This window comes from Xenopus tropicalis, chromosome 2 (assembly GCF_000004195.4).
Source record: "Xenopus tropicalis strain Nigerian chromosome 2, UCB_Xtro_10.0, whole genome shotgun sequence".
Classification (NCBI taxonomy): domain Eukaryota; kingdom Metazoa; phylum Chordata; class Amphibia; order Anura; family Pipidae; genus Xenopus; species Xenopus tropicalis.
In genome coordinates, this window is record NC_030678.2 from 11,674,885 (window position 1) to 11,819,063 (window position 144,179).

General features: G+C 42.5%; 3 protein-coding genes and 1 long non-coding RNA gene across 5 annotated transcripts; 2 read left to right on the plus strand and 2 right to left on the minus strand.

The window, feature by feature from the left end:
* Positions 1-9,872: 9,872 nt before the first annotated feature.
* get1 (guided entry of tail-anchored proteins factor 1) lies at positions 9,873-60,480 on the minus strand. Its single transcript, NM_001006891.1, is given in 5 exon segments — positions 9,873-10,106; positions 11,384-11,498; positions 31,912-31,979; positions 55,150-55,315; positions 60,347-60,480. Coding segments are annotated over 5 exon segments (516 nt in total). The 5' UTR covers positions 60,440-60,480; the 3' UTR covers positions 9,873-10,032.
* A 493-nt stretch (positions 60,481-60,973) lies between these two features.
* On the plus strand, positions 60,974-68,269 carry hmgn1 (high mobility group nucleosome binding domain 1). 2 transcript variants are annotated; one of them, XM_012956648.3, is made up of 6 exons: positions 60,974-61,284; positions 62,647-62,685; positions 62,779-62,808; positions 64,026-64,082; positions 65,443-65,580; positions 67,197-68,269. In XM_012956648.3, the coding sequence occupies exons 1-6, from the start codon at positions 61,270-61,272 to the stop codon at positions 67,239-67,241; spliced, it is 324 nt and encodes a 107-aa protein (XP_012812102.1). In that variant the 5' UTR covers positions 60,974-61,269; the 3' UTR covers positions 67,242-68,269. The 2 variants fall into 2 exon arrangements, with proteins under 2 accessions (XP_012812102.1, NP_989063.2); NM_203732.2 differs by having other exon boundaries at positions 61,119-61,284; positions 62,779-62,820; positions 67,197-68,083.
* Positions 68,270-81,999: 13,730 nt separating this feature from the next.
* Positions 82,000-82,760, minus strand: LOC108645748. The gene is made up of 2 exons (XR_001923986.2): positions 82,668-82,760; positions 82,000-82,344 (listed from the first exon to the last, which is right to left on the minus strand). It is a non-coding gene; the product is annotated as an uncharacterized LOC108645748 (long non-coding RNA).
* Positions 82,423-140,027, plus strand: brwd1 (bromodomain and WD repeat domain containing 1). Its single transcript, XM_012958039.3, has 39 exons — positions 82,423-82,610; positions 88,784-88,842; positions 89,514-89,543; positions 97,444-97,503; positions 100,192-100,339; positions 100,861-100,959; positions 101,078-101,238; positions 101,761-101,982; positions 102,878-102,978; positions 103,063-103,133; positions 103,322-103,422; positions 103,677-103,717; positions 106,762-106,863; positions 107,326-107,467; positions 107,712-107,846; positions 109,597-109,725; positions 116,336-116,561; positions 119,474-119,593; positions 121,405-121,567; positions 121,798-121,882; positions 122,566-122,712; positions 122,812-122,885; positions 124,154-124,325; positions 124,423-124,545; positions 125,508-125,615; positions 125,736-125,860; positions 126,892-126,974; positions 127,083-127,194; positions 128,368-128,429; positions 129,453-129,608; positions 130,026-130,146; positions 131,705-131,830; positions 132,569-132,650; positions 133,580-133,717; positions 134,665-134,817; positions 134,985-135,106; positions 135,467-135,708; positions 135,849-136,022; positions 137,641-140,027. Exons 1-39 carry the CDS (start codon positions 82,562-82,564, stop codon positions 138,951-138,953), a joined length of 5,877 nt encoding a protein of 1,958 aa, XP_012813493.1. The 5' UTR covers positions 82,423-82,561; the 3' UTR covers positions 138,954-140,027.
* Positions 140,028-144,179: the final 4,152 nt, after the last annotated feature.

Sequence of the window (144,179 nt, forward strand, 5' to 3'; positions counted from 1 at the left end):
TATACACAATAACACACACACATATAGATATATACACAATAACACCCACACATACAGATATATACACAATAACACCCACACATATAGATATATACACAATAACACCCACACATATAGATATATACACAATAACACACACACATACAGATATATACACAATAACATACAGATATATACACACACATATAGATATATACACAATAACACACACACATACAGATATATACACAATAACACACACACATATAGATATATACACAATAACACACACACATAGGTATATACACAATAACACCCACACATACAGATATATACACAATAACACACACACATACAGATATATACACAATAACACACACATACAGATATATACACAATAACACACACACATACAGATATATACACAATAACACACACACACATACAGATATATACACACAATAACACACACACACATACAGATATATACACACAATAACACACACACATATACACACATACACGCACCAATAACTCTCTTATCCTAATCCCAAAAGCCGCGCTTGAGACGTAATCCCCAACCCAGTATTCCCCTAGTGATCTTTATTTTTTCCCACCATTTTTTTGTTTTTTAATTTAAAAAAATAAAATAAAAAAGTCTAAATATTTGATTAAAAACACAAGTTAGGTACCGCGCACGCAGGACTTAAGGTTCATTTCGAATGCTTTATTGAAATGGCAACTGACGTTTCGGCTGTATTTTTCATGTAATTTCACAAAAAAAATAAAAAGATTCATATTTGATAGTATTTCTAATGTAAAGTTTCCAATACTCTATTATTTGATCTTTTTTTTTTTATTTAAAAAAATGAGCTTAAGAAATAGCTTTGTATTGGAAAGTATTGTTTTGTGACGTTTATATTGAATTATTTTGTGAATATTTTTTTCATGTTTTTGTATTAAAAAAATAGCAGAATATTTAAGTAAATTTATGTAAAGGTTAGAAATATTTATCTGAAATTAGTTTTGCTTATTTTTTTGGATCTGTTTTTGAATCTTAAAAACATGATTAGAAAAGATTAGAATTAGCGATGGGCGAAATAAACCAGGCCTGGATTTGCGGTGAATTTCTGTATTTTCGCCATTGGCGTTTTTTTTCTCGAAATTTGCTGCGTCACAAAAAATGTCACACACATCAAAAAAATACAGCGCATCATTTTAGCTGTTTCGCAAATTTTTTTATATGAATTATCTGGTTTTGACGCGTCATTAAAAAAGAATTCTGGTTCTTCTGTGAGCGAAACTTTCCAAATGGCTGTGAATCTCCTGTGCTTCAAGTCAAAGTTGCTTTAAAGGAGACATATCCTATAAAAATTAAGAATGTACCAGTGAATTATACTCCTCCAGATATAGAAGGAGTGTGCTTAAAAATGTTGTGTTTCAGACTTATTTATTGAGAAATTCCACCAAAACCCCACTAGTCCCGCCCATCAGTTCCACTTCCTGCTGGCTGAATTCTCTGGATGAGCTGGGGAGCCGGCGACACTATAAGATAGGAACCAATCAGCAGCTAGGCTGACCTGATAGGGAACTGAAGCCTGTCTTTGCTTGTGTGAGTGCAGGCCTGTGATTGGCTCTCCCCCCTCCTACTGTGCTTCTGGCAGGGACCGTTAGGACACGCCCACTCTCCATTTCAAACTCAGACAGAGAAGCGATAGGATCTATAGGGAGCTCCAATAAAAGGGCCATTGTTACAGATAGGATTAATGTTTAGCCCAAAGGGAAACCAGCACCGTATATTATTCACAATTGCCTACAAAATTAGGGTTTTCCCATTTAACCTATATGTCTCCTTTAAAGTATTTCCATGACTTCACATCAAGAATGACAAAAAAGGAACCTAAAGTGGGAATTTAAACACAGCTGTGATTCTACTCCTTAGTAGCAACCCATAGCAACCAAACACAGATGACCTCAGAGCACTTAAATACAGTAAGACACATGAGCTAGCACTCTATGGGGTGTGGTCACTAACAAAGTATGGCATCATATATGGTGATTGGGCGGCATTTAATCAAGTACACCCTTTATAAATATACTGTTTGTATTACACCATGTATTACAGCATGAAATACAGGTCCCCCCGGTGTTACTCATTGGTTGAACGTACTTGGAGCAAATGAAGGTCTACAAGTAAATAGGGTCTACAAGTTCTGCTCAAAGAAAGCGAGACCTTCATATTTTTAATATTTACATAGGTCTTAAAAATAGTAACCACTTATATGCAGATATACAGGTTCTACCCCCCTGTGCCCCTTTTCCGCCTGCTGATACTGCCTTCATTTCAGTGGGGAGCATTTTAGACACCAGAAGACCTTTACCTTTAACCACAGCTCCTTGTAGAAATGAAGACAGGAAGTAGCGCCAAGTGGAAAAGGGGCTGCAAGGAGATAGATCTTGCACAGATCTGTTTGTAGGACCTGGTCTCCCACAGTAGGAAAATGAATGATCCCCCAGCCCCTTCACTGGCACAGATTGCTGGAAATTTCCACGCTATGAGCAATAATCCGAATAGAGCTGACCCTGTACATGGGTACGTCTCATAGACAGCATTATTATTATTATTATTATTTATATAGCGCCATCAGTTTACGCAGCGCTTTACAGAATAGAGGGGTACAAAAGACAGAACAGTTAACATATACATATAAACAATTCACAAAAATGGTTTGCAGTTACATTGGATGAGGATCGGAGACATTAGGGGGAGGGCCCTGCTCGCAAGAGCTTACATTCTAAAAGGGGATAAGTTAGTGTTATTATTGTTTATCAAGGGTACTTCAGATTTCTCCTCTCTCCTGGGGAGCTAAAAATCAGGGTAATGCCACATTGAGCCTTTTGCCGCCTAACACAGTATGAAAAGTTTAGTCAGTTATATGAAGATGGACAAGAGCGCAAAGTGAAATGTTCTGAAACAGAGATGGGCAACAGCAGACAGGTAGGGGGCTACTAACTACCGATTCCTTCAGGAAGACCTTTTATCTTGTCAATTACCTATTGTTCAATTGACCAACTGGCCAGAAAAGGCTGTTTACATTGCATCAGCTACTAAAGGTGCCCATACACTATAAGATCCGCTCGCTTTGCGATGTCTTCACCCGATATCCCCACCTATGGGTGGGCGATATCGGGTAGAAAGTAACTTAAAAAAAAAATAATCCGATCGTTTGGCCCTGGGGCTATGGGGCAGTCGGTTAGGGGACCGCATCAACGAGCCGATGCGGTCCCCAATCCGACCGGATTTTCTAACCTGGCCGATCGATATCTGGCCAATTTCAGGCCAGATGTCGGTCGGCCAGGCGCTCTGTTCTGCCCATACACGGGCCGATTAGCTGCCGAATCGGTCCAAGCTTAATGTACAGAATGTCTAAATGCCCTATATATTTTGATAATGGGGGAGTGCAGAGGGGCTCTTGTTGCTGTCTTTATGTATTTTGCAATCACAGTCTCATTGCACCCCGGCCTAATGGTTTAAAATGTAGCGGTGGGAACAGCTTTCCCTTTATTGCTATAGTAAACCGTGGTGCACTGCTCAATCAAACTTTACTCAGCTGTTTCTGGACTACAAATCCCAGAATAATGTAACATATAATGAAGGGTGAGGCATGCTGGGAGCTGTAGTCCAGCAACATCAGGGTTGTATTCTTAAAGCAATATTGCACAATAAAACGTTTCCTAAACTTTTCCCCAGCCAGCAACTGCATTAAAATGCAAGAAATCCCCCAATGAGAATCCCAGCTGATCTGTGTAAATCCGGCTCCCTGTTCTCTGTTCCTGCAATTGGAGTTGGGAGCAATAAGCACAGTTTCCCAGCACTGAACAAGTCTGTCCCTTTATCCCCATGTCTGATTCCTGTGCCATATAATGACGGGAAAATGCCATCATTATCTCTATATGTAAGGTACCAGCAAGGGGCCTGACACAGTGCTGGGAATCAGCATTCTCATTGGTCACTTCTCTTGCACTTATAATGAAGTTTTTTAAAATGTCCTTGAATCTATAATTATGTTTTTTGGTAACTTCTGTAGCAAAACTAGTGTGTCTTATGGTGAAGACTGGACTGGAACAAGGTTATTTGTAATTGTAAAAGCAAAGCAAAAGCTACAACTAATATAATAAAAATGTGAAACATGTTCAGAGGTGACTGCCAAGGTCCCCCTTAACCAGGGTTTCCCAACCTGTTTGATCATGGGATCCATACTGTCTGGGACTCGGGACCCAACATATGATATAGCATTACCCATGTCCCTCTTTTTTGCTATTACAATATTAGATTTCACTGTAATACATGGGAACACGCTCTGAACATCATGGGGGCCCTTCTGTATGCCAATCCATATGTTTAGAACCCAGTGCCCTAACTCATTCTTAAATAGTTCTTTATAACGAAAAACCCTAAATGGAGTGCCTCTGGCAATCAATTCTGCATCTTAAAATCTAGGGAATTCCCAGAATCCCAGAGGCGGTCTCCTCAACCCTTTTGACCAATCTAGGGAATTGGTATATCTTGGCAACCACCATTAGATGGTATAATGAATGGTGGGCCCAACCTAAAGTCTATTTAGGGCAAGGTTTGAGGACAATACATGGTTGTTCTAGAGATCGATTTATATCCAGACGATTCTATAAAAATTTAACTTTTTAGCAGCTAATACAGTGGTTCCCATCCTTCCTAATGCCGCGACCCTTTAGTACAGTTCCTCATGTTGTGGTGACCCCCAACCATAAAATTATTCCCAAGACCGTCGGAAATATGTGTTTTCTGATGGTCTTAGGCGAACCCTGTAAAAGGGTCATTCCACCCCCAAAGGGGTCCCGAACCCACGTATCCGCGTCGGTCCGGTCGATCGCAACCTGACCAAGTCTGGACATCCCTGTTATAGAGGTTCTGAAATCAAGGTGGCGCCAACCTTTGACTTGAATGTGCCCTTAATCAATGTGACACATTTGATCAACAACTCAAACTAAGTTAGGCTATATTTAATGATCCTATTGATTGGTCTGATGGCCTTTGAGTCAGATTAGTACAATTTGGCCATCCATGAGTGTATATATCTAAATCCAAAGGCCTTCCAGACTGCACAGAACTGGCTTTAGTGCTGGATGGTCATTCTGAGTGGGTAACAAGAGCAATAACAAGGCAGGTCAAGTCATTTTATTCTTCTGGTTTTTAGAAAGAAGTGTAACTCTGATTCGGGAATTCTAAGTTTAAGAGAAAAGGAAGTGAAAAAAATGTGATCCGACATAAAGGACAAATTTGCACTGGTGCAGTGATCCATGGCGATAAGTCATCAATTAGTTTTGACCAATCTTGTGCAAAGGAAAGCATCTGATTGGTTACTATGGTTTACTGTCACATTGCAAATCAGAAGTCAATATTTACCAACAAGCCTGGGAAGCAACGTTATGATGTGAGAAGAGCAAATACTCAGTTGTATAGGAGGCGGCACTGAGATATAGAGGGAGGTTATATTGTCACTATACTGTGGGTCACCCAGCCTTGAATGCTTCTAAACACTATACACACAGAAATACATACTAAAGTACTGAATAATCTATATGATAAAGAACTTCAGGAAAGGCCTCAAGGCAATGTTTAAAATTAAACCAAGTAAAACATTGCTGGATAAAGGTGCTAACGGCTACAACTAGAGATCAGGGATTGAAGGAGGCAATAAAGGTGTTTGGGGCAGATATACAGCAAGTTTGAGGGCTAAACACAAATAAAACATGTTTGTTTCAAAACCCATCAGTTAATAGAGCTTCTCCAGCAGAATCCTGCATTGTAATCTGTTTTTCCCATGGGGCTTGCCATATTCTTCATTTCCCAGGGTGCCACAGCCATGTGACCTGTGCTCTGATAAACTTCACTCACACTTTACTGCTGCGCTGCAAGTTGGAGTGATATCCCCCCCCCCTCACCCCCAGCAGCCAATCAGCAGAACAATGGGAAGGGAGCAAGATAGCAGCTCCCAGTAGGTATCAGAATAGCACTCAATAGTAAGAAATCCAAGTCCGGCTTGGGACTCCTCCAGTTACATGGGAGTAGGAGAAACAATAGGTTAGCTGAAAGCAGTTCTAATGTGTAGCGCTGGCTGAAAGCTCAGACTCAGGCACAATGCACTGAGATGGCGCCTACACACCAATATTACAGCTACAAATACATTTGTTGGTTCAAGAATAAAAGGTTAAATGGCAGAGGGAATTATTTGCTGTTTAACAGTGTCATTTAGAAATAAAAGTACCCTATAAAAATCATGGCAGTGTCCCTTTAACTAAATATTGCAATAGGATGAGTACCAGTTGGCTAATCTTTGTCCCAGCAACCCAAAACTGGTCAGACAACTAAACCGGAGAGGTGTATCCTCTCCTTGCCAATGTGGCAAAACCGTGACTTGGTCTTCATTGTGTCTCTTCAACTGTTTATTCACTGTTCATCCCGAGCACTTCTTCATGTTCTTATTGGCAGTGCCAGTGGGTGTGTTGAGCCCTGTATAGCAGCACCAATAAGGATGTTGAGTATTGCTGAACTTCACAGTACTGCCATATCAGGATATGATAAATCAGACAGTAGTCACAACCCTTCCAGATCACACATGGATTGCATGGATTGGCCTTGCCAGCCAAAAAGAGTAGTCACGTACTGTCCAGAACAAACGATTAATCTATCTGACCTATTTCTAGGACTAGAGATTTGCTAAGTCAGGAATTAGCAGGGTCAACGCAAATAATGAACAAGGATTTCCATTGCTGGAAAAGAAACATTGAATTAACCCCCAGTCATTGCTAGAATTTAGTAGACCAGTCCTACAGTCAAAGTCTATTGGAGTAAAATATAATTCTGATAGGGACTTCTCCACCTTGTCTACTTTTCATATTCTTCACTGGTAACCTCCAATCCTTATAAACTCTACTCGGGTGAAACCAATATTCATCAGTTTAGAAATTATTCCCAGGAGTCATTGTGTGCCCTTATGATCTACCTTATTACTTCTGTGGGAGTCTACCCCAAACCCATTGAACACAATGCTTTTCTCAAATGGCAATACAGGTACTATAGGACCTGTTATCCAGAATGCTCTGGACCTGGGGTTTTCCAGATAAGGGATCTTTCCGTAATTTGGATCTCCATACCTTAAGTCTTCTAAAAATCATTTAAATATTAAATAAACCCAATAGGGCTGTTCTGCCCCAATAAGGGGTAATTATATCTTAGTTGGGATCAAGTACAGGTACTGTTTTATTATTACAGAGAAAAGGGAATCATTTAACCATGAAATAAACCCAATAGGGCTGTTCTGCCCCAATAAGGGGTAATTATATCTTAGTTGGGATCAAGTACAGGTACTGTTTTATTATTACAGAGAAAAGGGAATCATTTAACCATTAAATAAACCCAATAGGGCTGTTCTGCCCCAATAAGGGGTAATTATATCTTAGTTGGGATCAAGTACAGGTACTGTTTTATTATTACAGAGAAAAGGGAATCATTTAACCATTAAATAAACCCAATAGGGCTGTTCTGCCCCAATAAGGGGTAATTATATCTTAGTTGGGATCAAGTACAGGTACTGTTTTATTATTACAGAGAAAAGGGAATCATTTAACCATTAAATAAACCCAATAGGGCTGTTCTGCCCCCAATAAGGGGTAATTATATCTTAGTTGGGATCAAGTACAGGTACTGTTTTATTATTACAGAGAAAAGGGAATCATTTAACCATGAAATAAACCCAATAGGGCTGTTCTGCCCCAATAAGGGGTAATTATATCTTAGTTGGGATCAAGTAAAGGTACGGTTTTATTATTATAGAAAAAAAATCAAATAATTTTGAAAAATTAGAATTATTTGCTTATAATGGAGTCTATGGGGGATGGCCTTTCCGTAATTCGGAAGTTTCTGGATAACAGGTTTCCGGATAAGGGATCCCATAACTGTACTGACTTTCAGCGCTGGATGAGGGGGCAACCAACCTCACTTAATGAGTTTTTTCTCTAATAGAAAGATACACTTTAAATGAGTTCGCCAATAATGATGCAACCCAATTAGATTAGGGGCAATTTACACAGTGCAGTGCTTGGCTTAGCATGGTCTCTTGTAGTAAAGCAGAAAATAATATTGTGCCAACATTTCCAGTCTAAGTGCTAATATATTTCTTGCCAAGCCCCAATCATTTTTTGGTTCTGCCAATTGGTCTTATTCCATATAAACAGTGACAGGGCAGGGTTGCAGTATTATTAACTGCCCTGAATTGTTTACACTCACAGCTAACAGAGCAAACTCCAATTTTATGTTCATTGCTTTTATACTGGTAAAGCAAACTAAATACAAATCATGCACGGCATCTCCATTTTCTAGTGTTACTGGCTCTGAAAGTCAACTGAAAAAGCAAACACATAATGGGCAACTAAATGGCAGAGCCACAAGTACAGCTATGGGATCCGTTATCCGGAAACCCGTTATCCAGAAAGTTCCAAATTATGCATAGACTTCATTTTAAGAAAATAATTCTATTTTTTAAAAATGATTCCCTTTTTCCCTGTAATAATAAAACAGTACCTGTACTTGATCCCAACTAAGATATAATTACCCCTTATTGGGGCAGAACAGTCCTATTGGGTTTATTTAATGGTTAATTGATTCCCTTTTCTCTGTAATAATAAAACAGTACCTGTACTTGATCCCAACTAAGATATAATTACCCCTTATTGGGGCAGAACAGCCCTATTGGGTTTATTTAATGGTTAATTGATTCCCTTTTCTCTGTAATAATAAAACAGTACCTGTACTTGATCCCAACTAAGATATAATTACCCCTTATTGGGGCAGAACAGTCCTATTGGGTTTATTTCATGGTTAATTGATTCCCTTTTCTCTGTAATAATAAAACAGTACCTGTACTTGATCCCAACTAAGATATAATTACCCATTATTGGGGCAGAACAGCCCTATTGGGTTTATTTCATGGTTAAATGATTCCCTTTTCTCTGTAATAATAAAACAGTACCTGTACTTGATCCCAACGAAGATATAATTACCCCTTATTGGGGCAGAACAGCCCTATTGGGTTTATTTAATGGTTAATTGATTCCCTTTTCTCTGTAATAATAAAACAGTACCTGTACTTGATCCCAACTAAGATATAATTACCCCTTATTGGGGCAGAACAGTCCTATTGGGTTTATTTCATGGTTAATTGATTCCCTTTTCTCTGTAATAATAAAACAGTACCTGTACTTGATCCCAACTAAGATATAATTACCCCTTATTGGGGCAGAACAGCCCTATTGGGTTTATTTCATGGTTAAATGATTCCCTTTTCTCTGTAATAATAAAACAGTACCTGTACTTGATCCCAACTAAGATATAATTACCCCTTATTGGGGCAGAACAGCCCTATTGGGTTTATTTAATGGTTAATTGATTCCCTTTTCTCTGTAATAATAAAACAGTACCTGTACTTGATCCCAACTAAGATATAATTACCCCTTATTGGGGCAGAACAGCCCTATTGGGTTTATTTAATGGTTAAATGATTCCCTTTTCTCTGTAATAATAAAACAGTACCTGTACTTGATCCCAACTAAGATATAATTACCCCTTATTGGGGGCAGAACAGTCCTATTGGGTTTAAATGATGTATATAAATGATGTTTAGTTATTTGGAAATCCTCTGGTCACGAGCATTCTGGATAACAGGTCCTATACCTGTACTTCTTTATGGCCATTTGACTAAAAGAAACACACAGAATACTGGTGAATATTTCTGACCCCAGAGAAGAGAGACAGGGATGCTGGCAATGACCCCATAAGGCAAAAAGAATGAGTTTTCTGCACTTCACACTGTTTAATAAAAGAACAGTGCAAATAAGGCAACATACATGTGAATAAATACTATACAGATAATAAACACACAGATAATACATGACTCGCACAGAAACACATGCCTACAGATGGGACTATGATAACGCTACTGATGGAACCCATTCTTCTTAGCTGATAGGGTACAGCATGATGGCCACCACTTTGTTGCACACCACAAGCCAACAAGTAATTCCGACGCCACCTGAAAAAGAATTAATGAGCAATTAATAAAGTTATTATCAGACACTGTCAGTAAATCCATGGGCCCTGTAGGTGCAGCCAGGCTGTTTCTGGGCCTGCATATAGCCCTATGGGGGGGGGGGGGCCTCACCTTCAAATTAACTTCAGATGTTATAGAATGGACAATTCCTACCAACGTTTTAATTAGTTTTCAATTTGTATTTGTTATAGTTTTTGACACTTCTGACACTACCAGCTTTTAAACAGGGGTCTCTGACCCCAGTAGCCCATTAATGCTCTGTGAGGCTACAATTTTACTATATTGCTATTTTTTATTACTTATCTTTCTATTCAGGCCCTCTCCCATTTCATTTTCCAGTCTCTCTTTCAAACCACTGCCTTGTTGCTATGGCAATTTGGACCCTAGCAACCAGACAGCTGCTGAAATTCCTAACTAGAAAGCAACTAAAGAAAAAAGCAAAACGTAAAAAAACCACAAATAAAAAATTGCACATTGTCTCATAATAGCACTTTCTACATTAAACTTAAATTTAATTTAATGGGGTTGTTCACCTTATTAGTATGACATCGAAATTGTTATTCTTAGAATTTCCAATTGGTCTTTATTTTTTAATTGTTGTGGTTTTTCAGTTATTCAGCTTTTTGATCAGCAGCGGTCTTGTTTAAAATTTCAACAGCTTCCTGGTTGCTAGGGCCTTGTTTACCTTAGCAACCAGGCAGTAGATTGCACAAGAGACTGGAATATCAATAGGAGACTGAATAGAAAGATAAGGAATAAAAAGTAACAATAACAATAAAACTGTAGCCTCACAGAGCAAAAGTTCCTGGTTGCCGGGGTCAGTGACCCCCATTTGAAAGCTGGAAAGAGGCAGAAGAGAAAGGCAAATCATTCAGAAACCATAACAAATAAATAATGAAGACCAATTGTAAAGTTGCTAGAACTAGGATATTCTATAACATACTAAAAGTTATGCAAGACACTAAACCTAAACATTCCATTCGTTACACGGTTAGGCTTATGTAACACATAGAATTCCTACACCACTCTATGTCATTTGCTTGGAGACACACCCAATAGCTCCCTAGGGCTTCCTGTTATGAATGGAAACTGCTAGTCAGTGGGAGTGGCCAAGTACCACCTGTCATCGGCAGGGATGGGCGTTTCCATTGACGGTAATGACAGGTGGCACAGAGCACATTTTACATAAATACATGTTGGTAAAATGATACAAACGGGCAAATGATTGTATGGAATGTAATGCCCCCTCTTGTTATTACCTGCAATGCCAGTGGGAAAGGCCACGAGTCTCTCCAGCGGAGCGATCCATTTGCTGGGCAGTACGGTGACCGGCTCCGAGTAATATTTCCATATGAGGGACACCATCAGGGCTGCCTGGCAAAGCCAAAACACACACAGGAGTCAGGAAAACAGAATGGGTTTAAAACTCATTGGCATCTGGTTCCTCTCATCACTCATCCATGGCAAATCCATTAGCGTTTACTTACTCCGCTTCCCTCTCCTTCCAACACAGCTTGCCCTTTCCTTCCGCCCAGGCCTGACACACTACTCAGTATAAACACCACTAGGTTTCCCATTCTCTGACTGGTGTTGAAACAACAGCACACAAAAGGGGACAGCTAGCTATTTAAAGGGGAACTTAAGCTTTTAAACATTAACCTGCCTAATTCCTTCCTATAAATACCATTTTTATAGGCTGGAACCCAGCTGCAAAACAGTTCTTCTCTTTCTGCATCATTTGAAATCCTGGCAGGGGAGGAGGGACTAAAACACTGATGTTACAAATTGGAACAACTTCTGACAGCTGACAGACAGCATGCAGGAACTACATAACCCACAATGCATTGCACTGGGATGTTCCTTTCCTTATTAACATCACGTGTGCAGCAGGGAATTGTATGATTGGGAGGAGGCAGGCTGAGGACAGGTGACTACTGTTACATTTTATTTAAGTCAAAAACAGATCAGCAGGGGGACAGGGGGCCATATTATATTAAAAGTCATGAATTATTAACTGATGTATATTGCAGAGTTGCTTGAAATTATGTTTACTTTTCAAAAAGTTGTATTTGGGTGGAGTTCCCCATCTGGGGTATCCCAACAAATCCCACAGATCCTTCTAACCAAATTTCAATTGGCCAGCCTAAAGGAAATGAATAGGAGCTTTGAATGGAACAATACATAAGTAGCCATGCATTTGTATGGCCCATTGTATGATATCTGTCCATTGGGTCTGTGGGCTGATCGGTCAGAGAACTACTGTATATGGTTCTGGGCCACTTACAGCCACCATTAGATACGCTACAATGAAAATTAGGGGCATCATTGTATGTATGTATATATTTATAAAGTGCTACTTATGTACGCAGCGCTGTACAGTAGAATCCATTAATACAAACAGGGGGTTATTAAGATAATAATAGATAAATACAAAGTATAACAATAAATACAAATAAATACAAGATACAGTTGCAATAAGTTAAGAGTCAAAGACACAAGAGGATGGAGGTCCCTGCCCCGTAAAGCTTACTATTTTATTGTAGGTGAAACAGTTAACCCTTGCACCTATTCTAATGAAATTCTCCTTACGCTGTATATATATATATATAATCAGATTTCCATGTATTGCCCCAAGTACAACGTGCTATACTCGGGAGTGTACAGATTATGTTGGAGGAACTTGCTTGTCCGGTTCATAATCTGTTTTTATTTGGTATTTTTTTAGCTGTTACAAAACTATTTGTGATGAGGGCAAATACAGAGAATTGCCCTTTGGGTATCAGAAAATATTTTGTGTATTTGATTATGTCTTAACGCCTGGAAGTCTTTAGGGGGCAATAATTCCTTAGGGCAAAATTAAAAAGGAGGAGTAAAATAAAAGAGTTAGGAAACAAGAAGGGCATATTGTACAGTTGACTCCAATCATCCTGCCCATCCCACCCATGCCGACCAGTTTGTGGGAAGCCGCCCCCCCCATTCCCCCACAGGCAATAACTGGGCCGTACCCCCAATGTTTCCTTCCAACTTACTGCATTACACTGAGCCCTCAGAGAGCAGATAATGGCAGTAAGTTGTATCATGTCGTTACCTGCCTCTCTCATTCAGAGCTGTCACATCTGATTTTTCACAAGAAAGATACTTTCCTGAGTAAATATTGAATTCCCATAGCCCCCTGGGGGGGGGTGGGGGGGGGTTGATTTGCATCTATTCTCTACTTGACTCCGTATAGATAAAAGGGGGTGCAGTTCCTGGGGCAGAACTACGTTTGCAGCTGGATTTATCGGAATGCACTGAGGTGCAATCATCCATATGGCAGGATTATACTGATTCTAATAAACAAGTGAGACATGCGTCAGAGTTGTTCCATTAATTACTATTGGGTAAGGAACCCACAGAACCTACTGTGTATTGTACTTGTGTGTGCGCTTAAAGGGGAACTCCACCCAAACTCAACTTAATCTTTTTGAAAAGTAAACATAATAACAGTAGTCGCCTGTCCTCAGCCTGCCTTTAGCCTGCATCCTCCCGTTCCCACAATTCCCTGCTGCACACGTGATGTCAATAAGGAAAGGAACATCCCAGTGCAATGCATTGTGGGCTATGTAGTTCCTGCATGCTGCCTGTAAGCTGTGGGGAAGTTGTTACAGTTTGTAACATCAATGTTTTAGTCCCTCCTCCCCTGCCAGGATTGCAAATGATGCAGAAAGAGAAGAACTGTTTTGCAGCTGGATTTCAGCATATAAAATGGTATTTATTCATTTTCAGATTAACGTAAATAAGGGTTTGTGTGGTGTGTGGGGCATCTCAAAGAATAAGGATAGGCATTTTACTGACAATAGATTAACCCACATTAATGCCACCTAGAACCCTATATTTATTCTGCAGAAAGCTTTACCATACCTGAGTAAACAGCCCTAGAAGCTCCCTCCGTTTGTTTAAGAAAGCAGCTGCCATTTTAGCTTGGTCTCAAGTAGCTTCCTACTGCAGCTCTGGCTGCTGGTAGCTTAGATTACACAGAGTTGGGAGGGGGAGCAAATTCTGATAGGAGGGGGAGCAGGTGAAAGAAGGAGGAGAGGGAGAGAGGAGCAAACTGAGCAGACTCGTTCCCATGCGCTGAATAATTTTTCTAAGAGAAGGAAGTCTGACACAGAAGAACATGTTTACACAAAAGAAGAAAATAAATCCAGTGTTTCTTTTGAGCGTTTCTGTGAGTACTTAAGGCTGTATTTCCAGAGACCTTTCTGATAAAGCTTAGTTTTTATCTTTCCTTCTCCTTCAACAAATTTTGGTTGGGAAGCTCCCCTATAATTATATGGCATTACCCTAAACATTTGCCTCTGCATCAGTAGAGAAAAAAGGCAATCATTGCCAAGCCTTGGTATGGAACGCGCTAGTGCCAAACTACGGAAAGGCCATCTGCCATAGACTCCAATACTCCCAATTCAAATTTCTAAACATATTTTCTTTATTTTATTAATATTAATCCTTATTGGAACAAGCCTACTGGGTTTATCTAACGTTTAAAAGATTTTTTAGTAGACGTAAGGTATGATGACCTAAATTACTGAATGATCCCTTATCCAAAAATCCCCAGGTCTCGAGCATCTGGATAATGAATCCTATAGCTATAAGGGCGAAGACACACGGAACTACTTAGCAGCAGCTACTTGTCATGGCTACTAAATGCCAGAAAACTCCCTGCCATAGACACTACTGAGAATTGCCTGCAACTCCCAGCATTCCCCCCTAACAGCTACAGGCTTATCTGTGGGACCGTGGGAGCTGTCGTATAGCAATATTTGGTGGAAATAGCACTCTATTAAGGATGAAAAGAGCTTAATGGGACAGCTCGCTATGTTCTTTTTAAACAAAAACACAAGGTATTAGCTGTAATAGAGCGGCTCCGTAAAGAAGTGAAGATGTCAGGCTAATGATCCACCGGTGACAGAAAATAAAGAATTGAAAAAAAATATATAAAATGCTGTTTTGTAAGTGTAATGTAGCCAAAGGCAACATGTCTTATCCCTCCCAATGTTTTTCATGCATGAATTCTTTAACATTCGGGAGGGGGTTGTGCCTGGGCATGAGTGCTTTTCCAAGAGAAATCAACTACTATTCTACTATTCTCCTTACTCAACACACATGGGTGTGGCTGGTATGAAAATAAAGCAGCTATCCGCTAGCATTGCAAAAAACAAAACGCACCTATAACACTGTGAATAGAAGGAAAATGACAGCGGAAGTGCACATACGGCCGAGTATCTATTAGAAAGTATTTATGTCTGTCCACAATGATACTGGAGACCCCTGTGCTGTTTGTAAGGGCGGGAGTAGCACTCACTTTGAGCCCCTGAAGTCAGGCCAGGTTCTCCTAGACCAGGGGTCCCCAAACTTTCTTACCCAGGAGCCACTATCAAATATAAAAAGAGTTGGGGAGCAACACAAGCATGCAAAATGTACCTGGGGGTACCAAAAAGGGCTGTGATTGGTTATTTAGTAGCCCAATGTGGACTGGCAGCCTACAGGAGTTCTGTTTGGCAGTAAACCTGGTTTTTATGCAACCAAAACTTGCCCCCAGGCCGGGAATCCAAAAATAAGCACCTGCTTTGAGGTCACTTGGAATAACATCCAAGGGGTTGGTGGGCAAGATATAGCCCCCGAGCCACTGGTTGGGAACCACTGCCCTAGATCAAGGGTGTGTTAAGATATGCCACCACTGCAGCATTGTCAGGCCTGCTGTTACATGCCATGGAACTGAAAGAAAACACTTTGGACTTCTTTAGCAGGGGTCATCAAACTTTTTAGAGAGGGGACAGTTCTCTGTGTCTACGCCGGTCTACTCCTGTATCGGTGTTCTGCTCTGCCTAGCGCTTCACCGCATAGCCGCGTTATATGACGACGCGCCGGGCACAGCAGAACGCCGATACAGTAGTAGATGAAGGAGAAGATTGTGCAGAACACCAACACAGTAGTAGACGGAAGAGAAGACTGCCTGCAACTTATTTATGCCTCAAACTACGGCCCGCGGGCCGTAGTTTGAGGACCCCTGTTCTATAGAATGAAAAAAAAATTCAACTCTCATCTCATGTATAAAGGACCAACAGAAGAGCAGTCTACTGGACAGTCAGCATGGTCACCATTTTCCAAGACCTTCTGGTAGAGCAATTTATAATTGCCGGATGTTCCCACTTTGACTTGGTTGCAGAATTTGGCAAATGGGGTACACACTGGCATAAATGCTACTTATACGTGGTTTGGGTGCTTTATTGAGAAGCATTTGGAGATTTTTACTATTTGCCCAATAAACAAAGATAGAGGTTGCCTATTGTTTCAATGAAAAAAAAAAACTTATTTGTGGTGTTGATTGTTCAAAATCATTCTACCGTGGGATATCTTGTCATCTGCAGAAATCTGTGCTAAACGGGCGACATAATGTCCCAAGTTGCTTCCCACAGAAGTAATACGCATTGCTTCCGCTTTCTGAAGCAGCCTTACAAGGAAACTACAGGCTACATAACAACGTGTATTTTTCCACCAACGCTTGTAGATTTACAGAGTGACGAAACGCCCCACATGCCAGCGCTCTTCGACGATTGTTGCCTGAAAACAGAGACACCAGGACACTCAAAAGTAGTTTAGTGTATCGCTGGCCTCATAAAATCTATGTTCTGCGACTTTACTTTGAAACAACAGTTGAACGCCCATTGACTTTTGGAGTGAGAAGAAACACCCACTGGCGGAAAAAATCGCCACGACAAAAAAGTCACCAGGAAAAATGTGGCAAAGACAAAAAAAAAAGTTGCTGCACAAAAATACCAGTTGACTTTAGTGCATTTGGAGTGAGAAAAATGCCCATTGACGGAAAAAATCAGCAAGACAAAAAATTTGCCAAGAAAAATGTAGCTGAGACAAAAAAGTTGCTGCATTTGGAGTAAGAGATAAAGTTGCGTGTAAAAAAGACGCCTATTGACTTCAATGCGATTTGCCGCGTTCGGTCAAAGTGGAGTGTGGATGAAACTGATGTATATAAAATAACAGCAGCGGTTACAATGCTATGTATATACTCTACACACACCCCTGAGCGGGGATTATCTATGTAGGTGACACGGCCAAACCTGAAATGCAAGTGTTGTGTTTAACTGGTTGGGTAAGAGTAACTGTCACCCATGGCAAAAGGTCAGATGCTGTACAAAATATCATAAAAATGCTCGGGGCCTAAGGACACTATTCTTCCTTTTCAAGCAGGGTATGTACAGTACAATAACTGCTAATGAATGAATGTTCGCTATTTATAAAAGCACAAAAAGCTGAATGTTGCGGTAAAAACAAGCGGTGCCGTAGTGATGTGTGGGCTGAGCTGAAACCCAAGTGGTGGGTGGGTTTGGGCCAAGCAAACGCCCCTTCGGCTCCCTGCCATCTCAGCCCCTTCGGCTCCCTACCATCTCAGCCCCTTCGGCTCCCTACCATCTCAGCCCCTTCGGCTCCCTACCATCTCAACCCCTTCGGCTCCCTACCACTCAGCCACTTCGGCTCCCTACCATCTCAGCCCCTTCGGCTCCCTACCACTCAGCCACTTCGGCTCCCTACCATCTCAGCCCCTTCGGCTCCCTACCATCTCAGCCCCTTCGGCTCCCTACCATCTCAACCCCTTCGGCTCCCTACCACTCAGCCACTTCGGCTCCCTACCATCTCAGCCCCTACCACTCAGCCACTTCGGCTCCCTACCATCTCAACCCCTTCGGCTCCCTACCACTCAGCCACTTCGGCTCCCTACCATCTCAACCCCTTTGGCTCCCTACCACTCAGCCCCTTCGGCTCCCTACCATCCCAGCCCCTTCGGCTCCCTACCATCTCAGCCCCTTCGGCTCCCTACCATCTCAGCCCCTTCGGCTCCTTACCATCTCAGCCCCTTCGGCTCCTTACCATCTCAGCCCCTTCGGCTCCTTACCATCTCAGCCCCTTCGGCTCCCTACCATCTCAGCCCCTTCAGCTCCCTACCATCTCAGCCCCTTCAGCTCCCTACCACTCAGCCACTTCGGCTCCCTACCATCCCAGCCCCTTCGGCTCCCTACCATCTCAACCCCTTCGGCTCCCTACCATCTCAGCCCCTTCGGCTCCCTACCATCTCAGCCCTTTCATCCCGTACCAAACCCCTTTTCTAATGGCTGCTTGATAAAAATTTGAACATTACTTACATTTCAAGTATTATCCTTTTTGCAATTTGTTAAATGCAGCAAATAAATAATAGTCGTGGTATAAAAGTTTCAGAACTAAGTGACTGTAAGAAAATAATACTTAAAATGTGTCAGGGCACCCCCTTATTCAGGATTAGTAGCAGCTCGTTTGGCAGAAGACAGACACATAACAGGCTTGTATTATAAGTTTACACATTTTTTCCACTCTTCCTTGTGGAACACTTCTAGTGCTGTAATATTATTACATCATTTGGGGACTGGGAAGGTGATTCCAAAACACAATCATGGTTCCTTGAAGTGACATTAAGTTTAAATAACTAGGTTTTGGATCATTGTGCCTTGTTATATCCAATCGCTTTCTTTTTACCTTCACTTTCTTCCCTGATGGTGGGACTTTAGCTTCTGTGACTTGATAGAAGGGGGACACTTATTAATGTTCATATCTCTTTTGTTCATGATATTTTTACCTGCAGTAGGAAACTTCGCGCGACTCCAGAAACCGAAGCAATGCAATGGGATTTCCACTGGCGACTTCGGAAACTTAAGCAATGTGAAGGGATTTCCACTGGCGACTTCGGAAACTTAAGCAATGTGAAGGGATTTCCACTGGTGACTTCGGAAACTTAAGCAATGTGAAGGGATTTCCACTGGTGACTTCGGAAACTGAAGCAATGCGAAGGGATTTCCACTGGTGACTTCGGAAACTGAAGCAATGCGAAGGGATTTCCACTGGTGACTTCGGAAACTTAAGCAATGCAATGGGATTTCCACTGGCGACTTCAGAAACTTAAGCAATGTGAAGGGATTTCCACTGGTGACTTCGGAAACTGAAGCAATGCGAAGGGATTTCCACTGGTGACTTCGGAAACTGAAGCAATGCGAAGGGATTTCCACTGGTGACTTCGGAAACCAAAGCAATGCAAAGGGATTTCCACTGGCGACTTCGGAAACTTAAGCAATGTGAAGGGATTTCCACTGGTGACTTCGGAAACTGAAGCAATGTTAAGGGATTTCCACTGGTGACTTCGGAAACTGAAGCAATGTGAAGGGATTTCCACTGGTGACTTCGGAAACTGAAGCAATGTGAAGGGATTTCCACTGGTGACTTTGGAAACCGAATCCATGCGAAGGGATTTCCACTGGCGACTTCTATAGTTGCCAGTGGAAACCCTTTTTGGACCAGTTTTTCGCCAACGATAGCAGCGACCTATCACAGGCGAGTAAGTTGCTCCGTGTGGTCTTGCCGCATGACAAATCTCCCTTGTCGGGGGCGACTAATCTCCCTGAAATGCCATCCCACCGGCTAGAATGTAAATCGGTGGTGGGATGGCATACGCAACGCCAAAATCGCCGAAGTTTCCTCTCAAGGAAACCATCCCACCGGCGATCTACATTCTCGCCGTTGGGATGGCATTCCGAGGAGATTAGTTGCCAGCGACTAATCTCCCCGTCTGTCACAGCCCTAAGGGATTTCTATGGTCACTACAAACTATTTAGAAAAAGTTAAGTAGCACTGATCTGGGTTTCCAAATAAAAATGGACTTGTACAGATGGATCATTATCACAACTGAGACTGGCAAGTATTAGGGTGAAGACACACGGAGCTACAAGTAGCAGCTACTTGTCATGGCTACTAAAACAGACAATGCTGATCATTTACTGATAATTGTCTCTACGTGTGTTTTAGCAGAGGCAATTCTCAGTATTGTCTATGGGTAGTTTCTGGCATTTAGTAGCCGTAACAAGTAGCTGCTACTAAGTAGCTGCTACTAAGTAGCTGTGTGTGTCTTCACCCTTAGGTGAAGTGCTCTATGAAAGTGGAGGAATACTGGAGCACATGTTGATGTAAGGACCTTGCATGAGTTTTTTTTAAAGCTAAACTGACTGCAGGAATATCTGTGTTCCCCCAACTGCAGAGTGGTAAGAAAATTACCAACCTATAGGGGTTTTAATCCATTTAAACACAATTTTCATCTCCTTAAGTTAACATGTTCTACTAACTAACTAGCACATAAGTATAGCCATATGGAAAATGTAGCAACAACACAGAGATTTCCAATATAATGTAAATCAGCTGAAATACTGTAGATGGGCACCAGTCAGCCACGTTAAACAGATAAGCATCGTGTTTAGTGACTTTTTAATTTAAGTAGCAATTCCTATGTAAGGCAATAAATACCAAACAGGTTGGGGACATTTCTAAGTTCTCAAATGACGAAAGCTTGTGTGCTGCATGGACGCTTACAGGCTACGAACTGTAGCTAAACTATTGGTTTTTGCCATTCTGTGCACTATGGGCACTCGTTAAATACAACAATCTTCCCACTAGGGATAACATTTCGGTTTTTGCCAATTAGAACATGACCGCATTAGCACGGCGGAAGCCCAACAGTTGTTCTCTCCGATACATCAGGAAAACCACTGAGAGCCATATGCAAGGGAAACGTAGTACATAAGACTAGAACAACATACCGGAGTTTCCACCCCTGGTACCAAGTCTAAAGGTGGCCACACACGTGGCTATTTGCGATCTTTTGTGCGACCATCGGTCACACGAAAGATCGTACAATCGGGCACACACCGCTCAGGGCTGAAATAGCAGATAAGGAGGTAGAAACAATAGGATTTCTACCTTCTTCTGCCGATTCAGCCCTGACAGCAGATTTTGCTCAGGCGCCTTCTATGGCGCCCGATCAAAATCTTTTAACTGGTCCGATCGGCGAGTCGTCCGATATCAGCAGCTTCCTGCAATATCGGTTGACTCGCCGACTTGCCATACACGCACCGAATATCATACGTAAAGAGGTTTTGTACGATAGTATCGGTGCGTGTATGGCCAGCTTAAATCTCATAATTCAAAGGCAGACGATAAGGGCACATTACTCGATTGAGATCTCTGCTACAATGTGGTGCTTTACCTTGGTCCATGGAAACAATTAGCTGGAATATACAAGACTGGGAGTATATGTTAATCTATTTACTGCTATTTTATATGTTTATTCTGGAACATTCGCCGCTGGCATTTTCAGACTAATTCTCCTCTGGCTGGAAGCAGATGCCAGGCCATGGAAGGGAACTAATTGCTCGGTGAAACCCTCTGTTTCTACAACTGCCGCATATTTGCCTTCACTGTTTAAAATATCATTAGTATCTGAGCTTTCTGAGACTGTGGCAATTAGGGGCCTGGCTCTGCAAACGACTTGCACTATATGGTACTTTAAATTGCAGAATTTATACATTGCATAGTATGTTTCCATCCCAGAGATATGTGTAAGGGGTTTTTTTTGCAGGGTCTACTCCATAATAAGCAAGAGAAGGAGAAAGCCAGTATTAAACAATAACTGATTACATCCAGGCATCTAACAATCCTGTTTAGATCATGCACCCAGGCAGGGATCAACGGCTCTATAAATGAAGGCATGTTGCCCTGGATACTGGAAGATGACGGGGAACTTTAGTCAGAGCCCACCACTTGGCCCAAACTGAACTGGCGCTCAGGGTGCTTCTCTCATCCCCAACACTAAATGCCAGACGAGAGCTATGGGCGTAAGATACATCTGCACCAACGGCAAATTAGCAGATGTCTGCTTTGAAACAGAAGTAAATAAAAACGGCTTGCTATGGGTTTGCATTGTTTATTACATTATGCATATGATTTGTTGCTGACGAAATGCCCACTTATATTAGTTACATAGGGTTGAAAATAGACCATCAAGTTCAACCCTTCCAAGTAAACCCAGCACCCACACCCTATACTTACCTATCTATACATTCCCATACATAAACTATATATACAACCACTAATACTTACTGTAGGTATTAGTATCACAATAGCCTTGGGTACTCTGCTTGTTCAAGAACTCTAATCTAATCTAAATGGGTGACCTCTGGTGCATTGATTGATTTTATGGGAAAAAAGAACCCCCCCATCTGTCTATAATCCCCTCTAATGTACTTGTACAGAGTTATCATGTCCCCTTCACCTCTTTCCCAGAGAAAACAACCCCAACCCTGACAGTCTAACCTCATAGCTTAACCCTTCCATTCCCTTTACCAGTTTAGTTGCAGTCTCTGCACTCTCTCCAGCTCATTAATATCCTTCTTAAGGACTGGAGCCCAAAACTGCCCCCATACTCAAGGTGAGGCCTTACCAGAGACCTATAAAGCGGCAAAATTATGTTTCATCCCTTGAGTCAATGCCCTTTTTTATACAAGACAGCACTTTATTTGCTTTAGTAGCCACAGAATGACACTGCCTGGAATTAGACAACTTGTTATCAACAAGTTTCAAATGCTTTCATTTCATAAGCTTGTTGTTATGCAGTATCCGCCCCTAACACATCAGTCTTATCAGTTCTATAAAGCCGGCCATACATGTTCAGATTTTTGTCTTTTTCCGACGAATGTTCAGATATCTATCATACATTTAAATACAATGATCTAAAACTAACATTCAGCCTGAAAGTGTAGGATAAAGTTCTTTAAAATAACTACAGGTATGGGACCCGTTATCCAGAATGCACGGGACCAAGGGTATTCCGGATAAGGGGTCTTTCTGTAATTTGGATCTTTATACCTTAAAGGAGAACTAAACCCTAAAATAGAAAATCATTAGAAATGCTGTATTTTATATACTGAACATAAACATTAGGAACTTACTGCACAAGCCCAGAGGTTGAGAAGCCTAATTAAAATAATGATTTATGCTTTCAAAGTTGTCCACAGGGGGCTGCCATCTTGTTACTTTGTTAAACCATCTTCTATAAGATCTGGCTCCTGCACATGCTCAGTTTGCTCTGGGCTGCTGTTGGGAGGCAGAGCTTAGGGAACGTAGTAAATTATCAAAACAACAGCACAAAGCCAGTGGCCCCATAAATATGCAAAATAATCCCCCAATGAGAATCCCAGCTGATGTGAGTAAATCCGGCTCCCTGTTCTCTGTTCCTGCAATTGGAGTTGGGAGCAATAAGCACAGTTTCCCAGCACTGAACAAGTCTGTCCCTTTATCCCCATGTCTGATTCCTGTGCCATATAATGAAGGGAAAATGATGTAATTATCTCTATATGTAAGATAATATCAAAATGGCTGATATAGTGCTGGGAACCTAATTAGCATTCTCATTGGTCAATGCTTTTGTGTATATATTTTTTTTCCTTCAACCTCCATAGAGAACTAGGTGGAACCTACAAATGATCCCATTGGCACAGAGACACAGGTGCATCATGGGTATGGGTACATATAAACTAGGGCTGCCCTATTATACACATTGTATTACAGGATATCAATACAAACAAGCTTTAGCTTAGTATTTATATGTAACTTGTTTACAGACTCCCAAATATTATCATATCTCCATCCCCCAAAATATCAGCTCAGAAGATAATTGGGGCTTTTCTAACAAAAACACATTCTGAATTCTATCCTTCTACAAATGACTTTCTCTTATACTCACATTACACTGACCAAAGCAAAGGGCAGCTGAGCAGACTGGGGGTTCCATACACAGCCTGTTTATAATAGTGAGAGCCCAAACTCTGAACTGAGTGTCAGTCACTTTGCATATGCAAATCAGCATGCCTGGGAAGGAACATAGTGTTTGTGCAGAGGTTCCCCTGTACTTATCATGTTGTTCTGCCTATACACCTACTGGCACAGTTTGGCCTCTCCCCGTGTGTAATACACTAACCCCCGTGCAACTGCTTCATAAACACTTTGAGAGAAGTTATTTGTCTGTTGTGAGGTTGTATATAAAAAAAAAAAAAAAGCAGCAAGCCCCAGTGCTAAAGCTAATAACACTCTGTACCTTAGCCATGGGGGGGAGTGTAAGGGGCATATACAGTCACTGTATTACATACAGTAAAACCTTTACAGTGGGAAAGTTTATTCCCAGAGGGGCTGTTTGTAACAGCAAAGTGACTGAACCATTTTTCACAGCTTCTGCCTCTGTTTCCAACCTTTGTAACTTATATTTGTTACACAGCTCAGTATCTGGAATCATTACAAGGGGGAAAGAGAAGCCGCACTAAGGATTCATCTAAAGTCTCGCCCCAAGCTCAAAAGGCCTTTAGTTTTTAAGAGAGCAGCCAGACAGGACTGTGATTGGTTGGCTAGTATGCATGTTTAATAGTGACCAGACCAAGCTGGCAGGGGAAAGAAAAATATTGTGAGTTGATCCCTAAGCTCAGGTCAGTGACATCAGCCAAGAGCAAACTGAGCATGTGCAGTAGTTGGGCAGGGAAAAAGATGGAGAGCTACTGTGGGCATCTTCAGGGGCATGGATCTTTATTTCTATAGAGCTTTGGTGACTTTGGGATGATACAAGGGCCCAAAAAACATAGCTAAACATTTCTAGCCATATTCTTTTTTAGGCTTTAGTTGTCCTTTAAGTTTACTAAAAAATCAATAAAACATTAATTAAACCCAATAGGATTGTTCTGCATCCAATAAGGGGTAATTATATCTTAGTTGGGATCAAGTACAGGTACTGTTTTATTATTACAGAGAAAAGGGAATCATTTAACCATGAAATAAACCCAATAGGGCTGTTCTGCCCCAATAAGGGGTAATTATATCTTAGTTGGGATCAAGTACAGGTACTGTTTTATTATTACAGAGAAAAGGGAATCATTTAACCATTAAATAAACCCAATAGGGCTGGTCTGCCCCCAATAAGGGGTAATTATATCTTAGTTGGGATCAAGTACAGGTACTGTTTTATTATTACAGAGAAAAGGGAATCATTTAACCATGAAATAAACCCAATAGGGCTGTTCTGCCCCCAATAAGGGGTAATTATATCTTAGTTGGGATCAAATACAGGTAATGTTTTATTTTTACGGAGCAAAGGGAAATCAATGTTAAAAAATTGAATTATTTGATTAAAATGGAGTCTATGGGAGATGGCCTTCCTGTAATTCGGATCTTTCTGTATAATGGTTTTCCGGATATGGGATCCCATACCTGTGCCATAACTCAACACAATTTTTCTTTCTACGTGATCAAATACAATTTAGTGTTGATTGCTCAGCATTACTGGGCAGAGGCCCCCATATATGAAGTCATGGAAAACCAATTAACCCCAACTGTTGGGGACTACGGCCAACCCCAGACACTCTAAGCAATAAAGCCACAGGAAAGGTAGGATCCCATTTCATACACATTGTTGCTGTTTTTCTTTTTCGTAATACCCCTCTGTGGCTCCCACACTGCTGAATATATTGTTTAACAGTTAAAGGTTTTACAATTTACATGAGAAATAACACAACAAAAAAGTTAAGCGTAACCTAACTATATAACCTAATATGCAGATTCTACACTTTCCACACCGAATGAATGAAAGTGATTTCCCGGTTGTCAAGCAATAGTAGGGTCATTGTAAGCACACAACTGCGCAACTAAAGGCACCGCACACAGTTCAAGTAGCTGCTATATGTGAAGTGTTGAAGCCTCGTTTAGCTGCAGCGGCCATGACAGTGGAAAGTGAGCAGATGAAGAGCTGATGACCAGCTCCCCCAGCTGAGCTGTTATGAGATAGCTTCCTTGTGTTTGAGTTGCAAAATGAATCTAACACAACCTTTTCTTATTCATTTTATTCCCATAAGTCAGACCTATGATGTTACATTTGTACAACTAAACATTAGGCAGATAACTGGGCTTTTCCTATGACATTGCCAGATACACTAATGAGGACCTGTAATGTCCAAGTACCTGTTCTTAATGAATATGAACTATGCAACTTTATTTTTACAAAATACAAAAGATTATATACTGTATAATCATACCCTACCTCCCCTTCAGAATGTCCCAGGTGCGGCACACAACAAGCTTCCTTTATTCATATGGTTTGGGAATGTTCAGTTTTGTCATCATACTGGAATGAAGTCTTTGACACCATAGATATAGCCCTAGGAATACAGCTCTCTAGATCCCCTCGGGTCTCTCTATTTGGTATAGGTATACAAGAAATATTTACACGATACCAAAGTACCTTTATTAATGAAGCATTATTCTTAGCAAAGAAGCTTATTACTAGAAAATGGAAGCAGACCACACCCCCTAGTTCTGCCCAATGGGTTATAGAAGTCAAGTGCCTATCCAAACTGGAAAACCTCATTTACTATAAAAGGGGCAGCCCAAAGAAATATCATAAGATATGGGATAAATGGCTAGACTGGGCTACTTGAGCCCCGACCCCATTGGAATACATAGGGTTAAGTCAGCTCGGACTCAAATGTGTCATATTATAATATAATATGTTATGCTATGTCATGTAAATTTCTGTACCTACTAATGTGTAACTAACGATACAACATCCTTATTCAAGAACTGTACATATTGTTATTGTAAAGCTATACTCAATAAACGCCTGAATTAAAAAAAAATCATACCCTACACTTATGACAACTGTGCTTTACTATGAAATGCCAACATTTAAAAAATTACAGGTGGTTTGTGTCATGTCCAAACACAAATTGTAGAATATGATAGCGAAGCATGAAATGCGCACTCTCGTAAAGGGGAACCAAACCAAAAATTTGTTAAAGAGCCCCACACAACACAGAAAAACCCTACTGCTGTAATCTGTTTCTTCAAAAAGTAGGAATAAATGCCATTTTATATGCTGAAATCCAGCTGAAAAACAGTTCTACTTTTTCTGCATCATTTGAAATCCTGGCAGGGGAGGAGGGACTAAAACATTGATGTTACAAATTGTAACAACTTCCCCACAGCTTACAGGCAGCATGCAGGAACCCACAATGCATTGCACTGGGTTGTTCCCTTCCTTACTGACATCACGGGTGCAGCAGGGGATTGTGGGATTGGGAGGAGGCAGGCTGAAGGCAGGCGACTAGTGTTACATTTTATTTGAGTCACAAAGTAGTCAGCCCGATCAGCAGGGGAATGGGGCGGGGCTTAGGGAACAGGAGGCGGGGCTTAGGAAACTGTTCCAAACTATATTATTACATTAAACATCATGAAAAGGCTGCAGATTTTTTAAATGATGTATATTGCAAAGTTTCAATTCAAAATTTCAAAACTGTTTGTCCGTATTTCAGCTTCTCAAACCTGGACAAAACTGGAGCACAGTAGCTCTAACATCTGCCCAATCCCCTCCTGCCACATCACCATCCTACCCACTGACACTGTTATAACCCTTCCCTGAAATGCCATCGACCCTCCCTGCCCCTATGATGTCACTGCCCAGATTCTCCCAATCGGAAGGTGGCAACTCTAGGCCAATGGGATGGTGACTTGGTCAAGATAAATGATATCTGCCATTTTATGCTCACTTTAAAGGAGTGCTTCACCTTCAGGTTAACTTTTAGTATGTTATAGAATACCCTATTCTTAGCAACTTTTCAACTAATAGTTACATAGTTACATAGGGTTGAAAAAAGACCTGTGTCCATCAAGTTCAACCCATCCAAGTAAACCCAGCACACCTAACCCACACCTACCAATCTATACACTCACATACATAAACTATAAATACAACCACTAGTACTAACTGTAGATATTAGTATCACAATAGCCTTGGATATTCTGATTGATCAAGAACTCATCCAGGCCCCTCTTAAAGGCATTAACAGAATCTGCCATTACCACATCACTAGGAAGGGCATTCCCCAACCTCACTGCCCTCACCGTGAGGAACCCCCTACGCTGCTTCAAATGGAAACTCCTTTCCTCTAATCTAAAGGGGTGACCTCTGGTGCGTTGATTGTTTTTATGGGAAAAAAGAACATCCCCCAACTGCCTATAATCCCCTCTAATGTACTTGTACAGAGTAATCATGTCCCCTCGCAAGCGCCTCTTTTCCAGAGAAAACAACCCCAACCTCGACAGTCTAACCTCATAGTTTAACCCTTCCATCCCCTTAACCAGTTTAGTTGCAGTCTCTGCACTCTCTCCAGCTCATTAATATCCTTCTTAAGGACTGGAGCCCAAAACTGCACTGCATACTCAAGGTGAGGCCTTACCAGGGACCTATAAAGGGGCAAAATTATGTTCTCATCCCTTGAGTCAATGCCCTTTTTTATACAAGACAGCACTTTATTTGCTTTAGTAGCCACAGAATGACACTGCCTGGAATTAGACAACTTGTTATCAACAAAAACCCCCAGATCCTTCTCCATTAAGGATCCCCCAACACACTACCATTCAGTAGATAGTTTGCGTTTATATTATTTCTACCAAAGTGCATAACTTTGCACTTATCAACATTGAACCTCATTTTCCAGTTTGCTGCCCAGTTATCTAATTTTGTCAAATCTCTCTGCAAAGCGGCAGCATCCTGCATGGAACTTATAGTTTTGCACAATTTAGTGTCATCAGCAAAAATAGAAACAATACTGTCTATGCCCCCCTCCAGGTCATTAATAAACAAGTTAAACAGCAAAGGCCCAAGGACTGACCCCTGCGGTACTCCACTAACCACACTGGTCCAATTAGAAAATGTTCCATTTACAACCACTCTTTGTACTCTATCCTTCAGCCAGTTCTCTATCCAATTACAAATATTATGTTCTAGGCCAATATTCCTTAATTTGATCATTAACCTTCTGTGAGGTACTGTATCAAACGCTTTAGCAAAGTCCAAGTAGATGACATCAACTGCCATTCCAGCATCAAGGTTCCTACTCACCTCCTCATAAAAGGCAACTAAATTAGTCTGGCAAGATCTGTTACGCATAAAACCATGCTGGCACAAACTAATAGTATTGTGAACTGCAATGTATTCAAGTACCCTATCCCTTATTACCCCTTCCAAAAGTTTTCCTACTACTGATGTCAGACTAACAGGCCTATAGTTTTCAGGCTGAGAACGGGATCCCTTTTTAAATAACGGCACCACATTAGCAATCCGCCAGTCTCTCGGCACCATGCCAGACCTCAATGAATCCTGAAAAATTAAGTGAAGAGGTTTGGCAATCACAGCGCTCAGCTCATTTAATACCCTGGGATGAATCCCATCCGGCCCTGGACCTTTGTTTACCTTTACATGTTCAAGTCTCTTTTGAATTTCCTCCCGAGTGACCCACGCGTCAGTAGCTAAATTACTAGAACTGGGCATATTACAAGGGAAGCCTTCATTATCTGGCTCCTCAGATGTATAGACAGATGAAAAATAAGAGTTCAAAATTTCAGCTTTTTCCCCGTTTTCATCAACCAACGTACCCCCCCGTGATAATAAAGTTCCCACCCCTTCTTGCTTCATTTTTTTACTATTCACATAATTAAAAAATAATTTTGGATTCTTTTTACTCCTAGCTGCAATATCCATCTCTAGTTTAGCTGCCTGATAGCTTTTTTACATGCTTTATTTGCTTCCTTGTACCTGATGAAAGTTTCTGCTGTCCCAGCTAACTTGAATGCCCTAAAAGCACGTTTTTTCTTACCAACCTCGACAATAACACTTTTATTCAGCCATAAAGGTTTTGCTTTGCGATGCCTCTCCTTGCTTACAAGGGGAATATACTGTTGTGTATACCTACAAAGCAATGTTTTAAAGATGTTCCATTTTCCTTCTGTGTCTAACCCCATGAAAAGCCTTTCCCAGTTGACACATTGCAGAGATGCCCTTATACTGGCAAAGTCTGCACGTCTAAAATTTAGTGTTTTAGTTACTCCCTTATAGCGCTGTCTCTGCAGCATTATCTCAAAGGAGACCATGTTGTGATCACTGTTCCCCAAATTTTTTATTTTGTATAGTTTTTTTTAATGATTTGCCTCCTTCTGACTCTTTCCAGCTTTCAAACGGGGGTCACTGAAAGCTAAATAATGAAAAAAGCACAAATAAGAAAAAAGTAAGATCAAACTTGCAAACTGTAGCATTCTCTACATCAGGGATCCCCAACCTTTTATACCCGTGAGCCACATTCAACTGTAAAAAGACTTGGGGAGCAACACAAGCATAAAACATGTTCCTGGGGTGCCAAATAAGGTCTGTTATTGGCTATTTGATAGACCCTATATGGACTGGCAGCCTACATAAAGTTCTGTTTGGCAGTACATCTGGTTTTTATGCAACCAAAACTTGCCTCCAAGTCATGAATTCAAAAATAAACACCTGCTTTGAGGCCACTGGGAGCAACATCCAAGGGGTTGGAGAGCAACATGTTGCTCACGAGCCACTGGTTGGGGACCACTGCTCTACATCATACTAAAAGTTATTGTAAAGGTGAACAACCCCTTTAAAGGAAAACTATACCCCCAAACAATGTAGGTCTCTATAAAAATATATTGCAGAGACAGCTCATATGTAAAACCCTGCTTCATCTAAATAAACCATTTTACTAAAAATATACTTTTTTAGCAGTATGTGCCATTGGGTAATCCTAAATAGGAAACTGCCATTTTATGTACTAAGGGCCGCCCCCTGGGATCATAGGAGTCACAGTGCACACAAACAAGCCAAGGCACACATACATGCTAGGCCCCATCAGCCAATGAATGGGCAGAGTTCTGCCTTTTACTCCCACACTACTTCCTGTTACAGTTAGAGCTGCATCACTTCCTGTCAGCTGATCTCTGAGGGAGCACACAGCCCATCACTAAATGGCGGCTCAAGGGAAAGGATGTAAAAGGGCAATATTTACTGATATATATATTCCAGTTTGGGGAGATTCTTTAATAGGTCACTTAAAGGAGATGTAAATGTTAAAAAAACAAATCATATATTTAGCCTTAGACTACTATTCTCTACACTTTACACTACCTTAATTTTTAAAATAAGACTACCTTAATCCACTGTGTCCAGCACTTCCCCCTGGTGCTTTGCAGTCACATGTGCCATGTTTGAAAGTCTTCAGAGAGAGCAGAAGCCCCCACCCTCCTGGAAAAAAAAAAGCCTGCTCATGCACAGGCTGGCTCCTGCTGCCTCCAGGCATGCCCAGAAGGGACTCTCCCCTGCCGACAAGTTGTCGGTGCAGTGAGAGACCTGAACAGGAAGTGGGGGCGGAGCTTCACTCTGAACAAGGAAGGAGTGGAATAGAGCAGAATGTAACTCAGCAACCAGGTAAGAAAGAACAGAGGGACAAAGGCAGGCAATCTGGGAAGCTGTTTAGAGTTATTTTATTAATAGAAAAAAAAAAGGTGAACTTATTCTTTAATATGATATAAACCATCTGTTGGTTACGTATTCATTCTGCTTTGAACACGGGGGAGGGCAACAGCAGTGTATATAAATGTAAATGGATGGTAAAACAAATACTCTCACTGTCAGTAGTTCATCAAATGCTACAAAGCTGGCATTGCAAGCCTTTACAAATATATGTTTATCTACAGGAAAAATAAACCCTTTAACAAGTAGGCTTTATCCTCTATTTGTCGTATAATGGGACAGTGCTCTAGGGTGTGTGTAAATATACTCTCTACATATTTGCACTGATACAGCCGAGTGGCAGCCGCCATCTTACCCTCCTCTGCACGAGTATAGGAAGGAGCTCAAAGGCGGCAGGGACCAAAGGCTGTGTGTGTGCAATAAGCTATTCCTATAAACACTGGATATATATTATATATTTTTTATATTATGAAAACATGAAATATTCAGTTTGCTCCTCCATCATACATGATTGCATCCGTTACTTACCTGTAGTACGTAGAAGACGATGCTGATGACCCACTTGATTTTTGATAGTTGTGCCGTCCTGCTTTTTACTGTAAACGAAAAGCAGATTAAGTAAATATATAAATTCAGTCATTATTTTTATTACAAATTTCCTAAATCAGTTTATAAAAATAATATGCGGTATACACTTTTTTTCCTCTTTAAAATACGAGATAAGTAACGAACCCCTTGTTTATAGGCCAAGGGACGGGCTACTTTACTACGTCCCACAGCAGCACTATGCAATGTATAATTCCCCCCGAGCAAACAAGCGTTGGTAGGACCCACCCGAGGAGCCCAGAACATATGAGAAAGTCGGCAATGGGCTACAGATACATGCTGTTTGTAATAACCTATAAGGCTACTAATATTTTACTGTTGTTAGTAGGGATGAACCCCCGAACCTACCCCGACGCAGCGCACGGCGAAAATATCTTTCCCCCTAGCATCTAAAGGTCCCCATACACGAGACGATTTCACTCGTTGTGCGACAAACGATTATATCGACAAACGATCGTATGGCGATCGGGTTTCCATACGATATTCCATCCACGGGCAACGATAATTTGCAAAAGATTTCATCGTATCATTATCGTAAAATACGTACGATCATACATCTACGTACGATCCAATGTCGTGGCGGAAGCGGTATTTATTTATTTATGTTCTTTGACTTCCGCTGCTGGCAATCGTGACATGCGCAGAGAACAATCGTTCGAAGACAAATGTCTGATACTCACACCAACTGGCAGATTTTATCGTTAAACGACTAAAATTTTTAAACCTGGCCGATCGATTTTGGGGACGATAATGTCGGGTTGATTAGTGGGCCGATGATCATTCGCACACCATCAACTATACGATAACTTAACGATAGTATCGGATCGTTCGGGAATCGGTCGTTTGACAGTAAAAAAATCGGACCGTGTATGGGGGCCTTAACTCTTCTGAATGCTAATTAGCATATGCTAATGTATGCTAATTACAATTCGGATTCAATTCACCCGGGAACGTGGATTTTGCCAAAACCCGAGTACTTAAAAAAAAAGGCTGGATTCAATCCCAAAACGAATCCAGGATTCGGTGCATCCCTAATTGTTAGTTGACCTTGAAACAGGATTGGACTGGAGTGCCAGAGGCCCAGCAGAAAACCAAAGACCACTAGCCCATTCTCCAAACTCCTGACCTCATATGTAATTAGGGATGGGGTTTGGGATTCCAGCCTTTTTTTTGATGGATTCGGTTTCGGCCGAATCCACGGCCCAGGCCGAACCGAATCCGAATTAGCATATGCTAATTAGCACCCGGAAAAGGGTTAAAACTTAGGGGAAATTTTTTTTGGCTGCGCGCGGCAACATTTAACCCTTCCCTGATTTGGATTTTGTTCGGGATTCGGCAGAATCCATCAGGGTGGGTTCGGCACAACCCAAAAAAAGTGGGTTCGGTGCATCCCTATATGTAATAAAAGGCAACAAATAAGATGTTTGCTTTTAAACAGGTGACTAGTTAATTCTACCCCCTGATTGGTTTCTATGGGTTACTGCTCCTGGGCAAGCCTTGTGCCTTTTATCCATTAGTCTCTTGCCTTTACATATGATCATCTATCTTTCATTCTACTTCCCCTCTTTGTTGTGATTTAGCAAATGAGGAATGGCCATGGGCTAGCCGTACAAGACAAGTCAACAAGACAAGTCAGCAGGAGGGCCAACCAGAAGTGGTCTGATGGACTAGTCCAATATTGTTGGTTAGGGGGAGAAAAAGAAAAAAAAATAATAGCTCTTGTAGATTGTAAGCTCTTTGGGGCTCCCAAATCGGTTATTGATTGCTTTATATGTTACTCTGTATGTCCCATGTATGTAACCCACTTATTGTACAGCGCTGCGGGATATGTTGGCGCTTCATAAATAAATGTTAATAATATATATATATATAACTCAAGAATATCATGTAAATTATATTTTTAAACAGCGCTTAATTATGTCATGTCACATGACTTACTGAAACGTGTAGAATGTACTACCATTTGTACAATATGAGGATATTAGAAGTCACCTTGGTCTCCCCAAGTCATGGGTCTTATGGCTTTTCTTTCTAATCTCTATATTTTACATATATAATGTTTATTAAGAGAACATGAGACTGTATATTACTGTCTGTCTAGTATAAAATCTGCCTTTTTATCTCCTATTTTCTTATTGATAGTAACACCAGCTTTTCTAATGCATTTTTTATGCTCAAACAAGGTTCATGAACATGTTTTCAGATTTTGGGAGGTTGTTTTGCCCAAACAATAAGCCGTGTAAACAGCACAGAGATGCAAACAACTCATTTAATACAAACAGGATTTGTTCATTTCCCATATTAAGATGCAGGCATTAAACACAATATGCTATTTTAGTTATTATGAAATGAGATGGAAAATATTGATTTAACAAAAAGCCAAATCATCAGCAATGATACAGCAGGATAAAATAAGACGAGGCATGACTAAAGCTTTTAATTAATCAGTAGGATAATTCCGTGTTTATTTAGCCCTGGATAGTGTTCCAGCAATAGGAGGAGAAATGGTAACATAGGAATGGAGACTACATTAACATGTTCTATTGTTATCTTTTATTATATAGTTACGTTACTTCACAATACTATGATGATAAAAGACAATATTGCTGAGAACGGACACATATTATACAGTTTTTTTTAACTAATTTTGCCATAAAGACACAGAACATGCAACCCCCCCAAACTTCTGATAATGTTGTACCCTTTCCTCCCCATGCAATCATTAATTCCCAGGATTTAAAAATCTCCTATAGACTCCATTTTACCCATATATTTCATTTTTTTTTAAAAAAATTAAGTCCTTTTTCCTTGTACAGGTATAGGACCCATTATCCAGAATGCTCGGGACTAAGGGTATTCAGGATAAGGGGTCTTTCCGTAATTTGGATCTCCATACCTTAAGTCTACTAAAAAATCAATAAACCATTAATCAAACGCAATAGGATTGTTCTGCCTCCAATAAGGGGTAATTACAGTGGTGTGAAAAACTATTTGCCCCCTTCCTGATTTCTTATTCTTTTGCATGTTTGTCACACAAAATGTTTCTGATCATCAAACACATTTAACTATTAGTCAAAGATAACGCAAGTAAACACAAAATGCAGTTTTTAAATGAGGGTTTTTATTATTTAGGGAGAAAAAAAATCCAAACCTACATGGCCCTTTGTGAAAAAGTAATTGCCCCCTGAACCTAATAACTGGTTGGGCCACCCTTAGCAGCAATAACTGCAAACAAGCATTTGCGATAACTTGCAACGAGTCTTTTACAGCGCTCTGGAGGAATTTTGGCCCACTCATCTTTGCAGTATTGTTGTAATTCAGCTTTATTTGAGGGTTTTCTAGCATGAACCGCCTTTTTAAGGTCATGCCACAACATCTCAATAGGATTCAGGTCAGGACTTTGACTAGGCCACTCCAAAGTCTTCATTTTGTTTTTCTTCAGCCATTCAGAGGTGGATTTGCTGGTGTGTTTTGGGTCATTGTCCTGCTGCAGCACCCAAGATCACTTCAGCTTGAGTTGACGAACAGATGGCCGGACATCCTCCTTCAGGATTTTTTGGTAGACAGTAGAATTCATGGTTCCATCTATCACAGCACGCCTTCCAGGTCCTGAAGCAGCAAAACAACCCCAGACCATCACACTACCGCCACCATATTTTACTGTTGGTATGATGTTCTTTTTCTGAAATGCTGTGTTACTTTTACGCCAGATGTAACAGGACACGCACCTTCCAAAAAGTTCAACTTTTGTCTCGTCGGTCCACAAGGTATTTTCCCAAAAGTCTTGGCAATCATTGAGGTGTTTTTTAGCAAAATTGAGACGAGCCTTAATGTTCTTTTTGCTTAAAAGTTGTTTGCGCCTTGGAAATCTGCCATGCAGGCCGTCTTTGCCCAGTCTCTTTCTTATGGTGGAGTCGTGAACACTGCCCTTAATTGAGGCAAGTGAGGCCTGCAGTTCTTTAGATGTTGTCCTGGGGTCTTTTGTGGCCTCTCGGATGAGTTGTCTCTGCGCTCTTGGGGTAATTTTGGTCGGCCGGCCACTCCTGGGAAGGTTCACCACTGTTCCATGTTTTTGCCATTTGTGGATAATGGCTCTCACTGTGGTTCGCTGGAGTCCCAAAGCTTTAGAAATGGCTTTATAACCTTTACCAGACTGATAGATCTCAATTACTTTTGTTCTCATTTGTTCCTCAATTTCTTTGGATCTTGGCATGATGTCTAGCTTTTGAGGTGCTTTTGGGCTACTTCTCTGTGTCAGGTAGCTCCTATTTAAGTGATTTCTTGATTGAAACAGGTGTGGCAGTAATCAGGCCTGGGGGTGACTACAGAAATTGAACATTGAATTGATAAACCACAGTTAAGTTATTTTTTAACAAGGGGGGCAATCACTTTTTCACACAGGGCCATGTAGATTTGGAGTTTTTTTTCTCCCTTAATAACGTAAACCTTCAGTTAAAAACTGCATTTTGTGTTCAATTATGTTATCTTTGACTAATAGTTAACGGTTTTTGATGAGCAGAAACATTAAAGTGTGACAAACATGCAAAAGAATAAGAAATCAGGAAAATAGCAAATAGTTTTTCACACCACTGTATATCTTAGTTGGGATCAAGTACAGGTACTGTTTTATTATTACAGAGAAAAGGGAATCATTTAACCATTAAATAAACCCAATAGGGCTGTTCTGCCCCAATAAGGGGTAATTATATCTTAGTTGGGATCAAGTACAGGTACTGTTTTATTATTACAGAGAAAGGGGAATCATTTAACCATTAAATAAACCCAATAGGGCTGTTCTTCCCCCAATAAGGGGTAATTATATCTTAGTTGGGATCAAGTACAGGTACTGTTTTATTATTACAGAGAAAAGGGAATCATTTAACCATTAAATAAACCCAATAGGGCTGTTCTGCCCCAATAAGGGGTAATTATATCTTAGTTGGGATCAAGTACAGGTACTGTTTTATTATTACAGAGAAAAGGGAATCATTTAACCATTAAATAAACCCAATAGGGCTGTTCTGCCCCAATAAGGGGTAATTATATCTTAGTTGGGATCAAGTACAGGTACTGTTTTATTATTACAGAGAAAAGGGAATCATTTAACCATTAAATAAACCCAATAGGGCTGTTCTGCCCCCAATAAGGGGTAATTATATCTCAGTTGGGATCAAGTACAAGTACTGTTTTATTATTACAGAGAAAAGGGAATCATTTAACCATTAAATAAACCCAATAGGGCTGTTCTGCCCCCAATAAGGGGTAATTATATCTTAGTTGGGATCAAGTACAGGTACTGTTTTATTATTATAGAGAAAAGGGAATCATTTAACCATTAAATAAACCCAATAGGGCTGTTCTGTCCCCAATAAGGGGTAATTATATCTTAGTTGGGATCAAGTACAGGCACTGTTTTATTATTATAGAGAAAAGGGAATCATTTAACCATTAAACAAACCCAATAGGGCTGTTCTGTCCCCAATAAGGGGTAATTATATCTTAGTTGGGATCAAGTACAGGTACTGTTTTATTATTACAGAGAAAAGGGAAATCAATTTTAAAAATCTGAATTATTTGATAAATTATAGTCTATGGGAGACAGGCTTTCTGGATAACGTGTTTTCGGTTAACAGATTCCATATCTGTAATAAGAAAACAGTACTTTCTCCTTGATAAAGGTCAAAACAATCCCATTGGGTTTATTTAATGTTCAAATAAGCAACTTAATTAGGTTCAATTAAACAAATGATTTAGAGAATCTATATCCATTAGACACTCACTGTCCCAAATAAAAGACTTGTCTACCTGCTACAAAAGAGGTGCCAACTAATGGTTCTTCTCACTTTAAGCAAGTGGTCAGATCAGCAAAGAGTAGTAACCAGGATACAACAGGCTGTTTTTCAAGTGAAAGGGAAAGAAAATCTGGTAGAAGTATGTAACCCAATGAATGAACAGACCAGGTTAACAAAGTAAAGGATCAGGAAGCAGTTACATATACAAGGAGCTTCCAACAACATCAGAAGAGGTCCACCAAAGTAAAGATGTGCGAGTCGACAAAAAGTTAATCTGCAGCCAACCCTAACCTGGCTGCTACTAAAAAGCACGATTGGAAAAAATTTGGAGTAACCGCAATCATTTCTGATGTGCTAAAATTGCGCAAAAATTCTTTTTGTATGAAAATATTGTGGTTGCGATCAGAAAGTCACAAAATTTTCAGATCCAAACGATCGTAAACGGCGCCAAAACCTTTCTGGCTTTGAAACAAAACGTATGATTTTGGAAGCCTTCCATAGGACTCAATGGCACTCTACAGACCCAACCTGGCCAAAGCTTGAATGAATAACGAAATTTTTGTAGTCGTTGCGAAAAGTACGAACGTACCACGAAAAAGTAGTGAAATTTTAACGAAATTATCGTGGATATTAGGAAAGTTCTATAAGTTAGAAAAATTAAAAAAAAATTCCCAATCGTGCTTTAATGAATGGGCCCCATAGTGTTGGGCTTAATAAGTTTAAAATGCTACCAATTTTGTAAAACCTTCCTCCAGATATGCCCCAGGGATCTAAGCAACAGAATGGGAAAGCCAAAACAGCTGAGTGACCGATGGATGGGTAATCAAGCCTATGGGAATAAGCAACTATTATCCATCAAAGGCACTATTTACCCATGCAAAACATAAGGTTGGAATGTTAGCAAGATTTGCTTGTTTGGGGAGGTTGCCAAACAAGCGGATATGACTATGAAGATTTTCATTCATCCAGGTCATGGTATATCTAGTATAAATAAATCTAAAGCAACTGGACTTGTTAAGTAACCATTGAAGACGTTTCACTACACATCCGAGCAGCTTCTTCAGTTCAGCATATATACTCTTCCACTAATCCAATCACAATGGCACTTTGTAACTCTTCAGAAAGGTGACACCTGAAACTCAGAGGTGTGAATGCTGTGGAGTTACTTTGAAAGTCTTCAATGATTAATTAACAAGTCCAGTTGCTTTAGATTTATTTATACTAGACAAACAAGCGGATCTTTCTCCCAATATTCTCACCTAGGGTGGGTGATAACGGCAATCTCGATCGCCATAGGACCAAGTGACTGAATTACAACAATGGGACTACAAGCCATTAGAGCAAGGACCTCATCAATGAACTGTTGCAGTCCTCGATCCAAAGGGAAAATCAAACCTGTCCGATTTTTGTCCAGATGTTGGGTAAACCTGTCAGCTTGCCCCATACATGGGCAGATAAGCTGTTGAATTGGTCTGAAGGACCCAAATCAACAGCTTAAATATGCCCTTGTCTGGCCACCTCCATTCTTGTTGAAGATAAGCTATTTTCAACTAAACAATCATGTTACTTCCACTGACAATTCTGCTGCAAATGAATAATAAAACATCTTATGCTTTTAAACAACAGAATGTATTAATCATAGCTACCTTTTGCCAGAGTATTAGACCAGACTAGTCTGTCTTGTTTATAAAGACTTTTGCACAGACTAGCCTATGGCGATAAGCCCTCTTTGTAAAGAAGTTGACATCACAAAGCAGGTAAAAGAAGGTGTGGCAGACCTATGGAAAAATTCGTCTAGAAAGAGTTAAGCTGCAAGAAAAGTTATTGTGAATATTTTACTATGGCAAGGAGAAAGCAGTCCCCATAAAAGATACTGACTGGCCAAAGAAAGTGCTTAGAAATTAAGCACAAAATAAACAAGGGTAACATTAAAGACAGTCTAAGCATTTTAGAATTCTGCACCAATAAGTGGAAGGTGACCAAACAAAAAAGTGTGCAAGTACGCTGTATAGCCTTTTAATGAACAATTTACAAAAGGGCTGACTATTTACTTTTGTGCCATTGCATAACAGGATAAGTCTCTGCAGTGTTCAAGTCTAGCCTTCCACAAGACATCAGTGAATTCATATCAGCAACAGATGTTAAGACTATAAAACAAAGCCTTTAGATAACGGAGGTACTGTCTGGATGAAGATCAAAATTACTTAAGCTGGCCATACACGTTCAGATTTTAGTCTTCTTCCGACGAACGTTCGGATATCAATTGTAGGATAAAGAGCTAAAAATAACAAATCGGAGGATGTTCTGAACATAAAATAATTGGCAGAAAAAAAATCGCACAAAAGTGACGTACCAGAAATGCATTGTAGGTCACCGTCACCCAAGGATATCGCAAGATACACAATACTTGCATAGATTTTATCGTTATCAAACCGAAATTTTCTAACCTGTCCGGTCAACTAAATGACCATGGTACGAAAATTATCAGAAAGATAATTTGGATTCTACACGTGGTCCAAAAATCGGACGAAACGTAGTGTGTATGTATGTATATCTTTATTTATAAAGTGCTACTTATGTACGCAGCGCTGTACAGTAGGATACATTAATACAAACAGGGGGTTATTAAGATAATAATAGATAAATACACGGTATAACAATAAATACAGATAAATACAAGATACAGTTGCAATAAGTTAAGAGTCAAAGAGGATGGAGGTCCCTGCCCCGTAGAGCTTACAATCTCTAATTATTATATCGGTACGTGTATGACCAGCTTTGAACTGTGGCTAGCCGTATTCTACTGAATGGTAACTGTGATGCACATTACTCACGACTGAAGAATGTGGAAGTCAATGTTCAGTCATGATACTCTCTACTGTGTACAATAGGCAAACATAAACATTGACTACAATGTAAAGGAGTTCCGCCGGTTTGGGGCATTTCATTCAGGGTTTTTCCCCGAGAAGGACATAGGAATCTTAAAGCCCTTATAGTTCAATAACTATCCAAGGTAAAATGGAAAAAAAAAGCATAATGTAAAAGCAGGGAGATGGTTATGCAAAGAAAATGATTCTTATGCAGTATGGGAACCTGGCGTAGAGACACATACTGGGGATATCCTCGGAATAGTGAATTACGGCACTCGAGTTGTATTGTTCCATGTCCACTGTGTGTTTATTTATTATTAAGAGCAACCATTCAAATGTAATATATTTAGTCTCTAAAAACAATGTTCTTTGGTGGTGGAATTGTTATGAGAATGTAGAATGCTTGCTTAGCTTTGCAAATACAAAAAGAATGAGCTGTGCTGCTTAGGTTGCATGGGGTGGAAGAGCCAATGTTATGAAAGCTGAAAACTTGACCCTAAACACTCCAGTAGCAAACAGCACTGGGCTTGCCCAAGTGCCCTGTCCATCAGGTTAATTCACTGGCAAAACTATAACCCTAATGTTTTCTATGGGACATAGCTGATTATAGGCAAACACTTTGTGCCCAAACATGTGCCGGAATACACTTATACAGTCCACTATGAAACAGAGTAAACAGAGGATGAATTGTAACAAGTGTTTGCTTGCAATTTGGGAAAAGCACATTGTTAGGCAAAGTATTTTCCCCGTAGCATAATGTAGGTTCTGCGTCGCTGGCAGTCTGTCGCTTTACCTGTCGATGGCAGCACCTACGTCATTGACACAGCGCTGGAGAAGCCAAGACAGTCCGGGTGGGGACTCAAAAACAAAAGTTGAATAAATAACATGATTCTGTGGCCTCGGCTTATGTAAGAGCACAATGTACTTTTTTTAAGGCCTCAATTTATAAACAATCCAATGTGTGAACTTGTTTTAATAAAGACTGCCAATACAGCACAGAGCTGAAAAGAATTAAACAAATCTAAAACTAAATACGGGTTGATGCAATTAAAGAGTCAACAACCTTCTTTTGGAATATATTGATAATACCTTCTAGTGTCCCTGGTGCCTGTGAGCAGTTAGCATTATCATTTAACAATCTGAAATGTGCCTATGTTATTAGTATTTCTTGTTCATGCCCTGCCATTTGTTTACCTTACACTTTGCCGTGATCAGTGGGGAGCAGCAGGTGGGGATCGGGTCTCGACCATGGCTGAGTCCAACCCCGCTTACTGCTGCAAACCTCAAAATGTTTAGCAATTACAAAATTTTAGGTAGATGCTACATGAGCTTTATCTTTAGAGTTGTCTTTCAAACCTGTGATATCAGAGATCTATCGTGAGGACTGCCTGCTCCGAAATGCCTTTCCAGAGATCTATCGCGGGCAACTAACTCGCAACGTAGGGTATCAGCCTAAGGCCGAGGTCCCACGTAGCGGTTGAGTTGCCCACGATAGATCTATGCTATCGCAGCAACAATAGGAGTTGCCGGTGGAAAGCCCTTTGCATTTCCTTCCCCGAATCAGTGGTACTGGCTGATACATTATATAGCTTTAAGAAGGGGCTTGATGAATTCTTAGCAAGTGAGGGAATACAGGGGTAGGGGAGATAGCTCTTAGTACAAGTTGATCCAGAGACTGGTCCGATTGCCATCTTGGAGTCAGGAAGGAATTTTTCCCCCTCTGCGGCAAATTAGAGAGGCTTCAGGTGGGGTTTTTTGCCTTCCTCTGGATCAACTAGCAGTTAGGAAGGTTATATATAGGCATTATGGTTGAACGTGATGGACGTACGTCTTTTTTCAACCTAACTCACTATGTTACTATGTAATCCAAAGTCGAGCAAAGTTTCCTGCAACAGGCAGGAAAAAGAAACAATGTGAAGGGCTTTCCACCCGCGACTCCTATTTTTGCCGGTGGAAAGCCTTTTTGGAGCAGTTTGTCGCTGCAATAGCAGAGATCTATCGCGGGCAACTCAACTGCTCCTTGGGTTGTTGCCCTTACAGTTGCCCCATTTGTCTGATCAGATTTTTCAGAGTTCGACGTACCAATAATACAAAGTAATTATCACTAAATACAAAATCACAAGGCTTTTATTAATGATAATGGACACCCAACCCTTTCTCTATCCTAGGTGAATTTACATAAGTAAAAAGGGTGTGATAGCAGGTCAGTTGCCTTAATTCATGTAAATGCTCTTCTGTTCCAAGAATCTAACCAGAAACTGAATATCCTGTGCGTATGCTATACATAACAAAACTCTATCCCAAGGGGCAGAGAAACAATACTGCTTAGGCATTCAATGCATGCACACCTCTAACACCTGAAAACTACATTACAATAGAGAATTTATAGCAGATATAGCACACAAGGCAACTTCATTAGAATGCATAAACAAGGATCCTATAGCAAACCTTTGATAGAGACAAGGTTCTAGAAATTTATGTTAATAGGAAATTGCCACAGACGGGCAAAGGAACATTGGCTGACCTGAAGGAATACATTTGTGATTAAAGAATAAGTTATAAGGGCTCATCTGCAACTGGGGCTCAAGGAAAACGACACATGGAGTCACATCACTGGGGGAATTCAGTTAGAAATGTCCCTTGTGCCATGCCGCACAGTGTACGTACTTTGGAATAAATTTGACATTATTCATTGAGCTCTGTGTGAGACATAAAACACATGGGGGTTGATTCACAAAAGGTCGATAAGTTTTATCGCACGCTTTTTTGCGTTAATTTTAACACATGCGTTAATTTGCGTGCCAAAATAACACTAACGCATGATTCACAAACACTTAGACACGCTAAATATCGCATTTGTCTGTGCGAAAATTAACCCCTACTTCAGGCAGGCGGTAATTATAGAAAAGTACAGTTCATGAGCTTTTGGCAACACAATATGGACTTTGCAGTGGGATTTATTCAAGTCTGTGTTGGCCCCAGAGTGATGCAGCCGCCAGTTTGCAGGGAAATGGGCATTTTCATAAAAGTAGTTTTCCGAAAGTAATGGCGTGTATGGCTAATATGGCGTGCGTTTTTTCGCACGCGGCGACTATTTGCACACAATGCGTTGATTAGCACGCATTCCGTCAAATACCGCACGAAAATAGTCTTAGCGGCTTAAATAACGCAAGCAGCATTGCGTCAAATTTAACGCAAATATACTTTTAGTGAATGGTGCGTTAAAATGCAAAAAATTAGACACAATAAAAATTTTAACGCATTCTATAAATAGCGCTCGTTTTAACGCACTTTAGTGAATGGAAGGGTTGGAAGGGTGCTGACAATTTTCCTGCTTCTTAATTGGTAGCTTTGATCTCATGATTAATGTCGGTGGTCCTGTGTCAGATTTAGACTAGAGTTAGACAGCATTTAAAAATGGGACTGCAATGCCTTCAGCCAGGGCAGAGCATCATCTCAGGAGCTCGATAATCAGTTTGTTAAGAAATGCTTTACGTTGAGTTGCTCGAGTCCATAACTGGCCCAACCCCCATTGTGGCAAGCCCTTTCTATATGTTAACATCTTCAACTATTTATTCACTCTCCTATCTTGCTACTAGTGATGTCTGGGTCAGGAAAAACTCACCCTGCAAGAACCTAACCCACAAAACCCTAACCAACACCCAACCCGTACCTGCATCTTTGCACTCTGCACGGTACTTCTGGGTGCGTCTTAGGTCCAACACAGAAAAACTTTGGGGGCATTGAAAGAATGTACTTCCCCAGTCTGACCCGCACCCGACCTGCAGTGGTTGTCCCAAATTTTAACCCTAACCCACCTGACTTAATGGTAAACCTGCAGGTCCAGCTGGTTGCGGTCAACCCGCAAATCACAAGTTGCAATATTACTGAAAATCTAGAAATACAGAATACTGAGTATTTCTCTGGAAACATTGCTTAACATTGGTTGAAGAGAGAGACCAATTAAACAGATGAAGGGATGAATATATTTTCCCACCAGTGATTTACATTATTGCCGGTGGGAAAGCATTTTCAGGAGATTTGTTGCCCGCGGTAGATTTATCATGGCCGGCAAACTTCCCTGTGTGCCTTGGCTCTCAGAATCTGCATAGAAAGTAGCCCTGAACTTTTTTCCGTTCATCTTAAGTGAATGCAAGTTGTACAAGTATTGACCCCTGTGGTCCACCCACAGCGGCCAATAGTCATAAAAGCTGCAGAAGGAATGGAAAAAGCTCATGGTTACTTTGCATAAGCTAGTCTTTGGGGAAGATTTATCAAACTTTTTAAATAATTTTTTTTCGAATTCGAGAAAAACTCAAGTGCAGGAACCTCTAATATCAATTTGGAAAACTTGAATTGAGAATTAGCTATACATTTGAAAATACAACTTCCATTGGCTTTTATATTCGGGTTTTCTGTGCTTAATTGTAAAATTTTGAACTGGGAACCCGAGATCACAATTATTGCTGCAAAAATTTTGGATTGTTGTAAAAACACTAATTGAAATGTTCATGAGTCGGACTGTAAGTCACTAGCCACTCTGGTTGTTCCTATGAAAATTTTAACAAGCTTGGTATATTATGTAATGACCTGTTCCTAGCAATTTTGCCATTGGTCTTCATTATTTTTTTTTTTTTTTTTTTAATTATTTGCCTTCTTTTTCTGCCTCTTTCCAGATTTCAAATGGGGGTCACCCCAGCAGAAAAAAATCTATTGCTCTGCGAGGTTACAATTTTATCGTTATTGTTACTATTTATTTTTTTAATATTTATTTTATCTCCCTATTACATCCTTTGTCTGTTAGGGCCTGTTAGGCCATAGCCACCAGATAGCTGCTGAAATACCAGACTGGAAAGCTGCCTGATATAAAGCTAAATAGCTGAAAAACACCACAAAAAATAAAAAAAATGACAACAAATTGTCTCAGAATACCAATGTCTACATCATACTAAAAAAGTAAGTAATATCATACTTAAAAGTAAACGTGGACTTTCCCTTTAAGATGTCCTATATTCAAGCATACCCTAGGGGGCACATTTATCAAAGTACGATTGATTCCGAATACAAAAAAACCCTTATTTTTTCCAAGTTTTCGGACTGTGCGTAGTTTTTGCGACTTTTTGTACTTCGTGACAATTTGTGCGACAAAATCACATTTGTCGCAACAAGTATAAAAGTTTCAGATTCATTCAAGCTTTGGTATGGTGGCTTTCCTTGGGCCGGGTTGGAGCTGCAGAGTGCCATTGAGCCCTATGGGAGACTTTCCTTGGGCCGGGTTGGAGCTGCAGAGTGCCATTGAGCCCTATGGGAGACTTTCCTTGGGCCGGGTTGGAGCTGCAGAGTGCCATTGAGCCCTATGGGAGACTTTCCTTGGGCCGGGTTGGAGCTGCAGAGTGCCATTGAGTCCTATGGGAGGCTTTCCTTGGGCCAGGTTGGAGCTGCAGAGTGCCCTTGAGCCCTATGGGAGACTTTCCTTGGGCCGGGTTGGAGCTGCAGAGTGCCATTGAGCCCTATGGGAGGCTTTCCTTGGGCCGGGTTGGAGCCGCAGAGTGCCATTGAGCCCTATGGGAGACTTTCCTTGGGCCAGGTTGGAGCTGCAGAGTGCCATTGAGCCCTATGGGAGACTTTCCTTGGGCCGGGTTGGAGCTGCAGAGTGCCATTGAGCCCTATGGGAGACTTTCCTTGGGCCGGGTTGGAGCTGCAGAGTGCCATTGAGCCCTATGGGAGACTTTCCTTGGGCCGGGTTGGAGCTGCAGAGTGCCATTGAGCCCTATGGGAGACTTTCCTTGGGCCGGGTTGGAGCTGCAGAGTGCCATTGAGCCCTATGGGAGGCTTTCCTTGGGCCGGGTTGGAGCTGCAGAGTGCCATTGAGCCCTATGGGAGACTTTCCTTGGGCCAGGTTGGAGCTGCAGAGTGCCATTGAGCCCTATGGGAGACTTTCCTTGAGCTGCAGAGTGCCATTGAGCCCTATGGGAGACTTTCCTTGGGCCGGGTTGGAGCTGCAGAGTGCCATTGAGCCCTATGGGAGACTTTCCTTGGGCCGGGTTGGAGCTGCAGAGTGCCATTGAGCCCTATGGGAGACTTTCCTTGAGCTGCAGAGTGCCATTGAGCCCTATGGGAGACTTTCCTTGGGCCAGGTTGGAGCTGCAGAGTGCCATTGAGCCCTATGGGAGACTTTCCTTGGGCCGGGTTGGAGCTGCAGAGTGCCATTGAGCCCTATGGGAGACTTTCCTTGGGCCGGGTTGGAGCTGCAGAGTGCCATTGAGCCCTATGGGAGGCTTTCCTTGGGCCGGGTTGGAGCTGCAGAGTGCCCTTGAGCCCTATGGGAGACTTTCCTTGGGCCGGGTTGGAGCTGCAGAGTGCCATTGAGCCCTATGGGAGGCTTTCCTTGGGCCGGGTTGGAGCCGCAGAGTGCCATTGAGCCCTATGGGAGACTTTCCTTGGGCCGGGTTGGAGCTGCAGAGTGCCATTGAGCCCTATGGGAGACTTTCCTTGGGCCGGGTTGGAGCTGCAGAGTGCCATTGAGCCCTATGGGAGACTTTCCTTGGGCCGGGTTGGAGCTGCAGAGTGCCATTGAGCCCTATGGGAGACTTTCCTTGGGCCGGGTTGGAGCTGCAGAGTGCCATTGAGCCCTATGGGAGACTTTCCTTGGGCCGGGTTGGAGCTGCAGAGTGCCATTGAGCCCTATGGGAGGCTTTCCTTGGGCCGGGTTGGAGCTGCAGAGTGCCATTGAGCCCTATGGGAGACTTTCCTTGGGCCAGGTTGGAGCTGCAGAGTGCCATTGAGCCCTATGGGAGACTTTCCTTGAGCTGCAGAGTGCCATTGAGCCCTATGGGAGACTTTCCTTGGGCCGGGTTGGAGCTGCAGAGTGCCATTGAGCCCTATGGGAGACTTTCCTTGGGCCGGGTTGGAGCTGCAGAGTGCCATTGAGCCCTATGGGAGGCTTTCCTTGGGCCGGGTTGGAGCCGCAGAGTGCCATTGAGCCCTATGGGAGACTTTCCTTGGGCCAGGTTGGAGCTGCAGAGTGCCATTGAGCCCTATGGGAGACTTTCCTTGGGCCGGGTTGGAGCTGCAGAGTGCCATTGAGCCCTATGGGAGACTTTCCTTGGGCCGGGTTGGAGCTGCAGAGTGCCATTGAGCCCTATGGGAGACTTTCCTTGGGCCGGGTTGGAGCTGCAGAGTGCCATTGAGCCCTATGGGAGACTTTCCTTGGGCCGGGTTGGAGCTGCAGAGTGCCATTGAGCCCTATGGGAGACTTTCCTTGGGCCGGGTTGGAGCTGCAGAGTGCCATTGAGCCCTATGGGAGGCTTTCCTTGGGCCGGGTTGGAGCTGCAGAGTGCCATTGAGCCCTATGGGAGACTTTCCTTGGGCCAGGTTGGAGCTGCAGAGTGCCATTGAGCCCTATGGGAGACTTTCCTTGAGCTGCAGAGTGCCATTGAGCCCTATGGGAGACTTTCCTTGGGCCGGGTTGGAGCTGCAGAGTGCCATTGAGCCCTATGGGAGACTTTCCTTGGGCCGGGTTGGAGCTGCAGAGTGCCATTGAGCCCTATGGGAGACTTTCCTTGAGCTGCAGAGTGCCATTGAGCCCTATGGGAGACTTTCCTTGGGCCAGGTTGGAGCTGCAGAGTGCCATTGAGCCCTATGGGAGACTTTCCTTGGGCCGGGTTGGAGCTGCAGAGTGCCATTGAGCCCTATGGGAGACTTTCCTTGGGCCGGGTTGGAGCTGCAGAGTGCCATTGAGCCCTATGGGAGGCTTTCCTTGGGCCGGGTTGGAGCTGCAGAGTGCCCTTGAGCCCTATGGGAGACTTTCCTTGGGCCGGGTTGGAGCTGCAGAGTGCCATTGAGCCCTATGGGAGGCTTTCCTTGGGCCGGGTTGGAGCCGCAGAGTGCCATTGAGCCCTATGGGAGACTTTCCTTGGGCCGGGTTGGAGCTGCAGAGTGCCATTGAGCCCTATGGGAGACTTTCCTTGGGCCGGGTTGGAGCTGCAGAGTGCCATTGAGCCCTATGGGAGACTTTCCTTGGGCCGGGTTGGAGCTGCAGAGTGCCATTGAGCCCTATGGGAGACTTTCCTTGGGCCGGGTTGGAGCTGCAGAGTGCCATTGAGCCCTATGGGAGACTTTCCTTGGGCCAGGTTGGAGCTGCAGAGTGCCATTGAGCCCTATGGGAGGCTTTCCTTGGGCCGGGTTGGAGCTGCAGAGTGCCATTGAGCCCTATGGGAGACTTTCCTTGGGCCAGGTTGGAGCTGCAGAGTGCCATTGAGCCCTATGGGAGACTTTCCTTGAGCTGCAGAGTGCCATTGAGCCCTATGGGAGACTTTCCTTGGGCCGGGTTGGAGCTGCAGAGTGCCATTGAGCCCTATGGGAGACTTTCCTTGGGCCGGGTTGGAGCTGCAGAGTGCCATTGAGCCCTATGGGAGGCTTTCCTTGGGCCGGGTTGGAGCTGCAGAGTGCCATTGAGCCCTATGGGAGACTTTCCTTGGGCCAGGTTGGAGCTGCAGAGTGCCATTGAGCCCTATGGGAGACTTTCCTTGAGCTGCAGAGTGCCATTGAGCCCTATGGGAGACTTTCCTTGGGCCGGGTTGGAGCTGCAGAGTGCCATTGAGCCCTATGGGAGACTTTCCTTGGGCCGGGTTGGAGCTGCAGAGTGCCATTGAGCCCTATGGGAGACTTTCCTTGGGCCGGGTTGGAGCTGCAGAGTGCCATTGAGCCCTATGGGAGACTTTCCTTGGGCCGGGTTGGAGCTGCAGAGTGCCATTGAGCCCTATGTGAACCCAACGAGGCACCTATTCACTTTTCTTTTAATATGAAGCTCATAAAGTTACCCAGTGAGGCAGGAGGGATTGCTTTTTGAATACATATCTGACATACCTCTGTCTACACCTTGCCTAAAGCTCACTGTGAAGAAACAGCAATCAGCACTACTTACAGGAGCCTGAAGCAATGATGACACTTCAAGCAATACATTCGAAGACGTTTGTCTGAAATCTCCTTAAGGCACAGGGTGCTGAAATCTGACCTCTAAGTTTACCACAAATTATTTTTTAGTTACAAATTACCAGTTGCAGTCGGCGCAGAGTGAAACTTAGCAATCATGTACATTTGCACCATGGGAGTTCTGCATATACTGCATTTTAAAGGCATGGGGCGGAGCTTTTATAATGCAGATTTTACCTCTTTACCCAATTTAAGAACTAGAAAGGACTTGAATAGGGCCTTGATGAGTTCTTGAACAATCAGAATATCCAAGGCTATTGTGATACTAATATCTACAGTTAGTACTAGTGGTTGTATATATAGTTTATGTATGTGAGTGTATAGATTGGTAGGTGTGGGTTAGGTGTGCTGGGTTTACTTGGATGGGTTGAACTTGATGGACACTGGTCTTTTTTCAACCCTATGTAACTATGTAACTATGAATACACCCTTGTAATGCGGTTTCATTATAGCCGGTTAGATTTTACTATTGGACTGTACTAATACATTGAGTAAATCTTTGATTGCTGGTCTGCAATGTGCATTTTATAAGTGGCCCCCCAAAAAAATAAGAATCTGAGGGTTTTATATTTCTAACGAAGATTGTTTTTTGAGGTTTGTATCCACTGTTCGATGTACCCAAATTACCACTTTGATGGGACTCACCAGTGCTACCATTTCAGATATGAACAGGGTCATCAACCAACCAGGCATTGGGTCGGGTCTGGCTACAATTCCACAATAATCTGAAAGGGATACCAGCTGAATCAATCTGATCAGTGTAATGAAACAAAACATCTTTCCCACTGTAAGTACTGGGCTACAGGCAACATCTCCATTGCACACCTCTGGCATTTTGAGAGCAAAGAACAGGTTGAGGAGCAAAGCTTGGTCGAGCTAATAAACGGCATTCTATAACTGGATCTGCTCATATTCTCAACAGAAAATCAGTGACCTTGTCCTTGCTGTACTGTTGTACACAGGAGTCAAGGTGTCTGCCTCAGCTCCACGTAAAGGAACAATAAGACCAAGAAATGAAAATGTATCAAAGTAATTAAAATATAATGTATTGTTGCTCTGAACTGGGAAAAGTTGTGTGCTTGCCTTAGAAACCCTACTATAGTTTATATAAATACCCCGCTGTGTAGCCCCGGGGGCAGCCATTCCTGCACTGGTACAGCTGGGGTGTTTGCTACAGAAACCCTACTATAGTTTATATAAATACCCTGCTGTGTAGCCCCGGGGCAGCCATTCCTGCACTGGTACAGCTGGGGTGTTTGCTACAGAAACCCTACTATAGTTTATATAAATACCCCGCTGTGTAGCCCCGGGGGCAGCCATTCCTGCACTGGTACAGCTGGGGTGTTTGCTACAGAAACCCTACTATAGTTTATATAAATACCCCGCTGTGTAGCCCCGGGGGCAGCCATTCCTGCACTGGTACAGCTGGGGTGTTTGCTACAGAAACCCTACTATAGTTTATATAAATACCCCGCTGTGTAGCCCCGGGGGCAGCCATTCCTGCACTGGTACAGCTGGGGTGTTTGCTACAGAAACCCTAATATAGTTTATATAAATACCCCGCTGTGTAGCCCCGGGGGCAGCCATTCCTGCACTGGTACAGCTGGGGTGTTTGCTACAGAAACCCTACTATAGTTTATATAAATACCCCGCTGTGTAGCCCCGGGGCAGCCATTCCTGCACTGGTACAGCTGGGGTGTTTGCTACAGAAACCCTACTATAGGGCAAAGGTGAAGGCCTTTCCACTGGCGATTCCTATTGTTGCCGATGGAAAGGCATTTTTGTGAGGTTAGTCGCCCGTGAAAAACAGAGATTGATAGTGGGCGACTATCAAACTCCATTAGCCTGACCTCTGGATTGCTTTAGTTTCTCAGCACAGTGGGCAGGAAGCAAAGTGAGAACAGACAGAAAATTCCCAAAAGACCACTCTGTGTCGCTTTTCCCTTGTATAGGACCTCTCAAGTGGATCTTTGCTAGTGGTTAAAAATCAGGCTGATCTGATCATATGCCCTTTTGAACCAACAATCAAACCACATGGGGGCGTCCAAACAAACCCACCAGACGGGGATCTTATTGCAGTCCTTCACTGATAACATTTTTCCAGCCTGATTGAAATCTAAATGAGACCTAATGACGTTTGGTGTTGCCATCGTTCCAGCCCTTCACAGGGGCCAAATGGCTGCTGACATTATTATTATTAACATTTATTTATAAAGCGCCAACATATCCCGCAGCGCTGTACAATAAGTGGGTTACATACATTGGGCATACAGAGTAACATATAAAGCAATCAGTATCCGATACAAGAGGTGAAGAGAGCCCTGCCCATAGAGCTTACTGACTTCAACAGAATCAACAGAAGCCAGAAGTTCAAAAAAATTGATTTCCTATTGAAATGTGCCTATATCCTGTGCAAAACTGTAATATGAGCGCACTATTTGGGATATGTGAAATGTTACTGTGTGCACAGCCACATGTAAAGTTACAAATACACAATTTTAACATTCCCTAAGCCACTGAGAAGCTTTACACACTATGGGGCCGATTCACTAAAGGTTGTTAACACTTAGGGGCTGATTTACTTACCCACGAACGGGTCGAATGGAGTCCGATTGCGTTTTTTTCGTAATGATCGGTACTTTGCGATTTTTTCGTATGTTTTGCGATTTTTTCGGATTCTTTACGAATTTTTCGGATCCAATACGATTTTTGCGTAAAAACGCGAGTTTTCCTATACATTACGAAAGTTGCGTAAAAAGTTGCGCATTTTGCGTAGCGTTAAAACTTACGCGAAAAGTTGCGCATTTTTCGTAGCGTTAAGTTTTAACGCTACGAAAAATGCGCAACTTTTCGCGTAAGTTTTAACGCTATGCAAAATGCGCAACTTTTTACGCAACTTTCGTAATGGATACGAAAAACTCGCGTTTTTACGCAAAAATCGTATTGGATCCGAAAAATTCGTACAGAATCCGAAAAAATCGCAAAACATACGAAAAAGTCGCAAAATATTCGTTTTCAAGTCGGAACTTTTCCAATTCGGGTCGGATTCGTGGGTTAGTAAATCAGCCCCTTAACGTATAGTTTTATGCGTTAAAAAGTGTTCGTTTTTTAAGTAACGATTCATCAAAGTAATTTGGCATGCGTTACTACTCATAGCGCATGCGCAAAAATCTCAAATATTGCAAAGCGCTGTGTCCATCACATTGCGATAATTATTTAATAGAAATAGTGCTTACGCATAATTTACAGACATATTTTAAGTGTTAAAAGCATAAAATCTGGCGATAATAACTGTGAAATTTAACACCTCCCAGGAGTAGGCGTTACTAAACAACAGGGATGCACCGAATCCCGGATTTGGTTCGGGATTCGGCCAAATCCCGGCTTTTTTTTTTTTAAGGATTCAGTTTCGGACAGATCTGCGGTCCTGGCCGAACCAAATCCTAATTAGTATATGCTAATTAGAATTCGGAAAGGGTTAAATGGCAGTGAAATTTTTTTTAACCCCTTCCGATCCTAATCAGCATATGCTAATTAGGATTCGGATTCGGTTCGGTTCCTGCTGCGTGGGTTCGGGAGTTTTCATGGAAATGGTAATTTTCAGAACAGTAGTTTTCAGAAAGTAACGGTTACGTGCGTAATAGTGTGCGCTAATATTGTGTGCTATGAAATAACGCATAAATATATTGCATGCTTTAAAATATCGATTAAAAATATGTCATCGCAAAATTTACCCAAATAGCTCCCCATACTGTTGGAGGGGATGTACGACCAGAGGTACCCTAAGCCACATACTATGGCAATGCCCCTTGGTAACAAACTACTGGAAAGAGGTGAGCAATCTAATCAGCTTGGTACTTGCATTGCCACTAAACATTCAACTACCATACCTCATACTGGGACAACCCATAGCGAGACTTAAACGCCCAGTTCAAAAACTAGTAAACCACATCACAACAGCGGCACGATTAGCACTTACTTCCAAATGGAAGTCACAAACTATCCCCAGTATATTCGAGGTTTATAACAAGAGTGGAAAACAATAAACGATTTGAAACTATGACTGCCTCTATAACAAATAATGTACAATCAAATGCCAATGTATGGTCACCATGGGAAGCCTATTTCGCATTGTACCCCCAGGAGAGCTCAGAAAATCCCATAAACACAAATATCATACATGATGGAAGTTGAAAGCCATATCTTAAAGAAACAGTAACACCAAAAAATGAAAGTGTATAAAAGTAGCTAAAATATAATGTGCTGCTGCCCTGCACTGGTAAAAGTTGTGTGTTTACTTCAGAAAGTCTACTATAATTTATATAAATAAGCTGCTATGTAGCCATGGAGGCAGCCATTCAAAGGAGAAAAGGCACAGGTTACATAGCAGATAACAGATAAAACACTATTGTATTCTACAGAACTTATTTGTTATCTGCTATGTAACCTGTGCCTTTTCTCCTTTTTTCCAGCTTGAATGGCTGCCCCCATGGCTACACAGCAGCTTATTATATAAATTATAGTAGTGTTACTGTAGCAAACACACCAGTTTTACCAGTGCAGGACAACAGTGCATTATATTTTTAATACTTTAACGCTCTTTCATTTTTTAGTGTTACTGTTCCTTTAACAAAGATAGAGGTTGTAGAACTACAGAATATACAAGGTAATAATGTCTGGACTATATTACTCACTGTTCTATCGGTTCTAAATCTGTTAATACCATGTTTATCTCATTTATATATCAAAGGAAAATCCCAACGAACTAATTGTCAAGATGTCTTGATGAGCAATGTTTCATATGTATTATGTGTATTGCATGATAACTCTCCAAATAAAAATTTGAGCTACAAAAAAAAAAAAAATATGTCATCGCAAGATAAATAACGACAATAAAATCGCTTCTTCATTCACACAAGTCTCTTTTTTGTGAATCGATCGTTAATTCTCAAATTATAAGAAGTGATATTTTTAACGCATGCTAAAAATAAAACTCGTTTTTTCGACCTTTTGTGAATCGGTCCCAATGTAATCAAAGACACTAACCCCCAAATGTAATAAATGGCTTGCTATTGGATAAGAGGGAAGCGGATGAAACCAAACATAACGCTCTACTGTTTGCTCCCAGAAACTGCTTTTGCCATGGCCTCAATTTATTCTGAAATATCATCAAGCAATTTCTCACTGCAGTTTCCAATGTAGATAAACAAATGTGTCCCAATATGAATATGCAGACGTAACAGAATACGATCGCTACAAACCATCCGGGACACATTTGCATTAAAGGAGTTAATTTGATTGGCTTTTGCAAACATGGCACAGCGCTAATACTCTGATCTAGTTAGAATACATACGTTTCTCTGTGCATATCCGCACTCCTTTATAGCTTACTTATTTATAATGAAAAACACATGATAAATGGAATTTAACATTACCGACTGAATTCATCATAGTAAAGAGGGAAAGCTAAAACATCGCACACTGCTGAAACCCGATCACTTTACCATGTGTTTTAAGTTTGTCGGTCATCTTGTTGATTTTGCGTTCCAATCTGGCGTATTTGGCAAACTCGTCCATCATGCTGATATTAGAGAGTTCTTGCCTCATGGTCTGGATATCAGACCTCATCTCATACTCCTGCTCCGCATCTTCCTGTAGTAGCCTGGAGACCTGCAGGGGAAATACAAGATTTTTGGGCATTTATTTATTCACTATCCACATCTAAGACACGAATGTGGAAAAGAGAAAAAGTATTATCATCATTACATGGAGGTTTAGGGAACATCCAGGCAAAAACCTAAATACATAGTAACATACGTAAGTAGACTCACATCCATCAAGTTTATACCCATCTGAAACAGGTCCAGACCAAAATTTCAAATTTAAGGTGGCCATACACGTAGCAATTTCGATGTTAGAAATTCTACCTCCTTCTGTCGATTCAGCCCTGAATGTAGATTTTGCTCAATGGCACCAGATCAAAATCTTTTAACCTGGCCAATTAAACGAGTCGACCAATATCCACAGCCTTTTGCGATATCGCTTGGCTCGTCAAGCCACCATACACTCACCAAATATCATACGATATTATCAGTGCGTGGATGGCCGGCTTAAGCCCCAGCATTTCAAGGCCTAAGAAACCCCACCAAGCCCAGTAAACAATAGTATATGGCATCTTACAGCAGCCCCATTGGCATCAATGTGTTAAGAAGGCAAATGTTGCACAAGAACACGAAAATCAGTTTACATGTTGAAATATCGGCAAAGCAGAAGAAACTATGACTGTTTAAATGCCCTGTATAAGTAAACGGAGATCAGGGGGGCATTCAAGGTAAACTGATAGAATTTGTAGTCTCCTGAGTTGTAAACCATAGCAGCCAATTAGTGATCAGTGATAGTAACCCTGTTTAAAATAATCATTGTTTAGTAAAGGTTTCTGTTCAGGGGTACCAGGAGAATTAGGCCTGCTCACCCTGGATCACTGCTTTCCCTCCCCCACTCCCCCCTAACCATTTTGGAGTTATTGAAAGAGGGCCTGAGGGAGGAAGTATGGGACGGGAGTAGTGGGCCCTTGAGGCGGTGGCCCCACACACCCCAGTCCAACAACCTTCCTATTTCAACCTAAACATATTACTAGTTGTGTCAATTCCCCCTACACAGTCTGTTAAGGGTAGGGATGTGCCATTATCCAGAAAGCCCAGAACTAGAGCAACGTTGTCTCCTATAGAGTCAATTATAACCACATAATCATTTATCTAAATGATTTCCTTCTTCTCTGTAACAATAAAACAGAACCTTGTACTTGAATCCATACTGGTAGCGAAATAATCTTATTGGGTCTATTTCATGTTGAAAAGTTTGTTTCGAAGACTAAAGGTGGCCATACACGGGCCGATTGTAGCAGCCGATATCGGTCCCTTAGACTGATTCGGCAGCTTATCGGCCCGTGTAGGGGCAGGAACGAGGGGCCTGCCCAGCCGATATCTGGCTTGAAATTGGATAGATATCGATCAGGCAGGTTAAAAGATTACGTCGGATCATTGATGCGGTCCCCGAACTGACTGCGCCCATTGCTCCCATTGTAATTCGATCACTTGGCCCAAGTTACAAACAATCAAATTAGCCTACATTTTCCCGATATCGCCCACCCATAGGTGGGGATTTTGGAAGAAGATCCGCTTGCTTGGCCACCTCGCAAAGAGAGCGGATCTTCACGTGTATGACCACCTTTAAGGTATGAAGACCCAAATTATCAAAAGATCTTTTATCTGGAAAAGCCCCTGGTCCCAACCATTTCAGATAAAAGATCCTCTCCTGACCCTGGCAGCTAGAAATGTCTGTGTCTCTGTGAGGCACACATTTTATTACTCAGTTGCCAATGTTCTCAGAATATCACTTAGGCTAATGCCCCATGAAGAGATTAGTTGTCCGCGATAAATCTCTTTTACCGTAGTCGCATGAAGTTTTCTACCACAGCCAAATTCTTTGCACGACTTTGGGAAAATGAAGCAACGCGTATGCCTTTGCACCAGGGATTCAATTTGCTGCTGGTGGAAGGGTATTTCGAGGAGATTAGTCGCCCGCGGCAGCAGAGATTTATAAGGGGCAATGTATCTCTCCTTGGGGCATTAGCTTTAAAGGTGAACAACTCAGCAGCTGGAATGCTGTAGTCAGTTAGCCAATGGGGCTTTTTTGTGTTTCTGCCATTTGCTCGACAATCAGGAAGCAACAGAACTACAAATAAGTAAAGGCAAGGGACCTGTTATCCAGAATGCTCCGAACCCGATGTTTTCCAGATAAGGGATCTTTCCATAATTTGTACCTCCATAACTTAAGTCTACTAAAAATCATTTAAATATTGAATAAACCCAATAGGATTGTTCTGCCCCCAATAAGGATTAATTATATCTTAGTTGGGATCAAGTACAGGTACTGTTTTATTATTACAGAGAAAAGGGAATCATTTAACCATGAAATAAACCCAATAGGGCTGTTCTGCCCCAATAAGGGGTAATTATATCTTAGTTGGGATCAAGTACAGGTACTGTTTTATTATTACAGAGAAAAGGGAATCATTTAACCATTAAATAAACCCAATAGGGCTGCTCTGCCCCCAATAAGGGGTAATTATATCTTAGTTGGGATCAAGTACAGGTACTGTTTTATTATTACAGAGAAAAGGGAATCATTTAACCATTAAATAAACCCAATAGGGCTGTTCTGCCCCCAATAAGGGGTAATTATATCTTAGTTGGGATCAAGTCCAGGTACTGTTTTATTATTACAGAGAAAAGGGAATCATTTAACCATGAAATAAACCCAATAGGGCTGTTCTGCCCCAATAAGGGGTAATTATATCTTAGTTGGGATCAAGTACAGGTACTGTTTTATTATTACAGAGAAAAGGGAATCATTTAACCATTAAATAAACCCAATAGGGCTGTTCTGCCCCCAATAAGGGGTAATTATATCTTAGTTGGGATCAAGTACAGGTACTGTTTTATTATTACAGAGAAAAAGGAAATCATTTTTAAAAATTAGAATTATTTGCTTATAATGGAGTCTATGGAAGATATCCTTTCCATAATTCTGAACTTTCTGGATAACGGGTTTCCGGATAAGGCATCCTATACCTGTACAAAACATAAATTTTAAGTTAAATGCAATTTTAAATCAGTGCAAAACATAAATTTTAAATTAACAGATTTTTACTTAATGCATCCTCCACTTTTGCAGCCATCTATCAAGCGGGGTTCAGCACCCAGTACTCGCAAGTAACATTCACATGATGCCATTGGACACAGGTTTGAATGTGCTTAACATACTTTGCTCCATAACCTCGAAATAATAACATTTGTGTAATGCAAATATCCCTTTTTATTTACCGATTCTACCCCCCTGCTTTTTCACCCACAATAGAATGTACATAGCTTATTTTTTTTAAATGTTAAAGAAAAAGTATTTTTTTTTTTTTTTTAAAAAAAAAAAGGGAACTGTCAGTGGAAACAGTTGGCAACCATGAGACATAAAGAGATGACACAATGGTGGCATGGCCGTCTTGTGATGTTTAAAAAAACACTTGGGGACGCACTGGGAGAAAAAAAAAAAAGCTGACAGACAGCAGAACCCTCCATACTTGTTAATGGCAGGATTTCCTAGCATTAGGCTTACCCCTTTCCACTCCTAGCCATTTGCGGAATTAAACTCTACCCTCCCAAGGGGAGATGTTTGTAGAGTGTAAGCTCTTTTGGGCAGGGCTCTCTTCCCCTCCTGTATTGGTTATTAATTGCTTTATTTGTTACTCTGTATGCCCAATGTATGAAACCCACTTATTGTACAGCGCTGCGGGATATGTTGGCGCTTTATAAATAAATGTTAATAATAATAAATGTTTCCCTTCATATAGGGGTTCCCTAATGCGCGTAGCCGATATAAACCTGCAATATAGCAGTGCTTAACGTGAGGGAAGGTTATAATGATGCCACAATAAAGATGGCAGTTGTGACATCGCTATAACAGGCAGCAGATACAATCCCTAGACTATATTCCATATTAAAACCAGCATTCTATGGGGAATTGGGCTGCAGCTTTGCCAATGCTGTGTATTAAAGATCAGGCACCTCTATATTCCTGGAGCACTAGGAGACTTTTTTACTCATTTTCTAACACAACAACCCTGTCCCCCTTCTTCCTTAAGGGTGAAGACACACAGAGCTACTAGTAGCAGCTACTTGTCGTGGCTACTAAAACAGACAATGCTGATCATTTACTGATAACTGTCTATGTGTGTTTTAGCAGAGGCAATTCTCAGTATTGTCTATGGCAGGGGATTTTCTGGCATTTTGTAGCCGTGACAAGTAGCTGCTACTAGTAGCCTAGTCTGTCTTCACCCTAAGGGTGTGGAATACACTGAGCTACTAGTAGCAGCTACTTGTCGTGGCTACTAAAACAGACAATGCTGATCATTTACTGATAACAGTCTCTACGTGTGTTTTAGCAGAGGCAATTCTCAGTATTGTCTATGGCAGGGGATTTTCTGGAGTTTAGTAGCTGTGACAAGTAGCTGCTACTAGTAGCCTAGTCTGTCTTCACCCTAAGGGTGAAGACACACGGAGCTACTAGTAGCAGCTACTTGTTGTGGCTACTAAAACAGACAATGCTGATCATTTACTGATAATTGTCCCTGTGTGTGTTTAGCAGAGGCAATTCTCAGTATTGTCTATGGCAGGGGATTTTCTGGCATGTTGTAGCTGTGACAAGTAGCTGCTACTAAGTAGCTCCATGTGTCTTTGCCCTTAAGGGTGAAGACACACAGAGCGACTAGTAGCAGCTACTAAAATCCCCTGCCATAGACAATACTGAGAATTTCCCCTGCTAAACACACACAGAGACAATTATCAGTAAATGATCAGCATTGTCTGTTTTAGTAGCCGTGACAAGCAGCTGCTACTAGTAGCTCAGTGTATTCCACACCCTTAGGGTGAAGACACTACTAGTAGCAGCTACTTGTCACGGCTACTAAACGCCAGAAAATCCCCTGCCATAGACAATACTGAGAATTGCCTCTGCTAAACACACGTAGAGACAATTATCAGTAAATGATCAGCATTGTCTGTTTTAGTCAAGTAGCTCCGTGTGTCTTCCCCCCTACAGCATATCGTCCCCCTCCCGCGATTCTCGGGCGATCAGTCGCTTACTTACAAGCGAGGAGAAAGAAGGAAGCAGGATTTTACAGAGATTGCACAGAAACACGGCGCTCAGCACTAACAGCCACGCCGCACAGCTCTCCGCCATGTTTCCCAGCAGCTCCCACATCGGCTGCAACAATAGCGATCAGCAAACCCCTCCCCCTTTAGAGGTGGAAAGAATCAAAACATGATATCGCTATAAAGATCTATAGGACAAAGATAGTTTTTTTTTTATTATGGTCGGTACCAATTGGATCTATTGTATCCCCCCCCCCCACACACACACACTCAGCAGCGACGAGATCGGGTTAAAACAGCGATCGCAGGGAACAGCGTGGATAGTGACGTCGCTCCAAGCACGATGCGTCTCAGCCAATCAGCGAGCGCCCTTGTATTTACCACCAGCGATTCAAACAAACGTGAAAAAAAAAAAAAAATCCCAAAGCCGATTTACTACCCCACCGCCGCCACATCCCCCCTTAGGGAGAAAAGGAAGGAGGAGGAGGGGAGGGGGGGGGTGAGTGACAGGCTAACCTACCCAGACAGGTGCCCGTGTTATGGTTTGAAAATCCACTGAGAGCCAATGGAAAGGGGGGACCGGGGTGGGACATACGCTTCCCCTCCCCCCATTCTCTCCAGCCCCCCCAACAGGTTAGAGCGGTGAATAGATAAAGAGGCGGAGGGATCCTATCCGGTTTGAACTAGTTCTCTGGCTCGCATATTAACCGCTTGCAAGCGCTAGGGAGCCGACTAGTCTTTGTGAGTACTCCATCTGCAGGAGGGCTCGCACATAGAAAAAACAAATATATATATAAATAAGTGCAAGCAAGCCAGGGATTTAAGTGTGTAGGCGTCCATTTGCAGAGAAGGCTGCTAAGCGTTCCCGTTGCTTCTGTCTTTGGATTCAAGCGGTGCACACAAGCCCTCAGTGCAGCCATGCCTAAGAGAAAGGTAAGGAGGAGCGCTGCAAGGACGCGGAGGGCTCCCTGCGAATATTAGCGGGAATTGCAAGCGGCAAATGGGTTTATGTCGGACGCGCGTATTCGTCCGCCGTTCGCTTTCTACATGGATATATCCGCGGTGGATAGAAAGTCCGCTTGTGGCGACGCCGAGGCTTTGAAAAAAATGGCGGTGGGATACCTTTTTAGAATGTGGTGCATTTGGAACTTTTCCTACTGGAATTGCAAACGCTTTTACTTTAATGGGGGGGAAAGCAGCCCGCACTATTTTTCTTCGTTTTCCTGAGGGGGTCGCGGTGACTTGCTGAGGGGGGGGGGGTTCCTATTAGGAATGGCGGGCTTCTTCGCTTGGGGAGACGGCGTAGGAGGTTCCGCGTTGATTTTTGTTTTACTTTAAACAACATGGAGGGTTGGAGTTTTAATTATGGAGAATGGCGGGAGGCGGCTGTGGCGGGAATTCTGTGAGGTAATGTCGTCGGGAGTGCACGACCACAACATGGCGGGGGTTGTGTGTGTGTGTGAGAGATTGTATACGCTGCAAGTGGCCCTCCGGGGGATTGCAAGTCTAACCTCCAGCGGGCCATTAGTTGGCCCCTCTATAGAGGCGTGTGGTGAAAACAACGAGGGGGGTGTGTGTAAGAGGAGTAATGTCGGGCGGGAGGGGGTTGGACGAGATGAGCGCTCCTTCCCTCTACTGCCCCCTCCTCCTTCTCCCTGCGTTTCCCTCGGCTCTAGTTCTCTTCAGCGCTCCTTCGTTCGGACTGGTCAGCGCCTGAAAGGGGGAAGGTCTTGCTCGTTCTAGAACGTTCCCGGATCCCCCAGAGCCAATGGGGCGAATGATTGAACTAGTGACGTCACTTTATCATTCCCTCCCCCCCCCTGCTAGAGTTGACATGGGCTGCCCCTGTGCGTGTTATCTCCGCTGAGGGGACTGTACCATTTTTAAGGGAAGGGGGGGTCGCGCAATAGATAGGTGGCATTCGATTCCTAAGTCGACTAAAGAGTAATTGTTTAAGTGGGAGTGGGGGGTAAATCCGTTACATGGTCATGACGAGTGCGTGTTTGGGTTACCAGGCGTCTTTAATTCTTCTTTAGCGCGCCCACCCCTCTCCTTCCGTGTGTGGTTTGTTTTTGCCTTGGAGTATTGGTTTACCTGCTTAGCGCCATCTGCTGGTGCGGCGGGTCACTAACCTGTTGCAATGGGTATTTGTGCATTGTCTTGTCCAAGGTCATGTACTGTGCGCTTATCAGCGCTGATACCCTGCCCTGATCTAAATCCCTTTGCCCGCAACCTGTCATTCTTCTTTGTGTTTAATACTGTGGTGTTGTGACTAATGGCACTTTCTTATTCCAGCAGGTGAATGCTGCTGATGCTGCAGATGCCAAGGATGAGGTGAGGAGCAGTGATTTCAACCAAAACACTTCTCAAAAGTTTTATTACTTTGCTGTATCTAATCATATTTTTATATTTTTTTTAATTTTTTAGCCCAAGAGGAGATCGGCACGGTTGTCGGCTGTAAGTGTTACGGTTTGTATCATTCATGGAGCTCAAGCATTTTTTGTAGCAATTAAACCTTGGTATTGAGGCGGGAGTTCAACAAAATTTTTTCCTTTTACATAAAAAAAGATAAATTTAATTAAGTTGCTCTCCTGTGTGTGTGTGTATTTGCAAATAACATTTTAAAGGAACAGTAACACCAAAAAATGAAAGAGCTTTAGAGTAATAAAAATATAATGCACTGGTAAAACTGGTGTGTTTGCTACAGTAACACTACTATAATTTATATAATAAGTTGCTGTGTAGCCCCGGGGGCAGTCATTCAAGCTGGAAAAAAGGAGAAACGGCACAGGTTACATAGCAGATAACAGATAAGCTCTGTAGAATACAATAGTGTTTTATCTGTTATCTATGTGCCTGTGCCTTTTCTCCTTTGAATGGCTGCCCCCATGGCTACACAGCAGCTTATTTATATAAATTATAGTAGACTTTCTGAAGTAAACACACAACTTCTACCAGTGCAGGGCAGCAGCACGTTATATTTTAGTTACTTTTATACACTTTCATTTTTTGGTGTTACTGTTCCTTTAACTTAAGACAGTATGTCTGACCTTTGGTGTTGCCACCCGAAATGCAGCAGAACTCTGTTCCCCTGCCTTGCACGCTTGTTATCCCTTATTGCGAACATGCAAGGCATTGTGGGAATTTGAGTCTTGGCTGATGCTGCATTCAGTTGTCAGACGATAGTAATTCGATTTAGACATAACTTATGAAATCATTGAACGTAATGTATATTGGAAGCTTGATGAGACGAGCATAAAGTGTAGTTCAGTGGCCATGTTTAAGAGTATCTACATTGATCCATTTATGTCTAATTTTTTGAGATTTCAACTGAGTTTTACACATGTTAGATTTTCTCCTTCACTTTGCTTGTTAAAGGGGAGCTAACCCCCTTTAAACAGGGGTTTACTCTGCAGGCTTTATTGAGCTCTCTTGCAGTTGATATTAACTTTCCACTTCTAGTTGTCTGTTTGCATTTTAGACTGAACTTTTGGCTTTGCTAAGAGTCAGCAATACAGAATGCAGGAAGTGAATAGACAGGGTAGCTCTGTCTTCCAAAAAAGTTCTTGGCAAATAATATTTAAGTTGCAAAAGTGCTCAAACTGTTTATTATTTGAGTGGTTAAGATTCTATATAACCAATCTGCCATTATTAACCATCTGAATTTCTTGTAGAAACCAGCCCCACCAAAAGCTGAACCAAAGCCAAAAAAAGACAAGGCACCCGTAAAGGTAACTAACTTTTATTCGTTTGTATTGCTTTCAAAACATTGCATGTTTAAAAACAAAATTGGGACAATAGCTAATAAGTCTTTCTCCCAGTTAGACTGATGCCTACACTTTCCATACATCTGTCAACCTTGCTTTTTATGCCTTTACACTGATACCTTGAGTGACTTGTAGCAGGCTAAAATTAGGTTTTATTTTTTTCCCCAGAGCAAGCCACTTGTTTTGTTGGGCACTGTCCCTTTAGGTCACTGTCCAGTTTATTTTTAGCATGCTGTCAGTTTGTGTAGCACAGGGTACCCAAAAGGCAGATTGTGATATAGAAGTTAATTTTGAATGCATGGCTAGAGTATTGTCCACAACCCACATCATTGGGTAAAACTCCAGATGTTTAATGATGGCTGTGCATCCCAACTTTTTTGCCTCTGGGTTGTCTTGACACTGTCAAGAATGAAATGTTATGTCTCTTGGTAGATGAAGTGAGATGACCTGCAACTATAGTAATTGGCCAATACTATATTGCCATTTTTACAGTATGCATTAGGTTGCTTCCTATTACAACTTAGGTGGTTTTGCACAAGTGCATTGGGAGCTTGGGTAGTGGGTATGTTTCCCCTTGCCCCATTTCCTAAATGGATTGAGTAATTATATATAACTGTTAAAATACCATAAGAGCAAAAACAAAGGCCTTCAGCATTTTTAATACGCTTCTTGCTGTAACACTAGTGCCATTTGTATAGACAAGTGCTGTGGTAGCAGCAGAGACTACAGTGAGAAATTTAAACATTCAATAGGGTGGTTACATGTATCTAGAACTATAAATAGATTCCTGCTTTAAATATAAAATGTTTACAGTACTTTTTCCAAAGGGGTTTTAGTGTGAAGTAGACTGATACATGTGCAGTTTGCAGTTGTTCTCCATATCAGCTCTAGTTTGGTATCTTTAGTAGCTTTCTGGTTGCTAGGGCCCACCAGGTAGTTGTTTGAATGACAGTCTGGAAGATGAATAGAGGGATAAGTAAATTAACCATATAATGTTAACCTCAGCAATAGTTACCTGGTTGCTGGGGTCAGTGAACTCTCCTATCTCCAGCTTACAGTTTAAAGTGCAAAAAATGAAGGCAGACAAGAAATAATGTGTAAAAACCATCTAAAGTAGGAGGTTCTAAAACATACTTAAAAGTGAGCTGTCACTTTAGGATAAGTTCACTAGGACTATGTATTCAAATGTTCAGAACCAAAGATGCAGGTCCATACTCCGATCAGTTATATTGGAGTTGTGATTTGCCATTTATGATGTAATGGCAGTTGATGTAGCCCGTTGTGATGGATATATGGCTAACTCTTATACTGTCACTGTGTTCAGGAAAAGCCTGAGGAGAAGGAGAAAAAAGTTCCAGCAAAGGGTAAAAAGGGAGCAAAGGGCAAACAGACAGAGGAAGCTAACAAAGAAGAAGCTAAGGAAGACCAGCCGTCTGAAAACGGAGAAACAAAAAGTGACGAGGTAAGTCTGCAGCATTGCAACAAAGTTAATATCAAAGACTCATGTTGAAAGTGAAGATACAAGATCTTAGTCTGCTTTTCCTGGTTAATCGTGACTATTGGCATTTATGCATGAGTTTAAACCTCGATACATGTATTAGACAATTAGCACAAGTGTTTGTGTATAAAGAAGCAGTGCTGTGGTTAGGTGTTGTTGTGAAACCTCAAGCAGCAACTCTAATGGAACGGAGTTTGTACCATAGCAGTTTCTTTTACTAATGCACAGTACTTGGCAGACATGAAAACTTTTCATAACAAAGTTTTGTTGGTTGATATAAAACCTTTATTTAGGGATCATAGTCTTTTGAATTGCGTAGGTGTCCATTGACAAATTGGAAACTCCATCTAATTCTAAACCGCTTTCAAATTCACCTTTAATGTCCTAATTACATGTAGTAGCAGTCCCCTCTCCTTTAGCCAAGACTTTCACAAAACTTGCGTGTTCCATGATAACAAGCCTGTGAATGAGTGACAGAATATGCAAAGGAATTTGGTAACTTGAACAGTAATTGTAGTACATTGGTTCAGCAGCACATGTAGTCGGGATCAATGGTGCATAGAATAGCGAGCAACGCCCTACTGGTTTAAATGGCAAGAATACATTTTAGGTGATTTTAATATATTTTGGAATTTTACTTTATTGTGCAAAATTCTTTAGTATTTTATTGGGTTTACATTTAGGAAGGGTTTACATTTAGTCCAGTAGTTTTAATTTGCACTGAAGGAAGACCTAATACAAAAGCAAATGAGTAAAGTGGTACTTGGGGTTAGTAATGCACAGCAATTGGTGCTTCCAAGCAGTAGGTGGCAATTACTGGGCTGCCAATTGTTTGCTGGCTTTTCTGTTTTTACACTACTTCCCTGCTGTCCCTATAGGAGTTGGCAGTCCTCAGTTGAATTCTGAACATTTCAGTGTTGGCTGTAGCCCTGTACACTTGCAATTTGCTTTATACTTTACCTTAGGTATGGAATTACATGAGATCAAAGGTTACAATACTGTAGGGTTGCATTAAAATGTTTCTTTACATGGGAGGGTCCAACCTAATGGCCAACTGGGCTAAGATCAGTAAACGCACTGCCCTAAATATTTAGTGCTATAGCAAAATGGCTTGTAGAACAGTTTCATATGCATAAGTTTTGGTGTAGCTACAAAAGGAGTAAACCCTAACAGTCTAACCATTAAAACAAGTATTTGCACATGGGTGATGGGAAATGGGATTTATTATCCAGAGCAAAAAGACCTGTGGCTTTCTAAAAAATGGGGGGGGGTCTTTAAAATTTAAAGCAGTGTTGTGGGTAAGAAAGCCCTTCAACATTAGGAACTATGATAGGATTGTTTAGTAATAAACCTGGATTAATTCTAAATAAACACATTTGCTGAACCCTCCATAGCACCTTGATGGTGCTGTCGATTCTTTTGACTGTTTCCCTTGAACTATGCTTCTTGGTAAGATCAAAATAGCCCATGACCTAAACCTGGGATTTGGCATAGCAATAATTCCATACTTTCTGGATAATAAGATAATGAGAACCAAGATAAAAATTGTATTTAACTTTCTCTTTTTCTCTTCCTACCAGGCCCCTGCTTCTGATGGAGGCGACAAGGAATCAAAGTCTGAATAACCTTCATCTTGTACCGAGTCTTTTATCAGTGGTTCCTGTACCTCCCTTGTACAATTCAGAGGAATATTTTTATCAACTATTTTGTAAATGCAAGTTTTTTAGTAGTTTAATTCTAGAAAACACATTTTTAAAATAGGAGGGAATCCCCACCATTTTTTTGTTGTAAAAAAAATTTTTTTTAAACACTTATGATTTGGTACATTGCCCCTGTATGGTTTGTAAAGGCTATGAATACTATACCAGTTAATACTACACCACAAACCAGTTACTGTGGGGAGTGCAAGCCTTGAGCAGTCTAAAATGTTTTTTTTATTTTGTTACAAAACGGCTAGTACTCTATGCAGGCTGCCGGTCGAACAGGCAGTGCCCGATACTGGTACAACTGGCGCAAAGATCACGGCTATTAAAATGTCTTAACGTTTTAACTGTTCTTTGTACTCATGTTGTCCTGCGTACAATTTACACTTTTAAACTAATAAATCTCCCAAGGTGACGGATTTCCCTCTAAAGAATTGTGTACTATCTGTGATGTTACCATTTTATTTTTTTTTTTCTGGGTAGTGGTATTTTATTTTCAGTAACTTTGTAAAAGTGCTGTGAATCTCTTCTGGGGAAACTTCTTTGAGTGTGTAGTGAGTGTGATGTGAAGTAGGGAGAAAAACAAAAAGGACACGGCGGTTCATGTGTTTGCATCTCTTTCCTGCCAAGGTGGCACCTATGCGTGTTCGCTCCTTCTTGGCCGAGAAATGGGTTGAATTATTTGCATCAAAGATGCTGGTACGAGGGGTGCTAGATTTTCTACGAAACAACTTCTCTCTGAACTTTAAAAAAAAAAAAAAAAACCGGAAAGCCGCTAGAAAATGGATTCCAATGACTTCAACGACATTGTTTTTATTTTTTTTCTTTTTTCATATTTTTCCTAGATTTCCAATCTACTAGAGTTTTAAAAAGGAAAAAAAAAATGTACAGATTGTTCATAGTGTCTGTGTACTGATCACCAAACCAATAAAACCTGGTTGAAAAAGTTACCTAGCTTTTGTTGGACTGTAATTGTAAACAGTGGTCAGTTTTACTACTTTTGTTTAGTCTGTTCTGTCCATACAAGTGCGTACTTCAGGGAATTTGCACCGGGTACAAAGTCTACTCTAGTAAATTGCTGCTGGGTAGGTTATTGATGCGTTAGAAATGGCATTAGGCCCCTATAGCATTTTAGATGCAATGCAGATGAATCTGGGAAAAGTCTCAATGGGTGTGTGACGGGTCAGATTACTTGCCAAGTGTTCTATCCATTTAAACTTACCAGTGGTAGAGGGAAATGCTTGTACCTTTTTGATTAGGATGAATCCAAAGCCTAGTTTGCACATTCAGTTTTTTTGGACAAATCAACATTGTGTTGGTTTTGAACAAAAAAATTGGTCGTCTGTTGTCCAGAGTTTTAAAGCCATGACTTTAAAGTGTTTGGATTCATTTTGGTTAAGCACTTAAGATCAGCTGAATCCTGCAAAAAGTGCTAAGCTTTGGCCTAATCCTAGATTCAGTGCATACACCATCATACTCCTTCTCTGGTCAAACGGGCATTGAATAAAGTGCAGTAGCACTCTGACAAACGCCTTTGCCCAAATGTGTATGTATTATAGCCCCACAAATGTACATAGTGCATACATTAAACAAACTGTCATAGTTGAAATTATCAGTGAGAAGTCTATCCTTAAGTGCTAAGTCCTAATGAGGTCCCTATACCAAAGAGCTGACAATTTATTAGAATGAGAAACGGGTGTGGATTTATTGCTACAAAGGAAGGAAGCAGATCTTTAAGGAACTGTTTGTATGGGAGCTTTCCTCATACAAGGTGGTAGGGCAGGTATGGTTAATATCACTCCAACTTGCAGTGAAGTGTGACTGAATCTTTTTAAAGCACAGGTCACATGGCTGTGGCACCCTGGGAAATGAAGAATATGGCTAGCTCCATGGGAAAAACGGATTACAATGCAGGATTCTGCTGGAGAAGCTCTATCAACTGAAGTTTTCCCATGGCAGTATTGCTTTAATTATTAAATGGGACCTGAGGGCCTCTGCCTAAAGGTGACCATACACACTACAATTACGATCTTTCCTACAACCATTGGTCATAGTTTGTCCTCTACTAACTTTAAGAGCTGAATAGTCAAATATGCAGGTAAAAACAAAGGAATTCCTTACCCCCATCTGCCGATTCAGCCTCAACATGATGTTCGGGCACCTTTCAGTCCTGCCCAATCGATGAGGTGACTGATATCCAAGGCTTTTCCCGATCTCGGTCACTTTGTCTCCCGCCGTATACCCACTAATCTGTGCGTGCATGGCTGCTTTAAAGCTTCTACCTTAAGCACAGGCACTTGTGTGCCCATATATAAACACCCCTGCCAGGTGGGTATGTATGAGAGATGAGAGCAGAAATACAGAGTGGGGTAGAAGAATGGGATAGGATAAGAATTTGATACTAAATGCACCACGTTACTGGGAGATGGGAGAGAGAAACAAGTAATGAGGTGGTTAGATGCAGGTGAGATGGGCAGTCTCGGCAAGGTGGAGCTGAAATTCTGTTAGACCTGCTAGTAATATGTTGCAGTAGTCTATCTGGAGATTATGAATGCCCGGACCAACAGTAGAGGGACAGGAAGGGCTCTATTTTTACAATCTTTCTTGTAAGGATGCAATGTGGGCGGAGGAAGTGAGACTGGTCTAAAGTGACACCCAGACACCTGCCTGGGAGACTGGGTATAGGGTGATGTTAAATGGAGGGAGGGGCCAGGTTTAGGTGTGAATATAAGCAGTTCCCTCTTGGACAAGATTCACTTGTTTGACGGAAAAATCAAACCTGCCTGATCTGGCCATTTTCAGGCCAGATGTTGGTTGGGGAGGCCCATCAGTGGTGCTCATACACAGGCAGATAAGCTGCCAATTCAGTCTAAAGGACCAGTATCAGCAGCTGAAATCGGCCCGTGTATGGCCACCTTTAAGAGCCTTGGGGCACACTGAAAAAAAATGGTTACAGGTTGAGAGGTAGAGTTAGAAACTGTAGCACTGTAGGTGTGCCTAGAGAGATAGGATGCCAACCATGCTGAAGCAGAACCACTGATATCAAGCATAGATATTTTAGAAAGAGAATGGCGAGCTGTATCAAATGCTTCAGAGAGATCAAGGAGTACACTGTAAGTATGGAATAGTGTCCTTGGTCCTTAGCATGGATATCACTGATAACCTTAGGCTCATGCCTTTATGGAGATATTATGGCCCATGATAAATCTCTGCTACCGCAGGTGCCTAATGCCTCCGAAATGCCTTTCCACCTGCTACAAAGTGAGTTGTTGGGCAGGCATCTCTCCGTGGGGCATTAGCCCTAGAGCTGTTTCAGCAGAGTGTCTGTGTGAAAAGTTGACTAAAAGGGATGGAGACTGAGCTGCTCTAGGAGTTTGGAAGGGAAGGAGGAATGCTTGGTGCGATAAGGGCATTCTTAAAGGTGGATGGAAATATACCAAATGAGAGGGGAAAACAGTGCATGAAAGATCTTTTAGAACAGTGGTTCTCAACCTTCCTAATGCCGCGACCCTTTAATACAGTTCCTCATGTTGTGGTGACCCCCAACCATAAAATTGTTCCTAAGACCTTTGGAAATGTGTTTTCCGATGGTCTTAGGCAACCCCTGTGAAAGGGTCGCTCAACCCCCAAAGGGTCGGGACCGACCCACAGGTTGAGAACTGCTGTTTCACAAGTTGTGCTGGAATGGGATTGCAAGTCTAAAGGTGGCCATACACGGGCCAATAAAAGCTGACAATGGTCTAAGTCGGCAGTTCATCGACCTGTGTACGGGGCCCTCAGACAGGCCTACCTGACTGATACTTGTTCCGACAGTGTTGATTGTGCAGGACGAGGAGCCCATCAGGGCTTTAACGCGGTTCTCATCCCAGTGGCCTGTATCGCGTTAATGAGATGGCCCCTTGGGTCAAAAGATTGGATCAAACCAATGTCAACCTGGTGGGCATATTGGTGAAAGATCCGCTTGGTTGGCAGCCTCGCCAAGCAAGCGGATCTTTACATGTATGGCCACCATAAGCCATGGAGCAGTAGCCCATACATAAAAAAGCACACCCAGTAAATGTATTCCTTGTACTTCTTAATGAGGTTATTCACCTTCCAAACACTTTCTTTCCAGATAGTTCACCAGAAGTAGAGAAACTTTCAGCTGCTTGTATTTTTTGGAATATTAAAGTTTCATGTTCTTCACTGGTACTTTTAGCATTCCAGGTGCAGACTATGGACAATTTACTGCATTAAGCTGGCGACACACGTGGCGATTTTCGATCTTTCATGCGACCATCGTTTCCACGAAAGATCGTTCTAACCCCCCACTAACGTTCAGGGCTGAATCATCAGATATGGAGTTAGAAACAATAGGATTTCTACCTCCTTCTGCCGATTGAGCCCTGAAGGTAGGTATATTTTTCTCAGGTGCCTTCAATGGTGCACGATCAAAATCTTTTAACCCACCCGATCGGCGAGTCGACCGATATCCGCAGCCTTCTGCAATATCAGTCACCTCGCCGAGTTGCCAAATATCGAATATTGTATGAAACGAGGTTTCGTACGATATTATCGGTGCGTGTATGGCCGGCTTTAGGCTAATGCCCCATGAGGAGGTTAGTCGCCCAGAGGGAAGGCATACGCATCGCCTTTGCGAGGAAACTTCAGTCGTTTTAGCGTTTCACACTATTGCCGGTGGGAAGGCATTTCAGGGAGATTAGCGATAGTCCTGTTGTCCCTAGGGTCAAATGATCAAATTAACCCAATATCGGCCACATATCAAGGGAAAAATCCACTTGTTTAGTGACCTCGCTAAACGAGCAAATCTTACAGTGTATGGCCAGCTTTATTCTAAGAAATGACGAAGGCTGAGGTCGGAATAGTAAACAATGTCCCACACAGAGATTGGTTACAGGGGTGGCTCATCCTCAGGTTTACTTTTAGGGCTCTGGCACACGGGGAGATTAGTCGCCCGCGGCAAAACTCCCTGTTCGCGGGAGACTAATCTCCCCGAGTTGCCATGACCCGCCATCCCACCGGCGGACATGTAAGTCGCCGGTGGGATGGCACATGCGGCGGCGCGATTTCGCGCAAATCGCCCCGTCGCGTCTGCCATCCCACCGGCGACTTACATTGTCGCCGATGGGAAGGCAGCAGAAGGCAACTCGGGGGGAGATTAGTCACCCGTGAACAGGGAGTTTTGCCGCGGGCGACTAATCTCCCCAACTTTGCAAATGGTCTTAATTTTTTATAGTTTTTGAATTATTTGCCTTCCTCTTCTGATTCTTTTCAGATTTCAAATAGGGGTCACTGAACCTAGCTAAAAAAGCTATTGCTCTGTGAGGCTAAAATTGTACTGTCATTGTTACTTTTTTGATTACTTAACATTCTATTCTATTCTTCTATTAATATTCAATCTCTTATTCAAACCGCTGCCTAGTTGCTAAAGTGGACCCTAGCAACCAGAGAGCTGCCTAAATTCCAAACTGGAGAGCTGCCTAATGAAAAGCTAAAAAAAGGCAAATAATAAAAAATGATTTTTGCAAACTCTCTCAAAACAGCACTTTCTGCATCACAAAAGTTAATTAAAGGGCAAACAACCCATTTACGCTTCCAAATGCCCATTCAAGGCAGGAAGTTTAAAGGAACACACTGCTACTTGCTACTTGCAAAGCACACACTGCTACTTGCAAAGCACTCACCCTAGGAATGTTGGTAGATGACAGTAACAGTTGTATGTGTTGCACGTGGCTCCGCAAACATAATTTGCTTGTTTAATTAGAATTAGCATTTCAGGAACTAAAAACCTGATACGACTGTTTGTTTCAGCACTTGTGTGTGACAGCACTGAAACATTGGGAAGGCTAAGGACCCATGGAGCACAATAGATCTTTGCTATAGTGGGTGACTAACTGCTCCAAAATGGCTTTACTCCTGTTGTTATCGGTGGAAAGCCCTTTGCATCATTTCGGTTTTCCGAAGTCGTGCAAATTGTTGTAGGAGGAAACTTTGAGCGACTTTGGAATGCGGAAGCGATGTGAAGGGCTTTCCACCGGGAACCCCTATTGGTGCTGATGGAATGCTACTTCGGAGAGGTTAGTCACCCGCGATAGCAGAGATCTAACCCAGGCAACTGAACTGCTCTGTGGGTCCTTACCCTAGAGGCCCTGTCACAGGTGGTGCCAAGTTCCAACTAATGTGAAGGGGAAGGTATTGTTGGGTGCTTCAGTAGAGGAGATTTCCTGACGGGTGCCCGACAATACCTTCTCCTTGTACGTCAGTACCCTTTCAGCAGAGGATACAAATAATGCCTAACCCTGTCCTGTGTATGGATCGTCTATGTACACTACTATACAATAAGAAGGCTCTCAACCTATCTTGGGTTAAAACAACCTTTTTTATATATAAAGGGACTGGTTAGCTACCAGTTACAATTTTAAGCAATTTATAAATACGGAGACAAGCTCACCAGATTAAATAGAGGGCTCGGGTGCCCATGCCCCAAGCCTTTCACTAGAACTGTTTACTCAGTTCAATTAGCCACACAACTCAAAAAACTTTTAAAAGAATCAGGTCACTTATTGCTCCTTATTGGTGGTCCGGGTGCAGTGCCCCAGACTGGCAGCACAGGGAGAAACACCAAATCAAAGCACCATGTGGCACGCGCTCAATCGGACACCAGGGCAGCGGTGAAGGTTAAACAGCTTTATTCATAAATACATATTTATGAATAAAGCTGTTTAGCCTTTACCACTGCTCTGGTGTCCGATTGAGCGCGTGCCACATGGTGCTTTGATTTGGATCATCTATGTCCCACACTTGAGTGTGTGACTGTTACAACCACACAGCATCCTGGATCCTAATCTTCAGTGCTTTGATGTCACCCATATTATCTGCCAATATACTGTACAAAACTTTATTGATACGTGTATGGTGGCCTGCTGATCCTGGCTAATAGCCATTTACTGTGAATAATGGTCAGTTTGGGAATCGGTCGAAACTAAAAATTTTATCTGTCGATGCAACATGTTGACCTCTGCATTGTACATTGGCGGATGATGAAGTAAAGGGAGACTAGAGCTCCTCTCCGCATCTTTCTGTTCTGACTATTCATGCTTTTTGCAGGAACGGTCAGAACAATAGAAATGCGCCCATACCATGTGTAGCTTATCATACACTCTCTGTTAATTTGGCAGTAGGCCTGATTGGTGCTTACCAGATTGGCTCGTATTTGGACACCTTTAACTGTGTAAACCTTGGCAATTGGCAGACAAGACTACCTCGAGCCTGAGGCTATCCTTTTCTTCTTTCTCTTAACCATTAAACAGTGCTACTACCTCGCTATATTAGTGGGAATGGTCAGATCCTATTAGGTCAGTGGTGGAGAAAGAGTGAGCTGAAAAGCCAAGAAGATTCATTCCCTCGCACCCACTTGAGCCCCAATATGTTCGGTGGCTCAAGCCAAAAAAGTTTTATGTAAACTGTGACTGGGAACCATGTTAATATAATGATGAAGAGGAAAGTATGAAAGTATCTTGCAATAAAGATCATCCCATATGTACTTACAGTGCATTCACTTATTTGCCCCCCCATATCTGCTAATTGCCTGGGGCACTTTCATGACAGGCTGTTATCTCTTGAAAACGCATCAGTGAGCATTTTCGAGCAGTAATCACCTGTCATACACTGGGCGGGAGGGGCAATTTCAAGCATCATCAACATTTATTTATATAACCAGCAAGTTATGCAGTGATTTAACAAACAAGATTTGCAGAAGAATGGGATCAGAGGGGCATGGTCAGAGAGCTTACATTCTAATCTTGTTTCCTGCTCAACAAACTACATTAAGTAAGGTGCGCCATTGCTCTTGGAGTCAGATGATCAAATGTCTAAAGGTGGCCATACACGGGCAGATTTCAGCTGCTGATTCGGCAGCTTATATGCCCATGTATGGGGACCCCCGTCAGTCCTACCCAACCTAAAATTGGCCAGATGTCGATTTTCCCATCAGATCAGGGACTGCATCGGCTCATTTATAAGGTCCTTACTCCAATGGGTCCTATTCCCATCATTGTAATTCAATCGTTTAGTCCTGGGCCAAAAAGATCTAATTACACCGATATCGACCACCTTTAAATGGGCGTATCAGTGCAAAGATCTGCTCGTTTGGTGACCTTGCTAAATGAGCAGATCTTATGGTGTATGTCCTCCTTAAAGGTGGCCATACACGTTAAGATCCGTTCGCTTGGCGACATTGCCAAGCGAGCGGATCTTCTCCTGATATCCCCACCTACGGATGGGCAATATCGGGCAAATGTAGGCTAATTCGATCATTTGGCCCCATGGGGGCTCGAATTATAACGGCGGCATGGCACAGTCGGTGCAGGGACTGCATCAACGAGCAGATGCGGTCCCCGATCCGACTAAATCTTTTAACTTGCCCGATCGATATCTGGCCAATTTCAGGCCAGATATCAGCCGGGCATGGCCGACGTTTCTGCCCCTATACGGCAGCTACAATCGCCCGGTGTATGGCCACCTTAAAGCTGCATGTATTGTACATAGAATAACTAGGTCAGCAAAGGAGCCCACCAAGGCACAGATTTATTTTTCCAATTTGCTGTTACAAATTCCTTGATTAAAATTAATCACAAATACAAGCATGCACTCTTGCATCCAGCATCCCACCAGCATAGGGAGCAGGGGGAGGGTAGTGTAAATGCTGCCTGGCTCCAAAGGGGTTAAGCAGTTAAGCTAAGTGGAATTAGTTCATCTTAAAACTGGTTGAGAAGGATTAAATGTTATTTTAGGAAAACACATGCTATTTGCATGTCAAGAAAAACACACACAAAATTGCTTACATTTCTATTCAAATACATTCATTTGCTAGGATCAGATTTCTCATTATGTTTAATAAGCAGGGCAGCATCAAGATAAATCTTTCCTCCATTAGGGGTGCCTGCTGGATTTTTTTTCATTCTCCTGGGGATGGGTGTTTGGATGTGTTTCAGCTGCCCAAATCCCCCTTACAGACCCCCTACCTTTTACATTTAGTACTGCAGCAGAGGGAGCTGGAGAGCAGTAGGGGGTGCCTGGGGGCCAAATGTTATGGCACTGAGGGAGTTATGCAATAAAAGGTAATTTTATTTGTGAAATCTTGTCTGATTAGTTCTTTTAGCGGTAAGGGGATGGAATGAGGGTATTAGGATAGTGTAAGGGGGTGGGGAGACCAGGAATCCTTTATCTTTGGAGATTCCCTGGTGATCCCTGGCAGGAATTCGGGTTAATCATATGTCATTAGTAACGATCATTTAAATGAGAAGCAACTAACATCTGCTGCCAACACCTGTCTGCCCTCCCAAACACAATCATATTGGTTTGAATAAAAAACTCCAATAAAAACTCAAAAAAACTGGAATTGAAACTATGGCTTGACTTTCCCTAGAATGACTCCCATTCACTTTAATAGAGACATGCTTTTAGATGGCGAATTTTTACATTCAGATTTTTTAGTCTTTTGCACCTAATACATGCCACAGCCAGGATTCAAGCTGACTCTATGCTTGTCCCTTAATGTGACTTTTATTTTAATCAAAACTATCTAGGACTAATTAGAAATGGGCTGCATTTTTATGTGGCTAAAGGTGGCCATACACGTTACAATTATGATCTGTCCCATGATCATTGGTTTCAGGAAAGATCGTCCACTCCATTAACGTTCAGAGCTGAATTGGCTCCCATCATACAGGCACTGATTACTTTGTTTCATATGGTATGGTATGGGATCCCTTATCCAGAAAGTTCGGAAAGGCCATGTCCCATAGACTCCATTATAAGCAAATAATTCTAATTTTTAAAAATTATTTCCTTTTTCTCTGTAATTATAAAACAGTACCTGTACTTGATCCCAACTAAGATATAATTACCCCTTATTGAGGGCAGAACAGCCCTATTGGGTTTATTTAATGGTTAAATGATTCCCTTTTCTCTGTAATAATAAAACAGTGCCTGTACTTGATCCCAACTAAGATATAATTACCCCTTATTGGGGGCAGAACAGCCCTATTGGGTTTATTTAATGGTTAAATGATTCCCTTTTCTCTGTAATAATAAAACAGTACCTGTACTTGATCCCAACTAAGATATAATTACCCCTTATTGGGGCAGAACAGCCCTATTGGGTTTATTTAATGGTTAAATGATTCCCTTTTCTCTGTAATAATAAAACAGTACCTGTACTTGATCCCAACTAAGATATAATTACCCCTTATTGGGGCAGAACAGCCCTATTGGGTTTATTTAATGGTTAAATGATTCCCTTTTCTCTGTAATAATATAACAGTACCTGTACTTGATCCCAACTAAGATATAATTACCCCTTATTGGGGCAGAACAGCCCTATTGGGTTTATTTCATGGTTAAATTATTCCCTTTTCTCTGTAATAATAAAACAGTACCTGTACTTGATCCCAACTAAGATATAATTACCCCTTATTGGGGCAGAACAGTCCTATTGGGTTTATTTCATGGTTAAATGATTCCCTTTTCTCTGTAATAATAAAACAATACCTGTACTTGATCCCAACTAAGATATAATTACCCCTTATTGGGGCAGAACAGCCCTATTGGGTTTATTTAATGGTTAAATGATTCCCTTTTCTCTGTAATAATAAAACAGTACCTGTACTTGATCCCAACTAAGATATAATTACCCCTTATTGGGGCAGAACAGCCCTATTGGGTTTATTTAATGGTTAAATGATTCCCTTTTCTCTGTAATAATAAAACAGTACCTGTACTTGATCCCAACTAAGATATAATTACCCCTTATTGTAGGCAAAACAAGCCATTGGGTTTATTCAATATTTATGTGATTTTTAGCAGACTTAAGTTATGGAGATCCAAATTATGGAAATATCCCTTATCCAAAAAACCCCAGGTTCACAGCATTCTGGATAACAGGTCCCATACCTATACTATAAACCGCAAGAAAAAACAGAGAAGAACTCTGGTCACAAACAGTCTGGCTGACCTAGATCAACGACAAAATCAGATGACAAGGACATAACTGTTATGTAGATTAGTGGCCACTCATGGGACAATAAAAGTCTCCCCAAACCAAGTCATCCAGCTCTTACTCACCAAATGAGCAGATCTCTCCGTCTATGGCCAGCTTAAAGCTGACTGCACTAGATATCAAAGCACGCATGAATGAGTGTAAACGGAAAAGACTTCAGAAAGCAGGACTCAAAGGTAAGGACTGACCTATGATCACCTCATAACCCCTGTTAAGGAAAAAGAGTTTAGGGTAGCCCGGGCTAAGAAAAACAAGAACTACCCCAGAATGAATACGTAACCAACAGTTTATATCATATTAAGTGACCTAATAAAGAATCTTGCCACACTGGAATATATATATCAGTAAATATTGCCCTTTTACATCTTTTCCCTTCAGCCACCATTTTGTGATGGGCTGTGTGTTCCCTCAGAGATCAGCTGACAGGAAATAATGCAGCTCTAACTGTAACAGGAAGTAGTGTTGGGGCAAAAGGCAGAACTTTGTCAATTAATTGGCTGATGGGGCCTAGCGTGTATGTGTACCCTTGGTTTGTTTGTGTTCCCAGTGAATTATATGGTCCCTGGGGGCAGTCCATAATATCTAAATGGCAATTTTCTATGTAGGATTACCCAATGGCCTACATCGGTCGGGGGTATAGTTTTCCTTTAAAGGAGAACTAAACCTTAACCAAAGAAGTAGGCTAGAAATGTTGTACATTATATTACAGTGTTCTGTACCAGCCCAAGGCACCCACAGCCCTTTATCATCGCTGCTATTGAAATTCTAAAATGTGAGGCTGGTGCAGTAAGGTCAATATATGGCATTTTAAGCCATATTTTTAGGGTTTTTTTCTCCTTTAAAGCAAAAGTTAAATCATTGAGGAGGTAGTGTTATAGTTTTGGTGTATTTTGCTGGCTTTAAAGTTGGTTGAATTGAATGAAGGGGGTTACCACAGTATTCTTCAGCGCCATGCTATACCCTCTGGTATGAGAATTATTGGGCAGCCTTTTGTGACACAAGAGGATAATGACCTAAGCATATCTTTAAGCTCAAAACTATTTGAAGAAGAAGGAAGATGAAGGAAGGCCAAAAGTGATTATCTTAGCCCCAGTGAGCTGATATGGGATGAATTGGATAGAGAGGCCAGCCAGCTAGTGCCAGGGCTAGAACATTTGGGCAAGTACATTTTCTACCATCCAACCCTGAGTTCTGGCCCTCCTATCCTCTCTGTACCTCCCGCTCCTCCCCTGACCCCCAATCCATGCGTACACGCATAGGGAGGAAATTGGAGAGAGAAAAGGAGTGGGAGGGTGATGAGCAGGGGGCGTGGCAATCTTGGTCCTGCCGTGGGGAGGAGCCGGATGGAGGGTGACGAGCGGCAGGGGGGGGGGGGGGGCGTGGCGATCTGGGTCCAAGATTTATCCTGTGTAATAACTTAGGTGAAGTTTCTCAGTTCTTATTTCTGCTTAGTATGAGGTGCCAAAACAATGTGTTCAAAAACCTTAGGTTAATGCCAGACTGGGCTGTTTCTTGGCCTGCGTGTAAGGCATATAATACACAAGAGCTGTGAATATCCTGTAAATTATATCCTTATTAATGGTTATTAGTGATGTCACCAGTTATAGGCAGTGCTTAGTGATGTAATTCCTGTTGCGCAACTCACTTAAGACTTGTGTATTATAATAAATAATGTACCCCCTGTTGTAAAATATAAGAATATTAAAAGTCACCTGACATAACCTCTTTAAAAGTACTCGGCCTTTGGCCTCATGCTTTTAAACGGTCATGGAATTCCTTTGTGACTTAAACAAGTGGCCATACACGCTAAGAGGTCGCCAAGTGAGCAAATCTTTTCCTGATGGTCGTTTGGCCCTGGGGCGATGTGTATAGGTGTCCATTGGTTTGGGGACAGCATCAACGATTCGGTCCCCGATTCTACTAAAAATCAAACCTGCCGATTTCAGGCCAGATGTTTGTCGGGCAGGCCTATCAGAAGTGCCCCTACACGGGCCGATAAGCTGCCGAATCAGTCTAAGGGACCCATATCGGCAGTTAGAATCGGCCGTGTTTGGCCACCTTTAGTCACTATAAACACAGGCTGTGAAACAGCCCAGTCTGGCATTAGTATTAGACTGGCAGTGTATGTACTTTTACAGATTTCTTACAATTTAAAAATGTATTATTGTATAGAGTCTTACTTGTGGTTTTAATGAATCCATTTTCTGTACACATAACAAGTTAATGCTCTTCTCGTGTGTTTGCACTAGTAGGATTCACATTTGCTTGTCCTTCCTGTTGGACATCTATCCTCATTGTATGATATCCATGCCATAACACGTGGGTGCTAACATGAGTGCATTGTAAGTCACACTCTTCTTATATATGGTGAAGTTAGTCCAAAATAATAAAATAATCTAAAATCCAAGATTATCTAATGACTTCTAACATCCTTATAAATTACAGTAGGGGGTACATTATCCCTTATAATACGAGTGATACTCAGAGTTCCCTGTATAACTCAGCCTGCAGCCTTGTGCCTTTATATGGGCACAGAACCCCTCAGTGACTGCTAATATCCTTATCATTTACAGTAGGGGGTAGATTATCCCTTATAATACATGAGTGATACTCAGAGTTCCCTGTATAACTCAGCCTGCAGCCTTGTGTCTTTATATGGGCACAGAACCCCTCAGTGACTGCTAATATCCTTATCATTTACAGTAGGGGGTACATTATCCCTTATAATACATGAGTGATACTCAAGAGTTCCCTGTATAACTCAGCCTGCAGCCTTGTGCCTTTATATGGGCACAGAACCCCTCAGTGACTGCTAATATCCTTATCATTTACAGTAGGGGGTACATTATCCCTTATAATACATGAGTGATACTCAGAGTTCCCTGTATAACTCAGCCTGCAGCCTTGTGCCTTTATATGGGCACAGAACCCCTCAGTGACTGCTAATATCCTTATCATTTACAGTAGGGGGTACATTATCCCTTATAATACATGAGTGATACTCAGAGTTCCCTGTATAACTCAGCCTGCAGCCTTGTGCCTTTATATGGGCACAGAACCCCTCAGTGACTGCTAATATCCTTATCATTTACAGTAGGGGGTACATTATCCCTTATAATACATGAGTGATACTCAGAGTTCCCTGTATAACTCAGCCTGCAGCCTTGTGCCTTTATATGGGCACAGAACCCCTCAGTGACTGCTAATATCCTTATCATTTACAGTAGGGGGTACATTATCCCTTATAATACATGAGTGATACTCAGAGTTCCCTGTATAACTCAGCCTGCAGCCTTGTGCCTTTATATGGGCACAGAACCCCTCAGTGACTGCTAATATCCTTATCATTTACAGTAGGGGGTACATTATCCCTTATAATACATGAGTGATACTCAGAGTTCCCTGTATAACTCAGCCTGCAGCCTTGTGCCTTTATATGGGGGGCACAGAACCCCTCAGTGACTGCTAATATCCTTATCATTTACAGTAGGGGGTACATTATCCCTTATAATACATGAGTGATACTCAAATTGCATGTAGGGCGCAAATCATGGGTAAGTTGACTTATTCTGTCAGGGTATAGTACCATTGCTAGTTTTTACGGCCATTATAACGCATAAATTAAGAATAGAAGTAGAATGCTTTATTTTCTGTGGGCTATCCATGTGGCTAACACGAAAGAAATCTAGCTGTGAATGTAGCCAAGAAGTGACAAGAGCCCATTGTGTGAGTAACTGCCAGCCTGAGGAGCAGCTGCCACAAGCACGTCAAGGATAAAGCCCGCTATCTGTTGTGTCAACCTGGGACAAGCTGTCCATCCGCGCAAGGATACAAAACTATAGGGGCGTCATGCGACTTTGTTTTCTTCAACTCCGACCATGCATCGCAATATTTCGAGCAAACAATCACGCTGCTGTCTCTTCAGTAGCACTTGCTTGCCTTGTGCCCGGTACTGCACTCGGTAAACTGCGGGGAAAAAAGAAAAACTCCGAGGGATTACTTCTCGTCTACCAGACTGGCGGAGGAGTTCCGCGTATCGTTCTTCGGTAGATGGGCGGGCAAGGCCCAGAGTGCAGTTCGGTGGGAGGAGGCGGAGAGAAGTGGTGGTGGAGTCGGAGCTGAGGAGGCCACGCTGAGGCTTGGAGGACGCAAGGATTAGTGTCACAGACACATAACACCCGGAATGGCTGAGCCACCGGGACCCAGCCGCTCCCCTCAGCAGCTGGAGACAGGTAACCCCTCCGCTCTCTCCGACCGAGTGCAACTCACAGCCCTTATCTTATTCTCACCTCCCTGTGGGGGGCTTCATAGGGACACCGGTATTACCTAAAACTTCTGGGGAGAACAAACACACGTCAAGAGAAAGGGGGCGTGTTTACTAACAACAGTGTTCAGGTGTAGGGCAGCCTTGAGTTTCCATTGGTGTGGGGTGAGCAAGGGTAACCGAGTTGGGCGGCGTTGATTGGTTGGAGTTCTGGCTCGCTGTTGTTTATACCTGTCCTGGCCAACTTTGTCATTATTATATAGGAATGTAGCTATAATAAATGGCTAATGCCTGGGAGACCATTGGAGCAGTTTGGGGGGGCATAAAAACTGTTTAACAGTATACAGTCCAAAGGTAATGGGAGGCCTCCAGGTATTGCTGAACTACAACTCCCAGTACAAAGGCTGGACCCTAACAACATATGCAGGAGCTTTACTGCTATAAAGCCTACAGTCAAGAATGGGGGGGCAGGTTATAGTTCAGCAACATCAGAAAGGCTTCATTTTAGCTCATGGCTACTGTAATGCCTGCAGTGTGCATGAGTTGCGACTTTGCTAAACTACTTTGGCTTTTGTGGGATGCTGGGAGTTGTAGTTAACCAGGAGCTAAAAGCGTCTGAATGGTCATAGACCATCTGCTCTTGCTTCAGGGCCGATCATTTATCACTAGGATCCCCAATTTTTCTTACTCGGGAGCCACAGACAAATGTAAAAAGACTTGGGGAGCAACACAAGCACCATAAAAGTTCATGGAGGAGCCAAATAAGGGCTGTGATTGGCTATTAGGCAGCCTCTATGCACCCTATCAGCTTACAGGGGCTTTATTTGGTAGGAAATCTTGTTTTTATTCAACCAAAACTTGCCCCCAAGTCAGGAATTCAAAAATAACTCCCTGGTTTGGGGGCACTGAGAGCAACACCCAAGGGGTTGGGGAGCAACATGTTTCCCCCGAGCCACTGGTTGGGGATCACTGCTTTATCAGGTTATTATACCAACAGCCTAGTGCTGTTTAATTCACTATGATAATAATAATAATAAAAGCTTGCTATGAACCCATGCAACAGCTATGTATTCCCAGGAAAATTATCTGCTGTCTGTCACGTCTATTTATATGCCTGGTAGTGGCCTCTCAGATCGGCCCTAAATCAGGAACTGCAGCGTGTAACTTTCCACATGAAGTGTGTGTGGCTTCCTAGGGCAACAGAGACTGACAGACAGCAGCCCACAGCAACAGGCAACAGAGACACGGCGGCAGCAATGACTTTCCTGATATTCATCAATTCAGTGTTTATGGCTGCTTTATTTTACATTGTAATGATACGCACCCGCAACGTTCCAACCCCCCCCCCCCCCCAACACTATCTATTACACAACAGCAAAGCCAGCACCCTTCTCTTATCTCCTGCATACTGCAGTTTGTTCTGTCTACTGTTCATCAGGCAGACTTGGTGCAGACTGATACCCATGCAGGTTGGCTAACTCACTGTTTTGTAGTTTTGCCTCATATGGATGGCCAAATTGCCCTGATTTGATCAGACTAGGGGTGGGCCAAGGTTACCTTGCCTTCCAGTGTACCCACCTACGTGTGGGAGAAGGACAGTGCAGAGACAAGTAACATCGGTTGGGCGGGGGAGACAGCTAGGAATAGGGGTAGGCAGGAGAGTTACCTGAATAGTAGTGATGGGCAGGTTCGGGCCTAATAGTCCTAGTAGTGATGGGCAGGTTTGGGCCTAATAGTCCTAGTAGGGATGGGCAGGTTTGGGCCTAATAGTCCTAGTAGTGATGGGCAGGTTTGGGCCTAATAGTCCTAGTAGTGATGGGCAGGTTTGGGCCTAATAGTTTTAGTTATGATGGGCAGGTTTGGGCCTAATAGTCCTAGTAGTGATGGGCAGGTTTGGGCCTAATAGTCCTAGTAATGATGGGCAGGTTTGGGCCTAATAGTCCTAGTAATGATGGGCAGGTTTGGGCCTAATAGTCCTAGTAATGATGGGCACGTTTGGGCCTAATAGTCCTAGTAGTGATGGGCAGGTTTGGGCCTAATAGTCCTAGTAATGATGGGCAGGTTTGGGCCTAATAGTCCTAGTAATGATGGGCAGGTTTGGGCCTAATAGTCCTAGTAGTGATGGGCAGGCTCAGGCCTAGTAGTGATGGGCAGGTCTGCACTATATTTTTGGGTCACGGGTGGGTTCGGGTTGAGCTGTTCTGCTCGCCCTCCCCATCCTTGACCTTACACTGCTGGCTTCCCTGTTCCGGCTCTCTAATTTATAGAAATAGAGGGGAGTAAACAGGTCGGTTAGGGTTCGGGCAGGGTGCGGGTCGAGAAAAACTTGACCCGCTCATCACTACTGCCTTAGCGCCCCCCCACTGTTGTGCCCTAGGCAGGTGCCTCTTGTGCCTGCCCCTAGTTCCGCCCCTGGAGCACGCAGCACGTGCACCCACACCTAGCGATTAACACAAGGAACCGTTCTCTTGTCACCCATCAGCTAAATAGATATTTTGTCTGCAGTGACAGACTTGGTTCTGGTGCAGCTCCACTCGGGGCATTCCAGATCATCACCCGAATGATTCCTTTGTTATGTCTATGCATCTAAGCTCGGTGGCACACGGGGAGATTAGTCGCCCTCAATCAATCTTCACTACTGAAGGCAACTAATCCCCCCAGTGTAACTTACAAGGAAACTTTGGCAATTTCGAAAAAGCCAAAGCGACGCATGTGCCATTCCACTGGCGATTCACATTCTTGCCGGTGGGAAGACATTTCAGGGAGTTTAGTCCCCCACGGTAGCTAAGATTTATTACTGGCAACTAATCTTCCTATGTGTCACCAACCTAGACTGTCCCATACATCAGTGATCCCCAACCAGTGGCTCAGGGGCAACATGTTGCTCCTCAACCCCTTGGATGTTGCTCCCAGTGGCCTCAAAGCAGATGCTTATTTTTGAATTTCTGGTAAGGAGGCAAGTTTTGGTTGCATAAAAATCAAGTATAATGGTAAACTGAGCCTTCTGTAGGCTGCCAGTCCACATAGGGGCTATTAAGTAGCCAATTATGGCTCTTATTGGCACCCAGAAACCTTTTTCATGCTTGTGTTGCTCCCCAACACTTTATCCATTTAAATGTAGCTCACAGGTATAAAAGGTTGGGGATCCCTGCCATACAGTATCCACACATTTGGGCCATGGGCCACAAAGACCCAGGATTAGCATAGCAGGTTTTTAGGGGCAGCAACGTTGGTGGAACCAGGATACTACTAATTATAGATACAATGGAGCCATGCAAGGGACTGCTGTCAATCTTATGCCTGTCCCAGTCCCCAGTGTGACTTTATTTGTTCCAATACTAGTGGGTAAAACGGGGCACACCTAGGAGTACACTGCATGGAAATCCATCCCTGAGGATACAATATTCTGTTTTCTTGTTCCATTCAGATCCTCCAGCAGGCGTACATGCAAGTCTGGACTGGGATACAGAATATTCCTTGGCATTCCAAGTAAACAGAGGCCCAAACAGCCCCCACCAGCCCATTAACTAATAAATATCTATTGCATCTTACAGCAGCCTCTCCGGCATTTGCCAGAATCCACAGATTGCCAGCCCAGGCCTGCATACACGTACTGAAAACCATATGACATTTCAGACAATTTTATTAGTACTTTTATGACTGGGTTATGGGTTAAAGGAATCCGTAACCTTTGTGTTGCAACCTTTACAGCAACTTGTGTCGCCTGTACACATTACATAAGTGCATGTTTTCATATATACCTTTCAGTCTCTTATCAAGAGTAATGCAGCCTGAGTTCCAAAAGGTGAACTATAACTTCTACACGGCGGCCATCTATCACTCTACAGATTAGCAGCTGTCATTCTATTTATATACAGCTAGACTGAATGGGGAAGTGAAACGCGTTGCTTTCCAGCCTTCACGAACTCTAGGGAAAGTTTGTTTGGCCTGAGCTACATTCTCTATCTTTTTAGTTATGGTTTTCAATAAAATAAAAAAAGAGCCTTAGGGTGAAGACACACGGGGCTACTAGTAGCAGATACTTGTCGTGGCTACTAAACCAGACAGTGCTGATTTTTTACTGATAATTGTCTCTATGAATGTTTTTAGCAGGGGCAATTCTCAGTATTGTCTATGGCAGAGGATTTTCTGGCATTTAGTAGCTGTGAAAAAGTAGCTGCTACTAGTAGCTCCGTGTGTCTTCACCCTTAGTGACGATTGTAATCCTTTTAGTACTTACAGCATTACAGGCTCTCCCCTCTCTGTTTTATCGGGGTCAGTCTTCCATATATTGTTTGGACTTTAAGTTTTAAAACAACCACAGTACCCCCCAAACGTGGATTTCTGCCACAGTATGTTTCTTATGGTCAACACTACAGCATGGAGTAAAAAAACACAATCCCATTTAGGGGGCCAGATCTCGATCATGCAGGCTTGAAAACTAGTCGGATCGGGGACGGTCCCCGAACCGACGGGCACCTATACCCGTTACTCTAATTAGATCGTTTGCCCCCAGGGTGGTAGGTGGGGATATTGGGGTGACCTTGCCAAGCGAGCGGATCATAGCGTGTATGGCCACCTTTAGTAAGTGTTGGGGTTCAGAGCCCCTCAATACATTGTAACAGGGGGTATGCTATTTAACCCTACGTGCTGGGGGATGTAAAGCCTGTACCATTTCTATAAATGGGGGTGCTCTGGTTTTACTGCCTTGTGTGGGTTCTGAGGAAGGAAGTAGCCCTTTAAAGGGGTGCTTCACCTTTAACTGTTATTATAGTCTCGAATGAACTATTCTAAGCAACTTTTCAATTGGTCCTCATTTCCTATAGTTTTTTTTTAATTATTTGCTGCCGTCTTTAAACTTTGTAGGTTTCAAATGGGGGTCACTGACCCCGGCAGCCAAAAACTATTTCTCTGAGACTACAGTTTTATTGCTACTTTTTATAACTTTCTATTCGGCCCCTCTCCTATTCATATTCCAGTCTCTCATCCAAACCACTCCATGGTTGCTATGGTAATCGGGACCCTAGCAACCAAATAGCTGAAGGATTTTTTCCCCCTCTGCGGCAAATTATAAAGGATTCAGGTGGGGTTTTTGCCTTCCTCTGGATCAACTAGCAGTTAGGCAGGTTATATAATGGGCATTAAGGTTGAACTTGATGGACGTGTGTCTTTTTTCAACCTAACTTACTATGATACTATGATACTCTCTGCCTTATTACTGTAAACAATTCAGATAGCAAATGCTGCACCCATCATGGTTTTACTGATACTAGTATTGCCAAGGATCACCCTAATCCACCCCACGTCTCTACAGGGGCGGTCCGGTTAAATGCTAGAGTACAAATGTAAACAGTATTTCAGCCCATACAAGGAAGCCAGTGTGAGTAAAAGAACCAGCTTTCCAATAAGGCAAATTCAAGGGGAAGTTCGCCTTAACATTATTTTTGAATATGTTATAGGGAGACCTCAGCCTACCTGTTATAGAAGGATCTCTGCAACCTTTCAGTTGGTCATTTATTTTTTTTTTTTTAAATAATTAACCCTTCTGATTCTGGCTCATTTTAGCATATAGCAGTAACGTGTCTGGTTGTCAGGGCTTACTGACTAAGATGCTTTAATTATTCATTGCTAATTTTTTCCCTTATCATTGCTTATTTTTTTTCTTATCAAGCCCTCAGCTGTTGTTGAGGGCAAAACGAATGTTGCACTGATTTAGTATCCAGTGTAAATAACCCATAGCAACCAAGTACCCGTTTAAATTCCAAGAATTTAGACTATTTACAGTTTAGAATTTCGCTGACATCTTCATACTAAGTTAATTTTAAAGAGGTGGATCATCAAGTTAACTTTTAGTATGCTATACAAAATCCTATTCCTAGAAACTTTGCCTTCGGTATTCATTTTTCTTTTTAAATATTTTTAGTTATTTGCCGTCCTTTTCTGGCACTTTGTAGTCTTCATGTGGGGGTAAATAAGACCGTAGCAACCAGATAGCTGCTGAAATACCATCAGATTTTCTCAGAACATCTACATCATACTAAAATTTTAAGTAAAAGTCAAACATCCCTTTAATGCTTGTTTGGCCAGGTTACCAAATAAATGACTGCTCTGTCTGACTGCACATTTTTTCCCTCTCTCTAGAGTTGCACTTCTTAATTGCTCGTTTCCTTTCAAATGGGCCCTACCACAAAACTGCAGAGGTAAGGATTAAGCCAACTGAACAGTTCAACTTACTTTTATGTTGGTGTGGATGAGTTTGTGGTGCATGGTTTTTGTTCCCCTTTTAAATGATCCCACTGCTAATCATGTACAGGTACTGGACCTGTTATCCAGAATGCTTGGGACCTGGAGTTTTCCGGATAAGGGATCTATCTATAATTTGGATCTCCGTACCTTGTGTCTGATAAAAATCATTTGAATAATCCCAGTAGGACTGTTCTGCCCCCAATAAGGGGTAATTATATCTTAGTTGGGATCAAGTACAGGTACTGTTTTATTATAACAGAGAAAAGGGAATCATTTAACCATTAAATAAACCCAATAGGATTGTTCTGCCCCCCCAATAAGGGTTAATTATATCTTAGTTGGGATCAAGTACAGGTACAGTTTTATTATTACTGAGGAAAAGGAAATTATTTTTACAAATTAGAATTATTTGCTTATAATGGAGTCTATGGGAGATGGCCTTTATTTAATTCGGAACATTCTGGATAATGGATCCCATACCTGTACTAAGCAATTTTGTAAATGAGCACCAATGCATGTTGTGCAGCAGAATACATTGTGGGTGCAAGTCCTTACTTTTCTGGTAATAAGGGGCTGATAATATTGGTTTTTTTTTGTTGAGTAATCCTTATAATTATCTGTTTAGGTGCTGATACGGCAAATGAATGAATCTAAGGTAGGTACCGACCATCCTTTTCACTGCATGTATTTACTTAGAATTTATTTAACAATACCAGATCTCCAAACTTCAGCAATTGGCTAACTTCTTTTCTCCCAATTAATAACTGACCGCTAACATCCTTAATTACTTTCTCCACACCCTTATATGCTGGCATTAGTAAAGGGCAATAGACTTTTCCAACCCACACCCCACCCTAACCCAATGCTTGTCACCCCACACCTGCAGTCATGCTTGATTGTTTATTACCTGTACCAGACATGACTGGATCCGGCGATGCCACAAATAGGACAGGTGGGTATTGAGAAGTCAACGGAATGGACACATTGGTGCAAGTGCAAGTTGGGGCCTTGCCGAATTCACATATTGGCACGGAGTTTCGCCTGTCACTGCTTTGTCTCTGTCAACATGGGAATCCCTACATCTGGAAATATAAGAAGCAGTGACAGGTGGAGGGGGACATTTTGACCCCCTCTTTTCTCCAACTGAGGGTAGCAGCTGTCAAAACTTCCTTGTGCCATAGCCCTACATTTTCTTTGTTTTCACTTCTACAATCTGAACTGATAACTCCTAAGGGTAAAAAGTGAAGCATTACTGGTGGTGTTGCCCAGGCCAACCAATTGGCTATTACATCTGAACAGTTAGAAAATCAAAGCAAAGCATCTGATTGGCTGCTATGAGCAACATCACTGGTGACCGGGTTTACTCCACTCTTTACACAGCATGATAAATATACCCCTTAGTGTATAGTGACTGCACTAGGCAAACAACCCTGGGGAAAAGGAGTGCTGGTTTGAAGCCGTGTTCTTTCTCAACATTTTGTATGATTTACTCAATTTTGTATTGCAATTACAGCATTGTACATAAACCTATAATATATAACAAGCTAAGTACTGTAAAATGTCATATGGATTTTTAATAAAGTCAGATGTGCATATTTACATTATTTTGACTCGGGAGTCTTTTGTGTGATGGTTAAGGGACTGGGTATTGTGTTGCAAGTGTTTAGCTGAACATATATGTGCCATGCTCTATTGCCATTGTCCTCTTTATTCCTTTTCCATCTGTTTATGCTCTTGTTTTGTATGTGAGCAGATCTGCAAGCTGGCCTTGTGTCGTCAGGCCCGGACTGGCAATCTGTGGGTTCTGGCAAATGCCAGAGGGGCTGCTGTAAGGTGCAATAGACAGTCACTATTTATTGGGCTGGTTGGTCCTCTGTGTACTTGAAATGCCAGGGCCTATTCTGAATCTCGATCCAAGCCTTGGTGTCCTAGATACACTACTTAGTAGGGCTAAAATATCTGTAAATATGGTAGAAATACCGCAGCTCTCCCTTTTGCACATAGACTAATGACTTACAGGGCATATACAGTGATAGACAAAGCTAAAATGTACAGGTATGGAACCTGTTATCCCCAGAATGCTTGGGACCTGGGGTTTTCCAGATAAGGGGTCTTTCTGTAATTTGGATCTTCATGACTTAAGTCTGCTAAAAATCATTTAAATTTGGAATAAGCTCAGTTGGATTGTTTTGCCTACAGTAAGTATTAACTATATCTTAGTTGGGATCAAATACAGGTACTGTTTTATTATTACAGAGAAAAGGGAATCATTTAACCATTAAATAAACCCAATAGGGCTGTTCTGCCCCCAATAAGGGGTAATTATATCTTAGTTGGGATCAAGTACAGGTACTGTTTTATTATTACAGAGAAAAAATGAATAATTTCTAAATAGAATTTTTTGGGAGATGGCCTTTTTTTGTATACAGTTTATTAGGGCTTCTGAAACAAAGATACAGTTTATGAAGGGCTACAGTACTTATTCAAATAAATATCAATTTTTTTTTTATAAGGCTTTTCATAGGGCAATGGCACACAGTCCACATTTTTGCACAGTTTAGCAATTTAGTAACATTACATTGAGCAATTTAATTAGGCTGCTGTACAAAAGGTTTTTTTGCGGGCGTCTTGTCTTTTGCAGGCGACACAGCAAAATGCCATAATTTCTAGAAAACTTTTAAATCTGGGAAACAAAAACCACAGCTTTGCTTGAATGGGACCACAACAAAATGGTGTATATTCTGGGAAACCATAATATCTGGGGCCATAAAATTGTGGTGCTAATGTGTGTCATATATATATAATAAAATGTGTGTGTTACTGAATGCTTGTACAATAGATCTCTGTGGCGCTGGCTGGTGCCTAAAGCACTCCCTATGCAGTTGCACTAGACTGCTGTAGTCCCATTACTATAGTGCTTTGGTAGAAAATTGCCATTCCCAGGACATTATTCCCTGGGGGGCAACAATTTTAAGGGTGAAGACACACTGGGCTACTAGTAGCAGCTACTTTTTCAAGGCTGCTAAACTCCAGAAAATCCCCTGCCATAGACAATACTGAGAATTGCCTCTGCTAAAACACACAAGGAGACAATTATCAGTAAAAGATCAGCATTGTCTGTTTTAGTAGCTTTTAAGGTCCCCATACACTATAAGATCCGCTCGCTTGGCGATGTCGCCAAGCGAGCGGATCTTCACCCGATATCCCCACCTATGGGTGGGCGATATCGGGTAGCAAGTAGCTAAAAAAAAAAAATAATCCGATCGTTTGGCCCTGGGGCCAAACGATCGAATTACATTAGCGGCCATGGGGCAGTCGGTTCGGGGACCACATCAACGAGCCGATGTGGTCCCCGATCCAACTGGATTTTCTAACCTGGCCAGATATCGGTCGGCCAGGCTGCTCGGTTCTGCCCATACACGGGCCGATTAGCTGCCGAATCAGTCCAAGGGACTGGACAATTGCATTGGGGAAAATTCCTGTCACTTAATACAGTGCTAATCCAGGGACGAGTCCAACGTTCCTAAACCTGGTTAACCTGTTTCTCTCTGTAATCTTCAGGACTGTGTACAGTAACTGTATTTGATAAGCTGATCGCTTTTCTTAAATACAGAGAGTAAAAACATGGTAGAACTATTAGTCAAAACATTAAGCAATGCAAGTCTTAAGTCGCAATATAAAAGCTGTAGTTCACCATTAAGTTAACTTTTAGTATTTTATGGAATTGTCAATTCTAAGCAACTTTTTCTTTTTTTATAATTTTTTATATTTTATAGTTATCTAATTATTTGCCTTCTTTTGACTCTTTCCAGCTTTCAAACCAGGGTCACTGACCCCAGCAGCCAAAAAACAATTGTTATCTGAGGCTACCATTTTATTGTTACATTTAGTTACTTTTATTTGTATTCAGAGCCTCTCCTATCCATATTCCAGTCTCTCATTCAAACTACTTCCTGGTTGCTAAGGTAATTTTGACCCTGCCAACCAGATAGCTGCTGAAATTCCAAACTGGAAAGCTCCAAAACAAAAAGTGAAATTGTTAAAAAACAAACAAACAAACAAAAAAAAAACTACCAGTAATAAGACATGAAGACCAATTGCAAACTGTCTCAGAATAGCACTTTTCCACATCATACTAAAAGTTAACTTAAGTGTATAGTTGTCAGTGTTATGTTTGCACCTAAGACTGGAAACTGCTTGCAGGGATCTAATCCATTAACCAGCTAAAGTCAGGATTAGAAAGAAGCATGTTGGGCAGTGTTCAACTACACCTCTCCTGTGCTGAGCAATGGCGACACAGGTCTCCTTTTCACATTTTGGAAAGGAAAAGATGTAAAGAAAACCTATTTTGCTATTGCTTAATATAGGAGAGTTGCAGTTGAACACTGCCTGGCAAGTTTCTTTCCATTACTTAGAGTATGTATTTTGGAGCCAAAATCCACCCAGGCTGATGCAGTGGTTTTGGGAGCAGACACAGAAGAGCGCTGATTCAAGCATAGGGGCAGATTCTCAGCTTTGGTTTGTGTATAGGCCTAGAATCTACCACGTGTGGCAAAAGAATTAATCCAACCACATAATCGTTTGAATCAACTTTAAATGAATATTTAGTAAACAATTTGCTATTGGTTTTCATTTTTTATGGTTTTTCTGTTATTTAACTTTTTGCCCTGCAGCTCTCCAGTTTGGAATTTCAGCAGCTATCTGGTTGCTAGGGCCTTGTTCACCTTAGCAACCAGACAGTGGTTTGAACAAGAGACTGTAATATGAATAGGAGAGGGACCGACTAGAAACATAAGTAATAAAAGGTAACAATAATACACTGGTAGCCTAACCGAGCAATAGTTGTTTGGCTACTATAAGTATTAAAGGGGACCTCTCTCCTTAAGAAATAACTCCAAATTCTATAAAAATAAACTTCACTTACACTATATAAATAGTATAAATCTTGTTTCTTTCAGTTTTGAAATTACTCAAACACAGCAAGCAGGTAGGCACCATTTTGTGGACACTGTTAGTAAGAAAAGCTTTGCATCCTGCCAAAATTTTGTTTATGTGATAGAATGGAGGTCCAGATGGCCATACCCAAGCACTGGCTACAATTAGATGTGGAGGAGGGAGGGGGAAAGTGAGAAGTGCAGTGACATCTAGGTAGTGCTGAATGGGAAACTAAAAAATTGTTGTCATATTTAGAGTAGAAAAGAAATAAATTGTAAATTCAATTGTCAGATTGCCCTCTACTGTGGCGTGGCCAAATTTTGAATGTTTAGGCTATGGAAGGAGGTAGTTAATTTGCTACTTTGCTGCTAGTAGTTAGTAGTAGTTAGTGTTGCCTTTGACTTTTTGTGGAACGGCTGTACTGAGCCTTATAAAGAGTGTAAACTGAGCTGTATTGGCTGCACTGGTATGCTAGTTGGTAATGTGCGAAACTCCATATGTAGACTGCATAATGTTGAATTACACATGGAAAAACAGTCTACATAGTCTTCAAAATTAATTACACAATCAAGGCATATCAGTATATTTCTAAGTCTTTGCCCCCTTTGCTGTGAAACCTTTTAAGTTCAGGTGCAACCAAGTTTCCATTAGAATTCCCATAGATATATGGTGTCCAACTGTGTGCAATTCAAGTGTCAAGTGGTCTCATAATAAATCTAGTGCATTTGTTTGTGGAAGGCCCCAGAGTTTGTCGGAGAAACCCCTCTAAACAAACAGCATCATAAAGCCAAGTGCGGAATAAAGGTGCAGAGAAGCACAAATCTAATAAAAGAATACAGATGGGGAGTATTCCAGTAAAATTATAAAACTAGAGGCCTCTTGCATATTTGTCCTTAATACAAGATACACCTCAGGGATGAATTCTGCTTATTGTATTTCATGCTATTACTGATTATCATTTTTTTAATGTTCATTATACTGATTTTTTAAGTAGGATAGAACATTGTGAATAGTGCTAATGAACAATGGGCTGTCCAAAATGGTGCATCAGCAAACCTGACCAATCCCTCAACTGACTGATATTGATAATACATGGATATCAGTTGGGATTGGCAGGCCCCCATACACGTACCAATAATGTTAGTATGGCCAGCTTTACTCTAATGTAGAATTCAGCCTGTGACAAAAATAGAAAGACACATTTTGTGCCTTGATGCGATTTAAGTCCCCGAACCGATTGCACCCATAACCGGAATTCTAATTCGACCATTTGGCCCCAGGGCCAAACAACCAAATTAGCCTGAATTCCCCCGACATCACCCACCCGTAGGGCACCTTTAGTTTGTCCGCAGGCCTAGAATCTGTTGCGTGTGCCAAAAGACTTAACCACATAATTGTTTGAATCCTTAAAGGGGTTGTTCACCTTTAAATTACATTTTATGGTGTAGATGACCTGTCCTTTTGGTTCCAAAAAGAAAAACATCCAATTTTTGAACATCCTTGGAGCACCATTAAACCCATTAACAAATAACAAATATGACAAAAGTGAAACACTATCTGGAAAAAGACTGGGCAAGAAGATGCCAAGGGTAACTGAGGGAACTGGTGAGATCCACACGAAGATGGAAGTAACAACCGCTCTAAGCTGGACGTTCCACAAAATTGAGCAAGAAGAAAACCAATCCTGAGAACATGGAAAAAGGTTCCCTGGTCTGAAGAGACCAAATGCAACTTCAACATGGTAGTGAAAGCATCACGTTCTGGGATGATTTTGATTAACGGGGATTGGGAATCTGGTTAGGAAAGAAGTTGAGATGAATGGAGTCCAGAAACATTTTGTAGCGTGCAAGAGACCGGAAACGAGGGCAGAGGTTCCAGTTCCTATAGGACAGTTGCCCCAATCACACAGCCAAAGCCACACGAGTGGTTTAAAGCTAAGAACATGAATGTCTAAGAATGGCCCAGTCAAAGGCCACAACTCTATGACCAGACCTAAAACTTGCTGTTCACCAGTGCAGCCCATATAACCTCATGGAGCTTGAGCAGTTTTGGCAAGAAGCATGGGCTGAAACTGCCAGATCTATAGGTGCGTGGCTAGTACAGACTTATTCCAAAAGACTCATAATCGCAGCCATAGGTGGTTCTACCAGTTGCTGACTTGGGTGTGTACACAACCAACTAGTACCTGAATCTCCTTTATTTGTTTGATTAACTTTTCTATTACTGAATGCCAGTTCTCCTATGCATATGCAAATAAGTTCATTGGAGGGGTAAAGAACCGCGTGGCCAGGCACATGGATTTGGCCGATTACGAATCCTGCTGAAAAAGGCTGAATCTTGGCCAAATCCTGAACAGAATCCTGGATTTTGTGTATTCCTAAAAAAAATTTTGCAGGTGCAATGAGAAACTTTTTAGCAGCAAGGCCCAGGGTCAGTACCTGGTAATACCTGCTACCTGATAAGTGTTTAGCTATAAAAAGGCAGTATACTTGATACAGGTATACAGTAGGAATGCACCGAACCCACCCTGATGGATTCTGCCGAATCCCGAACCGAATCTGGAAGGGTTAAAAGTTGCCGCACGCAGCAAAAAATTTTCCGCCCCTAAATTTTAACCATTTTCCGAATGCTAATTTGTGCTAATTCGGATTCGGTTCGGCCGGTACCGTGGATTCGTCCGAAACAGAATCCATCAAAAAACTGCTGGATTCGGCCCGAATCCGGGATTCAGTCCATCCCTAATTCTAGAGCACTATGGGTTCAACAAGCCTACATAGCCCTCGTATGTCTCGATAAATACTGCCCTGCTGTTTGGGCACTTTGCATCATAAATGACCCCTTTTGTTTTCTGCCTTGCTGCATTTGTGTATTAAATAAGGGGTCAGTTAACCTGGACTCAAGTTCTTAAGCACTAAGGGGTGGGAAAAATACGCCAGTTAGTGATTAGCCAATAAGCACATGCTTCTGGGACCTTAGCTCCCTAACTTGTGAATCTGATTGATGTGCATATTATGGGATGGGGTGGGAGGGGAACCCCTGCAGCTCTGGATTCATGTAAGTGCAGGTCCTCACTCTCCACCTGCTCCCTGCTTAATGTTTCTCTATCTGTGCTATCTGTGTAGTTTAGGGGCTTAAGCTAGACACAGCGTCTGTCTTTTCTCTGTATATGCCGATTACTTTATGTACATATTTTGCATTCATGTGGTCAGAACAGGCAACCATTTTCCTAGTGATCTGCCATACAAACTCCTATTCTATGCCTTCTACTGCTCATTGATTTTTTTTTTTTTGGCCTTTTTGTGTTCTATTATTCTTCTCCAGCCTTTCTCAGGATAAAATTCCATTTGGTTTCCTTGTAATACATGGCAGCCACTTTTCCTATTTATGGTGAAACACCGTTCTAACACCTTCGTAATATTATCTTGAAAAACCCAAAGTCCAGCGCTGACCTGGCTCTGGAGAGTAAGAAATAAGATCCACTTGAACCAAAAACATTCTAGAAAATACAGAATATTTTGTGCCCAATTTGATAATGGATCTGAAATGCCGTTGATTTGTTTTTTTTCCTCTCTGTTATGAACAGTTGGGCTTATTTATTTTTTTGTGTGCGTATTTTCTAGGCGTTTCCCAAACGTTTGGATTGGCTGGGAAATGAACATGGCCGAAGCTTTGAAGAGATGGTGAGCTCTTGCTATTAAATTTTAATGAGCTGTGTATGAGACAAAAATAAATACATGGCCCAATTTGGGCAGTTTGGGCAACTGTGATAATCTGTGATCCTGGTGTATGGAGGGTATCGGGGTACCATATGGGTCAGCCCATGCATGAACGACAGGGCCGCCATCAGTGGGGGAGAGGGGGTACAGTTGAATGATATGAGCGGCTCCTACATGAACTTTCCAGCAGGGGAATGACTGGTTATTATAGAGTCACATCAGCTGTTTGTATTGGGATCTATTTACTGAATAATATGAGCGGCTCCTACATGAACTTTCCAGCAGGGGAATGACTGCTTATTATAGAGTCACATCAGCTGTTTGTATTGGGATCTATTTACTGAATGATATGAGCGGCTCCTACATGAACTTTCCAGCAGGGGAATGACTGGTTATTATAGAGTCACATCAGCTGTTTGTATTGGGATCTATTTACTGAATAATATGAGCGGCTCCTACATGAACTTTCCAGCAGGGGAATGACTGCTTATTATAGAGTCACATCAGCTGTTATCAGCGGCTTCAGCGACTAGTTATTGGGCCCCACAGCAATATCATTGGGCCTCTAAACTTATGAAGTTTACGTAACTTATGCAAAAACTTACGTAACTTCCATATCAACCAATGACAGCGCAGAACAGGGGAATGTAGGTTGGAAGGGGTTAAACTCTTTATAGGAACTGCTTATTATAGAGTTACATCAGCTGTTTGGGCACACACAAGGGGCGTGGCCACAATTTTGCGCAGCTTGTGTTCGGGGGGGGGGGGGGGGGGGGGGGGTGCATATAAATAACTTGTGCAGGGCCCCAAAGTTTCTGATGGTGGCCCTGGTGATCACCTTGACTCCTCTAAAATGGTTTGTGATGAGTCTATATATAAATACAAGCCAGCAGCTTGGGTCTATCCCCTATATCAGTGCTGTCCAACTGGCGGCCCGCGACCCCCCTCTGTGTGGCCCCCCACCTGTCTGGCTGCTTTGATGGTTTACTCTTGTGTAAGCTTTAAATGGTATCAGTACTGAGATTAACTGCCCCCCTGCATGGTTCTCACCTCAGATTCAGGCTGTAATCAGGCTGTTTTGTTTAAATATGTAATCCCCTGTGTTGTTCACACCTTTTAATCTCTGCATTGCTCAACCCCTGCAGTGTTCACACCTCAGGCTCAGGCTGTAATCACCCATATTGTTCCCCTGTTCACACTTCAGGAGCAGTAGAAACCCACAACTAATCCCTGCACACTACAAAAAGAACATATACTGAGGTGGTACTGCAATTAAAAAGTTTTTTAATATATAGTTATTGTGCAGACTTTAGGAGCAGTGCCAGCATTGTGTCACTGTAGGCTGCCTGTGTGTGCCATACACACAGGCATCATAGGGCAAGCAGAGTATGGCACACACAGGCAGAGTATGGCACACACAGGCAGAGTATGGCACACACAGGCAGAGTATGGCACACACAGGCAGAGTATGGCACACACAGGCAGAGTATGGCACACACAGGCAGAGTATGGCACACACAGGCAGAGTATGGCACACACAGGCAGAGTATGGCACACACAGGCAGAGTATGGCACACACAGGCAGAGTATGGCACACACAGGCAGAGTATGGCACACACAGGCAGAGTATGGCACACACAGGCAGAGTATGGCACACACAGGCAGAGTATGGCACACACAGGCAGAGTATGGCACACACAGGCAGAGTATGGCACACACAGGCAGAGTATGGCACACACAGGCAGAGTATGGCACACACAGGCCAAGAATGGCAAACATAGTGAAAGTATGGCACACAGGCAGGGTAGGGAAGGCAGAGTATGGCACACACAGGCAGGGCAGGGAAGGCAGAGTATGGCACACACAGGCAGGGTAGGGAAGGCAGAGTATGGCACACACAGGCAGGGTAGGGCAGGCAGAGTATGGCAGGTTTTTGCTGTACTACAACCATTAATATGGGTATGGTCATGTGATAACATGGGTGTGGTTTCAAGTGGGTGCAGTTTCAAAAAGGGGAGTGGTCAAAACTGGCTTCCATTATGGGCCCTCCACCACGTAGGTCGGAAAAATTGCGGCCCTCGGTACAACAGAAGTTGGACAGCACTGCCCTATATCATTATTATTAAACGCAACAAGGAGGCTCCTGCACCTGACCATATCACGCACTGATTGCTGTAAATGCTGTTTACAATACATTAATGATACTGAATGCTGTGCTCCAGTACCTGATGACCTGAAAATGGCACTTTTTTTGTTGAAATTTCTGTATTCATCCTCGGAAAATCAGGAGGTTGGGGCAGGCCTCTAATGAGGCCCATCACTAGGATGACTTTGGTCCGATTGTGGGTAGGAACCATCTACTGAACTGACAAATATCCTTGTACTATAAAAGAAGTACATAAGATTCACTGATAATATAAGTGGCTGGCTATTCTCTAAATACCTTACCAGTTATCCCAGGCAACTAAGGTTGGCACACCTTCACTTATCTGGAAGTGGGCTCTCTTTTCATCAATAATGAATAAATACCTGGACCACTGGGGATTAGTAATGCCAAAAAGCTGAATGTTAATATTTCCTTTTAATGTGTGTTTGTGTGGTGATGGAGGCTGTATGTTGTACTAATCATCAGATGATTTGCGTATTTTCTAGGTTTCAGCGAACAATCACGTGTCTTCTGACCATTTACTTAAAATCTGTCAGCATCTCGGCTCTCTACTTGACAACATTACTCCATGTAATGTTCAAACAGGATCTCTATTAGGTGCTGGGAAACAGTCTCTTCTAAGGACAGAGAAAGGTAAGTGTATTATTTCTACACACAATACATAAGGCAGCTGTGCACTCATGTTCTAAATTAGGGGACTGCCATATGATATCAGCCTTCCATGTTTTGTTAGTTCTCTTGTATGGCATTGTAGATCAATAGTTGGAGGGCCATTGGTTGTATATTCAAGACGTTGGTCATACATGCCTAGATTTGATTGGACAGTTTGGACAGTTTTGACCATACTGCCCAACCAACCATCTGGGAATGTGTGGAGTGTTGGTGGGTGGGTCAGAAGGGTTGTTTTGACAGATAACCCTGCAATCCTTGAGAATCAAGAAAATTTGCGTCAGACAAAATGTAGTCAATAAAACATATAATTGGAACGGCAAGAAGTGACCGACCCAAAGGAACGGCCACCTTAATAGAAAAAAACATGCGTTATCATGGCTAAGGAATTGATTGTTCTGGAACAGTACTGTGTTTTTGCAAAGGCCAACCAGGAATCTGTGACAATATATAGAGTTATTAAGGCAAAGAAATATGTTTTTCAGGATGCAAGAATGTCCAGTGGAATAGGCAGATGCTTGCGGCTCTGCACAGAGGCAGACCCCCTGAAATGCCTATTAACATCAGGTTTCCCCCAAACGCTGGTAAGAAAGCTTTTGCACTGAATAATAAGAAAAATATAAGAAAGCTTTTTAAGGTTTTATTTCCTTGCACTGATGTGATCGTCTGCTACTTCCTGAATGTCTGCTTTGTGTATTGCAGCGGTGGTGCATTATGGGAAACGTTTGACTGGCACCCTCAGCATTACATCAGGTTTTCCTGTGCAGCTTTATCAACATATGAAGATGCACAGGCGGATTCTCGGTCACCGCTCTTCCGTTTACTGTGTGGCGTTTGACCGAACGGGTCACAGAATATTTACCGTGAGTGCCTTTTCCCTTCTCCTTCTGCACATGGGTTTTGAAAAGACATTACCCTTTCGCCATACAAGTATGTGGAGTAGATCACATACTTTTCTTATTTTTATTTTGTTTGCATTCTTTTAATGGTTTAATGGAAATTCCTAAAATTGGTGCCTTTTATCTGTTGCAAACAGCACTATAACCGAACACCTTCTAAAATGCTTTTTTCGCCCACTGTATAGTAGTTTATGTGAATTTGCAGTTTCTTATTGGCTTCCAATTAAACCAGAAGAGACTAGCCTCAGACCCTTTTCTATTGGCAAAGTTATGCATTTGACCAGTAATGCCTCAGTGTGAATTTGGACAAAAGCTCCTGTGCTTTGGTTGGCCATGACTGCGTATAAATCTAAATTTGATCTGCAGAAGTATGTTAGTACTTGGAGTCTCCTCAAATAGAAACTCCTGGCCTCTAATACAGGTTACCTTTTAAACTGGTGTTTCTCTTATGTAGTGACCTGATTAGTGTGTTTCTGTTCTCACTAGGGTGCCGATGATGGCTTGGTGAAGATTTGGTCGACACACGATGGCCGTTTGATTGCCACTTTACGAGGCCATTCAGCAGAGGTCTCAGAACTCACTGTGAACTATGAAAACACTCTGATTGCTGCTGCGAGCTGTGAAAAAATTATACGTGTGTGGTCTCTCCGAACCTGTGCGCCAGTTGCTGTGCTCCAGGGCCACTCTATCTCCGTTACCTCATTGCTGGTAATTGTGTGGGGTTTTTTTTTCCTGTAACCGTGAACACAGTGGTATGTGCATGGCTTCAAATAAGAACTGAAGTCCAGACATGATTGAATAGGGCTGCAGATGCTTTATTTTATATACAGAACTTGCTGTACCAGCAAAGAAGTTCAACAGCGCTATAACATTAATGGTTAACATCTTCAAAATTGTCTGCAGGAGGTTGCCATTTTGGAGCTAGTTAGGGAATGATTTTGGTGTCTGTGCTGCTAAAGAGATACTGACACCAGAAATGAAAACTTTTTTACATCTATCATAACAGTGTCTTTGCATGAGCTTTATAATTTTGCTAAAAAAGTATTTCCTGATGCTTTTTCATTCCTTATCTGATCCCCCATGTTCTTCTATGAGGGGGCGGCCATATTTGTGCATCAGTAGGCCGTTAGCATTAGAAGCTGTAACTGACAGGCTGAGAAGGGACAGTCAGGTCAGGTTTAGGAACTTCAAGCAACAATTACATACATAACCAGCCCTAACAGTGAAAAAAGATCAATATGACCTATAGGTAATTTTTTATGTAGATTCATAATTTGAAAAGTCATTTTTTCCGTGTCAGTATCACTTAAGCTAAGGGGTCATTGGAAATCGTTAAGCAAAAAATAATCAGATTTCCATAGAGCCTAATTTTTAAATTCTTTGCCTAGTGCTCTGCTTTCAGAGCAGCCATGTAATCCGTATTTATTGCTAATCATTTAGTGACATAATGTACCTGTGATACCCTCTGTGACGTGGTAGTGTGTAAGGGGATACGTGACGTAGTAGTGTTTTTACTTTGTATTCTAATCTGCAGTGCATTTTGTGGAGTTGCTTTTAAACCTTTCCTAGTTTGCAATTATTTTCTAGCAATACTGTTTTATAGTTCAGTCCCCTGGTCGATGGTTCCATGAGGTACCTGATCTCTACTGGAGGCGATGCAACAGTCTGCTGCTGGGAATGGGACGTGGACACCTTACAGTTTAAGTGCGTCCTATTTGTAATAGTTGTTTTCACCTTTAATTGTTGTCATTTGTTTTTCTAATTGTTGTTTGTCCCTACTAAATGCAGAGATCAGCCCATAAAGTTTACTGAAAAATCTGGACCGGGAGCGCAAATGCTTTGCTGTTCCTGTAGCGCAGGTAAGTGGGGAACGGCAGGCCTGGACTTGGGAATCAAAATAGGCCCTAGCATTGCAAGGACACAGAGGCCCAAACTGCTCCTCACCAGCCCAATAAATTAGTGAGTGTCTATGGCGTCTTACAGCACTATGTTTGTATATCTGTAGATGGTGTTCTATAACACAGTAATGTCTGTTTGGCTCCTTTAGGGGGAATGTACCTGGCAACAGGGGGCAGTGATCGTGCCATTAGAATCTATTTTTTTGGCTGTGAAACACCCAAGAAGCTAATACAACTTGAAGGCCACAATGTGCGTATATTCCTCTTGATGCAGACAACTTTATTATTATTTTTACTGTATTTTTTTTTATTCATGCTTTATATCCTCTGTGTACTGTTTGTCTTGCAGTTGCTACAGTAACGTTTTTATTGAAATAAAAAAAGCTTGCAAAATAGACTTCCTTACATATGTTAGATGTATTGATTGATCTCTAGTATATTTTTGCTTAGTTAAATATTCTTTTCTTAATTATTTTGTCAAATATTCTGTTTTCCCATTTTTAGGATATAATTGACAGTGTCCAGTTTGCAAACAGTGGAGAAAGGTATGAACATATATTGGCTTTGTCTGTCAGCAAATTGTTTACTATTCATTACCACATGTAGAATGCAAATGTACAACAAGCACTTTTACAACATGCCTAACTGAGTTCATTTTTTAAGCAGTTTTGGCGAGTCTGTGAAAATCATAATTTAGTCGAGACTATGGGAGTTAAGCTGTATAAAGTTTTTACCCGTTAAAGGGGTAGTTAACCTTTAAAATAACTTTAAGTATGATATCAGCAGTAATATAACGAGACAAGGTGGTCTTTATTTTTTGTCTGTTTTGAAAAAAAGTATAGTTTTGTTAATCAATTCTTTTGCAGTTTGGAATTGCAGGATCTGTCTGGTTGCTAGGTTTTAGTTTACACTAGCAACCAGGCAGTGATTTAAGCTGGCCATACACACACCGATAATACCTCGTTTCGTACGATATTCGGTGCGTGTATGGCAACTCGGCGAGGCGACCACTGTCGCAGGAGGCTGCTGATATCAGTCGACTCGCTGATTGGGCAAGTTAAAAGATTTTGATCGGGCGCCATAGAAGGCGCCTGAGCAAAGTCTGCCTTCAGGGCTGAATCGGCAGAAGGAGGTCGAAATCCTATTGTTTCTACCTCCATATCTGACCATTCAGCCCTGAACGTCAGTGGAGGATTGGACCGATCTTGGACCGATCGTCGCACGAAAGATCGAAAATTGCCACGTGTGTGGCCACCTTAAATTGAGAGACTGGAAGATGAACAGGAGAGGTACTGATCAGATAAGTGATAAAAAAAAAAAAGTATGAACAAATTGTGTCCAAACAAAGCAATAGTTTTTTTTTTTGACTGCTGGGGGTCAGTGACCCCCATTTAAAAGCTGGAAAGGAAGGCACATAATTCAAAAGTTCTAAGACAATTCTGTAACTTACATTCTGTAACATACAAAATGCAAACAGTCCAAGGCTTCTGTGTCTCTTGAAAACACACACGTTTTAGACATATTACACTTTGATTTCATAGTTATAGCAACAACATGTGACTTTCCAGCCGTTTCTAAACTACAATTCCCAGAAGTCCCTAGCAATTAACATAGGGGGGTTATTGTTCAGCAGCAGGTGGAGAGAGACTGAAGAGGCAGAGCATTATGAACAGTTTGTTTAAGCAGGGCTAGAAAATGAAGCCTTTTGTTAGCTAGGCGCTTGGGGGAGGGGGTGGGCGGGGCATTGGTGGTGGGACAAATGGTGTGTATGTTGTAATAATGGATTAACAGCTGGAGGATGTGCAACTGGATTCGGAATGCTCTGTTAATCCAGAGAAGCGATTCTAATGCATTTTAACAAGACAAAAGTATGGGATGTTTCTATATTTGTAACTGAATGTCTTATAGACTTGTGGGAAATACCACATGGAGGAGCCACTGTAGTTGCCCTGTTTATACATGAGGGCAAAAGTAGCACTTGTTCTATAGAATTTGTTTGGGCTGAAGGCCATTTCACCTCTAAATCAGCCTATAGTTTAAGGAAGACCTTAATATTCAAAGACATTTTGCAAGTCTTCATTAGTTATTTTTTTGTGGTTTGAGTATTTTACATTTGTTTTCTGTGCCTATCTAAAGTGACCCAGGCAACTTGCATTTTCGGTTGCAAGACAGAAAAAGGCAAAATATCTGGGCTAATAAATCAAGAACTATACAAAATAAATATTTTAGACCAGTTAAAGAGTTGGCTAGAATGTTTCCATCTGTAACAAATTGGAAGATAATGAGCTTGGTAGTGGGAGTACTGTCTGTAGAGCAGTGATCCCCAACCTTTTTTCCCTGTGAGCAACATTAATATATAAAAAGACTTGGGGAGCAACACAACCATAAAACATGTTCCTGGGGTACCAAATAATGACTGTTATTGGCTATAGAAGGCTCTGTTTGGCAGTACACCTGGTTCTTATGCAACCAAAACTTGCCCAAAAGCCAGAAATTCAAAAATAAGCCCCTGCTTTGAGGCCACTGGGAGCAACATCCAAGGAGTTGGAGAGCAATGTGTTGCCCCTGAGCCACTGGTTGGGGATCCCTGCTGTAGAGTGAACACATTTATAGGTAAAGATACCTATCTTAAGGGAGCTTTGTGGGATAGATGAAACATGGTCGAGGAACACAGTGGAGAAGCTTGGACAGATGTTGGGATAGACAGCATAACATGGTATAGGCAGGCATCAGAACTTTGGAAAAGTAGGTGGGCTAAAGGGAACAGTGAGAGGTAGGATCATAATTGGGCAGTAGATAGTTCGAACTCAGTGGGAAAAACAGTGTTAGGGACCTTTGATAAAGATGGTGGAGGTAGGAATCAGTGAGAGAGTCAGAGACTTGAGATGGGGCAATGGGAGTGAGACACGGAAGTTAACACTTCACAGAAGATGGTAAGGCAGTAGGGGCACAGTTGGAGAGACAAAGCAGAAGATGGTGCAACAGTCGGGACAGAAATCGGAATTTTTGCATGGTGGATCATGGGAACCCAGGAGTTAGCAGGACAGTGGGAGATTGGCCTGAACTTGGCAGAATATAGTAAAGGCCCCCATACACGGGCCGATAGTAGCTGCTGATATTGGTCCCTTGGCACTTCCGACGGGCCTGCCTGACCGATATCTGGCCTGAAATCGGGCAGGCTAGAAAATCTAGTCGGATCGGGGACCGCATCGGCTCGTTGACGCAGTCCCCGAACTGACTTTACATATACCCGTCGTTATAATTCGATTGTTTGGCCCCAGGGATCTGCCAGTGTATGTGGACCTTAAGACAGTAGGAGCACTGTGAGAGAGGCAGAGATCAAAAATTGGCAGTTGGAGTGCCATTGATCAGAACCTGGCAATTGAAGCAGGATCAGGTAGTGGGAGACGAGGATCAGAAGATGCTAGGACGTTGGAAAAGCCATCAATCAGAACTTGGCAAAAGGTGGAAAGGAGGACTTTTTGCAGATAGTTACACGTTTACAAGTTCAAGTAGTTAATACAAGTAGTAGTAATACAAGTAGTTGAATGTAAAATGTTCACCAGAGCACTTATGTTTTTGTTTTAAGGTTTGTAAGTGGAAGCAATGACGGAACAGCTCGAATCTGGTATTTACATGAGCAGAACTGGAAAAGCATTAGGCTTGACATGAGAGAGGGTGATAAAGACAGGTAAATGGTTCTGGTTTAAAACTAAAACATTATATTCTTAGTTGCTGACATCACCTATGTAATGAATTTTCATGTACGGAATATACCTTTGTGTTCTCTTCTTGTGGCCACAGGCTTCTGCTGACTTTTGTCTGTGATTGAGGTTGTACTTATTGTCATTTGCTGAAAAAAGCTCACACGTGACATCACTATAAGGGTGAAGACACACGGAGCAACTAGTAGCGGCTACTTCTCGTGGCTACAGAAATAGACAATGCTGATCATTTACTGATCATTGTCTGTGTGTTTTAGCAGAGGCAATTCTCAGTATTGTTTATGGCAGGGGACTTTCTGGTGTTTAGTAGCCGCGACAAGTAGCTGCTAATAAGTAACTCTGTGTGTCTTCACCCTAATGGCTTGGGTATTAGACTGGGTACAATAGATTTTAGTAATATATATAAAATACATTTGGTTTTCTTCTAGTGAGGAGGAAGAGCAGCTCACGAGACCGAAGGTATTGATGATTACTTGGGATCTCACTGATGCCACTGTTGTTACTGCAAGCAATCTCCGTTCTCTCAAGGTGTGGGAGTCCCGTACTGGGAAACTGCTTCGGGTTTTGTCTGTAAGTCTGGGCCTGCTTGTTCATTTATTGAGGGGATGGGGTGCCTTTGGGGTAAGTCCGTGGAATAAGCTATGTGAGTCATTCCTTTAAAACATTAAAAATACATTTAAAGAAAGCCAGTGGGTGATTATTTACATAAAACATTCAAGAAAAGTCATTATTTGTTGTTGCGTAGTATTTGAAAGTATCACGTTAGTAAACATGGATGTCACCATGTAGTAACATATGCTTTATTTTATCCCAGGGACATCAAAATGACATATATGTTTTAGAGCCTCATCCCTTTGATTCCAGAGTGATGATCTCCGCAGGATATGATGGGAAAATCATTATTTGGGATGTTAACAAGGGAGATCAAATAAAGTGCTACTGTAATACGGTAAGGCTGTTTCTGTGGAAGTGGTGTAATTTGTCTGATCCTCTATTAACCCTTGCCTGCCAGTCCTGATGTGTTGCTTGCCTTAAGGTGGCCATACACGCACCGATAATGTTGTATGAAACCTCGTTTCGTACAATATTCGGTGTGTGTATGCCAAGTCGGCGAGGCAACCGATATCGCAGGAGGCTGCTGATATCGCCAATCGGTGATCGGTGGTCGCACGAAAGATCGAAAATCGCCACGTGTGTTGCCAGCTTTAGACTATCTCCCTGCCTTAGGTTGAAACGGAGCTACTAGTAGCAGCTACTTGTCACAGCTACTAAAATAGACAATGCTGATCATTTACTGATAATTGTCTGTGTGTTTTAGTAGAGGCAATTCTCAGTATTGTCTATGGCAGGGGATTTTCTGGCATTTATTAACCGTCATGAGTAGCTAATACTAAGTAGCCCCGTGTCTTCACCCTTAATGTGCCAGGGCTTACTTTCAGTTAATCCTTATTGTGCCAGCCACTAAGGCCAGGGGCCTTGAAACAAAGTGTGACCCCTGGTGGTCATTTTCAGTGCAATCTGGCCACAGGTCGTAAAATACTGACCACAGCAGTTTACAGAATAGATGTCTTTTGAAGACCCTTCCACTGTAACTGTGAAAACCAGCTCTTAAAATACCAGTATAACCTATTTATATTCATCTTTATATTTCCTTTTACTATGATGTAGACTAGAGACTGCTATTCTGAGACAATTTGCAATTGGTTTTCATGTTTTATTATTTGTGGGTTTTGAGTTATTTAGTTTGGAATTTTAGCAGCAAACTGGTTGCTAGGGTCCAATTTAACCTAGCAACCAGGCAGTGGTTTGAAAGAGAGACAGGAATATAAATACAGGAGGGACTATATAGAAAGATGAGTAATAAAGAGTAACAATAAAATTGTAGCCTCACAGGGGAATAGTTGTTTTGGGTGCTATGACCCCCATTTGAAAGCTGGAAAGGGTCATAAGAGGAAGGCAAATAATTCAAAAACTATAAAAAATGAAGACCAATTGAAAACTTGCTAAGAATAGACCATTCTATAACATACTAACCCCCTCTGTAATTGTTTTGATGAAAATGTATTTCTGGGAGTGTCAGATCCATTTTCTAACTAACTTAGCCAGCGTATAAGTGCAGGCTAACAATGCACTCCTATGCTTAAAGGAGAAGGAAAGGTAAAAACTAAGTAAGCTTTATCAGAAAGGTCTATGTATATACAGCCATAAGCACTCACAGAAACACCACTCAGAGTCCTCTATCAAAAGAAACACAGGATTTCTCGTCTCCCTTTTGTAAACATGTTCTTAGACTCGGGGGCCAGAGTCTGAGCAGTTCTCTTCTCTCTCCCCTCTCCTGTACCCATGCGGATTCAGTGCTTCCAGGTGCAGGCACAACTAGAAGTATTTTTAAGCATAGGGGGGGGATTGTCAGCCTGCACTTATACAGCTTGCTGACAATCTGCCCCATGTGACCTTGCCATTAATGTATCCAGATGGGATAACTAGAGGAGTTCAGATTAGGAATTCCTATTATGGAATGTTAACTCCCCCGCCCCTTAGGAGCAGGTTTTGATTACATTTAGCCGAGAAGTAAGATCTGAAATAACACACCCACGGTGTGATAAATATCTTAGTTTTTTATCTTTATGAAAGGTTTTTGGGGGTTTTTTTGTCAGTCAGCAATTTTCAATTTGCTGCTAACCTTTCTGTTTTTCAAGATCGAACACGAGGGACACGGTGCCATTTTGGACTGCAAATTGTCTGTAGATGGTCAACACATAGCAAGCACAGATTCCCACGGCCACTTGCTCATTTTTGGATTTGGTTGCAGTAAGCCTTATGAAAAGGTGAGTCTAGATCTATGTCCCCGTATTAATCCAGTACTGCCTAAATGTTTGCTCAGTGTTCCCCAGGCTGTTCTGCTGCTTCCAGCGATAGGCTTTGATTTACAGAAGGCTCCACCAACCACAGAGCCTGTCTCTTCCACTGGTTTTTGATTGTACAATTTTGGATTCCAAGGGAGATATTTATCAAAAGGCGAACAGACAGTTTGCTAGAAGACTACTCCACTGCTCTTTTCTCTTACAGGTGTCTGTGGGACACAGGGACCATGGGTATAGTATCTACCAGCAGGAGGCAGGACACTAGAAGAGGAAGAAGAGGAAAAGGCCCCTCCTCCCTGCTACTATACCCCCTGTAGCTTCCTTAGAGCGCCAGTTTTTTCGAGTGTCCTCAGGAGACAGGATCTTACAGCTCTCTGAAGTCTGCGGCCAGATTATTCTGGCACCAGGGGTCGACCTATAGGGCCTACTGCAGTTCCCTCCACAGGCTTCCCCCTACGTGGGACTCAAGCAATGGGGCCAGTAAGACTCTCTGAGCGGGCCACACAGATTCCCTGCCTCTACCTGTGAGTGCAGACGCTGTCCGGCGCTTCCTCCTTCTCAGCTGCACCCCAGGTCAGTTCAGCTCCCAGCCTGCCTGCTCAGCCTGCCAGCCTACCTAAACAGCCCCCCTCGCCTCAGTACCTTCAGCGGTCCCTCTGCCGGTCCCCATGCGTTCCACCGCGGCCCCATGCGTTCCACCGTCCCTTCCGGATGACGTCACTACGCGCCGCCATTTTTTTGTGCGCCTCTGTTCGCGCACTTTCCTCCTTCGCGCCATTCTGCTCCGCTCTCCATCCTGAACGGTCGCATCCTCAAGGGCTCTCCTTGGCTCTCCGGACACAGGGACGGTATCATTGGCAGAGGGGGCACTATTAGGGGAATTTCAGGAGGGCAAGGCTGGGCTTTTAGCGCGGTTGGGTCTGTCTGATCGGGTAACCCCTCCAGGGTTGAGGGGACTGTATTACTTGCTGAGTTATGTGAGGGTATTTTCTGCTTGGGAAGCATACAATTACTTATGTATTGAATTATATCTGTGCCTAATTGCCTCATATATTCCCTTACACCTTTTATATAAAAAAAAAAAAAAAAAAAAAGTTATCCTAAGGTGTAAGGAGGGGGAATTCCCCTATCTCCCTTGCATTGACTTGCATTAAAGCCTGCCTGTCTTTTTTGCGTTTATCTGCTGACCATTGTAGGACTGCTTGTCTTGCTCCTTTTCTGTCATGGCAGAAGGCCCCTTTTCCAGGGGGGCTTCTAGCTCCTCAAAGGTAAAATACCTAGCATGCGCCAGATGCTGCAAACGTCTTCCATCTGGAAGAAAGGAACCTCTTTGTTCCTCTTGCTCCAAAATTCCGGCTGAGACCCAGTCCCAGGCTCCGGACGTGCCATTGCCCCCCAGTTCAGAATTAGCAGGGGGGGACCCTACTCCAGCACTGGCTCTGGATGCTCAAGCGCAAGCTTCCTCTTCCCAACAGGATCCTCCCTTATGGGCGGCCCAGCTTTCCACCGGCATTCCCAAGCTTGCAGCCTGCCTTGATAAGCTACTGGACAGGTTAGATAGGGAGGAACCTCATCCTCCTAAGTCCCTCAAGCGGCAAGCCTTTCTCCGCTTGGATGACTACAGCGACTCAGAGTCTCTCCACGCCTCGGCTACTTGGGAGGACCACTCCCTAAGCGAGGGGGAAATTTCCTCCGACGGGCCAGACGACCCGGAGGACGCATCTAGATCGTCACCAGAGGCCATTGAGGCTCTCATTGCTTCAGTAATGACCTGCCTTGACCTCAAGACTCCAGAATCCTCTCTAGAGTCTTCTGCCTCTCTCTTCAAGCGTCAGAAAAAGACCGCCTCGGTTTTTCCTCCCCATGATCAATTGGACTCCCTTATCCAAGCGGAGTGGGATCACCCTGAGAGGCGATTCCAGACCTCACGGCGTTTCCAACGCTCGTATCCCTTTCCACAAGAGACCCTGGAGAAATGGTCTACCCCTCCTTTGGTAGACGCTCCGGTGTCCCGCTTATCCAAGAACACCGCCCTTCCTGTCCCGGATTCCTCCTCCTTTAAGGATCCGATGGATAAAAAGATGGAGGGTTTCCTCAGAGCAACATTTACTTCAGCTGGAGAAAGCCTCCGTCCCACCTTGGCCTCGGCCTGGGTTTCCCGGGCAGTTCAAACCTGGTCCAATTCGCTCTTAGAAGGCATATCCTCGGGCTCTTCCAGACAGGAATTGTCCCTCTTAGCCTCCCAAATTCGTGACGCCAACGAGTACCTATGCGAAGCTTCCCTGGACTCGGCCCAGGCCATCAGTCGTACCTCAGCCCTGGCTGTAGCGGCACGCCGTTCCCTCTGGCTCAAGCTCTGGTCCGCTGACATGTCCTCTAAGAAGTCCCTCACCACTCTCCCCTTTAAGGGCAAGCTCCTATTCGGGCCAGAACTCGACAAGATAATCAGCCAAGCCACTGGGGGGAAGAGCACCTTCCTTCCCCAGCCTCGGACTCGCCCTTCCTTTCGCAGGGGTCGCTTTTTTCGCCCCAGGGGCTCCAAGGTCTCTTCCTCCAGGGACTCCTCCACGCAGAACCCCGCGGGAAAACCCAGGTTCCAAGCGCGGACCAAATACTCCTGGCAGGGTAGGCGTCCCCAATCCAAGCCCACCGACAAGTCCTCTTCCACATGACTACCCCCGGGCAGTAAGTCCTCCTCCCGTAGGAGGCAGGCTTCGCCAGTTCCGCGAGGCCTGGCTTCGTCTTACTTCCGATCCCTGGGTACACCGAGTGGTATCCTTCGGCTACCGTCTCGAGTTTCTGGCTACCCCTCCGAGCCGGTTCTTCATGTCCCGGCTCTCTCAGGACCCTCCCAAACAGTCCGCATTTCTCGCCATCATACAAGACCTCCTGGACGAGAGAGTGATCATGCAAGTGCCTCCCGAGGAGAGGTTCCGGGGATATTATTCCAATCTCTTTCTCGTTCCAAAACGAGACGGGTCCTTTCGACCCATCCTAGACCTCAAGAAGCTCAACACCTTCCTTCGCTTCTCTCGGTTCAAAATGGAATCACTCAGGTCAGTCATTGCGGCCATGGGTCACAACGAATACCTAGTGGCGCTAGACATAAAGGACGCTTACCTCCACGTCCCCATTTTCCCTCCCCATTGGAAATACTTAAGATTGCGGTCAAGAACCTCCACTTCCAGTTCACGGCTCTTCCCTTCGGGCTCACCTCGGCACCTCGCATTTTTACCAAGATCATGGCAGCGGTAGCAGCGTCTCTCAGGGCTCAAGGGGTGTCAATCACCCCATATCTGGACGACCTTCTTCTCAAGGCGCCATCCCAGTCGGCTGCGACATCCCAATTGGAACTGGTCACTTCAACCCTAACTTCCCTGGGTTGGAAGATCAACTTGGAGAAATCACGACTCACTCCATCCCGTCGAATGCCCTTCCTGGGCATGATCTTCGACACAGCCCAGCAGAGGGTGTTCCTCCCCCCGGAAAAGATCTCCCGAATTCAGGACTTGACGCGTCGGCTGATCCAATCACAGGGCCCATCCATCCGTTTTGCCATGCAGGTACTGGGGTCCATGGTGTCGTCCATAGAAGCCGTGCCCTTCGCACAGTTTCATCTGCGCGACCTTCAGTGGAACATCCTGGATCAGTGGACACGCACCAGTCTGTCCCAGAGAATCCAGATCCGCCCCAAGACGAAGACTTCTCTTGCATGGTGGCTCAACACACCTCACCTTGCCAGGGGGCGCCCCCTCCAGGAACCTCACTGGCGCCTTCTGACCATGGATGCCAGCCTCAAGGGTTGGGGAGCAGTTCTGGACCACCTCTCAGCTCAAGGGACCTGGTCAAAGACCGAAGCTCTCCTTCCCATCAACATCCTGGAGATCCGGGCAGTCCGTCTGGCTCTATTGCACTGGCAACACCTTCTTCGGGGACAGGCCATCAAGGTACAATCCGACAACGCCACCACGGTTGCCTACCTAAATCATCAAGGCGGAACCCGAAGCCGTCAAGCTCTCAGGGAGGTCAGCCTTATTCTGACCTGGGCGGAGGCCCAGGACTCCCGGCTGACAGCAGTCTACATCCCGGGTCTCGAGAACTGGCAGGCCGATTACCTCAGCCGGCAGCAGCTCGACCCAGGAGAGTGGGCCCTAAGTCCAAGTATCTTTCAGGACATCGTCGATCGATGGGGTCTCCCGAGCATAGACCTCATGGCATCTCGCCTGAACCGGCAAGTCCCTCAATTCATGGCCAGTTGCCGCGACCCTCTAGCTCTGGCAGCAGATGCTCTCACGGCCAGTTGGGACCTCCCTCTGGCTTACGTATTCCCCCCGCTTCCTCTTCTGCCCAGAGTCATCAAGAAGATCAAGGCCGGTTCCAACCCGGTGATCCTTGGCCCCCTTTTGGCTAAAAAGGGCCTGGTTCTCCGAGCTGGTAGCTCTCAGCAGGGCCGAACCCTGGAACCTTCCCCTGGTTCCCGACCTTCTCTCCCAAGGCCCGATCCACCACCCGGACCCGGCATTCCTGAATTTGACGGCCTGGCTCTTGAGTCCCTAGTGCTCCAACGCAAGGGTTTCTCTCCCGAGGTCATCCGCACCATGATGGCCGCCCGTAGGCCGGTTTCCTCCAGAACCTACCACCATGTTTGGAGGATATTTAAGGATTGGTGCGACACGGAGGGCTATTCCTTCCAGACCTTCTCCTTACCCCGCCTCCTCTCCTTCCTTCAGTCGGGGCTTTCCAAGGGTCTTTCACTGGGATCCCTTAAATCTCAGATCTCGGCACTATCTGTCCTCTTCCAACGTCGCCTGGCCACCCTACCGGACATAGCCACCTTCTTACAGGGAGTCTCTCGACTTCGTCCTCCCTTTCGCGATCCCATCCCTCCATGGGACCTTAACCTAGTTCTCACAGTTCTTCAGGGGCCCCCATTCGAGCCCCTGGGTAGCATACCTTTGGCATGGCTCACCTGGAAAACAGTCTTTCTCCTAGCCATCTCTTCAGCTCGCAGGGTGTCTGAGATCTCGGCTCTTTCGCATCTCCAGCCATACCTCGTATTCCATGAAGACCGGGCGGTCCTCAGAACCTTGCCTTCCTTCGTGCCTAAGGTCGGCTCTTCCTTTCACATCAACCAGGACATCACCATTCCGTCCTTTTGTCCTAAGCCTTCCTCGCCTAAGGAAGTAGCCTTGCACGCCTTGGACCCGGTCCGGGCGTTAAAGTTCTACCTCCACCGCACCAAGGACATTCGCCAGTCCTCAGCTCTCTTCATTGTGCCCGCTGGCCCCCAAAAGGGTTTTCCGGCCTCCAAGGCTACCTTATCCCGTTGGATTAGGGAAGCCATCCGCAGAGCATACATTGCCAGAGGCAAACAGCCGCCCCTTTATCTCAGGGCTCACTCGACTCGGGGAATTAGCACCTCTTGGGCCTTTAGAAACAGGGCCTCAGCCGAACAGGTCTGTAGGGCCGCCACATGGTCCTCCATTCATTCCTTCACTAAATTTTACAGATTTGAGATTTTTGCGGCATCTGATGCTCATTTCGGGAGAAAGGTGCTGCAAGCCGCAGTTACCTAAAACCGTTTCTCCCACCCTTTCTTCTGTTGGGGCAGCTTTGGTATGTCCCCATGGTCCCTGTGTCCCACAGACACCTGTAAGAGAAAAGGAGATTTTGTGATTACTCACCGTTAAATCCTTTTCTCTTAGGACGTCTGTGGGACACAGGGCTTCCCCCCCTGAACCGGTTCCTCTGGAAAGTTTTCTGCTTATGTAGATAGTTAAGTTATACTGTCTCTTTCTTTGTTGACAAAACTGGCGCTCTAAGGAAGCTACAGGGGGTATAGTAGCAGGGAGGAGGGGCCTTTTCCTCTTCTTCCTCTTCTAGTGTCCTGCCTCCTGCTGGTAGATACTATACCCATGGTCCCTGTGTCCCACAGACGTCCTAAGAGAAAAGGATTTAACGGTGAGTAATCACAAAATCTCCTTTTTTGCTTGTATAGGATATTGGAGTTCTCTTTTGCTGACTTATAATTGATAAATTCTGTCCCTGTGTGTTTATAGTTTTACAGAATTACCACCTTGCATTATTAAAGGAACCGTAACACCAAAAAATGAAAGAGCTTTAAAGTAATAAAAATATAATGCACTGTTGCCCTGCACTGGTAAAACTGGTGTGTTTGCTACAGTAACACTACTATAATTTATATAATAAGCTGCTGTGTAGCCACGGGGGCAGCCATTCAAGCTGGAAAAAAGGAGAAAAGGCACAGGTTACATAGCAGATAACAGATAAGTTCTGTAGAATACAATAGTGTTTTATCTGTTATCTGCTAAATGACTGTGCATTTTCTCCTTTTGAATGGCTGCCTCCATGGCTACATAGCAGCTTATTTATATAAATTATAGTAGATTTTCTGAATTTAACACACAACTTTTACCAGTGCAGGGCAGCAGCACATTATATTTTAGTTACTTTTATACACTTTCATTTTTTGGTGTTACTGTTCCTTTAAGAAAAATGTACAGGATATGTTGTTTACACAAGAATCTTTATCAGGTGTCTGTTTTTCTCCTAGATTCCAGATGAAATGTTTTTCCATACGGACTATAGGCCTCTGTGTATTGATGGAAATCATTATGTGTTGGACGAGCAAACCCAGCTGGCACCTCATCTTATGCCCCCTGCGTTCTTGGTGGATAGTGATGGGAATCCCCACGAACCAAAGTTTCAGCGCCTGGTGCCAGGAAGAGAGAATTTTGAAGATGAGCACTTAATTCCTCAGCTGGGATATATGGAAACTAGTAAGAGGAGTTATGGCAAAATAAACGCTTATAAAACTCTACAGAGCTCTATTTAGTAGTGTTTGAAAAGTCTTAATAGTTATTCCATATTTATATTTTTTATTGTTATTACGTAAAAAGTAGGGATCTAAGGAAATCTTGAAACCTATTTATTAGTTAGTCATGGCTTGATGCATCAGGGATAAAATTAGCTGCTTTTTAGTAAGGTTAAGCTTCTCCAGGAATTGGTGCTTTAACCTGTCAGGCTCACCAAAGCATGCTTAGTGGTATGGGACAGGGCAAAAGCATGGCAGAAATTCGGGGCATTGACTTTTTTTTTTGTGCAGGGGATTTATGTAAAGGGGTCAACATTTTCCTATAAAAAAAAAACTGGAACATGACTTTTTATTACTGTTAGTTTGTGAATGGCAGTGACACTGTACGAGACCAGAGGTTATCTGTTTAGAGGTACTGCCAGTATAGTAAGTATTATCCATACTAAAGCCTAAAAAAATGGATATGGATAGAAATGTCATATTTTAATACACTGAACTTACCGCACCAGCCTAAAAGTGGGCATACATGGCAAGACCTCGCCAAGCGAGCGGATCTTCTCCTGATATCCCCACCTACGGGATAAATTATCGGATCAAATTAGAGCCGTGGGCATAGGAGCCATTAGCCCGACATAAAAATTAAACCTGCCAGATCAAGATCTGCCCAATTTCAGGCCAGATGTTGGTCAGGCAGGCCCGTCATTCGTGCCCATACATGGTCAGATAAGCTGCTGAATAGGTCTGTGTATGGCCCCCTTAAAGGTTTAGCATATATATAGCAGTAATGATCCAGGCATGTACTAGTAAGCTGAATCAGTTACTAATCAGCCTTATATTGTGACATCTCTATTGTGTATACACTGTATATTATGAGTTGCTCCCTACACTCAGTTAAGTTAGAGTCAGAGCTGACTTATACAACCTGTTTTGGATCTGTTAAGTGCCCAGTGAACTTATGGCCAGTGGAACCTCTCCGGGACGTCATCACATCCTTTAGGCCAATCGAAGTGGGCTTCTAGTGGCTGACTGTAGGCACTGGTAGTGACAACATGTCTTTTGTAAAATTTCTGTTCTGTGGCCTGTCCTTGGCTGTATGTCAATCCTGTCATACCTCACTATCTTGCTCTCTCCCACCTCTGTATATTGGTGCCAGTGGAAGCCCCTCATATTATTTCCAAACTCCTGAGCAGCAGGTAGGTGGAAATGGGGCTAAGCACTGCAGAGGAGCATGTTTTAATATGCCACACACAGTGCCAGATTGCCTGGGCATTTTCATGGGCAGCAGAGCTTCTGGAGAAAAATCTACATTCTTAATAGCACCCTTAGACATCTCCTCAGACAGTCTCTCTACTATTCTGACTTACCAGTCAGCAGTCTCCTGCAGGTTATTCCTTTCAAGCAGCACCAGTAGGGGAAACAACACCCCTTGGGGTCCAGTCGTTGGCTAACCTCTAGGGAACCTTTTCTCTCTGCACAGATTTTTTATTTCTGCACAACCAAGAGCTTTAGGGTGTAAGCTTCTATCATCTGCAGAATATCCTGATGAGGAAGAGGGTATCTGAACTTAGCCAGGGCAAGGTGTACTCTCAAGCCTCTGAAGAATTGCCAGAGACTGACGGAGACATGCCACATCATGCGAAACCCTGGTTTAATGCCTTTAGGGAGTCTGTAGATATCAACATACTTTATGGTTCTGGGTCAAGAACTAAGGGTCCATTTAAACATAAACAAAGTGCTGAATTGTATTGAACAATTTCAAGATAGCATTCAGCTGCAGTGGGGTTGCCCAGAGAAGATGTTTTAGCCCTCCCGTTCCACCAGCCTATCTTTTCACAGTAGATCTATTGAACACATTGATTGCTCCTCTGATCTATTTTCTTTAACTGCTACAAATACACAGTTGCAGTGGCGAATATGAATTGGGAAATGGAAACCACCTCTATGGCTCTTGCCATCAGACCCAGAACCTGTATTGACACATGTTTTTAAGAAAGACTACTGATTCTGGCCTATCTCTGAAGATTGGTATTGAATACCAATCCCAGGAATTGCCTAACCGGGCTGGGAAAAAAGGCAGGGTTTTCTTCTGTTGATCTGTCGGAACTGCTCCATTTGGCCAAGCAGGGAGCTCTCAATATCCCGTGAAGTCAAGGAACTACTGCCATTGTACCCAAATGCTAGGGCAATAAACTAGTAATACCCCTGATTTACAGATGCTATAACACTTTCTGAAGCCCCTTACGTTTCAGGCTGGCTATTTCCATTCCATTAGAGGCAACATCACTTGATTGTTATGCCCAATGGGTCCCTGATAAATGGGGTCTAGGCTTCTGCTGGAAGTCTGTTTTATTTCACCAGGGATATCAGTCCAAAAAACAAGGAAAGAGGAAGAGAAATGTGTAATAATTTATCTTACTCATATTCCAGTCTCCTGTTCAAATTAATGTCTGGTTGCTAGGGTAATTTGGACCCTAGCAACCAGCTAGCTGCTGAAATTCCAAACTGGAGCGCTCATATAAAAAGCTAAATAAATTCAAAAACCAGAAATAATAAAAACAAATGAAGACCAGTTGCAAATTGTCTCTGGATATCACTCTGCATCATAAAAGTTAATTTAAAGGTTAACAACCCCTTTAAAGCTAGACTACACATACATGCAAAATCATATTTGCTTGATGTACCATCCTGACTTGTATTTATATACTTTGATATTGGACAGATTGTATATTGGGCGTGGGTTCATCTACTGATGCATGTTACACTGTCAATCCAAAGGTTACCATAACATGTAGGACCCTTTGTACAATATGAGTTTGTTTGGCCCACAGGCTGAGCAAGTGGATAACATACAGAATTTATTTTTGTCTTTCCTTTAAGGTGATGGAGAAATAGTAGAACAAGTAATTGGGCAGCAAGCAAGCGATGATCTGCAGAATGCCGAGCCCAGTTCTCAGGAAGGAATGAGACCACCTCAAATAGCAGATGGGCAAAGAAGAGGTAAAAGGACCAACACCTACTCAAGTTTTTGACCACATCTGAAATTTGTTTTTTTTTAACACTTCAGAAAGGAAAACTATCCCCCCAGAATGAATACGTAACCAACAGATGTTTTATATTATGTTAAGTGACCTATTAAAGAATCTCCCCAAACTGGAATATATATATCAGTAAATATTGCCCTTTTACATCCTTTCCCTTGAGCCGCCATTTAGTGATGGGCTGTGTGCTCCCTCAGAGATCAGCTGACAGGAAGTGATGCAGCTCTAACTGTAACAGGAAGTAGTGTGGGAGCAAAAGGCAGAACTCTGTCCATTCATTGGCTGATGTGACCTAGCATGAATGTGTACACTGTGACTTCTATGGTACCTGTAATTCTTAAAATGGCAGTTTCCTATTTAGGATTACCCAATGGCACATACTACTAAAAAAGTATATTTTTATGAAAATGGTTTATTTAGATGAAGCAGGGTTTTACATATGAGCTGGTAATGCAATTTATTTTATACAGATCTACATTGTTTGGGGGTATAGTTTCACTTTAAGACAATAGCACAAGAAGACATTTCTGGTATTTTGGTGACCACCAATATCTTGGTAGGCAGAATCAAAATACAGGTATGGAACCCATTATCCAGTATGCTTGGGACCTGGGGTTTTCCGGATAAGGTATCTCCATACCTTAAGTTTTCAAAAAAAATCATTTATAAATTAAATAAACCCAACAGGGGTGTTCTGCATCCAATAAGGATTAATTATCTCTTGGGATCAAGCAGAAGGTATTATTTTATTATAACAGAGAAAAAGTAGAGCATTTTTAAAAATTAGAATTATTCGCTTATAATGGGAGTCTATGGGAGATGGCCTTCCCGTAATTCTGAGCTTTCTGGATACCGGGTTTCCAGAGAACAGATCCCATACCTGTACCAGAAAATACCCCAATTTCGCCTCTCATCAGTCTACTGTCACATTTTCGACTTTGGCCTATTTGATCCCATCTTCCAAGCTGCATAAAGTCGGGCATATTGCCCCAGTGCATTTTGGTCTTAAGGTCTGATCGATACACTTCCAAACTAAAATTTGCTTAGGCAGATATGCTTATTGCTTTATGTATTCAGTCATAAGGAAGTCATTATTCCCTGGGCACACATTAGTGGGTTCTCAAATGGTGCTTCAGGCCCTAATACTATGCATACGTTGTAATACCTTGGGAGTTTTATATACCCATGTACCCCAGCAAAGTAGAAGAAAATCTGGAATTGCTGGAAATAATACCTAAAGGCTACTGATAACCCAAATATATCAGACATTTTCACTTTAGACTTCTCTGTATGAGCAACATGCAGTGACTGATTTGATGCTTAGCACTGAAACATTGCATTACATGCAAGTGACGTATCTACTTTTTGTTTGGTAGAAAACAGCAATAAAAATATTGTTAAATAAATAATACCAAGGGATAGTTGTGTGAGACATCTGATTGGACAACAGTGCTTTGTAAATTTCATGACCAGTTCAGACAGATTGAAGCGCAGTAGTTAAAAGATGATTTTAGTCTGTAATTAGTAATGCACAGTAGCACTCACAGGCATATGTAGCCTTTACAGATATTAACAAGCCCGTAGTCCTCCTCAGTAGAAATAGCTACCTTGTTCCCTTAGATTGTATAGCAGACCACCTACTGCAAAGCAGTTGCTATAACTACAACTACGTGCTTGCACACATAAAAATAACAATTTATTAGCATTCATATATAGCATTTATAGATTTACTCTTGAACTTAAATGGGTTTGTTTTTGTTTTTTCAATAGATGCCAGCTCTTCTCCGAGTACTGGTTCTTCCCGCAATGGGCAGGCTCAAGGTGTTCGCCAATCACAAAGCAGTTCCCCTCAAAGTCAGACCTCCGCCGATCGTGACTATCTAGCATGGAGACGCAGAGTAGTTGTCCCAGAGCTTGAACGTAATGTATACAGGTAGTCATTTGTCAGCCTTTATAAAGTACTGCCCAAAAACACATTTAAGAGCATTTTGCTCTATACCTGGATTTATGTATGGTTTGGCCCAGCGTGTGGCCAGATCAGGCCAACATCTGCCCGTTGGCTGCTGAACAAGCAGATCTCACCATGTATGGGCAGATTAACACTGCTTTATATACTTTAGATTGTATAAAAATAATAATAATAACGGTTATCCTTTGTCATAGGCAACAAGAAGCTTCCAGACTTGAGAGAGGACGGGAAGAGAAAGCATACTTTGCAAAACAGATTTTACAGCCGAGTGTTCAGGAGGTAAATGGACTATTATTCAGTATTTAAGCTTTTCTTAAAGGAGAAGGAAAGACTAATAAAGAGTTAATCTTAAGCTGCAGGCATACCTTTAGTTCTCTTAATAGTGCCCTTAAGTCTCCCCATATTTTGCCTGTTCAGATGATCAGAAGCCTCATAGGAAAAAAAAAAAGGCTGAGCTGTGTAAATAAAATGCACATAATGCCTAACTCCTGCACCAAGACCCCTGTACATGGGCAGTTTGTAAGACTGCTGCTGAATGGCTCAGATCCACGTTCCTAAGGATGGGAGGAAGGTCTTAGCATTCCTGTGGAAGGGTGTAGCAGGAGAGGGGGAGCTGTGCAGACTCTGTCACAGGAAAAAAGGAGAGAAGAAATCCTGTTTCTTTTGATAGAGGACACAGTGCAGCGTTTCTGTGAGTGCTTATGGCTGTATTTACATAGCCTTTCTGATAAAGCTTACTACGTTTTTACCTTTCCTTCTCCTTTAAAACAGCTCTATCATGTAGCTCCAACCCTAACTTTGCAACTTAGAGCGCATCTGCTCAGTGAGGCAATGAGACAGAAAAGGTGCCTCATTGAGAAAATAAAGATTGTATCCCTGATATAAGCAGATGGCTGGAATGTAAAGAGGGTTTAAGTTGGTTTTTAAATGTTTTTGCTACATTTAACTTTTGTATTGGTTAGACTCATTTACCAACTGAAAGGCAGAATGCAAGAAGCATCAAGAGACCAAAGTGTCGCAGTCCATCACCCCGGCCTGATGTGGAACAATTTCTTGACCTCTCGTGCGAAGAAGGGGAAGAAACGGAGTCTAGAGGATCAGAGGAAGAGGCAAGATCAGAGGCACAATCCCTATCCTCATTCTCCTTGTACTTTTCTCACCTTCCTTCATTTGAGTTTAACCTGCTATTTATTCTTGCTATCCTGCAGATCAGCACTGTGGATGATACATCAAGTACTGCCTCTACTGACAAAGAAGAAGAGTGGAGAAGTGAAGAGTCAAGGTAAGACAACATGCAAAAAAAAAAAAAAAAAAATAGAACTATTACTTATTCCTATTACTTTGTGCAGGGGTATCATGGCTGTCAGGTCTGCTTTATTAAAGATGACTTAAGGCCCCCATACTTGGGCCGATAGAAGCTGCCGATATGGGTCCCTCGGACCGACTCGGCAGCTTATCAGCCCGTGTAGGGGGAGAACCGAGGGGCCTGGCCGACCGATATCTGGCCTGAAATTGGCCAGATATCGATCGGCCAGGTTAGAAAATTCAGTCGGATTGGGGACCGCAACGGCTCGTTGATGCAGTCCCCGAGCCAAGCGAGCGGATCTGCCCGTGTATGGCCAGCTTTAAGGGTGAAGACACACAGATCTACTAGTAGCAGCTACTTGTCGTGGCTACTAAAACAGACAATGCTGATCTTTTACTGATAACTGCCTCTACATGTGTTTTAGCAGAGGCAATTCTCAGTATTATCTATGGCAGGGGATTTTCTGGCGTTTAGTAGCCTTGAAAAAGTAGCTGCTACTAGTAGCCCAGTGTGTCTTTACCCTAAAGGTTTACATCTGTGGGATCTTCAACACTTTGTGCGTGCATCATTTTTTTTAGAAGTTTCCTCTCATGTATTTGTTCTATGCTAAGGCCACAAGTACCTGGACACTGTCAGACCCACATCTCTCACACACACCGTCTCTAATCTTCAGGGAAGGTTTTGCACTAGAATGTTGCTGAATGGGGTCTGATTCAGTTGATATTTAAGAAGTTGAGCGCTCATTTGGGATAATGCCTGGCTTTACTGTCTGCATTCTAATTCCTCCCACAAGTGTTTATTTGGGTTGAGGTGCAGGCCAATGAAGTTCTTCCACTCCCATCTCTGCAAACCAATTCTATATAAACCTTACTTTGGGCTTGAGGTTATTATCCTGCTGAAACAGAAAAAAACCTTCCCCTAAAAAAAACCTTGCCTAAAGTAGGAAGCACAGAACTGTCAAGAATGTCATTGTATGATGTTGTGGTACCTGGAAAGGTGGGTGTGGCTTAAATAGCCAATCCTAATAATTGAAGGGATGTCCACATACTTTTGGCCATATTGTGTATATGTAATGTTATTTTTTTCAAGGACCTTGTTCGCAAAGAACCCATAGCAAAATAGATTCAATGCAAATGCATTTTTTAGGGAGTTCACAGCCACTGAGTAACATATTCCCATGTGGAGTAGGCTCAAGAGGAGGAACCTATCAAACACTCTCTTTCCCAATGTATTGTTTTATCCAGTGAGTACTCCGACTGGACTGTTGATGCTGGGATTAACCTGCAACCACCTAGCCGCATATCCACCCGTCGCCGGGTAAAGACCATAATGACCAGTTCTGAGGAGGAGAGCTCTGCTGAGGAGAGATTGTCTACTCCAAAGAAGAGGAGACCGAAACAGAGACATTCAGATTCGGTTTGCAAAACTTCTATAGACCATTGCTACCCCAGCATTATTTCTAGTGGTGTTTCGGGATCGTTGTTTATCTTGCCTCTCATGTTTTTATTTGTAGGAGATGCAAAGTCCAGGAAGGCCATTGTCGGACAGGGAAAATCCAACTGATTTTCACCCCCCTCTTTGGATAACAGACACATTACCCAGAAGATCCCCGTTTGTTCCTCAGATGGGGGATGATGTAAGAAAGCAGCCGCGTGTATTAATCTCTTGTTAGTTCTGGGGATACTGACACTGTGGGGGAGGCACTTTATACAGTCTGCTTGTGTTGTGATAAATTGTTATATTTTACAAGTACAGTGCTTTCCAGCCATGTCTTATAGCTTCATGTTTCTGTTTGTATTTGTCTAATTGATTTTTGGACAGTTCATTGAATACTTTTTTTTTTACTAGATTGTTTACTCTGGGTTAAACTGAGCAAATACTGGAAAGCAACACCTACAAGCTGCTAACTCAGTCTGGAGGGGCTGAGTTGGCAGCTTTTATCAGCCTGTGTATGGCCACCTTCCAAGACTGGTGGTGTTTCAGGTGTCTGGCACCACTTTTTATTTTTTTCTGTAGCCTTCCTGTAGGGTCATAATCCCCTTTAAAAAAACAAGATTGAGTTAAGTCCAGTAGTCCAGGGCATTTAGAAATCTGAAACAGAACAGTAAATAAAATTAAATTTAGGCAACACACTAGCAGGGACAAGCTCATCTCAAGACTAGGGGTATACTGAAACAGTGCATTAATAGGCCTCCTCGCTTCAAGCAAGATTATTAGACTTGAAATTTGATTTTGCCCACAGTCACACAGTTTGTATTTGCTGTTCCCTAAGAGGCCTTTAGCAAGGAACTGGACAGAGGAATACACTGGTCAGTAGCTGGCACTGGACAGCTTGTGGAAACTCCTGGGAGATGCCACCACTCCACTCAGCACGCATAAGTAAGGGAATAGTTGGGGAATAGTTTCCCTTTAACAAAAGGTTGGTAAGTGGATAGTAAGGTTCAGAAAGAGTAGCAATATTAAAAGTACAGCTCACATCTGCCATTTGGTAAAAATAAAGGCCTTTATAAGTCACACACTGACACAAACATTGTTTTCTTTTAATTTTAAAAGTTCCTATTGAGGTCACTTAACATACACATTTTGCTCCTGCTCTAGGTCATTTATTTTCGACAGGGCCACGAAGCTTACATCAACGTAGTCAGAAGAAATAACCTCAGCATTCTAAAAAAGCTGAAAGAACCATGGAAGCACGTAATTCTACGGGTGAGAGAATCATTGGGATTTCTCTTTAAGCACATTTGTAATATAAATTGACTTGTTAGCAGTGGTTAGCATTAAGGAATGAAATCATTGTGCATTGGTTTGTTCCTTTTCTTGTTTAAGGACCAGGAGCTGGTGAAGATCGTCGGTATCCGCTACGAAGTTGGTCCTCCCTCTTTATGTTGCCTAAAACTTGCCTTAATTGACCACGTTACTGGGAAGTTCATAGATCAATCATTTTCCCTCAAGTATGTTGGAATTATTATTGTTTTTATCAATGTACACTCCATGGTTCTTTCATAATACTGTTAATAAGTTGACATGGCAAAACAACTGAAAGTCTGTTTAAAGCTGGCCATACACTGTAAGATCTTCTTGTTTGGCGAGGTCGTCAAGCTGAACGGATTTTCTCCAGATATGCCAACCTAAAGGTGGGCGATATCGGCTAATTCGATAGGGCCAAATGATCATATTAAAACGGCGGGCTTAAGCACCATCAGTTCGGGGACCACATTAATGAGCCGATGCGGTCCCCGATTCGACAGGAAAATCAAACCTTCCTGATCGAGCTGGTGAATCGGTCTAAAGGACTGATATTGGCAGCTGAAATTAGCCTGTGTATGGCCACCTTAATCAAAGTCTATGGGGAATATCTGCCTGAAACGTCGTAGCTTGGAAAGCTAAGATAAGATAATGGGCTAAATACTGCGACAGGTTTTGGATGTTTTACTTGTTTGCTGACCTCCCTAAATTATAATATCACTCTGTGGTGCCAGCTGTAGTCTTCAGTACATTATTCTTATCTTCTTAAATTGCAATTGTCTGCAACGTCATGGGGAGACAGACTACAATACAGCACTAGATAAAGCAACTCGGTTTAGGGCTATGACACACCGAGCTACTTGACGTGGCCACAAATCGCCAGAAAATATAAATTGCCATCCCACCGGCGATTTACATTTTCACCGGTGGGATGGCATATCGGGGAGATTAGTCGCCCGCGACGAGAGATTTGTCGTGGGCGACTAATCTCGCCGTCTGTCACGGCCCTAAGGATACTGAGAATTGTGTCTGCTAAAACACAGACAGTTATCAGTATTGTCTGTTTTGTAGCTGCTACAAGTAGTTCCATTTGTCATTGCTCTTAATTATTATTATTATTGTCATGTTCTTTATTATTATTATAAAATATATATAATATAATTTTATATACATCGATATACATCGATATATTCATATAGCTTTATTCCAGTGCTCTCAAGGTGTTTTTTGTGTTTAGGTATCATGATATGCCCGATGTCATTGACTTCCTCGTGTTAAAGCAGTTCTACGATCAGTCTTGTCAAACAAACTGGCATCCTGGTACATTACTCTTTAGCTATTTATTTACTGTGTTTTTATTTGTTTATATATTTGTTTTCTTTGTACACCATTTATATTGCAATGGCGATACTCCTGTTTATTTTCTAGGTGACAGGTTCCGCTCTATTATAGATGATGCTTGGTGGTTTGGAACAGTTATGGATCAAGAGCCATACCAGTCTGATTACCCGGACAGCCTGTTTCAGTGCTACACTGTAAAGTAAGCCTTTTGTAAAAGTACTTGTTGCTCCAAAACACCCGAGACTGGGTTGTGTGTCTGGGAAGGATCGTTTGCAGGCGTAATGCAAACAGAAAATGTCATTAAAGGGGAACTCCACCCAAACACAACTGAAGTAAACATAATTTCAAGCAACTTTGCAATATACATCACTTCAAAAATATTCAGCCCTTTCATGATGTTTAATGTAATAATATGGTTTGGAACAGTTCCCTAAGCCCCGCCCCCTGTTCCCCTGCTGATCTGGCTGACTACTTTGTGACTCAAATAAAATGTAACAGTAGTCGTCTGTCCCTCAGCCTGCCTTCAGCCTGCCTCCTCCCAATCCCACAATCCCCTGCTGCACACGTGATGTCAATAAGGAAAGGAACATCCCAGTGCAATGCATTGTGGGTTATGTAGTTCCTGCATGCTGTCTGTAAGCTGTGGAGAAGTTGTTACAATTTGTTGTTACAGCAAATTGTTACAATTTCACGTATTGGTATCCTTCTGTAGGTTACTGGATAACAGTGATTTGTTTGCACTCTGGTATTTATGGAACCTTAATTAAAGGCCCGTTATAATTCAGCAGTCCAGTAGAATATGGCAGGTAGGCGGGGGCGCCTGTCCAAACTGGACTGTACGTGGCACATTTCTATAGCAATGAGAACATCCCTGGTTTTCTAATAACCTGTAATGAGAAATACCATAAATCTGCTGAAGGTCCTGTCAGCTTTAAATGAGTTCAGCAATTTGTATGATGCCTCGTCAAGAAATATGGGAATATTGTAGATAAAATTGCTTGCTCCTGATTGCTATAATAGTTTAATATTCCTTGGCTGTAAGCCTTGTACCAAAGAATAATAATCCATCCAGTTAAATGGAACAAGATGGCTGCTCATACCACGAATGACCCAAAGTTGACAGCTGGTAATAGTGTGGATTGCCCTATTTATTAGATGAATCATTTTAAAAGCAAAACCTCTCGGTATAAAAACTTTTTAACATATGTTATTCTTCAGCTTCCATAAAACTCCTGTTTGTGTGGTTGAGGTTCCTACATTTCAAACACTACCAAGGCACCTTTTCGGTTCTTTAGGAGCTCATACATTATTGGTGGCAATGATACATTTCCTTCATCAGCCATATGAATTTACTGTGTCTTCATCTCAACAGGTGGGACAACACAGAAGTAGAAAGGCTAAGTCCTTGGGATATGGAAATCATTCCAGCATATGGTATGTTGTGCTGTCAATATTGCAAACTGAAATGATCTACATGGGGACACCCCTTAAGGCTAATGGAAATCTCTGGATTGGGTTAAAATGGAAACTTGGGTTGCTCGTGGCCACTGTTGGGCGAAGAGTCTGCACTGAGATTCCCTGCTCAATAATTCATTTGCTTTGCCATGGGAACTTCTCCTCCTTCTCATGAAATAGACCAGTAACATAAAGTGTTAATAAAGGGGTTGTTTACCTTTGAGTTAACTTTTAGTATGACAGTATGAGACTATTTGCAATTGGTCTTCATTTTCTATTTGAGAGTTTTTTTTCACCGATTTCACATTTTGTTCGGCAATTGTCCAGTTTGGAATTTCAGCAGTTATCTAGTTGCTAAGGTTCAAATTACCTAAGCAACCATGGAGTGGTTTGAATGAGAGACTGGAGAGATATGAATAGGAGAGGACCTAAATAAGTATTAAAAAGTAACAGTAGACAAATTAAAAAACTATATAAAATGAGAACCAATTGAAAAGTTGCCTAGAATTGTCCATTCTATAACATACTAAAAGTTAACTAAGCACATCATAGGATTCCTGTATGTAGCCCACCTCAAACATGACCCTTTTCCCATTGGTTGTCTCTTACTAAGCCTTTGGTTGGTTTGTCTTTTACATTTGCTGTGGGCAGGGCTCCGCTGAATCCCATAGATCTGTACATCTTAAGAGCAATGGTTAGCCTGTTGGGCAAAATTCTGGCAAATCTCAACCCATTGTTCTTCATTAGGTCTGATATGGCCATTTGGGCTGACTGTCCATTAGTCTTGTATAGCAGTCATCAGCTGGCAAATGAATTAAAAATGGCCCCACTTTTGCTTTCCTTTATAAACCTATCAGTGGATTTGGCCCATCCACTCAATCTTTGGCCTGCTGGGCTCCATTTTGCCTGGAAATCAGTACTGCCCTTAGCTTACAGGTGTATCACTTCAAGTCTTGGATGGCAGCAGGAACTCGGGATAACACGAAACTCCTCTCTTGGTAGTGAGTCCGCCTTCAGAACTTGGAACCAGTATTTCCCTAAACTCCGATGAGCTGGAAGAGTTGCTGTATGTTCCTCAAAAGGGAGAATGGGGTAATGGCGATCGAGACTCTGAATGTGAACGTGTTATTTGCGGCATCGACCAGATCCTTCAAATGGGTAAGAAATCATTGGTGCAGCCAGTAGAGATGTGATTCCTGTCCACAGCGCTTGCTTGAGATCATAAGGGATTATTCGCCCTATTAAGTCACAAGCAACCACACTGTCTGTTCCCTGGGGTTCTTGATTGCAATAACAAATGTGCTGTCCCCTCAGTGTTTTCTCACTTTTGCCTGCATTCCCAGCCCAAAATGCCTACAATATATCATTCAGCCTCCAATGTTTGACACATTGGTTGCATTTTTAGTTTCTTTCCAAAATCAATATTAAACTAAGCTGGTCTAACAAGTACAGTATATGGGGTTATTTTTAAAGGAAGTAGTCAAGACTAGCTATTGGGCATTTGTGTAATACACTCTGACTAGTATACAAAATAAAAAATAATCTTTTTGCTAATGATTTCTTACTCCTTTATAGAATTTGCCAGTCAATTTGCTGCTCCTGTTGACTTGACTACATACCCAATATATAGTTCGGTGGTTTCCTATCCAACAGATCTAAGCACAATAAGGATGAGGCTGGTGAACAGATTTTACAGGTTAGTTGAATATATTGGATACGGTTATAAGTACAAAATCAGGCACATACAAATATCTGTTTTCCCTTTCCCTTGGACCGAATACTGAACCAAATCCAGACCCTAATTTGCATATGCAAATTAGAGTACAGAAGGGTTAAAGTGGCGCTTGGTGAAAAATTACCCCTTATTGGGGGCAGAACAATCCTATTGGGTTTATTTAATGGTTAAATGATTCCCTTTTCTCTGTAATAATAAAACAGTACCTGTACTTGATCCCAACTAAGATATAATTACCCCTTATTGGGGGCAGAACAATCCTATTGGGTTTATTTAATGGTTAAATGATTCCCTTTTCTCTGTAATAATAAAACAGTACCTGTACTTGATCCCAACTAAGATATAATTACCCCTTATTGGGGGCAGAACAATCCTATTGGGTTTATTTAATGGTTCTCTGTAATAATAAAACAGTACCTGTACTTGATCCCAACTAAGATATAGCTACCCCTTATTGGGGGCAGAACAGCCCTATTGGGTTTATTTAATGGTTAAATGATTCCCTTTTCTCTGTAATAATAAAACAGTACCTGTACTTGATCCCAACTAAGGTATAATTACCCCTTATTGGGGGCAGAACAGCCCTATTGGGTTTATTTCATGGTTAAATGATTCCCTTTTCTCTGTAATAATAAAACAGTACCTGTACTTGATCCCAACTAAGATATAATTACCCCTTATTGGGGGCAGAACAGTCCTATTGGGTTTATTTCATGGTTAAATGATTCCCTTTTCTCTGTAATAATAAAACAGTACCTGTACTTGATCCCAACTAAGATATAATTACCCCTTATTGGGGGCAGAACAGTCCTATTGGGTTTATTTAATGGTTAAATGATTCCCTTTTCTCTGTAATAATAAAACAGTACCTGTACTTGATCCCGACTAAGATATAATTAATCCTTACTGGAGGCAAAACAATCCTATGGGGTTTAATTAATTAATTTTAGTGATTTTTTTAGTAGACTAAAGGTGGCCATACACGAGCAGATCCGCTCGCTTGGCGATGTCGCCAAGCGAGCGGATCTTCCCCCGATATCCCCACCTACGGGTTGGCGATATCGGGGACCATTTAGGTAAAAAAAATAATAATCCGATCGTTTGGCCCTGGGGCCAGACGATCGGATTATGTGGGCGGCAATGGGGCAGTCGGATCGGGGACCGCATCAACGAGCCGATGCGGTCCCCGATCCGACCAGATTTTCTAACCTGGCCGATCGAGATCTGGCCAATTTCAGGCCAGATATCGGTCGGCCAGGCCGATCTGCTCTCCCCATACACGGGCCGATTAGCTGCCGAATCGGTCCAAGGGACCCATATCGGCAGCTATAGTCGGCCCGTGTATGGCCACCTTAATAGTGTGGATATCCAAGTTACAGGAGACCCCTTATCCGGAATACCCTTGGTCCTGAGCATTCTGGATAACTGGTCCCATACCTGTATATATATATTATTACGGTATTTTATTTTGCAGTAATTATTGCCATATTTGTAACATGCCGCATCTGCTTCATTCCAGGAGATTGTCTGCCCTCATCTGGGAAGTGCGATATATTGAGCTTAATGCCCGGGCCTTCAATGAACCCGACAGCTCAATAGCTAAATCTGCAAAGATCATCACAGACTTACTGTTACGCTTCATAATGTAAGTCATGTTGCTTTGTATTACATATTATACTACAGAGACTTTTTCAAGCATACAGACTATTTTTTCAAACAATCATGGCCCTGCAAGTGTACAGTTGCTATTGGTATTGTTTCCAGCATCATAAAAGGGAGCCTTACATCAGTTCAGAGAATGCCCGGTGACCAACTTCAGGAAGGCTGTGCCCCCCCCAGTGTTATAGGGCAGTGTTAAATGATTTTTTCTTTTTTTATGCATGGGACACAAATCAAGCCATAAGGGCTCATTTATTATTATGGGGCTAGGCTCTAAGTGCAGAAAAAAATGTTAGGGGGCTTTTCTGTACTGGTGAGTTAATTCTGTAATAAGAAACTAAAGGCCACTCTAAACAGCGCAACAGCCTATATTGGGGTCATTGATTCAGTTTAGGGCCACAAGCAGCTCCATTAGATCGCCTCTCTAGGCAGTTTCCATTTTGTAAATGGAATATTCGAGCTGCTTTTTCAGTGTAATGCAGCTACTTATGGCCCACTCCTGTTTGTTGTACAGCTCTGCAGAATATGTCAACGCTTGAGGTAGGAGACCCTGATGTGCTAACATGACTAAAAGCAGGTCCAATATCACTGAAGTATGAGCACCCCTTGTTTAGGAAAATGACCCTCAATGAATATGGACATTCAGATTGTACCAGAGGCTTATGAGGGTACTGCCCATTGCATTCCCACACTGTTTGTTTATATTGTGTACCATGCATTCCAGGGACAGCCGCTGCACAAATATCTCTGACCTGTGCAATGCTGCAGAGGGAGATGAGGAGGAGGAGGAATCAGCTGACGAACAGGTACATTTATTTGGTATTTCATTCGTTGTTTAAATTTATGGCTTAAGGGAGCACTTTGCGCTTATTTTGAATATGAGCCAAGTAAATAGGGCTTATATTAGAAATGTTTTCCTTAAATATGCAAAACACTTTTGGTTAAACTCAAAGAAAATGTAAAAAGCTCATCTAAGCTCTAATTTAGACAGTATTAGATAAAATAGTATTGGCTATCTGTCTTCTGCTAACCAATCAGTTGGCACTGGTTCTGAAGGTGGCCATACACAGGCAGATTTAAGCTGATTTGAGTCCTTTAGACCGATTTGGCAGCTTATCTGCATGTGTATGGGGCTCTCTGATAGGCCTATTTGACCAATATCTGGCCAAAAATCAGGCACATGTCGATTGGACAGGCTTGATTTGTCTGTTGGATCGAGGAGTGCATCGGCTAATTGATATGGTCCTCGCTCTGAATTTCTGTATCCCATACGATTGTTTGGCCCTAGGTCACGCCATAATATTGTGGCATATCTGGTGAAAGATTTACTTGTTTGGTGACCTCACCAAACAAGCAAATCTTGCTGTGTATGGCCACCTGAGTAATCATTGTTACCAACTAAAACGGCTCTGTCATTGGTTGGTTGCCAGTCACCCCTAAATCAGTAGGACACATCTGAAATAAAAGGTTGAAAGTTGAAATTTCTGACCTGGCAGAATACATGCCAAGGCTGAACTCCCAAGTGATGGACATTTATTTCCATATGTTTGTGAAATATTTTCTGTGGGGCACCCTTATATCTAAATAAAGCCAAGTGCATTTATTTACAGTTATCATTCAAGTGTTCTATGTGGTTCAATAACCAAGTATTGGCAGGGAAAGACAAAAAAAAAAAACTCCTAGTAAATATTTCCACTAGTTTAATTTTAATTTTTCCATTATTGTTTTCTTCTAGAAGCAAAAGAGGAAAGACAAAATGGCTAAATCTAAAGAGGATGCTTGGAGGATGCAATGTATGGAATTGGCCAACTCTGTTCTAGAGAATGAGGATTCGGAGCCTTTTAGGGAACCTGTTGATTTATATGAATATCCAGTAAGTTCAGTGCAGTTCTAGTTATTGTTAATTGGGGGGGAACCCTGCTACTAAAACTTTGTACATAAAAATCAAATGTCAGCTGGAATATGCAGGGTTAGACTGGTTCGCCGGGACCAGCACCCTTGGCGTCCCTCCCCTGGTGCGTTTCACTTATGCATGCTCAGGGGTGGACATTGGCCCAGGGGTTGGGGTGGTACAGGGGACATGGCCAGCGGGGGGGCACCTTGAGGGGTGCTGGACCCCTGGGGCAGTAGCCCTGGTGGGCCTTGAACCCCCCAGTCCGACCCTTTGAATATGTTACTAGTAACCGGGGCATCACAAAAACTTCATCAGAATGGTCCTCTCAGCACTTTTGCAATTTACGTTCATTTGTTATTAAAAGCAGTTTTTGAGTTATTAGCAGTTTTAGACTTCTAGACTGTTTGCAGTTAACCCATGGATTGCTGATTCTCCGGTGAGACAGATACCTGTTAGCAGTTTAAAAACAAATATCTCAGAAACCACTGTAAATAGGAAGTTAAAGTAAATTGCAAAAGTGCACAGTAGACAGCCCTGAACAAGTTTCCATCAATTAGTTTTTGAGTGTTTTGATCCCCTAAACGTTACCCTGGCTGTACCTGCCTAATAAAAGCTAAAGGCTTGGCTGCTACAGACTGAATTTATCGGCCTTGGGAGGTCCTGCCAAATAAATATCTGCCCAAAATGAGCCAGTTACTAATCCAGCAGGTTTGAAAATCTTGTTAGACAAAGACCACATTGGCATATTGATGTAGTCCCCTCCCAACAGGTCTCCTTAGGCCCACTGTGATCAGATTGTTGGTCCGGCAGAATTAGATTATCCTGAACTGGCCCACCATGTTGTTTAACCGAGTAAAGATCTATGTATGGGCAGCTTTGTGCAATTCTAGTGCAACAAAATGTCACCAATTTGATTTTCTCTGCAGGACTATCTGGATATTATTGAAACCCCTAGGGATTTTGGAACAATAACAGAATGTTTGGCCTTAGGAGGATACAACAACCCCTTTGAGCTACGTAAAGATATGAGATTAGTGTTCTCTAATGCAAAACGCTACACACCAGATAGAAGATCCAAGGTAACTGCGGCGTTTGCTGCCCTGTTTTACTAAACACAATAACTGTTTGTAGGCACAAATACAGACTTTATTTGCAATCGGCAAACGTGGCAATAAATGTGTGAAAGTAAGCTTGGAGGCAGTCATAATGAAAGTCACAAATTTCTGTTTTTGTCCCCGGTTTATAGATCCATAGTATGGTGCTGCGACTTTCTGAATTTGTGGAGTCAAGAATGGACGCCATTATCTCTGAGTATAAAGCTGCCTACAGCTGCAAGCAAGCAGAAAATGACTTGAACTATTTGAAGAGGTCAGCTATAATTAAATAAATACAATTCTGTGTGTGTTTTTTGTATATTCCAATCTCAGCAGCATTGCGATTTCCAGTATATACATTTATTGCACACTCCAGTGGATATTAACGTTTTGTGTAAATGTAATTACTGTTTAAAGCAAGTGTGTGTTTATCCCTTTCTGTTCTCTGGTTCTGACGGGTGAACAGGTCCCCTTTAATCAGCTGCTTCTTTGTTTTCAGAATTCAGAGCCAGTAGTGCAGAGGACAAAAAACACTCCGACCAATCCCAGAGAAAGGAAATTTCACATGAGAAACTTACATTGCCTACGCATTAGGCCCTAACACTTTCTGTTTTGCTTATTTGTTTTGCTGTAGCACGTCAAGAAACGTGAAACAAAGGCGGTTAATATCGGAGTCAGAGAACGAGTCTGGCCAGGAGCCGTGTTCATCCCGATCTACCTCAAGTGAAGTGTTTTCAAACAATAGCCGGGACAGTATTGCCAGCACCTCTGGCGCTTCCTCATATAGAGATGTATTGGGCAAACCCACTGCCTCAGCTGCTAAAAGTGCCCCAGTCATAGCTACTAGCTCCTCATCGAGCTCCTCTGCTTCATCAGGTGATGATCACAGCCTGTTCTTACTTCATCCCCCTATTTAACTTGTTTCCCCTCAACTTTTCGTTTTTAAAAGATTTCTTTTAAGCGTTCTCCCATATGTGTGTGTGATACTAAATCGATGTGCCTCCATTGCTTTGCAGGAAGCGAAACCGATTCCTCATCATCTACCTCTGATTCAGAACATTCCTCTGGTTCTGAGAAAGCGGAAAGCAATAAAAAGTCAGTGTCGAATTCCCACGCCGGCAAAGTCAGTGTGTTTGTAAAATCAGTGGATCCAGCTAAGAGGAATGGGAGAACAACAACTACAAAGCAAGGTAGTGTGCCCTAGAAACGCCCAGTAGTGGCGCCCTAGAAACGCCCAGTAGTGGCGCCCTAGAAACGCCCAGTAGTGGCGCCCTAGAAACGCCCAGTAGTGGCGCCCTAGAAACGCCCAGTAGTGGCGCCCTAGAAACGCCCAGTAGTGGCGCCCTAGAAACGCCCAGTAGTGGCGCCCTAGAAACGCCCAGTAGTGGCGCCCTAGAAACGCCCAGTAGTGGCGCCCTAGAAACGCCCAGTAGTGGCGCCCTAGAAACGCCCAGTAGTGGCGCCCTAGAAACGCCCAGTAGTGGCGCCCTAGAAACGCCCAGTAATGATATAATGAAACTCTGAGAATGATTGGCCAGACTTCTAACTAGCATAATTAATGAGCTGATCATGTGTTTTATTGGTGGTACTTTTGTCTTTTAAATATTTGGGGTGTGGGGATTGATGTGCCTTCTTTTTATTTGTTTTCTACTGATACAGAAAATGTTACCAGTTCAGAAAGTGACCATAAAAGATCATTTAATCAAATTCAACTCAGTGCTTGTTCGTTTTTAGGCACTCTTTATTGCCCTCGAACACAAACAACTAAGGTTTTGAAAGACATTTAGTCTGCTTTGATCTATGTTTGAATTTGTCAAACACTTTCCTGATTATTAGGAAATGTTTTTCAGAAATCATACCCCTTTTTCAACATGAACATACTTTTCACCTATTATTTTAATCATGAAAAATCTGTTTTTATTTCTTGAGCAAAACAGGACAAATGGGGGAGAATAAAGCTATGCCAGGTTTTGTCCTTGTGATGGAGATTAATATTACTGGAGCTCGGATAACCCCCATGCATAATGGGCTCTTGTTTATCTGTGGTGCGTTAATCTAATTATGTACCTTCCTCACAAGGACCAAACATGGAGTAGATTCAGTATTTAGCTCCAGGAATAACAAGGGAAACTACTGGAAATAGTAGAATAACTAGTGTAATAAGTATGTACAGAGAGGTTAATGTAGGTTCAGTAGGTAGGAGAAGGGCTCGAAGATGCTGGAGTGGATTTACATTTATATAGAAACTATGGAACAGACAAAGTAGATATCAGAAAGGGGTGAATAGGTTTCCAGGGGAGTAAAGCAGTGGATCCCAAATTGTGGGGGAGACAGAGTAATAGCAGGGGACCTCAGCTGAACGTCAGTCAGGGTGAGAATGAAAAGAATGGCCATTTGTTTTCCTATACACCTGAATGCCCAACTTGAAGGTCAGTTAGGGTATGATTTGGGGTGAAAGTATATTTGCCGTACTAGATATTCTTGAGCTGTCACAGAATGGTACAATAATATTTTCCTATATTTGTGCTCATTACATGAGCTAAAAAGGGCCCTGGCCAAAGGTTGGACCTTCTAAAGGGACCATGGACTAAAGTTAAACCTTCAAGTGGGACCAATAGGGTAGAGAAACAAAGGGTAACTTAAAAAGATGCCCAGATAGAGTGCAACTATTATTATAGAAAAATGCATACGCTAACCAGGTTAGGTAGAGCTATTTCAAACAACGTTGCCAGCCAGTTTTAAAGATGGATCTCTGAGTTTTTTTTAGTTCCCCCAAGCCAACAGGTGTATTCTTTTCTTTCATTTCAGAATCTCAGGGTAATCGGCAACAGAACATGACTTCGAGTAAAAGACGACATAACAGTGATTCAGAGGAATCTGTGCCTAAAGACAAAGCATACAGTACATCCAGAACGCAGAAGAAAATGCTACGCAAGTGCGCCGCCCTTGCTGCTAATAAAATAAAGTGTATGAGTGATACTGAAGGCAGCATGCCCTCTTCAGACAGCGACTGCAGGGAAGGAAAGGGCAGTAGGACATTACCCCGAAGGGCAGCTGCTACGGAAGCCAAAAAACATCTTATGGATGGCTCTGGGGAAGAGAACACTTTAAAAAGTGACAACGATCGACAGCCTAGAATGGAGCAAAGTGCAAGCAATGTGAGTGCATTGTGTGCTTCCAAAGCGGTCAGTAGAAGAAGTGATTCTAGTGGCTCAGAGAGTAGATCAAAATCTCCTTCTTCCGGTGAGTCCTCAATAAGTGATGAAATTGAGGATGACCATCCTGTGAATGGCGAAAATTCTGACCAAGAAATGAGTGAGCCTTCTATAGCAGACACTCCTTATAAGCACTCGGCCACATCGTGGCTTGTTAGTGAATCGGACTCGGAAATCTCCTCTACGGAAGATACCCGTCAGGTAACAAAACAGAAACACTATGTGCCTAAAACGAAGATAGCAGCTGAAAGAAACTCATCTTCGAAAAACACAAACAAAGAAACAACGAAAAAAGACCTCACGAACTGTCGGAAAAACAGGAAAAAATATACCGATAAAGCCAACGAGTGGGTTTCTGATTCCACCGATTCAGACTCCGAGGCTGGCGTTATAAAGAGGAAAGTACGCAAAAAGGTTGTGTTTTCTCTAACCTCACCGGCTCGAAAGACAAAAGTAACGAGTGACTCAGAAGACACTCTCGATTCGGAGGATTATGGCAAGTTCTCTGGTTCTGATGAAGAGATTCCTCAGTCTAAATCTATTAAGAGCACAGAGTCGTCTTCAGAGTCCAGCTCTTCTTCCTCAGACTCCGGGTCGTCTCTTTCAGACGCCAGCAGCCATCACGAGCGTAAAGTAAATGGAAAAACTGTAGCTTTAAAACCCAGGGAACCCGAGGGCAAGAGGAAGCGAACAAAAAGCAGCTGTGATGATGACTGGGAAGAGCTGAACTATAGGCAACGCAAGAAACTAACTCGCCGGGCGAAGATACCAACGAGGAATCGAGGAAAGAGAACTGTGAGATACGACGATGTGGACAGTGAGGAAACGGTCAGTCGAACGAAGTCCACCAATAGGAGGCTGCGGAAAATCTCCGCCAGGGCCAGTGCCAGGCAGTTCTTCCTTTAAACTGTAAGATGAAATCCTAATGGAAACTCTTGACAGCTATTGACTTTTTTATCCGTTCAGAAATTCAGGGATGATATTTATATTTTTCTATGAAAAAAAAAAATCTATAAATATAAGTTTAAAACTGAATTTATGTTGATTTGCACTTCTCTTCATTAGCATTTATGGATTGTGGTTCTCAACGGTGGCTACGTGCCGGCCAGCTATTTTCACATTAAGCATTCATTGTTTCACTAGTGAAATGAAACGATGATCGTTGATTTATTACCCAGACTTTTAATTCTGTCCTATAGTTATCCAAGTTTAACAAAAAAAAGTATTATATTCGTTAGCGTCTGTTACCACGGTGATTTCATTAGGAATAACCACAGCAGAGGGTTATTGTAGCCGGATTAGTGCTGGGACCTCAGTCCGTCAATTTGGACAAGTTGTTCAGGCTCCATTTTGTTTCTGGTAGTCTGTAGCAATTACTGGGCAGTGCTCTCCAATTACGTTGTCTGAGCAAACTGTCCGAGAACCTGAAACTACAGCAACAAACGCGACCGTTTTACTGCAGACAACAATGGCGATGTCAAGGGGTCGGTTCACTTGACCGTAGGAGACTTATGGAAAGCATTTACTTATAATTCGTGCACTTTTTTTTTCTTTTATAGAACTTGGGCAACTATATGATTGGCTTAAATGGGATAACGTCACGCTCACCCGTCCTTTGTTATTAACCGAGTCTGGCTTGTATGTAGTCACGAGGTGTGGCGTTGAGAACACTTTAGGCTATTGCACCTATGCCAATTTGTGCCTCAAAACGGGGCAGCCAATATCAGTTTTGTATTTAAAAAAGAAAGGGGGTGGGGTTTAACTGCTAACTTAACAGGGAGGGCTGCGTTGAAATCTACTGTCGAGTTGGAGTGCTCGGGAGATTCGCTTCTGAACGATAATTTGCACATTTGTCCTTTTTTAAGTTTACAAAATTCTGTAGCCATAACAGTTTTTGTAACCTTCATGTCAAAAGTTTTGTTTTTGTTGTTTTTTGGTTTCAAAACAAGCAGCTTTACTGCTTTTTATTTAAAATGTGGACAGTAAGAGTTTACTGATGGGAAACAGACACGTTTCTGATCCTATACGGCCGACGCGTTATTTCATGTTACGAATCCCGTTTGCCTTTTTTCAGTACATTTCAGTCAGATTCAGTCCAGAATCCGTTTTTCTCAAGTCGATTTTCCTCGATGTTATTTCTCCAGTTATTAAAACCTGGTTGACGTGGATCTTTCGGGCGTTTCGGAAGCATTACGTTACCCGTTTACGTTCGCTATACTAGTGTTGCTAATTCCGTTGAGGAATGCCAAATATTGAATGAAATAAACAGTATACGTCTTTTATCCACGTTTGTGGAACTGTATTTGATACGTGTAAGGGCTCCATGATGTCGCCTCTGGGTGCTCCCATACACCCTATGTCATGTGACTATTGCATCTAAAATGCACTTTATATGCATGATTCTCATTTGTTTAAAGAGTTGTTTGACACTCCGTTAATGGCAGGTGCGTTTGAGGGTCTTTGTTGCCCCCAGCATTTTGTAGCTTTGTGAAGTGGGTCAAAATGGCCCCCATAGCCACCTAGTACTGTCAATTGGCAACACATGCCTATCCCTTGACGGGATTCGGCCTTTATCAAAAATGTCCATGTATATTGAATAGGGGAGGGAGATGTTGATTGGAGAATGGAGCTACAAAACCATTGGGTGACAGCTCTCACAATCACCATCTGCCACACCCCTTAAAGGGGATGTTACCTTTATTTAAGAACCGTCCCTGTCACTGGAAACCTTTCCTTAATTGGTCTTCATATTTTTTTTAAAACAACTCAACTCAAAGTCAAGGTAATTATCCCTGGAGCAGAGTATCTCCCCCACCCCCCATACCCAGAATACAAAGTGCTACTGCACATGCCCTGCCCACTCTGCTTCATTAGCATATATATGATGTGATTGGCTGGCAAAATGGCTCAATCACATACAAGTGAAGCTCGGAAGGAAAAACTTGCACAGTAGCTATTCATGCCTCATTTTGGCTTCCTATAGTCCGATCCAGAAAGCTCTTATTGTTCCCCCTCAGGCAGGGGGTCGGCAACTGCTTTTCACTTCAGTGGCAATTATCTTAAAAAAAAAAAAAAAAAAAAAGACTCTTGTCCAAAGGTGAACTTTCCCTTTAATGGAACAGTTCAGTGTAAAAATGAAACTGGGTAAAATAGACACTGTGCAAAATAAAACATATTTGTAATATAGTTAGTTAGGCAAAAATGTAATCTATAAGGGCTGGAGTGGGCAGTGGGCATGTCTAACATAATAGCCAGAACACTACTTACTGCTTTACAGCTCTCTAACCTCTTAGTCAGTGACTTTAGTCACTTGATTGGTTACTGACTAAGAGGTTAGAGAGCTGTAAAGCAGGAAGTAGTGTTCTGGCTATTATGTTAGACATCTGCCCACTCCAGCCTTTATAGATTACATTTTTGCCTAACTAACTATATTACAAATATGTTTTATTTTGCCCAGTTTCATTTTTACACTGAACTGTTCCTTTTAGGAAATACTAGGCCTTTTATGAAACCGATGAGCATAAACTTTGACTGCAAGTCGTATGACGGCGGTCTCTTGCTGTGACAGTTAGTGGTAGAACCCAGAGGCGGCAGTTGTCCCAACTGTTTCTATAGAAAATCAGCATTTTTTTTCCCCTTCCCCGGAAATAAATTGTGTTGAATTTTAATCACTGCGTAATGAATTGTTGCTGCGGGGAAAAAACCATTCGGCAACACAATATTTGGGTAATGTAATTAGCCATTTCTCGTTTTAAAGGGATGGTGGGGGAGGTGCTCATGTTATTAAACACACTAAATCTCATTTCAATGTATTAATACGCGTGCGTGTATGTGGGGCTCGCATTGTGCCGCACTGCAACAACATGAAATGGCATTTGCACTGTTTGTACTGTTGGATCCAATCTGTTCCTGAGGGGAGGGAGGGGCCGAGTAGAAATGCACATGTTCATGATGAATTCATTTTGTTTTCTGTTTCAATTCACAAAGTATTTTTCTGCTCCAGAGTAAAGATTAAAAGCAATCTGAGAACTTTGTGTTTTATTTGTCTGTTCTTCATCTCCGTGTTGCATTGGAATCTCCGAAAAATGTCTTTTTGATAGAATAATCTTGTTCCCCGAGGTGGTATTAAAGGGGAACAGTGGGGGAATAATAGCCTCTGGGAAGGGACTGGGGCTGTGGGATAGCAGGTATAGTAGGGAGAGATGGTGCCTATAGTAGCAGTGGGATAATAGCCTCTGGGAAGGGACTGGGGCTGTGGGATAGCAGGTATAGTAGGGAGAGATGGTGCCTATAGTAGCAGTGGGATAATAGCCTCTGGGAAGGGACTGGGGCTGTGGGATAGCAGGTATAGTAGGGAGAGATGGTGCCTATAGTAGCAGTGGGGGGATAATAGCCTCTGGGAAGGGACTGTGGCTGTGGGATAGCAGGTATAGTAGGGAGAGATGGTGCCTATAGTAGCAGTGGGGGGATAATAGCCTCTGGGAAGGGACTGGGGCTGTGGGATAGCAGGTATAGTAGGGAGAGATGGTGCCTATAGTAGCAGTGGGGGGATAATAGCCTCTGGGAAGGGACTGGGCTGTGGGATAGCAGGTATAGTAGGGAGAGATGGTGCCTATAGTAGCAGTGGGATAATAGCCTCTGGGAAGGGACTGGGGCTGTGGGATAGCAGGTATAGTAGGGAGAGATGGTGCCTATAGTAGCAGTGAGGGGATAATAGCCTCTGGGAAGGGACTGGGGCTGTGGGATAGCAGGTATAGTAGGGAGAGATGGTGCTTATAGTAGCAGTGGGGATAATAGCCTCTGGGAAGGGACTGGGGCTGTGGGATAGCAGGTATAGTAGGGAGAGATGGTGCCTATAGTAGCAGTGGGGGGGATAATAGCCTCTGGGAAGGGACTGGGGCTGTGGGATAGCAGGTATAGTAGGGAGAGATGGTGCCTATAGTAGCAGTGGGGGGGATAATAGCCTCTGGGAAGGGACTGTGACTGTGGGATAGCAGGTATAGTAGGGAGAGATGGTGCCTATAGTAGCAGTGGGGGGGATAATAGCCTCTGGGAAGGGACTGTGACTGTGGGATAGCAGGTATAGTAGGGAGAGATGGTGCCTATAGTAGCAGTGGGGGGATAATAGCCTCTGGGAAGGGACTGGGGCTGTGGGATAGCAGGTATAGTAGGGAGAGATGGTGCCTATAGTAGCAGTGGGGGGGATAATAGCCTCTGGGAAGGGACTGGGGCTGTGGGATAGCAGGTATAGTAGGGAGAGATGGTGCCTATAGTAGCAGTGGGATAATAGCCTCTGGGAAGGGACTGGGGCTGTGGGATAGCAGGTATAGTAGGGAGAGATGGTGCCTATAGTAGCAGTGGGGGGATAATAGACTCTGGGAAGGGACTGGGGCTGTGGGATTGCAGGTATAGTAGGGAGAGATGGTGCCTATAGTAGCAGTGGGATAATAGCCTCTGGGAAGGGACTGGGGCTGTGGGATAGCAGGTATAGTAGGGAGAGATGGTGCCTATAGTAGCAGTGGGGGGATAATAGCCTCTGGGAAGGGACTGGGGCTGTGGGATAGCAGGTATAGTAGGGAGAGATGGTGCCTATAGTAGCAGTGGGGGATAATAGCCTCTGGGAAGGGACTGGGGCTGTGGGATAGCAGGTATAGTAGGGAGAGATTGTGCCTATAGTAGCAGTGGGGGGGATAATAGCCTCTGGGAAGGGACTGGGGCTGTGGGATAGCAGGTATAGTAGGGAGAGATGGTGCCTATAGTAGCAGTGGGGGGATAATAGCCTCTGGGAAGGGACTGGGGCTGTGGGATAGCAGGTATAGTAGGGAGAGATGGTGCCTATAGTAGCAGTGGGGGGATAATAGCCTCTGGGAAGGGACTGGGGCTGTGGGATAGCAGGTATAGTAGGGAGAGATGGTGCCTATAGTAGCAGTGGGGGGATAATAGCCTCTGGGAAGGGACTGGGGTTGTGGGATAGCAGGTATAGTAGGGAGAGATGGTGCCTATAGTAGCAGTGGGGGGATAATAGCCCCTGGGAAGGGACTGGGGCTGTGGGATAGCAGGTATAGTAGGGAGAGATGGTGCCTATAGTAGCAGTGGGGGATAATAGCCTCTGGGAAGGGACTGGGGCTGTGG

Coding starts and splice junctions, on each gene's coding strand:
- hmgn1 (NM_203732.2), top strand. Junction 62,821..64,025: donor TGTCGGCTGTAAGTGTTACG/GTTTGTATCATT, acceptor AATTTCTTGTAG/AAACCAGCCCCACCAAAAGC. Junction 64,083..65,442: donor AAGACAAGGCACCCGTAAAG/GTAACTAACTTT, acceptor CACTGTGTTCAG/GAAAAGCCTGAGGAGAAGGA.
- brwd1 (XM_012958039.3), top strand. CDS start 82,562: ATGGCTGAGCCACCGGGACCCAGCCGCTCCCCTCAGCAGCTGGAGACA. Junction 101,239..101,760: donor CGGGTCACAGAATATTTACC/GTGAGTGCCTTT, acceptor TGTTCTCACTAG/GGTGCCGATGATGGCTTGGT. Junction 131,831..132,568: donor TTACTGTTACGCTTCATAAT/GTAAGTCATGTT, acceptor CATGCATTCCAG/GGACAGCCGCTGCACAAATA.